The following is a 142051-nucleotide window of genomic DNA, read 5'->3' on the forward strand; positions in this document are numbered from 1 at the left end:
AGCAACTGACTGTGAGGTCAAAGTGTGCTGGAATTGAAGAAAGTATCGACCATAACATGACTGTGCTTTTATGGCAGATGCCGATGGCTGTTTGCTCAGTGTGTGAAGTGTTCAGGCTTTATGACTTAGTATGTTGACTTTAAAGGACCGTGACCACAGGATAGCTGTTGGTTTGCTTTTCTGCTCATTTGCGCCCCCTGGTGTAGACTCCAATGCCTAAACACTAGTCAGTTGTTAAAATCATGATGTTCACAAAAAAAACATCCCAAAGCATCATAGCCTAATTTTATAGAACTATGCTCTCTACCTGCATGTAAACGTTCAAACAGATTTGTGCAGAGAATGGAAAGAAATCCGCAAATGATTCTCACCCTGCAAATTATGTACTTTTCTACACCTCTCACAGCTCATCAGCAAGATGCAAGGTCATATGCATCATCGGTACTTACTGTGTCATTCATAGATTCACTTTAATCGTTTTAGGTATCTACTAAAGTAAATAACATTGATCTTATTACAGTGGCACCTTATTGTGGGACAGATTGGGAAGCAAGGGTCCATTTTGTCCTTCAAGCTGCAATGGAAGCAGACGTGTATGCAAGCAAAAGGATTTGGGAAGGACTGCATTTTGATCGTTGTACTGCTGGGTCATAACATCTCCAATACTGCAGATCAAACATGGTCCAAGGAAGGGAAACCAGTCAAGTTTCATTGATACATATTGGGATTGCAGACAGACCCAAGTTGTCCATCCCACTAGAAGAGCTAGTCTATGTCAAAGGTTGAAACACAGTTAACACTGGAACTGCAGACATGACAGCAGGGAGCATTATGGGCCCTGTTTCAAATCTTCAAAGTGTGACTGTGTTTTTATGGCAGTTGCTGATGGCTGATTGCATAGTATGTAAAGTGTTCAGGCCTTATGATTTATTATTTTGACTTTATAGGACTGTGACCACAGGGCAGCTGTTGGTTTGCTTTGCTGTTGGTTTGCTTTGCTTTTGATCATAATGTCCACATTTGTGAAATGAAGAGGCAAGAACATTTGTATCATCTGTACCTACTGTTCCATTTCAATAGGTACTAATGTCAGGTACAGTGAATCCGGAAAGTATTCACAGCGCATACCTGAACTTGGAGTTGTGGCAAGAAGGAGGTGCAAAAACCAGACATTGTGGAAACAGGGATTATAAAAGGAAACACAAAATGGAACAGAAAGCAAAAATGAAACTGAAACATAAACATGCAGGTGAGGAATGTCCAGTCCACATTAATGTTGCAGCACCTACTGGGTACTACCGACATGCTTTTCAAGGAGTCCTGAGTAAACATGGTTAATTTGCCCCAGGACGTAACAGTACCCCCGCCCCCTTCCTCAAAGGCGTTGCTCTGAAGTGTCCAAACACCATCACCACCGGTGCTGCCCCTGCACATTCCTGCAGACACTCTCACGGACCATCCGGTGAACGCTTATCATACTGCAGGGTAGTGCTGTCTAGGAACATGCAGGCCCTGCCCCTGCACTTCCCTGCTGGTGTCCCCAGCGTACCTCCCTGTGTCTGGCAGAGTGGCGGTCCCGGACCTCCCGGTGACCGTTTACTATACCGCATCAGGGCACGGGCAGCCCCTGCCACTGAACACAACAGATCAGCTCGCTGGGGCTGTGTCTCCTCTCATCTGCGACACCTGAGGGCCGCTGTCTTGGTGCTGGTGTGGGAGGCAGGTGGCTGCAGTGGGCTGTGCGCAACGCTGCAGGTGGTGGAGATGGGTGCCGGCCACTCACGTGACGACTCCCTGGCACAAAAAGTGCTGTTGGTGGGGATGTGCAGGATGTGTGATGAACAAAAAAAAAAAATCACCACATCCCCCCCTGGCCCAGCAAGGGCCCAGACTTGAATCCAATTGAACAGCTCTGGAGAGATCTCAAAATGGCTGAACACCAAAGCTTCCCATCCAACCTGATGGAGCTTGCAAAGAGGAATGGGCCAAACTGGCCATGGATAGGTGTGCCAAGCTTGTGGCATCACATTCAAAAGGACTTGAGGCTGTAATTCTGCCAAAGGTGCCTTGAGCAATGCCTGTGAATACTTATTTACATGTGATTTTTAAGAGATTTGCCAAAACCTCAAGTAAACTTTTTCCTGTTGTTACTATGGGGTGTTGTGTATAGAATTCTGATCCATATTGGAATAAGGCTGTAACATAACAAAATGTAACATAACAAATGTGGAACATGAAACAATTAGTGTATATGAGGACTTCTTTCGGTCTCTCCAGTGTTCCCCTTCAATTTGGCAGGAAGGATGGTACCACCTTGCACTTTTGTCTTTGGTGATGGTTTCTTGTCTAACGAAGTTCTTCTCTAATTTTGGAGCACATTGGCCCTTTGACTTGGCGCCAGCATTCACGTCAGTCATCTGAAGGGCAGAGATGATGGCAGCGTTCCCACAACCAAATAATGATAAAGAGGAAGAAACAGAAATGAGGGGCATGAAATAGAGAGGTGGCACTGACCTTTTCTGTCTCTGGGACTTTTTGTGACAGTGGACATATTACGAGATGAATACAATTCAAGGGCAGACATCTTTTTCCTGAACAACCTCAATAATTTGATGACCCATCAAGTGACATGGACACAATCTACGCCTATATCTGAGGGAATTTCTATTCTGTACCCAGAACATATTGTACATTTTTGTATTGTATTTAAACCCATCTGTTGTTACCTGGACACAATAGAAGATACTAGAATGAACAGTTTCTAATTTATTAAAAAAGGTAGATTACTATTGCAGTTACATGGAAAGTCCTGAAAGGAATACAGTGGTCATCAAGCCCCCCAAAAGACTTTTGCGTCATGGCACCTCAGGCCATTTGTTGGCCTTTTGGCTACCCTGGCGATACTTCTTGTGAGCGGAAGGCCACAGCTTGGTGATAAAGTGGGGGGGTCTTCATGGACCTCAGATTTCCCATCTTACATTTTCATCTTGCATAATCCAGATGGCTGCACAGCATCAACATTTGCTTCACCCTTCGCTACATTTCAGAGGGACGAGTGTTTAATTCCGCAAATTAACATGTTTTGTGTGATTGTGCAAGGGCACAACTTAAGATGTATGTAATTTGCACAAAGCAGAACACAAATGAACCATGCAACAGACAACCAACCACAGCAAGAAGTGCAAGGCACTCACAGCAGGAAACGGGTGAAACCACTCATTGTGGCACGCTCTGGGAAGCAGTCCAATAGCAGAACCTAGTGGCTGATTTCATTCAATATATTTCATGAGTGTGCAACAGATATTATTCACCTCAGTTTTCTTTAGTTTAGTTGAAAATTTGTGGGCCAGTGATGGCCTAGCGGTTAAAAAAATGCCTGGATGCATTGAACTTGTCATTGTGTTCCTCAAACCATTCAGTGGTGCACCGTGTGTTCCAACACCTTCCTATCAGAAACAGCATTAACGTTTTTCAGCAGTTTGACCTACAGCAGCTCATCTAGAGGGCTGGACAACATGGGGCAGTCTAAAATCCCCACATGTATCAATTAAACTTGGCCGCCCATGACTGGTTTTCCTTCATTGGACACATTTTGATGGTCCTCACCCCTGTAGAGTACTAGGAACCTTCCACGAGATCTGCACTTTTGAAGATGTTATGACCCTGCACAATTTTGTCCTTCTCAAATCTTTCTGCTTGCAGAAAGACTGCATTAGATACAGCATTTATAAGTACAGCATTCTTCAGGCAGAGGGCAGGAACAGCCCCTAGACATGATGGAGACATGATTTCTCCATCTCAGTGTTAGTCCTTCGCTGGACACTCCTGAATTTCAGAATCAGAATCATAAATGCGTTTATTGGCCAAGTATGTGAGTGAAACCATACAAGAAATTTGATTCCATGTCAAATGGAATTGTGTCTCTAGAGGTGTCTCTCAAGCACAGTATAAAACAACAACAATATACAATATACATTTTACAGTTTACTAAAAAATACATTACAGATTAGCAATATAAAAGTTTGACAGTTCAGCTGTTGATTGGATTCTATATGATGGCACTGAACAACTGCTGTATTTATATGTCTTCATTTGTCTTTTTAATGACTTTATCATCTGGATAAACAAGTGTGTGTGTGTGTGTGTGTGTGTGTGTGTGTGTGTGTGTGTACTGTGTACACATGTGGAGGAGGGATACCGCCTTCCTGTCTCCTCACATTCATTTCCCGTTGTTTTCAGACCATTTGATGGATGGATGGCCTGCAGTTAATTAGACATAATAGTCTTCCTCCCGCACTCCCTGTGCATTTTAATGAGCTCTTAATGGATTGCTAATTACTGGAAGAGCATATACAACTGGCAGAACAGGATATAAAAGTATTTATCTTCTCAAAATGCAGCAGCCGTCAGCGTTTTACAGTAAAAACCTGTAAATAAAGCAGCGTTAACCAGAGTGCTGTGTTCTTTCTCCCTCCTCCTGCCACTGAATTGTACCATTAATCCACAGGTAGCTGCTGCCGCACATTCGCCGTGAGGCGTGGTTCTGTAATGAAGGGGATTGTCATTTGTTGTGCTCAGCCGGTGTGTCAGTGGCTTTATTCTTAGCCTGGGTGTGACAGCTGAAATGTGAGATGCAGGGGAGCTGGCACCCCCCACTGCCATTGTTCATGGGATCTTCCATAGGCAGGTGTGGGCAGTAAATGCTTATAAATAACCCCCCACCGGAGCCTGAAGATATGGCCTTGAATGAAACCCTGGTGACTGTGTGTGTGTGTGTGTGTGTGTGTGTGTGTGTGTGTGTGTGTCAGAAAGAAATAGAATAGTTGAATGTCACTTCAGCAATTGACCCCTGTGAGTTTCAGAGGGGGAAAAACGTTTAGAGTCCTGAGCTGAAACGGAACTGAGACCTGTAGTGGAGATTTCACTCATTTAATCTGTTTCCTTGGTCTGCAGTCTCTTGCCTATTGTAATTGATGTCAGCATGTGTTTTTGTTTCTTCAACTGATCACATCTACTGTTTCCCGACCCTCTGCTGCAGATGGTGGAACAAACATTTTACCCATGATCCTCTAAAATTCCCACTGGACACACATCCACAGCCCCCTATTGTGTTGGGCCGCCCCAAGTGTAAGTCTATCTGGATGGTTTGCATTGATCTGTGTGTCAGTGGCACAAGGGGATGCGGGTGGTCTATATATACCACCTTGAGAAGGAGGGAGCATGCGTGTGTGTGTGTGTGTGTGTGTGTGTTCACAGCATTCTCCCACTGAAGGACACTGTCAGCTCTGGGGTCACCCTCACACAAATACAGAGAGGAAGAGAGATTAGGGTGGACAGAATCAGATGTTAGATGTAATGTGGTAGAGTCATCGAGTGACCTGCGACGTTCTAGGAATAATCTCGATAGAAAGAGAGAGAGAGAGAGACAGAGACCTGTGTCCTCCCCTCTCCTTGCTGAAAGCCCCAGAGTCGTCTGTTCCTCCAGGGAAACGTAAGTTGTTATTAAACTCGCTCTCATTCTTCACGTTTGATGTCTCCTGACTGCAAGGACGTTTCATATACCAGGGCCATTAAATTATGTCTCGCTAATGGAAAACATGAACTGGGAAATTAATTACAAAACCAATGCCCTATCTTCCTTTGTTCTTACAAGAAACAACGAGATTTATGACTGGTTCGGGGGAAATCTGTGTAGGCTGATGATGAGAAGCTACCTCGGAGGCTTGGAGCATTTTGGGGGCACTTGTCCTCTACTGTACACAAACTTAAAAATAAAGTGCTGCCACCACTGAGGTGCTGAGGTACGGTTCTGTTCTTATAACATATTGGGAAGGTTGATGGTTTAACAGAATTCCAGGACTTTATAGAAGTCGTGTAACACAAATTTGTTAAAAACATGTTCTCTTTTTTGTGAAGAACGCAATGATAAACTAAATTGAAACCTTGAGTGAAACATGTTTACAAAGTCGCATGGAGCTAAATGAAAAGTCTCTTCTGTGATTGATTTGCATGTCATGTGTTTGGTATCAGTTGGTGTCAGTCATGCTGCGATTGATGGAAGGTTGGACAATGTAAAACAATGTAGCTGCCTCCAAATGCCTAGTTGCAGAAATGCACAGTTCATCAAATTAAGTGGCTGAGTGAATAGGGAAAAGATAATGCCTTTAAAAAACGAAACTTGAGCCAGTAAGGAAGCGAACTCATTAGTGGAAGGTTGCCGGTTCAAATCCTTGAGGTAACACTGCTCCCCGGGCGCCTGTCATGGCTGCCCACTGCTCACCAAGGGTGATGGTTAAAAGCAGAGGACACATTTCGTTGTGTCAACGTGTGCTGTGCTGCAGTGTTTCACAATGACAATCACTTCACTTTCATTAAACTCATTCAGTTATAGAAGCTGTGTTAGTGCTGTTTACACTTTTTTGGTCTTGTGACTGCTTGGGGATCAGGAAATCTGAATCCTTACACCAAGACCATAAAATATAGTTGGTGATTCACAAACCGGCAGAGAAAAAAGTTCCATTCCACTCCTGCAATGGGCTAACTAGTGAATGTATCATTTGTCACGTCATTTTTCAGTGACAGCATATTGTGAGCAATACTTTACTGTGTATATTGTAATATGGCAGACACTTCATACAGCAACAATGACATTTATCGCCTTTCCTTTCCTTCTGCTTGCTCATGCCGTCTGTGTCACGAGGTTTGTCCTTTCCGCTCGTTTCTTCACCGAGGGGGATCCGTGAGGCTGGGCTCTGCAGTGATGACAGATCAATTTTAATATGCTGCAAGATGACCTTTTTCCTTGCTGTGTTCAAACAACCTTCTCAATCCCGCATTACAGCGAGTCCTGACAGAGTGGCAGCCAATCAGCATGCACGCTACAGGCTTTTATTTCCTGCAGACGTCTCCTCATGCAAGTCAACAGCATTTGGGTGTTTATGATGATAATGCAGGTGTTTTCTGCAAATGGCAGCTAAATGAAGCCATCCTTCTCAAGCATCCCGATTCTGTTCACTGGTGCAGGCTGTGTGTGAGTGTGTGTGTGTGAGAGAGATTAATGATTGCCTGGGTACTTGGGCAGCATGATAGTCCAAATCTAATGAATTATTGCACACTCGACAGGCCACTAAGGGGACGTTCATTTAGCAGGGACCCAAATCTGCCCTTCTGTTGGTCTCTGGTCCATGAATGACAGTTAAATGTTTTTGCAGAGTAAAGGGATATCAGGGTTTCATCTACATCTACGTCGTCAGTGATTTCTGCATCAATAATGCAGAACACATAAATCATTTCGCTGTGTGCTTTGTAGATTGGTAGGTGGGTAGGCAAATATAATAATTATAATCAGTTGGTTTGGACACAAGTCTACAATTTTATAACAGAATCTGACATCAAATTTTCATCAACTTTCATCTTACCCGTGTTCAATGGTCCTTGTCCTTACCCCAAACCTAGCACTGTGAACCACGATTCATTCCCATTTCAGAAAGAAGGTGTTCAAAACACAGCACAGTTATAAAAAAAACCATCTATGGACAACAAGCAACTAAAGGATGTGTGTCAATGTTAAAAAATAAATCCCGAGTGGGTTAATTGTCTCTGCTGTTAATTGCAGTGTTTATTTCATGGTGCCATCTTTATGTCAGGGTAAATACATTTTTTTTATCATAGTACTTATTGCCAGTGACTGTTGCTATGAAACTGGAAGTGAGTGATTTCAATTAGAATCTTAAATACCGAAATTGGCAGAATCACATGATCCAAAAATTGTGGTTCCAGGAACCTCTTGCTGAAACTACTTCTGTTTTCCAAACAGCTGCGCCCCGTACCTGCTTAGTGCTTTGCCATGGCAACCAAATTGGTGACGTTCCGTTCCCAGGAGGAGCAAACCTCCCAGATGTCCCAGGCCATGGAGCTGTCCTCCCAGATCAAGAAGAGGAAGTTCACCTCCAGGTACACCTCCAGGCACACACACACACACACACAGACTTTGTTGACACTAATATTTGGATGGACGTTCTTTAGCTTTGATGACAAAAAGCATTCACAGTGTCATCTTAATACAAAATATCATGACATTTGTTTCAGTCCAGATTCACTTTGTCTGGAGGATGGGATAGTGGAACCCCAACCAGTCTTCTCTAGCACTCTCTATACCTTCACCAAGGTTCACATTCTCATGTGTAGAGGAGGAATCAGTTTTTGATTTGATTTGTCAGTTTTGTAGAAACATTGATAGTGGTTATAGTAAAACAAAAAAAAAACATTTTTATCAGTTAATATAAAAATAGTTAGCATTTTATATTAACTCAAATCCTAATCATTAGCTCAGCATATTTTCATTTAATCTTTTGGACATCCTGAAGTTAGATATTAATATTAAATTCACTGGTTAGCTTTAAATTTGAAAGGCGCTACTTATATAATTCAGGCTCTCTGTTAGAAACAAGTTCACATCAGGACCTTTTAAACAATGACACGGGACAGTTACAGTTTATTCTCAGCTTATGGAGACATTGCAACCCTGACACTTTTAGCCAGGGGTATTTTGCACTCATGCTGAAGGGCAAAATTAGAAAACACACATATGCATGCCCCCAACACAGAAAGATGCTGTGTTATTGAAACCATAAGGCAGGTAAAGCTTTTTCATTGAGCTGCATGTAGAGGAGCAGTCAAACCTCTGTGACATCCTCTTTCCTGCCACAGTCAGCACTCAATCCCCATAAAACCAGGCTTCACAGGCCTGCATACCAGCTAGACATGCACACACATCCCCATCAAAACACTACCAGGCCTTTAATACTGCCCATGATCCAGACTAGATTAGGTTTAAGGAGACAATATGCTGAAGTTTTCCTTTCAATTAACAATTAACAGAGTGGCACCTTGTCATATGCATCGTACTCATCCTGTGTGGCACTGCACATATGAAAGTGTCATGCTGGCTGGACATGGCAAGGATGAAGGACGCATACGCATGACGTCACAAAATAGGGGTTTAATACTTGGTAGACAGGACAAGGCACCATACAATGACCCGACAATCAAGAAACATTACACAAGACTAACATGAATTTCCGGTCCAAATTCCAGACCCTGAGTGGCCCCTGCCGGACTGGATCGTGACATGCATTACATTGCTGACTCAAAAATCTTTTAAGGGGTTTCAAAAATAGTATATTATAAACAATAATATTATAAGGATTAGAACCATACAAACAATTACATGAGACAAAATAATATGTGGCTAAATATATAAATAATTTATGGAAATTTTTTTACTGAAAAAAAACACTTCAATATCAGTAGATTGACATAGAGCTGAGTTGTAAGGACCTTAACAGAAACAACACTTTTTGTGTGTGTGTTACATTACCTCTGTCAATTAAGGTTAAAAATGATAACATTTGCTTCTTAGCTCCAGCATTAACATTAGCATTTTATTCATATTAGTAATGTTAGTAATGAAAGAGCTAATGTGGATGACAGTAATCTGTGCTAGGGGCAAGGTTAACATTTAACCCTCCAGCAGTGGCATGAAGGTCCACCAGCAGCATCACTTGCCATTTTCTGCCAGTGTGTTTTGGTACTGTGAATGTTCACATGTTCTACTGCAACTTTGTGTGAGCATCATAATCATGTGAAGACAGTGGTGACCTAGTGAGCAAGGAAATGGACCCGTATTCAGAAGGTTGCCGGTTTGAATCCCAAACCGGCAAGGTGCCACTGAGCAAAGTACCGTCTTCACACACACATTGCTTTCCGGGGTGCCTTTCACTAAGGGTTAAATGCAGAGGACACATTTCGTTGTGTCACTGTGTGCTGTGCTGCAGTGTTTCACAATCATTTCACTTTCATTTTGTGCTCTAAAATGCTCTTGGCACCCAGGTAAGACCAGCAGCAATCATGATAGAGGCATTCTCGAGATTTCTAGAGGTCGTGCTTCTACATTTCTGGAACACAAAGTAGATGAAAACCAGTAGCAGCAGGGTAGATCAAGTGCCTGGTCACTCCTCCCATTTCTTTTTCTCTTTTTCTTTCTCTGTAACCCTTTTCACAGAACCTCTTAAACCCGCATAATACACGCCTGGAAAATAACCGTTCATTTGAATGGCAAAGCCTCTACCCTGAGGACAAAGCTGCTCCCATTTCCCCTTTTACCATGAGGCGACCTGTTGATCTGTCTAATTTAATAACGGAGGATAAAATGGGCTTTTGAAAAAAAGAGACGGTCATTTAAATATGAATACAAATGTGAACTGACAGAGTAAAGCTGGTTGGCACTGAGCCTTTTTTCTAATCCTCACTGGTATCTGTCTGGTATTATGGGGCTAATGTGCCCTTGTGTGACTGCAATTCAGCAGTAGCCCTGTTGTGTCGCTCAGATCATTGAGGCATTCACAGGAATTCTTATGCCCCACAAAAAATTAAAAGCTGAAAAAGCAAACTCTAAATAAAACAAAATGCAATCTCATGAGAAAAGCATTGTTTTATTCACATTCCAATACTAAAAAGAACCTGCTGAGGGAACATTTTTAAGTATGTAAATCGAGAAGAGGTCAGTACATGCTAGACAAGTTCTCGGAAGGAAAGATGGGCAGAGGTTCGTCAATCTGCAAAAACTACAAACTGTGGAACAATTTCAGAAAAACATTCTACAAATGAAACCCTCAACGTAATGACAATTACCTTAAAAAATAATAGAATAGAACAGAACTGCTGAACCAGATGTCAGTAGTCAGACAGCCAGATGCCTTTGAGAGTCTTACCTGACACTGTTGTGTTTAAAGCAGCATGTTTCATAATTCTAATATGCTACCATCATTGTGTGCTTTCACGAATACATAGTATAAATATACACTAATAAGATACAGTAACTCATTACGTTGGGACAGAAATAATACATTTGCAAAATGTGTATAAAATCAGACAAAAAAAAAAGCTGAGAAAAGAACCAGATAATTCCCAGCAGTGTCAAAGAAATGAAGAATGTCCCATTACAATGCATGTTTGAAAATCAGAGTTTCCCTGAATACACCGCTGCCCCTGGTGGTCGGCGTATGGAATTCTAGACAGGAAAAAAGTCCTCAAGGAACAGAAGTGTCACATCTGGAACATCTAGAGCATTTGCTTGAGGTCCTCTTTAATCTGCTCAGGCAAGGACAAACCAGGTGCTGCTTCATGACCTCTGATGACCTGCGTGTTTTGTGTTTGTCTCTGCATGATGCACAGTGATGAGAAGACATCCTACAGCGATTTCTACCCCATTATCCCTGGTGACCTGATGTCAGTGAAGGAGATTCTGGACATGCCCAAGCTCCCACAGCACCGGACATGGTACGGTGAGGCAGGTCTTCTAATTCATTGCCAGGTTCATCATATCTAAGCCCCCCCAATTCCCCCAATATTCACGGCACTATGGGGAATTTTAGCAGACACGTCACAAAGAGATCAGATCCTGGGCTGCTCTGAGCAACATCTCCCACTGACACTGCCTGACTAATTCAGACTGAATGGCCCGCATTAGTGACACAACAGCTTTTCTCGTCTGGCTGTCAAATCTTTCTGTCACACTGGCTCTTTCACACTCCCTCTTTTACACATATACAAGGTCTAATGGGGGCACACAACCTCTTAAACCTCCCTAATGCATGGCGAGGGAATAATTGCTCATTTATTCTCCTTGCCACCTCTGCCTGGTGGCATTAGGGCTCCTCTCTGCCATGAGTGTGGAGCAGACGTGACACTTGACTGCCCTGGTTCTCTGTAGAGAGTGTGATTCACATCCATCTGTGTAGGAACAAGGCCATGACATTTCAAAAAATTTCGTCATCTGTCCTATTTCAACACTTAACCTGATGCTCCCTCATCTAGCCTTCTACTGACAAGTTGTACAGGTCATCAAGTCCCTGTTGTCACGCCACGTGGGGGGTTGAGGTGATTGAGGTGCAAACGCTCGACATTTAGACACATGTGAGGTTTAATGGCCAGAAACACAGAAAACAAAGTTCATTTGGCATGCAGGGTTCAAAACAGAAATGCAGCAAAACCAAACCACAGGGCATGGCCAAGGCGAGTGGCACACAATCCTACATTTAAAGGGTCCTAAAGCGCCCCAGGTGAATTACCATTAGGTTTGGGTAATTAGGACCCTTTAAATGGAAGACTGTGACTGGGCACTCATGTTATTAGGTGCCAAGGCACCAAAGTATCACACCCATAGACACAAGTCTTGCCTGGTTTAATACCCTGTTTACACTTTCAAGGTTGTTAACTGCCTTGCCTGAGATCGCATAGATTCATTATTTCTACATAAATGTTCACATCAAACTAGGAAGTGTGCCAAATGCAACGATAAAAAAGGCAAAATAAATTTTAAATAAATGTTTATAAAATTTTATATAATTTTATAAAATTCTATAAATTAAATATAATTGCTGAAAAAATATTTTTTACTTACAAAAGAATGGGAAAGCTTTTTCACACTGAACATTCTTTCCTCCAATGGCTAGATATCAGGACTTAGCCATTACTGCAGTGCTTAATTTCAGCCGCAATTAGGATGTTCTCTGACAAACTTAAAAATAACAGCAACAAGAGCCATTAAGGTCACACGAAAACAGGACGCTTTAGAGGACATGACAGCAACTAACATGATTTATCTGCCATGTGTGTTGGTCCAGGGTCACGGTTACCACGATCGGTTGCAGCATGACTCCGCATTCACAGCTTTCCTCCCAGGTGCAGTTTCGCCTCAAGGCTTTTATGCCATAGGGATGCAGTGCATGGAATAAATTTCAAATTTGCTACAGTCTAGGGATGTTTTGGGGGAAACACACTGTGGGTGAGAAGAGGAGAGCTTAATGAGATGAGTGGAAAAAAGTGAAATAATGATACAGTACTGTCTTAAAGTCTAAGGAAGTTGTGAAAATATTTTCATGCTCATCAACATATAAAATATAAGAGTTTTAATCTTCCTAACAGTATGTCCAGAGCCATATAAATGTACGAAACATGTTAATAATAACACAAATTATTCATATATAATTATAATTGTGAAATTAACAGTAATTTCATTTGTTTTCAGAAACACTGTATATATGTACAGATCTGTTAAATGAATTCTGGGTATAGATCTCATATCATATCACATCGCTCATATTCATATCATATCTCTGTAAACACATGGATGTTGCAGCCGAAGTGATTGTCATTGTGAAACACAGCACAGCCCATGGTGACACAACAAAATGTGTCCTCTGCTTTTAACCATCACCCTTTGTGAGCAGTGGGCAGCCATGACAGGCGGCAGGGGAGTAGTGTGTGGGGACGGTGCTTTGCTCAGTGGCACCTCAGTGGTACCTTGGCAGATCGGGATTTGAACCAGCAATCTTCTGATTATGTGTTTTCTTACCCGCTTGGTAGATGAAGCAGCAAAAGGAGAATAATTATAGTAGAAAACAGAACTGGATGTTTAATGTCAAATTCTGCATTCATCAGGCGACCTTATACAGTACGACCTACAATCAGTAGTTACAGGGACAGTCCCCCTGGAGACACTCAGGGTTAAGTGTCTTGCTCAAGGACACAGTGGTAGTAAGTGAGGTGTCTTCTGGTTCATAGGGGAGCGTGTTACCCACTAGGCTATTTCCACCCCAACATCTACAGGAAGCAGCTTGTCATGTTGCATTGCAATAGCAAACAAAGTCATAAGGTAGATGATGCATTGTCATGAGATATTGAGACACCCAAGATTATCCAGCAAATACCCTGTCCGAGTTGATAAACTATTCATAGATTTTATTTATATTGTATTTACACAGTGAACAAAGACATGGAATAGGTATAAAATGGGGGATGAAGGAAAGAAAGATGCCCATACAGGATTCAAACAGAATGGGGATTTTAGCCGAATTTAACAGAACAGAATGATACAGACATGAGGAGAAAATGTGACATGGATGGATCTATACACTGAACCACAGGTCAGGACAAACAGGGAAATCAGGGAATAATGAGAAATGTCTAAGACACAGCTCTGGTCAGGAAGCTCTGAATCCAGAGTGCTGATGGGTGTCCAGGGACGTGACAAGCAGACAAGGCACCAAGGCATGCTGCAGGCATAGATTATTATTTATTCTAACTGATATTCCCTTGTTTGATAAGTCCCGGTGGACATTTTGTCTTGTGTTTAGTTGTTGCAGGACTCACGACCAAGGACTTTATATTTTGTGATAATTGGTAATATTGTAAAACTGAGGAGAATAGAGTAAAGAACTGTCTCTCTACACACAAAAGCACAGTATTCATACCACTCCAACTTGATGTTACCTGGCAAAAAGAGGCATGGCACAATAGAAGTTAAAAGAGGTTCTAATTTATTATCACCAGTAAATTATTATTGAAGTCACATGTAAATATTGTATGTAAAAAAGGTACCAATGTTACAGAGAAAACCAAAATGAAAGACAGGAGGAAAGTATAGAAAAAGACAGAACAGCCTGAACCAAACTTCAGAGACATCACCTGATCCAGGAGAAAAATGGGAGGAGAGAAAAGACTTGAGAACTGGAAGGCCCGGTTCCGATGGAAAAGCAGCTGAGAAAAAAAAGTCCCCCGCTACCACACGTGAACATGCTTTATACATTTGACCCACAGAAAGTTGTCCCAGACCAATCAGAATTTCTAGTTTCTGTTGTCACGCCCTCAGAGTCTCCCGTCTGGGGCAGACAAAGAGAGCATGCGATCTCAAACATCATGGCTGGAGCTTCACACCTATTATTTACCAAATGGTCGCAAGAACAAAGAACAGGATACCGAACCCCACGGACCATCACCACCAAATTGTCGCAAAGACCAAAGAGGTGTTTGCCTCTCCACAAGGCAAATTGCAGAAGTACCGTGGTCCTGCAGAATGTCCCATCTTACAATATAATATGACTTGAACCTGGGTCTTCTGGTTCATTGGTGAGTGATTTATCCACTAGGCTACTACATCATCATTCTGGAAGCAAAGGTTTGATAAACATATGACAAAGGTGATCAATCATAATGGCTTGATTCTCCCATTGCAGAGACCATTACTTCTTAGTGTCATAAAATTGTTGTTTGAATTTCTGTGCCTCTGAGGTAGAGGGAGAAAACTGTGCCCATCCTCTCTGTCACCTGAAGCCCAGACAGTTCTCACCTCTCACACTTAACATGCTTTACCACACTGCCTCTAATTTCAGAGCTAGTAATCCCTCAATGAGAAAACAATGAACATGGCTAGTCCCTCATGTTCACTCTCAGCTTCTGGTGAGGGTCCAGTGTGTGTTACTGGGAGAGAGAAAATCGGCCTCGAACATAACGTTGTGTGGAAGAATGGGAAGAGTTTTTATCACAACAGTGCTGTGTTGTCTCAGGGTCAAAATTCTCAGTCTCTGCTTTTCTATTACAGAAGTGTCCAACTGTGCCCATATCCAGAAATCACGTCACCCTTAAAGAAACTGTGCACCAGGGTGTGAATGCAAACTGCATCTCACTGCAAAGTCTCTGTCTGCGGATTAGTATGTTTGCCTGTGTATCAGCATATGTAGTCTTTGTTGAACTCATTATTTCATGGGATTTTTCATTGAGGAATCTGCTTGTTTGGAAGAGCTATGGGTGAGTCCCCGCCCTGCGCCCAGTGTTCTGGAATGGACTCCAGCAGCCGCAGCTCTGAGTAGGAATAAACAGTTGTGAAAAATTAATTAGAGAATTTATAAGGTCGTCTACATGTGTTTATAATTTATAATTATTTGCATCCTTTGAAATTGGTCCCACAACCTTGAACTTTATACAAGGTTTAGGTCAAGTGTACATTTTGTTGCTTTATTTTTTATAATCTGGGGCTGAAACAATCTGAAACAATTACTTTATTATCTCATTCTGCATAATCCCTGTATCTACAACAAGTCAAACCAAACTAAATGAGCTGATCAATCAAACACCGAGTATTTCTTAATTTCCTTGATTTGAACCATTTCTAATCCCTTAAAATCCTATAACTTCTAATGTTATAGCAAATATCTTAGCAAAGATCATAAAATTAATTTCCATCCCAGTGTAGTTTACTGAACCTGTACATAACGTAAGTATAAATAAATGTTTGACATTTATGTTCTGTTGTTCTGGTTGTGGATTTGTTTGCATTTAAGACCCTGTTCAGTTGACAATGCACTTGGCATCTACAAAATGCCTTCAGAGACAATCTGCTAAATGTCATTGAGTCAAGAATAAAACTTGAAAATCTTCTAAGAAATCATGGATATTACATCCTATGGACATAAAAAGATGATGGTCCATGCAACCAATGTGAAAAGGCACCATCAGTGCTGAAATGTAGAAATGGGTATTTAAATGGGTATTCAAGCGGCCATGAACTCTGGGTCACCAGGGAGATCCTGAAGGACACCATGGAGGCGGACGAGCTGAGGCAGAGAGACAAGTGGACCCTGTTCGGCAACGAGGCTGAGAAGGTGGAGGTGGAGGTCATCCGCAACCAGCATGTGGTCCGCACTCGAGTGGACCGCCAGGCCCTGCGACGCGTGGTGAGATGCTCTCCCATGCCAGTGCAGACCAGTAGCCATGGAAACAGACAGAAAGGGAAAAGCCTCTGGAGAGGGGAGGTTGTAGGCCCCGCGAGAAACCGAATAACCCTCCTCTTCAAAGCAGTTTGATGCATGTTCCCTTATTTTTGTCCCAAAGGAAAATTTGTTTTCAGCAAAACAAAAAAATAACAACATTAAAACAGTTTTTACACAATTATTTTTTTAACATTTACTCTACAATCCTGTAACTACAAGAAGTGTTTTTGGTCATGGTCTTGGTCTCTGCAGGCAGAGAAGAAGGCCAAGGAGCACATGAAGTATCTGGAGGATCTGAGCATGAAGGCACCAGACTTCCCCATCCCTCTGAGGCCCCATACCGTGTGGGAAGGCATGGCAGTCAAGCTCTCCTGCACCCTTCAGGGCTGCCCACCTCCCACAGTAACCTGGTGAGAGCTTCGATTTTTCATCCCTCTAGATTCATCCACTCTTTAGATCCTTCAAGACTTTATGGTGAATCACTCTATGGATTTAACAGCTCAAGTCTCTAATTCCCTTCATTCCCTTCAACTGGACCTTTTCATATTTATTTAAGTCTTTCATCCTTGGTGGAAGAGCATATACAAGGCATACTTAGAACTGTCTAGTGATATGGAATTAAAGAGCTAAATATGTGGAGCAAGTCTATTCAATTTTGGGTCCTTCCTTGTGTTAAATCATCTCATCCTTCTTCTCAATATGGATCAGGTACAAAAATGGGGTGCCGCTGAGCACGTCTGCGCAGCTCTGGAACTACAGTTTGGTTCAGAAGCATGGTCTCAACTCTCTGGAGATCAGAAGGTAATTTCATTACTGATCTCTTCAGAGGCTCGCTGCCCCACAGTATGCGCTGCTTTCGGAGAGTTGCACTTGCTGGGGCCCTCCATTTAGAAGGGCCATGACTTTCTTCATGTTTGGCCGTTTCAGGTGCACAGCTGAGGATGCCGGGGAGTACAAGGTTGTAGCAAAGAGTAGTCTGGGCGAGGCGAGCACCTTTGCCACCCTGCTGGTGAACTGTGAGTTTCAGAGTTACTAAATTACACCTTTCACAGGTCCGGATTTACATGCAGTTGGTTTAAAGCCTGTCTTCTGTCCAAAAAGCCCCCAAAACCCGACTTATTGAGGCTTTTGTCAGAGTTTGCATGGGAGTGCACAAGCCATCATTTAAACTTTAATGAGCCTCTTTTTGCTCCATCGCACGTACAGGCACTTGTGTTACTGGTAATAAGACTCCCAAAAGGGCTTCTGGAGCATTTCTTAAAAGATGCCAATGAATTAGTAACAAAAAATGTCATAGCGCTACATCTGGCCTCCACATTAATTAATTAAAGTACCGTATTATAAGGATTTAAAAATTCTGGAATGAAGCAGCATCTTCTGGGTACTGGAACAGAATTTAATTGTACTATATCATGTTTGTACGCATGACTATACTTGTCCAGTATTTACTCCCCTGATATCCTGAAATTGCTGTCATGATCATTGTCATGACCAAAGGCTGGAGTGGGAAGAAGACGCAGAATCAAGGCATCTTGTATCATAAAAGGAGTTTAATAAAGACATAAAACAAAACATGTGGCACAGAAAAGAAATACAAATTGTAAGAATAAGGCCAGGAACATAAACCAAAGACCTCAGGTAAGGCAACGTCCACATTAATGCAGTTCCTTATAAAAGGGCACTAACCATGGATGCCTAATCAGCAGCACCTCTCCATGATTAGAGACCTGCTGTCAAGCTGATCGGTGCAGGCTGCGAACCCAGCTGCACCAAGCCATGACAATCAGTAAAATAAAATACACGTTTAGTGTTATAAAAATACATGTTATGTAATAAAATACATGTTTAATGTTTAGTAATACCGGAAATGACTTTTTTGTCCAAATAATTTCTGTTGCAAAGTATGGCATAGTTGAGGTGAATTTAAAAACCCTTTTCTAAAGGCTTCAATCCACTTTTCAAGTGCATAATGGGGATAATGTTATTAGACAGTGCATGAAGTAGTTTATGCAGCCTGGCTCTAGAAAAAACACTCTGGAAAACTAAGTAGAAGAAAGGTCTCACAGCAAAATATTGCTAATTGTTAACTTTTATTAGTGCCATTTTTACTGTCATGCTGCCTGTAATGTTTATGCCAAAACTCTTTACTTAGGTAGGTCAAAACTTTTTCCCTTATGCAGGTTTAGTGGAGGGTGGTGAACATTTGAAAATGTGTTATGTCACATGGTTTTCAGCCAAGATGAAATGAAAATTGTAATATTACGCCAAACTGTCCATTATGCAACTTTTAGCTTAGTTTAAGTGGAAATAATTTCAAAAGTGACACTTTACTGAAGGGTGAATAGAGAGTGACTAGTTTTGCCCTTTTTCACTTTACAGGCCATAAACTTGCCCTTTATGATTTCATTAGACATGTTATGTATGTAGCACTGTTTATAGTTATTTTACATTGTATCTACTTCCCACTGTGTGTAGAGTGTTGTGGTTAAAAAGACAATTTGTGAACATGAATGAAATGCCAAAATTAAATGCAAATAAATCAAACATTTCACATAATAAATGTTACATTCAGCAGTTCTGATGTTTTTATAGCTTATTGAATGAACTGTATTTCTAAAACTTTATTCAGTTAGCAGTTGAAAGAGGGGGTGAAAATTGTGAATTTTTTATTTTTAATATCTGACTGTATTCACAGAATGAGTAAAAGGTGAAGACCAGACATCTCATTCATCCTGTCTGCTCATTCTGTTCTATTGTTTAGAATATCTGATGCTTATTTCACTGACTTGACACATCTTTCTTTCTTTCTTTCTTTCTTTTCCATCATTCTATCAGCATATGAGGGTCCAAAAGCAGGCCTGGCACCCGCCCACATGCCGAGTAAGAGCTGCAGCATGCACTGATAAAAAAAAGTCTCTATTCACTTCTGTGCTACCTTTTGAAGTGTTTCCTCTCCACTGGTGAAGAACTGAGAGAACTTGGTTTTTTTGATGGATTGGACATCTTTTCTTCTTGTTTTGTTTTATTCCTTATTTTTTTCTATACTTGGCTAATGTACATGAATTCTGTGTGAAGAGGGTGGGGTTGGGCTTCAGAGAAGAATGGACAGAAAATGTAGACAGAATAAAAAAAATAACACAGAAACCTCAGCTCTTAATAAACACATATTTATACATATGTATAACGTCATAAGTGGTCTATTTACATATTTATACATATTTTTACAGAGTAACAAACATAAAATACATGATTACATCATGTCTGGTCAAGCAAGGACATTCATAGTTCTTCACGCTTCCTTGAAATGTCAGTCAACTTAATAATTAGCACCACTATCTAAGAGCACAAAAGTCCAAACCATTATCGCTGCATAACCAAATTAAATGATATGAAATATTTCACTCCACATAGGTTTACCTTAATAGATAATGTAGCTGAAGGTTAGCTCTCTCTGAGGTTGTGGGTTTCAATCCATGTTTCCATTTTGTGTCTACAGAGTGTGCATGTTGATGCAGGTTTCCTCCTGTGATTAATTGTGTTTGCCTGTGCTTTGCAACCCAGAATTAGCACCGATCCTGATTAGGCTTGTGTGAATGAGTGGGTGAGTGAGTGAGTGATTACTGGTAGTTTATTGACTATTTTTCCCCTCATGTACACCAGTTCACACCCAGTCAGCCACAGGGAAGATAAAGTAGATGGTAGAAAGAGAATGTTAAATGAGAGGTCATAGAAAATTATGAAGAGGTTTTCTGTGCCCCATCTGTGCCAGCTGTGCAGTAGATTCTGCACAACATACAGACTTGGGTGGCAACTTTATGATGACTGGGAGGCTAGATCATGATCACGATTCTGAATTCACAGTCCATAAAGTTATCACAAGACAGGGCAGGCAACTGGGCAGTGCTAGAGAACTAAAAATATATTTTAAAAATTCTAATCTACAAATTTTCCCCTTCACCTTTTAAATATTTAAGTTGATTCTACATTGTTAAAAACAACACTAAACTGTGTACCCCATGTAATCGCAACACTTCTAAACATACATCATTCATCTATTTACATTAATACATGCTTTTCCCTGTATATTTCCTTTTCCTTTCAATCTTTACCAAACTACAGTTTTTAAACTAGTTTACACAATATAATACAGTTAGATAATTTAAGTTTTTTTTTTTACATTCATTTACTGTAAAATCTACAGGCATTTTTAACACTGTGCAGAACTATCAAAATGGATCTTGCACCACCAACAGTACTTGGCGAGTCCTCTGTGTTGTGTTTCGGCAGACACTATTTTCAGTCCCATTTCACAGCAATTCCCCATTCTGTCAAGAAAAAGTAGCTTAACAAATAGCTTGTCAAAAATCATGCCTTTTCAAAATTGTGATGTCCACCTCTGCAGCTAGTGTGTTATTGGTGACAATTTTTCTTGTTTGTCCAAAATTTGTCTGTCACCAGTGATAGTAGGATGTGCATAAGTTTGATCACCTCAATAATTTTTTGTCATTTAAAACCTTTTTAGTGTTGATTTTTTTGTGGTTGCTTTTTCAAAACAAGTAATAAAATGGTATCTTCAGCACAAGAGAGTCAGGAGGAAACCATATCTTTATTTGTTTTATTTCTTACCCACTAAACATTTGTCTCTGATTTCAATACCAACAAATGCAAATATAACATCACACCATTTAACATCTGCAATTGAGTGTATAAAGTGTTAAGAGGGTTTTTTCTGTGTTTTTGTGAAATGTTATGGCTCATTCTGCAGACTTTATTGCTCGTAGTAATTGTTGGGTCATCAGAAGGTTAAGTGCACTGATCACATGACCAGTAGACTACTAGCATATTACTTCATTATTTATGCACTGTTAATTTTAAACTGGGTATGCAGAATGATTTTATTGCACATTTGAATCTGTGCAGTTCCAGCTGTAGAAGTGGAGGCTCAGTTTGAGTCAACGTTCCCTCCAACCTTTGTGAAGGAGGAAGATACCCTCACTCTCCACTGCAGCTTCTCCTCTGCTCTGCGGCCCTTCCAGCAGGATGTGAGCTGGTTTAGGGATGGTGAGTGATTGTGTGTGTGTGTGTGTGTGTGTGTGTGCTTGTAAACCCATAATAGTTGGGATCTGAAAGGATTTCCTGTCTGCAAAGAAGAAGTTGTGAGTTTCTGGGGTAAAGTGAGGGATAGGCTTAGATAATTATAGTTATCTGTTAATACTTAATTTATTACATTACAAATATGAGAAAAAAATGTTTTTGCTGTACTTTCACATATAAGACACACTCTTTATCTATCATTGGAATATAATCATAAGTTTCATAACTAATTCCCCAGACTAATACTAATACCCTTCAAATAAATGAATACTAATTTTGTGCATATGTGTGCGTGTGTGTGCGCGTACAATTATACACTCTCATACTCAAGATGCACTTGACCTATCTTTGGCAGCCCAATCATATCTTTGAATCCATCAGAGCCCTGTCTGGAGGGTGAGCTGAAGAGGCTCTGTTAAATGAAGTCAACGTGGTGAGAAGAGTCTGACTGATAAAATCTGGAGCTTTTACATCTGAGCTGGAAGAGATCCCAGCAGGAGAATGTCAAGTAGATCTGCAAGAGGATAATGGGTCAATCATGAGCCCATACAGCCCAAATGAAAAGAACGATCATTGGCTTAGTGTCACAGAAAGATTTATGGTTTTATTTCATCAAAAGCAGTTTTTGATAATTGAAAGGCCTCTGCTGTTCTGTGTATGTTTGTATTTTATTTACTCCTTTTATTTATTTCCTTCGCACTGTAATTACCTCTAATTACCTCTATGCAAGTATGTTAAATAATTGTATTAAGAATAAAGTTATTAGCTTCATATTCTTTATTACAAATAGTAAACTACCAAAACTTCATCAAATATTTCTATATTTTTACAAATGTTAATATCTAAATGTAATATTGTTATCTGTATGCAATTATTATTTGTGGTAGAAATCTATTACAGTAAAGTTAATTAGAGAAGCTGAAATGAATGTGTTATTAAGCAATAGTCGTAAAACTTTTGTAATCTTCTGCTTGTGCTCAGGACAGTGTTTGAAACCCTCCAACCGCCTGGGTCTCCAGACGTCTCTGCGCTCAGCGTCTCTCTCTCTGAGGGGTATGCACAAGGAGCAGGAGGGCTTCTATTCAGCACGTCTCCACACTTCGGACGGAGTCGTTGAACACCGCACCTACATCTATGTCAAAGGTGAGAAAACCAAATACACTCTAACCAGATATGAGACCATATAACGAACCATGTAACTATTAGAACTATATTGTATAGTGTGTGTGTGTGTGTGTGTGTGTGTGTCACGTTCCTAAGTCTAGGGGTCTCAGAAACGCAACAAGGGTGTGGAGAGGAGGAGGTCCACTGTTACACATGCAACCAAACAAACGATACAAACAGTGCTTTTATTTACAGTTTGCTAACAGGTTCAATAAGACAGAGGACTCAGGACAGCTAACTAACATCAAAACAGCTTAATGGAAGGGATGGGATAACAGCAGGGATAACTAAAACACGTACAAGTTACCAAAAACGGCACATGACAAGCTAAAAGCTAACAGGCTAACAACAAAGGGTCTATCACACAACGAAACAAGAAACACGAATGAGATCCCCAACGGAGCTCTATGCAGATCTCCGTGGACCCTGGGGACCTCCCAAAAGCATAAGGGCCTAGCAGACCCTGGGGACCTCCCGAAGACCATCTGAAGTCTCTTTAAATAGGTGGAGGTGACCAATGGCAGATGGAGCTGGTAGGCCTCAACTCCTCCCACGAAGTCAACCTAAAAGGGACAGAACGCAAAAACACAGCCAAACACACAGAACACGTGGGAGCATACGTCCAGGGACGTAACACCCCCACCACCAAATATCAACCCTTCGGTTGATCCAAGAGAGCACAAGATAAAGCATTGGCCCTTCAAATACAATATCTGCACTATTCAACTAATCTCACAATTTTTTCGAAGGTCCAAAAACAAGCAGTGGACAACAAATTTGTATACTCAAAATCAAAAATGGTGGTGGTTGTAAAATAGGGCAAAACTTAAGCAAACTATGATCCAATGAAATATTTCCCCCACTTCCACAGAAATACAAAAATGTCAGTGATTGGGAAAAGTAATAGGGCAAACTGGGCACTCCACACTGCTCTTGGGGACTAATAACCTAAGAGACAGTAGGCCCACAAACAGACGCACCGCCATACAACAGTCGTCCTAGACTTAACCCGAACGGGAGCTTTACACAAAAGCACACTCAGTGCTTACTCTGGTACTTAGTCACGTTCCATTCCAACCTGCTGCTCCAACTTTCTGAGCTCAAGCTCATGCTGACACTCCAGTTGGCAAAAGCTGAAGCTCCTGCACCATCTTGCAAGCCCGTAGTTACGGTATTCGCATTCTGGACAAACTCTCACTGAATCAAGCCACTCACGCTTCTCCAATGAGCACTCACAGATTTTTACATCCGCATCAGAGTCACTCGCCGGATCGGCAGAAATGCTTGACGAGAGCACATCAGCAGGCAGGGCTGGGAAAAACGTTCCTATTGACCAACACGCTCCACAACTGAAACAGTGTATCCTTCCACCGAAGAACCTCACTACTGAGAGTGAGCGAACACCACACGGCAATTCAAACAGAGTCTCTTTCAAACACTGTGCCGAACGAATGCAGAAGGAGCACTAACGAATGTCCACAAATGATACAAACACAGCCACCACACACAAAATGCATCTTGTGCTAACTTTAGACCCACACCTGTGTACACAAACAGATCAACTGCCCCACACAAACTTGTATGCCAAAAACAAAAAGCTGAATTCTAACAACCACCCAAGCCTACACAAACTTCTCTCCACCAAACGTATACCTGAGGCCACAAACACAACAGCAAAATTGCAAATCCGGTCCTAAACGTGCCTAACACAATCTACCTTAACCTATCTGCTCTTCGGAGGGTACCGATTGGAGGCAACTTTGAACGCCAAACGTCACCCCAGTCAGACTCAAGCTGAGGCTGTCTGTGTGACGGCGTACCCCCACCCGGAGTAGCTCCAAAAGAAAGAAAGGAAAAATAACAAAGCAAAATAACAAAAGTGGTGCTCAGCAGGGAGGGCATTGCCACAGCAAAGACCCCAAGAGACACCCTAACTTACCGGATATATGATTCTGCTCACAAACACCAAACCAAGGAAAAAAAATAAAAAATCCCGGACGAGCCCCCATTTGTCACGTTCCTAAGTCTAGGGGTCTCAGAAACGCAACAAGGGTGTGGAGAGGAGGAGGTCCACTGTTACACATGCAACCAAACAAACGATACAAACAGTGCTTTTATTTACAGTGTGCTAACAGGTTCAATAAGACAGAGGACTCAGGACAGCTAACTAACATCAAAACAGCTTAATGGAAGGGATGGGATAACAGCAGGGATAACTAAAACACGTACAAGTTACCAAAAACGGCACATGACAAGCTAAAAGCTAACAGGCTAACAACAAAGGGTCTATCACACAACGAAACAAGAAACACGAATGAGATCCCCAACGGAGCTCTATGCAGATCTCCGTGGACCCTGGGGACCTCCCAAAAGCATAAGGGCCTAGCAGACCCTGGGGACCTCCCGAAGACCATCTGAAGTCTCTTTAAATAGGTGGAGGTGACCAATGGCAGATGGAGCTGGTAGGCCTCAACTCCTCCCACGAAGTCAACCTAAAAGGGACAGAACGCAAAAACACAGCCAAACACACAGAACACGTGGGAGCATACGTCCAGGGACGTAACAGTGTGTGTGTATATATATATATACATACATATATTGTGGTGCCTCCGTGAATTTCCAGCACATGCTCCATTTGACTGAAATCTTGAGAGGAAATCTGTTGGTAAAGTCAACTCCTCAAACTGACTGTGTTCTTCAAAACCATTCTTAAACTGTCACATTACCTGCCTGCAAGAGGTCACTGATCTCAGTGAATAATGTTTCCAAGAAGTGGTGTACTTGTTCAACGACAGCGTTTAGGTATGAGGTCTGTCTCAGAGTCACATCCACATGAACGCTGGAACCAAGATTTCCCAAAAGCATCGTCCAAACCATCACACTGCATCACCCAGCCTGCCTTCTTCCCATAACATGTCTTCCCAGGTACCCACACACACCCAACCATTCACCTGATCTAAAGAAAACTCCTAAAAACATACTTTCTCTGTTTGTAATCCATGTAGTTACTGTTTGGATTAAAATAATGAAGAGGAGCTGTCTGTGGTGCTGATTCTTAGGTTTGACCTGTGGGTTGTATTGTGCTTATTTGCAGACATAAACATAAGTAAACGAACATTTTTAACAAATAAGCTTCTGAATTTTTTGTAATAACATACGAAAAATGTCACAGGCCATCAAACCCAGTCGATCCAAGGGCAGCCATTTGTAGTGAATAATCTAATGAGTCTTCGCTCGCAATCCTAAAGCTGCAGACCCTAGAGATGGAGTGTGGGCTTAATGTCAGTGGTAGATGGGCCATCGACTTTCCTTCCTTATTAAAGGATGTGGGTCCCAGCTCCATCCAGGAGCAGTTAATTAAAGAGCCGCTGCTCCCTGCAGGCTGTGGGTTTCCGATTCTCATCTGAAAGGGAATTGCAATTGCGTTACAAATTTGAGAGGTGAGGGACACCAGGTTAGTGGCGCTGGCTGTGTGGTTCGCCATGAACTGTGAATGTGTGAGAGGGCTGAGTGGCAGTCATGTCTCAGGAAATTAAAAACATCCATTTAACAGTGTTTCTTCTCTCACTCTCACTTCGTTCACACTTTCCTTATTACAATGACCGGAGACATTTCCAAAGCTGTGTAGGCTCTGCCACCTTGACTACATTTTCAATTAAATGAACCTACTCCTGAATATGAATCCTATTTTTTTTCCTGTCACATCATCCAGTGGCCTTTTAGACTATTCATGTTTTAATTATGTTCTTGTTTTAGTTCAATTCAGAGTTTTTGTTCACTTTTGACATGCCATTTGCATTTTATACCTCATTTATTCCCATTTGTTTCATGTTTTGTTCATGCTTTGACCATGGTTTCACCATGTACAGGGAAAACCTTGGAAATGTATTCTTGTCCAGTGAGGTTACAGTAATATATGTTGCGCACGAGGTGGGAAGAGAGGAAACGATGAATTCCGAGGAGTTGAAAGAAAAACAGTTTATTGCAGCGAGATACAAATGCGTCACTCTGCCTGAGATCACTACCTGCGGTCACATGCCCTCTAAGAACTCCGCCTTGGACCGGCTGAGAAGTCATTGGGGTTCCTTCTGGCTATGCACGATCCTATGTGGCACATTAACAGTCACTTAACACAGACAATAAACAGCAGGACGAGACGAAACAAGCCACACCTGATGGTCGGTGCACCTCTTCATGCCGAATAGAAGCCCTACCCCGGAAGTGCAAGAGAGCTAATGCCAAATGCACTCTACAGGTTTAGGACTCACCGAGGAACCCCGCAGCTTCAGGCAACAGGACACCAAGACACAGACAATGACCCTAATACTCAGGGAAAGGGGAGAGTGTCATGGGGGGCGGAGCCAGCGTGGATGTGACATATACAGTAACAACCCAAAGAAGATGCAACACAGAGTGGTGCAGACAAATTTATTTGAACAGTTTTAGATCAAGATATTTTTATTAATTATACTTATATTCAATTGTCATAAATGGTAACTAAATGATAACCCTGGAGCAACATCAAGGTAGTAAGTGGGGCTTGGACCTGGTTCATAGGAAATTGTCTTGCCAACTAGGCTACTGGCACCTTTGCCATAAGACACCTTAGTAAATGTTGATTTTATATAATAGAAATAAGAGAATTCCTCTTTTCCAGATGCGTCAGCTGCTGTACTGGGTGGTCCCGGTTCCCCTCTGCAGGTGGAGGTCTCTGATGTGAACAAGGGCTACGTCTCTCTCCGCTGGCAGCCCCCCAGTGCAGATGGAGCCAGCGCAGTGGAGGGCTATTACATAGAGAGGTAGACTCGGTGCAGGGTACCAGTCACCTAGCAATGCAATAACAAACGTTTGGCCTGCGATGTGTTAATGTTTATGGTCTTTCAATCTGCTTATTTTCTTTCATAACTATTCAGTCATTCAATTCTGCTTCCTCGCAATGATTGCTGTTATTGTTGTAGGTGCGTTTATAGCACCCTTTTGCTATAAAAAAATAAATAAATAAATAAAAACGGCATGTTGAAATAGTGAAATAATGGATTTGGGAATATTGCTTCTCAAAGTGTTTATTTTCCAGAATAAATTTCATGTTAGGCATTTGATGGATGATTTTGTTCTGTACTCAGATATTGACGACAGAATTACTCCACACTCTTCACACACCTCTTACTGTGAGAGCCTAGTGGCCGTTTGGTTTTGTTTTTCCACTTCTGGCTGCAGTGTGTGTGTGTGTGTAGCTGTAGTCCTGGCCTGTGTGTCTGCGCAGGTGTGACATCGGCGTCAGTGAGTGGGTGCGCTGTAACCAGGACGTTCAGAGGATGTGCTGCTACCCTGTCATGGGGCTGATGGAAAACACCATTTATCAGTTCCGTGTGTGTGCAGTCAACCAGGCTGGGGTGGGACGTCCCTCCAGACCCACTCAGCCTGTGCTCACATGTGACCCCAATGAGCCAAGCAGGACTATGGGTAAGACAAGAATTCTTGATAACCCTTGTGAGTGATAAAAATGGTAATCCAAACACAGGAAAAGGCAAAGAGTTTCCAAAAAAAGGGTGAAACACAATGTTTAGACTGTCTGATTATAAGTTTGTAAGTTACTCTTCTACTAAATGTACACAATTAATGAATGTTTTTGTTCTAAAAAATACGTGATACCATTATATTTGAAGTAATAACAAACTATTCAAAGAACATAGAAAGAGCACACTGAAGTACGAAGAAAACTGCTGTAAACAATAATTGTTTACTAATTGAATATGGTTTAGTTTATTAATGTTGTCATTAATAAATCATGGTTGTTTAAGCTTGTTTAATTATGATACATGCTGATACATTTAATACATCATATCAAATATTATATTTGAACATGAACATGTGTGTGCTTGCATGTGTGTGTGTTTGCACACGTGTGTGTATGTGTGAGACAGAGAGAGTGATGATTTATTCCCATCCAATTTCAGAGATTGATCACTGTAAGGTAAATGAAATGAAATTTTAAAATTGAATTACATAAATTAAATTACACATGACTCATAACTGGGTAGCTGTTTTTCATAATCAGTTTTCTTAACATGAGCCACAAAGCTTTTTCTCTAATGTGGAAAGGGAAAACTTTTTTACTGGCCAACTGTGTTTACATTACCATATTCCATGGACAAGTCTGTTCTCTACTCTGATTGGCTTGTAAATGTGCATTAAAACAGTAAAATGTGATTCCTGTTGTGTGCAATGAAACAGTCAATGTAATTATGGTGCTGAAAGATTAGCAAACCAAAATGAGTTTATACATTTCATCACAGAGTAAAATCCTTTAACTGAATTTAGAGGTTATACCTCACGTCAGATAAGTTCACATAAAAAAAAAAACACCACCATCAACTACCCTCAAATTTTGATTTTGCCCCGCAGACATAAATCCTTTCTGTATTGGACAAATTTACAAAAGGCATCTTTCCACTCATGCTTTGTAATGGCTGATACTCACCGCTTTCTTCTTCTTTTCAACCCTCCGCCAACTGCCATGCCTTGCTCAGTGGTGAAAGTGGACAGGGGAAGAGAGATTGTCATCACCAAAGACCAGCTGGAAGGTGAGGGATCCGACGATAACATTTCCATTAATGCCCCCACATATCACTGTCATCCATCAGGCCTGCGGCCCAGAGACGCTTCACCATTATCTCCACCGGGGCCCTGGTTTGAGTCACGTTCCACTGACATTGCTCACAAGTGTCAGGCGGCAGGAGGTGTCATCCCAAATTCGACTCGAGACTAATAAAAAGCGGATTTATAGCCGCGACACTTTGAGGTTCAACTCCCCATAAACCACTTTGTGATGCTGTAGGCTTTGGGAATTGCTGTGCTGTCTGAAAGCGGACCTTTTATAGCCTGAGAGGGATTGCTGTGGGATTATTATTGTATGATGCAATTAAGCTGCCCGGCGTGTGGGGAAACATCGCACACCGTAGTCGAGAAAGCAGGCGCTGCCAGGCCTTTGGTGAGAACGTAAGCCCGTGTCTTTATTATGGAAACATGAGGGAGTGAATATTAAGTTCCCAATGTCCTTCACTTCTGTCAGAAAAATCAGAGAATCCTTTATAAAAACCTATCCCTGCTGTTCTGTGTTCTTGTGTTGAAAATGCATCTAGTAACATTTTGTTCTGTTACCAGCTCTTTATATTCCGCCAGTATCTTCAATTTGTTGAATTGTTTTTTTTTTTATCTTTCTATCCTCCAGTTTCTTTGGTTTGAGATGTGATTTTGAGTGGTGCAATGTGAGCAGTGTGGTGTAAGTGGCACAGCATGAATAAAAGGATGTAATTGACAGAGAAAATTTATTTTCTCAACAAAACAGAGCAGGGATGAGAGGAGACACACGTGGTTTCAGACGAGAGGAGAATCTACCAGGAAGTTAAATGCCCAAAACACTCTAACTTAGAGATTCAACAACAACATTTATTTCTTATGTAGGCCATTATCACATACAGTATGTCTCAATGGGCTTTGACAGGCCCTACAGTTGACATCCCCCACACTTGACCCTTCTGCACATAAGGAAAAAATCCACAAAAAAAGGAGTAAGAAAAAAGAAAGGAAGAAACCTTGGGAAGGAGTGATACAGAAAGGGACACTCTTCCAGGGTGCAGTGAGCCTGCAATTGGTATCAGTGCAGGGTTGGTGATGGTTTGTCCAAGAAAAGAAAAATTAGTCCAACAGGTGTATTGGTGGAAAAGTCCAACTTGTAGTATAGAGCATCCGTCCATGTTTGGATGTACTGGACAGTGCAGAGAAGGTTTTAGTCCTGTGTAACTATTGCACATTTCCTGAAACCTGACCGGCAAGCCATTCCACTCTATAAGAGAAGGATCTAATCCCAACTGTGACCTTTTGGACTTTGTACCAGTAGCACCCTTCCAATGCAGGGGTTGTGGCATATTGTAAATAACTAAAAGTTCACTCAGGTACTGTGGGGCAAGACCATTAATACTATTTTTTAGGTCAAAAATAGTATTTTGTAGTCAATCCTAAATTTGATGGGTATCCCCAGTGATTCAAATGGTGGAATATGCTTTAGAATAAGGTGCAGCTTTCCCATTGACAGAACCCGTGAGGCTTTTTTATCATACAATAAAAACATAGTATAATAAAATGTATGTAAATTTTTTTTCTGAAATGCTAAGATAGCAGTGCTGTAAAATTTTTTTATTTGACAGTAATTCTAATCATTTTGCACAAAAGAAATAAATGTGCAGGACCAGCAAAGTAGAACAGACGAGTAGACATAATAAGCCATTGCGTGTGGTGGCTGTATGCTGGTGAAAGGTCAAGTTTAAAGAATGACTTGGTAGTCATCGGTTTATTGAAGGGTAGAAACTAACTAACAGCTCTATGTATAATTATTTGTGTTGCACAAAACATTAAGTTGGAAATGGGGGGGAGCCAAAAGGGATGATTGACAGGTATCTTGCACATGTCCGTACGGGGAAATCTGCATCTAAACACTGCTGGATCTGTGGCTTATCTACGTTGAATTCACCTCTCTTAAATTGACATTATAAACTGTGACATGCCCAGCCTGTGGAATAGGCTCCAGACATTCTGTAAGGCCTTTCTCTCTCTCTCTTTGTCTCTCTCTCTCTCTCACCATCTTCAAGGTCAAATTCGTGTACCGTTTCCCCCGACCAATGTGCGAGTATGTGAGCTGAGCGACACCTATGCTGTCCTGAGATGGAACGAGCCAGAACCACGGGGCAGAGAACCTCTCACCTTCTTTGTGGAGCGGGTGAGTTAGAATCTTCCCATCAGTCCCCGAGCGCCCTCCTCAAGTCGCTGCCTGATCCACCTCAACGCTCATTAAATCCCAGCCTTTGTCCACTCAGACATGCGACTTACTGCAGCACAGCCTGCTGGCCACATTAACACACAGTGCTGACCACTTACTTAATTGGAGCCGTGGAGGCACTGCAGTCAGCTGGTCTGTGCGAGTGTATGGGGGGGAGGCTCATTAAAAGTGGAAATGGCCATTAGGTAAATAAATATCTCTCTCTGAAATGATCCGCTGTCTCCTGAACTTATTAACATACACCACCAGGCAAAAAGAACCAAATTTTCCAGTCTTTTTGTTTTTTTTTACTGAATATCTTAAAGTACTTTGAAGTGGAAGCATAGAACATATAAACAATTGATACTACTGTGTGACACTTTGCTTCGCTTTGCTTTCACTCGTCTGTCCAGTTTACCCTAAAGCAGCTTGATGGGGTCTGGAGACTGTGGCCACTCCACATTCTGGTTCTTCACATAGGTATTTTTTCATAAGGTAGTTCTGGTATATTTAGGACTTTTAGATCCTTATCTTGCTGTAGGATGACCTCCCCCTGAACAACTAGGCGAATATCAGATGGTAGCGCTGCAGAATACTGTGGTAGCCATTTGGTTAACCAACCCATCAAAACAGCCCAAGACCATCAGGCTTCCTGCTCCATGTTTGATAGTTCATGTCAGGACACTGAAAAACCATCATATTGCCTACTCAGTGGTGTACAACAGCCCTGCATGATGAACTGAGTTCAAAATTTTCTTTGTTAATTCATAACTCCTTCTTCCAGTCGTCCAGACGAGCAGCTTTTTCTTATTCTGACACTTTTATTGCTGCAACTTTCTTTACAGTTCACACTGAGCCCACTAATAAGCTCTGGTCCTGTGAGTCGCCTTTCACTTCTGTTGCTGTTTTGATGCTCTTCCTGGAGACTGGAGACTGTTTCTCTCGACTCTTTCAATTTCTCTGCAGGAAAGACCTACACATGATATTCCGGTTCTAACAGTACTTTCAAGTTGGGATGCTTGTAGGAATTGGTAGAATCAAAGTTCAAGGCTTGGCCAGAACAGTTTGAAGTAAAATATTTGGGTAACCTGGGTTGTACATCGGTACACTTTTCACATTTACATTAATGGGGCTTGGTATGGGCACCAAGAAATACGTTGGTCTTAATTTCTTAATTTTCTTTCAATAAAGAACTGGAAAAATTGGGAAGGTATTTATTGTCAGGTGTATATCTAGATCAATACCAAGTTAGCTAACAGTGTGTTGGTGCAGTGCATGACACTGTGGGTCACATCCATGTCAATCACACAATTGCATCTCTCCCTGTTCTCTCACCATTCATTGGCCTGGCCATTCTAATTTGCCTATATGTGTCAGTGTCTTGTCCCAAAAGACCTGGAAATTGGCTCAGGGACCCAAATGTTGGTTAAGCATAAATGGAAAGTGAATGGGGGAGCCATCTGGCTAACAACCATAAAAGTATCTCAGATTGTATTACGGTTTCCCACGACTTATATAGCGACTTATACACAGACACCCCTTTCCACAGACGACCTCTGGATGCTGGTATGATTGGCTTTGCTTATTGGGGCTCCAGTTGATCCATTTGTATAAAAGTTAGTTGTACAAGTTATACATTAAAGAAACCAAAGACTTGCATTTCTAAGCCAAATTTAAATAATATTTTTACTTTTAACTTGTCCAACACTGGTTTTCAAATGCATGAGTACTTTCTCATTATACATCATTATATCAAGAACATTAACAGAACAATGCTGAGAGGTACATGTGCAAATATTAACAAAAGTTTAATATTTGTTTGAATATAAGTTTGAAGTCTGATGAGTTTTGGAAGTTTTTCATAATGTCACAGTGTTTGGCTTAAGATATCTGGACGTGATCATTTCACATCAGCACAGGACTACAGAATTCCAATATCAGTGGAGACGAACAAACCTGGCAGCTTCCACCTTTAGTAATGAGCAGGAACACGGCAAAATGCCATGGGTTATAGTTTCTTTTATTGGACTTTTATAAAGTAGTGCCATAATAAAACTGTCCAATCCATCACGGATATCTGGAATTATGCACATTTTTCCATCTTCTTTTCATAGCAGGTATTAAAAAAACATTCAAATGCCTACCTTAGGCAGGTTTTTTTTTTTTATGACCAAAAACTACTCACTGGCCCTTTTTTTAATTTAATTTCTATTCATCCCAAAACGATGCAGTGTAATAGACAGAAATATTAATGCAGCAGGCAGGAATCAACGAGCACAAATAAAGAAAATGGATATTAAAGGATTCCGGAGGGAATGAAAGAAATGACCCGATTATGCAGTTAATTTATTTATGATGTTAGAAGACACCAATATGGAGGTTTCACACTCCTGCTGTGTTTTTCCCGTCTGTGTTATGTGTCTTTTACCTGTTTGATGTGAATAAACACAGGGAATACAGACGCTGCTGTTTTTTTTTTTTTTTTGATGGGGTTCATGTATGAATTTGCTCTGCATTCAGGATATCAGATTTAAGTGAATGAGAAAGTTTAAAGTTATTTTCATAGGTGTTTCTCAGTTTATTCCTTGATGGACCTTTATGTTTTTTTAGGTCCTTTATTAGGTCAGTTCAGTAAAAAAAATCTGTAATTTGTATTCGTCATGCTGTTTGCACAGTGCTCATTTCAGCAAATGTGACAGGCCTGTTGTGGTGGTTTATGGAAAAATCATCTGTTTGACTGGTGTGTTGACAGTCCATCGAGGGGAAGAACAGCTGGCAGCTGACCAGCCTGGACATGGCTGTCATCTCCCCGAGGTTTGTCGAGTTTGGCCTGCAGAAAGGGAAGTCGTATTGCTTCAGGGTTCGCTCTGTTAATAAGTACGGCGTGAGTGACCCTTCTGTGCCCAGCTCACCTGTCTCACTGCGAGCAGCTCTGGGTGAGTTACATACTTCTTGCATATGTGTCTAAACTTTCGATGCAGTATGTTGTGTGATATTAGGGACGTTCCTTACCTCATCACAGGCACCGTGACAGTTTACAAAATGCTTAGCAGCATTGTTGCGATGTATCAGTGACCGTGCTAGATTGGGTTAAGATAGATATATAGATAGAAAGAAAGATATATCTGGTGCACGATTGATGTGTTTTTTTAAGTAGCCAGGGAATGTCAGTTTTCACACATTAACATAGATTTCCAAGGAGGTGAATAAAAATTAAATTTTTGGCTTTTCTGTTACTGATCTCATTTATTTAGGCATCGTGGCATCTTCTCTTGATTCCTCTTTTTTGTCTTTTTGTTCTAGAGCCACCCCCACCGGCCTGTGGTGTCCAGGCTGTCAGGGACACAGACTCATCCATCCTTCTGCTGTGGAAAGAGCCTTGGGACAAAGAAAGCATTCTGGGATATTATCTCTACTGCAGTGAGGCTGGAAAAGAGGAGTGGAGGACCATCAACAACAAACCCATCACCAGCAACAGGTTTAATGCACTTCTCAAGATAATATTAAACATATATGTCTGTGTATTACTGTGCATCAGTGCATTAATTGGTAGATTATGTTTTAATAAAGTGTAATGCAAAGTTTTAGGCATCCTTGAAATGTCTGTTCCTGTGAATAGTTAAGTGGACAGAATATGAACCTATATAGAATACATAGCTAATTAAGCCTTGTTAAAAGTTACCTGAGACGTGCATCCATTTTTTTACACTGCAGAATTGTACAAAAGAAAAGAAATACAACAATCTTACATATAATGATGGTTATGAGTTCTTCAGCACCATTATGCACAGTAACAGACATTTTAAGAGAGGGTGCCCAAACTGTTTCATGTGTATAACACAATGACAGAATACAATATATGGGAAACCAGTATTTTGTCTCTGAAAAACTTTTTTTTTCAGACAAGTTCTCATCACATACACTCAAAATATGCATCTCAGCTAACCACAATAGGGGAACTGGATATATAATGTGTCTCATCATATGTATTTTAAATAATCTTTTTTTCTCCAACTATGAAGGAATATGGTTTAATTTTTACTATTTCTGCCTCAGGTTCACTGTTCATGGGCTGACCTCTAGGAAACAGTACGTTTTCCGCGTGAAATCTGTGGGCAGAGCCGGAAACAGCCAATATTCGGAGCAGTCGGAGCCAGTGATGGTCAAATCCGCCGTTCGTGAGTACTCAACATGGCGCCGGGCGCGTCCTCAGACCTGGTGCCTGCTGGGAATTTCCATTGTCTGGCTGAGTTACAAAAAAAACTCAAAACCCGGAGTGGACCAATATATATATCCACATCTGCATTGTAAATGCTTCCGTTCTCTTCAGAAGAACTCCCTCAACCAAAGACAAACCCAAAGATCCCATTCCTCCAGGCTCCATATTTTAAATTCTACACCGGCTGGCTTTGATGTATGATATTGCTTTCCTCTTAAAGAGAGGGACATTAGCTGCCGGTGTAATCTGTTTCTGCAGAAGCACCTTGCCATTCCTGGCCACAGTTTTGACCTATAATAGCACGTCTGATTATGTGTACTCTGCTGCCAGCTTCCCGGTAATAGTGTCTCATTTCGCCTGTCACTCACGTTGATGTAATTTACAGATACGCTGATGTACGAGCAGACGGTGATAGGCCTGACATTTCCGTCCCATCCCTTTAGATTGCACCACGCTGTCCTGATACGAAATGCGCCCGCAAACTGACACCGGTGCCACTGCCTCATATAGGCTCTCCTATTTTTGCCATTATGCATGTCTGGGGGATGAGCTTTCATGTCCTACAGACCAGTTTCAGGTGTGTGTTTCTCATCAGATACTGCTCAAAGTGGACGAGCAAGCGAAAAAAGAGCAAAAGGAAAAAGAAGAAAAAAAGAGAGTTGGAAATAAATGAGTTATTTTCAGACCTGCTGCAGGTTATCTGTGATCTGCTGCTTTTGTCTGATTGGTGGCCATTCACCCCTGACTTGGGAAGACTTCTGGGCTCTGCGGGGCTTTTTCATGCCTTGGTGCTTCATTGATTAACTGATTAAAGACGTTGCCGCGGCGGAGAATTACTTTAACTGGATTTCCATTTATCATCCACTTGATTAAGGAGATTACTCATTTGAATAATTAATGATGCAAACGAGCTAATACACGAGGAAAAGCACAAACCATGGGCCACAAAAGACCAAGGTCACTGTGACAATGATATGGAATATAACCAATATGATGTCTTTGCCATCTGGTGTTAAAATGTACACATTCAGTCAGTTGAGTTCAGCTTTTTATTCAATTTGTCTACAGCCATGCTCGACATCCTGTTGCTCTCGGAAAGTCTCCATCAGGACTGTTGTTTAGGTGTTCCATCTGGAGTTCTGACTGCCTTTTCAGGTGCCCCCTCACCCGCATCAGGCTTCGCTCTGCTGCTGTGCACCGCCTCCGAGATGCTGATCAGCTGGAGAGCCCCGGCCCACAATGGAGGCGACCCCATCCGGGGGTACTACCTGGACCAGCGTCAGAAGGCCCGGTCTGCCTGGCGTGAAGTGAACACAGCGCCTGTCAAAGAGCGAGTGTACAAGGTGGGCTGCGGGTTCAGGGCTGTCAATAATACCTTCGCTCGCGTCTTTTTCCAGCTCCTGCGTTTGAAGTGCATCACCTAGCAGTCATCGAAGGCCCTGAGAAACCTCATTAAAGCACGCGCTCTGGACCTGTGGGTTTTTCATCCTGCTGTCTCTCCTCATTAGTTGAGAGCAGCTCATTTAAACACATCTATCTGCCGATCAAAGTCCAACCTGTGGCCACGTTGTGGAAGTCAGACGAATTTCTGATGAGGCTAATGACTGTTTATATGCCCAATGTATGAGAAAGGCCTCTGGGTTTATAATAGTGAGGGCAACTCATGAGATACCAATTAATGAATACATTTGTTTTAATATGAAGTATATTTCTCAAAATTATATTTTAAGTCCATGAATATTTATTTCATATAGCAGCTCAGTTAGATTTTGAGCTTAGTGAAGAAAGTCAAGAAGAAAACTTTCCAATTTTGTATGTTTTCATTTGATTGATGCTTTCTATTAATTCCTCTACTCATTTTACTCGAATTGCCTGGGAAAATGTCTACTAGCATGCTGTTGTGCATCTTCTAGTATGTCTTATGATGTCTGGTCCATAAGGCCCTCTGTTGGAATGAAACTGGTCCCAGGGTTGCCATCATTTCTTCACATGAATGTGTTGTCCATGTAAACAAACAGATCCGTTTTAGCCTGATGTCTTTTACAACCGATTCTTAAAATGACACATTGTCAATGGCTATAATTAAAGCATACTGATATCACTGGGAATGTGCGCTCAGGGCAGTCGGCTCCATGACACTGGGAATACCAATGCAAATGATTTTTTTTATTTCCAAACCTTTCCCCTCATTGAGCAGTCAGGAACGCATGCTACCTATCCAGCCTCATTAGAGTCCGTCTGAAATGTGAACCCTCAGGATTTGTTCCACTCTTGATGGAAATTCCTTTTCCATTCTAGCAGTGGACGAACAGGTTTTTTTGGAATCATACTTGTGCCATCTAGTGTCTTTGAAAGGAACAACAGCTAAAAGACCCGGACATCTTCCATCCTGAGGACTGCTGTAGATGCAGTGTACACCCTACATGTGTTTAATGGCAGATCTATAGACAAAGCCTTGGGGTTGATCCTCATTAAATACCAATAAGACCCTGGTCTGGATGGTTGGTCTTTGAAAACGTTGTACTCTTTTCAGTCCATGGGTTGGTGCATGCCACTAGTGATTACCTTCCAGGCTTAATGTTAAGCAATCAATTTTATAATCAATACATTTGTTTCTTAAGACAGCTTATCTGCCTTTAATCATGAAGATCACAGACATTGTGTTAAGAGTTTGTCTCTTCAGAAACCTGGTACTAAGCTGTTGTTAAAGACATACAGTAAATATTTCCTCATATTTCCAAGTCATTAAACTAAATACTAAGTAACTGTTATATGATATCCTCTGTACTATGACATTTGTTGATCTGCATAGCCCTTATTTTGCATAAATAACAATAATTATGGATTATATAGTTAGGATTATATAGTTAGGATTACAATGGCCTTAGGTTTTCAAAGTGCCAATTTGTTTTGATATATAATCATATGATTAAATTAACTTTTTTAAGCATTGGCAATGCACTATAAATTGCTGTGCCCATAAAATTTAAAACTGAATGCTAGCCTTGTTATTATTCACATATCTGCTGGTATTTATTAATAAATGAATCTTCTTCCATCTCAGGTGTCGAACCTCCTGGAGGGACACTATTACCAGTTTCGTGTGTTCGCAGCAAACATAAGCGGAATTGGGAAGCCTTCTGAACCGAGCGAATTCTTCCAGTGTGAAGAATGGACAATGCCCCAGCCTGGTAGGAATATTCACTGCCTCCAGAGTCAGATAAAACACCATGAGCAATCGGAGTGCTGAAAATGGGAATGAGCACAGCAAAGCACAATCCAGCGTCCAGTCATTCCTTAAAATAGACACTCTTCACTCTGTTAATAACTTAGACAATTGAAGATAAAGGCCGTGACCTAGTCAACCCCATTTAAACATGTTATTGTTGTTTGGTCTCCAGTTGGTCATTCCGTCACAGATTATATGTTGTTATGGAGAGGCTGCCAAGATAATAGTGTTAGATAGAGATCAATACTGGCTTTTATTATTCCCTGTAGTGGTACACAACCTTTACAAAAGCCTATTTATTTTCTGGCTGGGAAGAGCTTTGTGTTCACACTCAGCAAATGGAGAAATTCGAACGGCTTCTTTCAAGTTCAGGGGGTTGAGCTTTGATCATTAGATCATTTGATCAAAAGCAATTGCCCTCCTAATTTCAATTTCTAACACCCTGTTCAATTATTCTGGGGTTTTCTTTGTGCTTCGCTGAACTCATTCCCCAGGTTGCCCCTATGACCTGGAGTTTAGAGAGGTTCGCAGGTCCTCATTGGTGCTGCTGTGGGCAGTGCCTCTGTATGAAGGCCAATCAGCAGTCAGTGGATACCTGGTGGAGATAAGTCAGGGGGTGGAGTCAGAAGAGTGGATCCCAGTGACTTCAGAGCCAGTTCAAGACACCTATCTGAAGGTGGGCTGATGTGTTCAAACATTTCAATATCAATAAAGCAGCAGTCAGATAATATTTGTTTTTGAGCATTATGTTATTTATTGCATACCGAGTTTTTAATATTCAGAATCAGACATGTCTAGAGGAATTACTGCTTAAAGTAATTTAATGAGCAAGACAGGCCATAGATTTTGTTCATCTGTTCAATCAAAGCGATGCACTGAAACTGGTGATGCTTTGTATTTACAATTTTATCACTGCTACATGACTAAAAAAATCATCATAGCAATTATATAATCCCATAATGCTCTGGGTTATGTCATCTTGGTCGTTTGGGGTTGAATAATGTATCAATAAATTGGCACATCTCTTTTCATGAATATTCTCTATATAGTGTGTGTTCGTGTGTGTGTGTGTGTGTGTGTGTGTGTATGCATATGCTGTTGTGTTGACAGGAAAATACACATATTCTTCTGCACAGGTATCTGGCCTGAACGCCGGCCAGACGTACCGTCTCCGTGTCTCAGCTGTCAACCAGGCAGGTGTGGGCATGCCCTCTCTGGTGTCTGAGCCAATCACAACTCAGACCAAACCAGGTCAGTGCTGCTGACAGTTCGGCTGAGAGGTCTTCAATTACTTTCGCATTCTGGACACACACCTGCACCAGGCCATGACACCTCACCTGTCTCTCCACATCAGGCACCAGAGAAATGGAGATTGGCGTTGACAATGATGGGTTCATATACCTGAGCTTCGAATCTGCTGACATCAGTGAGAACAATTTGTTTGTCTGGAGTAAGAACTACAGAGAGGCTATTGATGCAACACGTGTCAGAATGGAATCAAAGCCCAATAAGTAAGTGCATGTGTGTGTGTGTGTGTGTGTGTGTTTGTGTGGTGTTTTGTCCATTATTAATATTTACCTCATATTTGTTAATTCTCAGGTCCACGCTGACATTCAATAACCCCACCAAAGACGATCTGGGTTTATACACAGTGGAGATGAGTGATGATACTGACATTTCTTCCAGCTACACCTTCACTGCTGAAGGTGAAGAATCTCTTCTCTTCTGAAAACATCTTGTAATCACAATTACATTGTAATTAAAATATCATTTCATATTTTGTATAATGTAGATTGTACAGTGTCACATTACATCTGGAATATTGTTGCACATCTGGTTCTGCAGATCTGGAGCGCTTGACGGAGCTGGGCTGGCACATCAGAAACCCCTGTATGTGAGAGACACACGAGTTCTCTTGTGTGCAACACGAGGATTGAATGATACAGCACTGTATTTGAGTTAGTTTGCAGTGTTTTGGTTTCATTTCCATGTTTGACTCATTGCTCAGTGTCCTTTGTTACAATCATGCAGTAATTGCACTGAAGTCTGGGTGGAACGTGGACATTTCGGAGCAGGGGGGCGTGCGTCTGTGGCTGCAGACTGAAGCCCTTTCCAATGCTGCAGAGCTACAGCTCATCCTCAATGATCGAGAAATCTCCAGCACACCGGTGCATTATTTACTCACACTGCAACAGGACCAATGCATGCATGCACCTACAACAAATGTATTCAAAAATCGCATGATGTAACCAGCCGGAAACACATTTCACATTACAAACTGACTCCTGTAGTTTGATCAAGCTTTTTATTGTTTGTATGACGGATCATCCTACAAACCAAAGATCTTATTTTGAAAGCACAAACAAATATAGTAATTTTCTTATAAAGGTTACCCATAATGGTCTTACGAAACTCAGTGGGTATCAGTCGGTGGAATATGCTGGACCAATGCGTCTTTTCCTCACCAGGAAATAAAACACATGTTATGTAACACTTTAAGGGAAACAGATTTTGGTCCCCATCCAAACTCTTTGATATTCACTGATGCCAGCATGCTTTAAAGGGCAAATACACTTTTCCAGTTTTTTTCCATAAAAAAGCCCTGTCAGGCTTTTGTTCATTTTTTCATGATAATTACTTTTGCATGGTTACAAAAGTGATGGTTTCAGGCTTTTACACGACTTCATGGACAACGTCACATTAGAATGGCTGAAATTGTGAAAGTTCCATTCTCCGCTGAGGTTCTTGTGCCTGTTCTGTTTTGACCTGAAGGCTCGTAAGATCAACTTTGACAAGGCTAATGGTCTGGTGGAGATCCAGTTTGAGCAGCTGGCCAGAGAAGATGAGGGCTCCTACACAGCTCAGCTGCGGGATGGCCGAGCTAAGAACCAGTTCACTCTGGTGCTTGTCGATGAGAGTGAGTTCTCCTATGATTGTGTGTCCACTCCAAGTGGCAGAAGCTGCTGTTACTTGTTATACCATGTCGTTTGTCACACCCACTTTTACTGCTTAAGTACCATATTGACATAAGGCATGTTTTTCAGTCAAGACAAAAATCACAATACCAGAAAATAGACACAGTTTCTATCGACTATTTGAATTAGTCTGGAATAACGGGAGTCATTTTATATTTGTTCTGTCTTATATTCGGTCGGATGCAGTATTCATATAAGCACATCTTCAGCTGTATGCAATTTATGCGACACCTCATTTGAGACTGGTCCCATTTATCAGTGGTCAGACATTACTCAGATATGGGTCCATTCTTTAACACAGTAGCGACTTGCACACACGTCAGTGCCACTGCTGGGAAGAGGGTGAAACACCGGCAGCAGACCTCAGATGAAATGCTGGAGGGTTTGAACTACAGTCTGTTAATCACATGAAGTGGCGCTCTGTGTATTGCTGATTGGATTTTTTTTTTCATTAAAATGTGAATGTGAGAGTGTGTAGTCACCGTCGCCCCTGACTTGTCTTTGGCAGAGTTTAGGCAGACTCTGGCCAAGGCCCAGGCCAACAGGCGGGACTGGAAGAGAAAGTCGGGTGAGTGACCGTGTGGTCGTTAACCAGTCTGAGTGCAGGGTCTGACCTAGCTGCACAACCATTTTTAATGCAGATGTTTTAATACAACAAGGTCATTGCTCTTTGTTGTGACATTAGAGAGAACTGAAAAAGAACATTACTATTCGAAATCCGTATCACTGCAAGTCTTTTGTAATCCCTTCCCTTGATGCATTGCTCTTTATGTTTGAGGTGCCAAGCAATTCAAAAGATAATGAAGTTTTTTATGCTCAATAGTTGCTTATCAGAGATTCTTTGTGCTCCTAGGGCCACACTTTGAAGAGTTTCTGTCATGGAGGGTGACAGGGGACTGCGAGATGATAATGACATGCAAGGTGATACATCATGATGACAGCCGTTGAGAAATGGCTTTGGCTGTCCACATGGTGCGTAAACAAACATATGACCCACTTACAACTATTACAGCAACGGATGTGGTGTGTATCACGCAGGTGACAAATGTGAACAAGGACACAAAGCTCAGGTGGTTTAAGGATGACGTGGAGATCACAGACATTATCACTGATCCGTCTGGAGTCAGTATCTTCACAGTACCTCAGGTAAACAATCCACTTCTCTCTTGGGCCAATAGATCAATCACGCTGGAACAGGCGTATCAACACAGTCAAAACTCCATTAAAATGGAATTTGACTTTAATCCAAAGAGACATGCAGCAAGTGTAATCAGATCAGAAATCAGTCGGTACTCATTGTACACTTCCTGGTACTAAAAGTGGAAGATGCATCTGTATCAATACAGCAGATTTGCAAGTGGACTCAATAACAACACTATGTATTACACTTTATCAGTATCTGTACTGTAATTATTCTATCTGACCCCAAACATTTACCACTGGACATGCTGCAAGGTTCTTTTTGTCTGGTAATGTGTGTTTATGTCTGTCTGCTGGTCTTTCTTCTTCAGATTTCCTTTTTCATACACAATTTAAAAGTCCCTGTTTAAGCTTCAGTCTGGCGTTAGACATTGTTGTTTACATCTTTTTGTAAGATGGTGTACAGGTATACAATACAGTAAACGTTTCGACACACCTTCTCATTCAATGTGTTTTCTTTATTTTCATGACCATTTACGTTGGTAGATTCTCATTGAGGGCATCAAAACTATGAATGAACACATGTGGAGTTATGTACTTAACAAAAAAGTGGAGACCTGGCCTTCACAGTCACCGGACCTGAACCCAATCGAGATGGTTTGGGGTGAGCTGGACCGCAGAGTGAAGGCAAAGGGACCAACAAGTGCTAAACACCTCTGGGAACTCCTTCAAGACTGATGGAAAGCATTTCAGGTGACGACCTCTTGAAGCTCATCGAGAGAATGCCAAGATTGTGTAAAGCAGTAATCAGAGCAAAGGGTGGATATTTTGAAGAAACTAGAATATAAAACATGTTTTCAGTTATTTCACCTTTTTTGTTAAGTACATAACTCCACATGTGTTCATTCATAGTTTTGATGCCTTCAGTGAGAATCTACCAATGAAAATGGTCATGAAAATAAAGAAAACACATTGAATGAGAAGGTGTGTCCAGACTTTTGGCCTGTACTGTATATGTTCATAGTCATGCAGCATGAACACAGTTAAACACTGCTGTATATACACACACACACACACACATGTGCAACTATGTCAAGCTGAACATGATCACAAATTGCTGCTGGACACAGAACATGGTTTCCTGGTTTGTCTTTAACAACGACTAAAACCAGTTTGATCCTACATCCATTCTACAGGTGACTAAAAAGGAGGCAGGTCTTTACAAGGCAGTGGTGTCAGACAGCAGAGGCGAGGATGAAAGCACACTTGAGATGCTGGGTGAAGGTGAGGCCTGGTGGTGCTGACAGTTGAGAGCTTCTTTCCCACTGGAGTTTGCTCATCATTCTATTTCCTCTTGTTTTCCTACAGAGTATGAGAGACTCCTGCAGCACCTGAGCAAACAGTGCGGTACGTCTTGTAGCCACAGAGCCGCGCCTGGAACAAATGAGATCATTTAAATGGCATTGTACCCTGCGTCTGAGTTCAGTTTTTTTGCTTTGTAACTCTGTCCTTCTCCTCCGCCTTGCATAGCCCTGTCTGCTGGTCCTGTGAGAATTCAGTGCACAGCTGAAGGCTTTAAGCTCTACTGCTCGCTCAAGTACTATCTGTCATTCATGAAGACCAGCTGGCACTTCAAGTAAGCACCCTCTCGGTGACAGCTTTGTGACTGGACACCCACAGAGGGGCAAAACAAGATAAGCTGTGAATTTGAGGTTTTTACTCGACTCTGGCCTGATTTATATGGTCTTCTAATGTCCTCATGACCCAGCAGAAGAACAATAGGGGTCAATGATCGTGGTTGCCAGCTCTAGTGCATCATGCTTTCTCACGTCAAATGGGATTTCTGAATGTAAGGAAACAAATCTCAGGTCACTAATTCAATGGAATCATTATTTCAATCAGTTGTGTTGGGATTTCAGCTCATTTGAAACCCACCCCAAGATTTCATCAACCTGCACCAGACACTCTAAAGAAAAGTGTCTCCACCACATTGCATTACAACTGTAATTCCCTCCCTACTAAATATTCCACAACAAACTGTTAGTGGTATTAAGAAATTGAGCAGGGTACGAGGAGCACAGCTTTCTTCAGACGCTTCTTCATTTGGCTGAGCAGCTGCACCCATGTGCAATGCAAAGCATCAGACCTGGTGGTGTAGAGTGTGGCGGACTCCATGTTCTCTGGAGCAATGAATCATGCTTCTCTGCCTGCCTGTGTGAGGTTTAGAAGAGAGGGGGAGTGTGGTACGACCTAAAGTTCAACTTCTCACTTCACCCAACTGGGCAAATATTATTCATTACATGATTATTCACAAGTTATTAAAATTGGTTTGTGGAGGCATGTTAATAGTGAAAATATTGGTATTTGTTACATATGCGACATGCATTCAACTGAACTTGTAGTGCAGTGGTGCTGTAGTGGTTGCAAATGTTAAGACTTGTGTCCTTCAGGGAGAGAAGAATAGATCAGGACGAGAGGACGAAGCCAGGCAGCACCATGCAGAAGCTCTGGATTGAGATCTTCAAACCCACAGAGAATGACAAAGGAAAATACATCCTAGAGATGTTCGACGGTGTGGAGGCCCACAAGCGTTCGCTCGACCTGTCTGGACAAGGTGAAGAAGCCAACCGTAGCACAGACTTCCCTGCGATTTTTTGTTTTCTCAATTACCGCCCCGGTGTTCCATGTATTGATTTCACTCCCTCTGCTTTTGTAGCCTTTGAGGATGCCATGCTGGAGTACCAGAGACTGAAGTAAACTCTCTTTCTGCCTCATACGCATGGCTTGTGTGACTGCATTAATTCGTAATTATGTGAAGTGGTGTGTTTGACCGTATGTGCCTTCTCTCTCTCTTGCAGGCAAGTGGCAATAGCAGAGAAAAGTACAATTTTCCTCATCTTATTTAAAGAATTAAATGGGCACACTGCAGATGGTTGACAGCGATTTAATCCTGTCTAATTTCCTCTTTCAGACCGAGCTCGAGTAACCAAGGGCCTGCCAGATGTGGTGGCTATCATGGAGGACAAGGTTTGTGTGAAAATACGAATAGCTGTAATTGTGCATGTAGACTCAGCTAAGAGCTGGCAGAGCCTCCGCTGAGCAATTCAGTGGCTGTTGACATAAATGTTTTATATATTCTAGCACGCAAACGCACATTCATCCAAAACATTTATCCTGATTTGATTTATATGATTATATCATATAAATAGGTTTTATGATTTGTAGCATTTTGTTGCATTGCCCTGCTGATGCCATCATCTTTGAAGTCAGTCCCCCCATCAGGATAGAACTGTGATGTCACTCACAGACAATGTAGATGACACCATGCTGGGACCTTTTCAATCCAAACCATACTGCCACAGTCACAATTACCTTTTAATGTTAAGTCTGATTATGGTGAAGTTAGCAGGAATATGTGAAACATCCGGTAGCAGAAGATCCACTGCTGTAAGGGGACAATTAGACCAATTAAAAAATAACCATCAAATTAGTTTCTCCATTCATGTTGTTGTCTTTTATTTCTCACCAACCTATATAAACCACTGCAAACATCAGGAGCGCATAGCTGCTGATGGACCCTTGGGACAATATATTCTTTAAAGTGGCATCTCTGTCACAGAAAGGTTTGTGTGAAGAAGGGCATATACGAATGCAGCCCTTTGACAAGAACAGATTGATATAAGATTACTTTACAATATTATGGGGTATGACAATTTATTACACAACAGACTCCATTTTCACTTGTTTTCCACCTTTGATATTCGAAACAATCAGACACCGGTGTGTTCTAACAGCATTGCCATGTATACCACCTTGAATTACACAACATGTTGTCATTTGCACAACATGCACCACAATATTAACAAGTTGTGAAGAGACATACACACTTGAATTACTGCCCAGCAGCGCCATCTGGTGGTAAAGAGGGTTCAGCGTTCCCTGATCCCAGGCGTCCATGTCCATGACATGGCCATGGCATGAAATGCTAGAAATGTAAAAATGCTTTTTTGTGGTGTGGTTCCTCTGCAGTCTCTGTGCCTCACATGCTTTGCGGATGGGGACCCGGACCCGGAGATGTTCTGGATGAAGAATGACATGGAAATCGTCACCAGGGATCAGTACCACATCAGCAAGGAACACAAGTGCTCCACCCTCACCATCAACTCCGTCACCATGGAGGACTCTGGCAACTACAGCATTTTTGTGCGCAATCAGTATGGCAGTCAGACGGTCAATGTGACTGTGAGTGTGTACAAGCATGGAGAAAAACCGCCGCCTGATGCCGTAGAGATGTAGGCGGTGGACGTAGGGTTTGAAGCTTGTAGGGTTTTCCTGTAATATAGATGCACCCTTGCCTATAAGGTAGATTTAACATGTGTGTGAGTATGCATTACATAGAAATTGCAATGTGCATAAAATAAAAAAAGACATCACGATTCAGCACTCTTAATCTTGAATCTGAATCAGATTATGACTGCAGAATGTGATGCTTGTCTCACTCGTCCTTCTGGAGTTCTTCTCTTTTTTTAATATACTTCGATCCAGCCCAATTTCAAGAGAACTTTATCAGATCAAAATCCTCTTGAAGTCCGAGGACACCTTGAAAGTGAAACACTGCAGCGTTTCAGCTGAAAACATGGTATTTCAGTCCCGATCCTGCCAACTAAGTGGTTCTGTCACGTAGAATTGCCACATGCCCTCGTCCCACAATAACAGCATATTCACTGAAATTCCAATTAGCCACGTGTCCTGTTGGTCGTGTAAAAGGAGAAGATGACATGGAACGTGCTTCAGCATGATTTATGCACCGCTGACTGTGAAATTGGTTACAAATTTAATCATGCAGGATCACATTTTACTACTAGTTGTATTCACAGTCTGGACTGTTTCTGTGAATAAAGATGCCGCTCTCGAAAAAAGCTTCTTATACCATTTGTGTTTATTCTTGCCTGGTTTAGTATTCCACGTGTTCATTAAGATCTGGAGCCAATGGGGCCAGTGTTCTTGTGTAAGCAACAGGGATTATGTGCAGCAAACTGTCCTCTGTGTCATTCACCAAGACAGAGTGTCTTTGAGCAGCGATTGATCGGGGCCTGGGGTTAAACATGCACGATGGCTCTGACACTAAGTCAGATTTGTGCAGCTGCTGTTCTGTGTGAAGGTGTGAAGTGAGGCGGTGCACGGAGGTGGGTGTGCAGGATTTGTCAAACTTTTTTTTGTAGGGTGGTATGTAGCCTAGTAGGTTAGACACTTGCCTATGAACCAGAAGTCCAGAAAGTCAAACCCCACTTATTACCATTGTGTCTCCAGGGGGACCGTCCCTGTAACTACTGATTGTAAGTCACTCTGGAAAAGGACGTCTGATGCCGTAAAAAAAAGAAATGCAAGTCAATGCAACAGTCAGACCAACACTAGTCACAAACACATTTGAATCCTGACAGAAAACATAGTGGAAAGTTTCAGAAATCTCCAGTATTGGGTCGCTCAAATGATCATGAAAGTGAACTCTGGGTTGTTCAAACAGCGGGGACTGTCCCTGAGTTAATGATTACACAGAGAGTGACAGAGATGCCATCCGGGTATAAGAGGCAGAGCTGCTCTTCCTGCTCTCCCTGCTTTGAAGGAGGGGTTCCCATTCAACAGACATGGCCTTCAGTGGAACATGGCAGGTGTACACACAGGAGAACTATGAGGACTTCCTCAGGGCAATCTGTAAGTTTGTATCAGGGTCACATTGAACACATATTTAGATGCATCTAAAAATTACATAAAGACTACTGCAGATTAGAATCACAGTATTTCATCATACAAGCAACGTGAATAGAGGCATTCCTTTCAAACAGCACTGCCTGAGGATGTTATTAAAATGGCGAAAGACGTGAAACCTGTGACAGAGATCAAACAGACGGGCAATGATTTCGTCATCACCTCCAAGACACCGCGGCAATCTGTCACCAACTCGTTCACCATCGGGAAGGAGGCTGAGATTACAACCATGGACGGCAAGAAGCTCAAGGTACGTGTCTTTGCTGTGCGCTGGCATTTGCAGATCTTCAGACATTACTGCTTGGTTCTAGTCATTGTTCTTGCGTTAAAAAGATGACCGCATGTCCTCCTTTCAGTGCACTGTCAGAATGGAGGGAGGAAAACTTGTGTGCCAGACAGAAAAATTCTCTCATGTCCAGGAGATCAGTGCTGGAGAGATGGTGGAGGTCAGTGGCAACTGCTCTAGTGAATTATCCTCATATGTACTGTAGCCATTTAAAATAAAATTGAAATGTTTCACATAATATATCCATTGGAAATGATGCAGGACTATGTATAGTTTTGCTTGTTCTGAGGTGTTTTCTCCTTTTTCTCTTCCTAGACTATGACTGTTGGCGGAGTTACTATGATTAGAAGAAGCAAAAAAGTGTAACAAATTGAAAATAACATGTCACTGTTTATTTAAATAAACTCTGAAGATTAATATAATTATGTTGTTTTTGTCCTTATTTTATTAGATGAATTGCCAACTTGAATAACAGACTAAGCTACATATGTTTCCAATGCTACAAGAACAAAGTTTAAAGTACAGCAAGCACAGCACACGGTGCACACAATGAAATGTGTCCCTGCTTTTAACCCATCACCCGTGAGCAGCAGGCAGGCATGAAAGGCGCCTGGGAAGCAGTGTGTGGGGACAGTTAATTATTGCTGTAAATTATAGTGTTTTTGAAAGTCTACTGACATAATAATAATGGTCTTTAATTATTATAGGACTTTAATTATATAAATATAATTAAAGAACAACAAAATCATAAAAGAAAAATATGGTCATGAAAATTGAAGTAATCTGATCGTAGAACTAGAGCACATGTAATGGAATGGAGGTTATTCTCTGTATGAGTTGGGTAATTCTTCTTCTTATTCATATTAGGAGCACAGCAATAGAGGGTGCCATTGTGCCCTGGAGACAGTTGCTCAAGCATGCAGTAATATACAATACGCTTGAGCATGACATCCATTTCTGTATCTCTTTATCATCACCTGTAGGGTGCTAAGGGTGTAGTAGCCTAGTGGGTAACACACTCGCCTATGAACCAGAAGACCCAGGTTCAAATCCCACTTACTACCATTGTGTCCCTGAGCAAGACACTTAACCCTAAGTTGCTCCAGTCCCTGTAACTACTGATTGTAAGTCGCATCTGATAAATGCTGATAAATGTACAGTGCTATCCAGCCTGTGGAATCTTGTGCGACCCTAGGTCAGAGTTGGTAACACACACAACTCATAGATTTTCGATTTTTTTTTACATTTACATTTATGGCATTTATCAAATGTCCATATCGAGAGTGTGTCCCCATTCAGGGACACAATGGTAGTAAGTTGCGTTTGGGACTATGAACTTGAGGTCTTCTGGTTCAAAGGCAAGCATGTTACCGACCAGGCTACTACTGCCCGTAACAAGCTTTTAATTTTATTTTTCAGATGCATAACAAAGGCTTCACTAGGTCACTGAGCCTGTGAAATATTGCACATAATCTCTTGACTTTTGACTGGTCCAGCTACTCTTGTGCAGAGAGTTTGAACGGAACTGCGCAATGTCTACCAAAAGAGGGCGCCCACTGCTTGTTTGTGACGTCAGCACTGTCGGGTTTTAGACGCATGCGCAGTGGCTTTCTGTGGCGACGTGTATAATTTTCGCGCGACTCAACGTCGGCTGTTCGTCGTATATTTCTCCCCTGGTGCGGTTCCCGAAAAACAAAAAATTGTAAGATGGCCAGATACCTGCGGCCACCCAACACGTCTCTCTTTATCAGGAACATCGCGGATGAGTCGAGGTAAGACCTGTGGTGCCCGATCGTGTGTCTTTGGCTCAGCTCGGACCTTAGCATTAGCTCATTAGCTTTTAAACCCATGCGGGTCAGGCCTCGGCCTGCGCCGCCTAGGCCCTGCCCGCGTACCGCGACGTCTGTTTTGTGTTTGCGGAATAACTGGGCTTTCGCGGCGTGTTCGTAAAACCGCCAGTTTCCCGCTGTACGCGGACCGTGGGGTCGGTGTGTTAGCTGCCCTGCTAATTCGCGCCGAAGGTCCCGCGTGTTTCCTCGACCCACTCCACCCTCCTGTAATGGTAGCCGCCTAGTCCGTGTCCCGCTGCCCTTTATTTCTCTTTTAAACCCTCCCATTAATTACACAAGGGCCTGGCGTGTTGAGAAATGTGTGATATAATCCCGCTGGCTCGACCCGTTTCTGTATTAGGTCAGACGTTGGCTGCACCCCAGTCCCTCCAAAAATAGACCGAAGTCGCCTCACACGGCGGCCACCCCTGTAGCCTCCAACAAACCGGTTTCCCGTCAGTTTCACCACTTTCACTAAATGAACCTCCGGTCCGAGGCACTGCATCGTAACAAACTGTGAATGCCTTGCATGTTGCTAAAACTGAAGTCTCTGTGTGTGTTGCAGATTGTCTGTCTGTTTTTGTGTTCATTTTCTAAGGCCCTTTTTGAACAAAACTGGGTTGTGGGCTAGTCAGATCAGTGAAATGTGCTATTATTTCACGGTGCTTTAGGCCAGAGGATTTGCGTCGTGAGTTTGGTCGTTATGGGCCAATTGTAGATGTCTACATTCCTGTTGACTTCTATACACGTCGACCAAGAGGATTTGCATACATTCAATATCCTTTGTAGGTTCTGATGCCGGCGGCATCGTGCTTTAACTCTTGGAGAGAATGTGTGCTGTTACTGTTTGGTGGGTCTGGGCGGGGGGAAGAAACAGTTGTTTGACTGTTGAGACACATTAGGATGTATTTTGGCACTGTCTTCTAACTGCAATTTCTTCTGTTGTTGCCTCAGAAAATGTAAAGACATACAGTTCTGGAGCCCTTCCCATCAAAGAAAGTGTAAAGGCCGGTGTAGGGTAGATTCAAGCCAAAGAGACCGTAAGGATTCAGGCGTCAAGAAATAGAGGGGAAAGAGGAAAATAAAGAGAAAGTTAAAGCTTGAAGATTCAAAGAGGAAAAGGGGACCAGAGTGGGCTTCGAGGCTTCGGTATGTCCAAAGAGAGAGGAAAAGAAAAGATTAAAAGAGGAAAAAGACAAGCAGGAAACCCAAGGGCCTTCTTCAAGCGGTTAAAGAGCATAAAGGTCAAGCTGAAGGTCAAAGGTCAAGCATGTTAAAGGTAACAAGTCTTAATTTTTTTTGTATCCTACCAAAAGACAGTGCATATGCATTCATAATTTCACAAAGCAGAACCAATTTAATTTACGTGGCAATTTATTCAACGTAATATTTTGGTTTTTACGAAATCTCAAATGACTTGAGAAGGGGCAAGAATGTTTTTTTTTTTTTTTTTTTTTTTCTCTCTCCCCTTCTTCTTCATTGCATTTGATTGAATGAGTTCCCATTGTACTGTTACCTTTAAAGCTTCATCCCTCTTGGTACCTGCTTGCTCCGTGTAATTCCACCATGAAAAAGTCGTGCCTTCTGGGCTGAGACACTAGCGTGCATTAGCAATTCCTCCTGCCAGTGCTAAACCTTAACCGCAGCAGCATGTTTGAAGATGTCCGCGATGCTGAAGATGCCCTTCACAACCTGGACCGGAAATGGGTGTGCGGCCGCCAGATTGAGATTCAGTTTGCCCAGGGCGACCGGAAGAGTGAGTCGATTTCTTTACCCTTTTCTGGTTTTAACGTCTAGATTTGCTGGTAATCTCCAGATAATTTTGACGTTCCGCTATTAATTTGTTTTCTGTACACAGCACCCAATCAGATGAAGTCCAAGGAGCGTCACTCACCACGCAGCTTCTCTCGATACGATGACTACGATAGAGATAACAGGCGCCGGCGGTCTCGCAGCCGCAGCTACGAACGCCGCCGCTCCCGCAGCCCCTCGTACGACAGACGCTATCGCCGATCTGAGAGCCCCCGAGAGTAATGCATCTTTTTTTTTTTTTTTTTTTGGGGGGCTTTTCTTTTCCACTCCTGCATGTTTGGCTATCCTGTTCTTCCAGAGAAGGTTATGAGATTTTGTGGTGCATCTCTCTTCCAGGTCACGGTCATATGGTCGGCACAAGCGCAGCAGGAGCCATGAGAATGAACGGTACGTCATTCATCTGCTGAGGCAATATTTTGCATTGGAAAGTGGGTCTGTTTATAAAGTTTTTATCTTACGCCCTTATCCAGAGCGACTTACAATCAGTAGATACAGAGACAGTCCCCCTGGAGACACTCATGGTCAAGTGTTTTGCTCAGGGACACAGTGGTAGTAGGTGGGGTTTGAACCTGGGTCTTCTGGTTCACAGGCGCTGAAGGAGCTTTGGGAAATAGAGTATTTATTCTTGTTGCGACGTGAGTGTAAAATAGGTCTGCTTGCTACTAAGGAGTCTTGTGCGATCATCTTAATGGACCTGTAGTAGGACCCGAGTGCTGTTGAGACTTTTCAGTTTGCAGACGAGTCGTGCTTAGTAGGTGTGCTGTTATTTGTTTGCGCCTTAGCCCACAAGTCATGTATAATATTGAAAGTGAAGCACACGGTGACAACGGAACATGTAATCTGTATTTAACTATCACCCTTGGTGAGCAGTGGCAACCTTCTGCTTACGGGGCCGCTTCCTTAACCGCTAGGCCTCCACTGGCCCGTATTGGGAATATTTCCAGCTGTCCACATGATTTATGCTCAAATTTGCATACAAGCTGCTTGTTGTGAGTTTCCTGAAGATGGCATGATGACCGACCGGTGCATACATCTTGCATTATCACTAATACCTGTTTTAATGAGCTTTAATTCAGTTGAATCTCTTCTGCAGGTACAGGCCTCCCCAGCGGGAGCACCATCGGGCACACCGTCCCGGTCCTGCCTCACGCAGCCACTCCCCCTCGCACTCGCCCTCTCCCCGGAAGGCCAAGAGCCAGCGCTCCCACTCCAGGTCGAAATCCCCCACCCCGCCCCCTGAGGATTTCCACCCTTCCAGCTCGCGCGAGTCCCAGAAGGAGACCCACGTGCGCTCCCCGTCTCGCTCCTGCTCTCGCTCCATGTCCCGCTCACGGTCCCGGTCCCGGTCTCGCTCGTGGGCGGGACGCAAGTCCGGTGGGCATTAAGGCCCCGTCCACCAGCTCCTGTCCCATTTGCACAGATTCTTAGGATGTTGATCAATCGGGATTCGATATTAAAATACTGTTGTGTAGTGCCGGTCTCCATCTTCCAGCTTTATCTTTTAAAGAGCCGTTTCGGGATACATGGGGGTTTTCAAGTGGAAATTTGATGCAACAGTTATTGCAGAGGTTATTTTTCCATTTGTTGTGAAGTGTTATTTTAGGAATCTGTACAGTTAATGAGTCCGCTTCTGTTTGGCAGCTTAATCCCACCCCTCCTTTTATGGATTTGATTTTGTTTACAGTTGTTTTTGTGAGTTTTTATCAGTAAAGGTGGTATGTAAGTTTGTGGGTTTTGGAAAAGTGCATTCAGTAGGAAAGCTGTTTTGTGGGTCCCGACGTGATAGACTTCTCTAGAAGCAGTATTTAAATTTGGCTGCATCTTTTGTTACAAAAGTATGGATTTACCATTATGATTTGTACAGATTGTTTCCTCCCCCCAGGTAAACATTGAAGCAGTTTTTCTGTGCTGTAATTTGGGAAGTTTGTTTTGGGGTATTTTGAGCTTTAGATTTTATATATTTCCTGTTTAATTAGCGTCTTCATTTTCCCAGCAGCAGCAGTGAAACAGTCGTCTTCCACTTTTTTTTTTTTTTGGTCATTCAGATCAACATTTGGTCCATTGAGAAGTGAATGTTGTTCCCATTGCGTTTCCTACTTTGTTTCATGTCAATAAACAGATTTTTCTTTCTTTTTTGCTATATAGTGGTCTACTGCTGTGAGCTTTTGGGTTATTGCATGCATGCCAGAGGTGCAACTCTGGTACATTCCACTGGCCTCTCATTTTCATTTTCATTTGGCAGTACAAGGCTGTGTCATACAGTGGCTGCAGGACTAAAGTATTATCAGCCGTGCTTGTTCTCTGCCCTGATTATAAAGACTAAATATCATCATGCAAGTGTCACCCTGCCCTATGTGAGCGGTAAACAGACCAATTTAATCAGACTGAGAAGTCATTACATTCCTCCTTCAGATGTACATGCTGCTTCCAAAATCTCTGCATGTCTAAATGACATTTAATCTTGGGTGGCAGATCATTATCTAAAACTCCAAGCAGATTCTTCACCTCATCAGGATCTTGCTATCTACCTGGACAATTCAGATCTTTCCTCCTACAACTGCACGCAACCTTGGAGTAACTAGACAAAAAAAAAAAAAAAAACTCATCATATCAGCAATCTTTCTCGCTCGTGTAGATTCCTTCTCTACAATATCAGACGGTTTTGCCCTTATTGGTCAACACAGGCCACCCAGACACTGGTTCAGTCCTTAGTAATCTCACAACTGGATTACTGCTACTACCTTCTAGCAGGTCTATCTCTGACTGCCATCTGGCCTCTACAACTAATACAAAATGCAGCAGCACGACTGTGTTTCAACCTTCCCAAATTCTCCCAGACCACCCCACCACACTACTTCGTCAAAATACTGATGCTGGCCATCAAAGCCAAACATGGAGTAGCACCATCCTACCTCAGAGCCCGTATTATACCTCGCTCTCTCCGACCCTCCAGTACTGCTCGCCTGGTCCTCCACTGCTGAAGGTTGGGGATGTGCCGATTTATGTTTACATTTAAGGCATTTAGCAGACGCCTTTCTCCAGAGCGACTTACAACGTGCTTCCATGTTACCATCAATGAAGAGATTCTGGTTCACTAGGACCCCCCAACTATGAACACAATCTTTTATTCACTCTGTTGTAGATTCTATACAGTAAGATAATAAGAAAGTTACAAGTTCATCTAAATATTCTCTAAAGAGGAAGGTCTTGAGCTGCCATTTGAAAGTGCTCAGTGACTGAGCTGTTCTGACCTCGAAGGGAAGTTCATTCTACCACTGAGGGGCCAAGACAGAAGTCTAGAGTGTCTTCCTTGTACCTTTAGCGATGGAGGGACAAGGCGAGCAGTACTGGAGGTTCGGAGTATACGAGGTGCAGTGCGAGGTATAATAAGGGCTGTGAGGTAGGATGGTGCTACTCCATGTTTGGCTTTATAGGCCAGTTTCAGTATTTTGAACCTGATGCGTGCAGCTACTGGGAGCCAGTGGAGGGAACGTAGCAGAGGGGTGGTGTGGGAGAATTTGGGAAGGTTGAAGATCAGTCGTGCTGCTGCATTTTGTATTAGTTGTGGAGGTTGGATGGTACATAGTGGCAGACCAGCTAGAAGGGAGTTGCAGTAGTCTAGTCTTGAGATTACTAAGGACTGAACCAGTAGTTGGGTGGCCTCTGTTGACAGATAAGGACGGATTTGTCTGATATTGTAGAGAAGGAATCTACATGAGCAGGAAATATTGCTAATGTGAGTCGAGAAGTAGAGTTGGTTGTCTATTGTTACTCCAAGGTTGCAGGCTGTTTTAGAAGGAGAGAGCTGTGTTCAGGTAAATAGAAAGATCCTGATGTGGTGAATGAATCTTCTGGAATGAATATTAGTTCAGTTTTGGTGGGATTGAGTTTGAGGTGATTGGCTGCCATCCAAATGAGATGTCAGTTAGACATGCAGAGATCTTAGAAGCAGCATGTAGATCTGAGGGAAAACTCAGATCTAACCTAAATATTGACATGATCAGTACCAAGATGGCATCAGTTTTGGATCAGTATGAACACAATGGTATTGTATGGGATGGTAGTAGCCTAGTGGGTAACACACTTGCCTATGAACCTAGAGTCACAGGTTCAAATCCCACTTACTACCATTGTGTCCCTGAGCAAGACACTTAACCTTAAGTTGCTCCAGGGGTGGACTGTCCCTGTAACTACTGATTGTAAGTCGCTCTGGATAAGAGCATGTGATAAATGCCGTACATGTAAATGATATTGTTCTTCTATTCCTGTAAACGTGCAGTTAAACTTAAACTTCAAGGACAGAACAGCAGTCGCTGAGTATTTTCAAACCACAGCTAACTTGAAACTAACAAAGTGAATATGATTATTAAAAGATGGGGTTCTAGTGAACCAAAACTGATTACTTCAATGTAGGCCATTACATTTTGTGTTTCATAAAAATGAAATTAAGTAATATAGATCCCTCTTGCAACTAATCACACCCAGCATAGAAATAATTCCAAAGTAACACACACAAAGGCTTGTTTGGGGGGGAAGGGGATAGGGTTTATTATTAGGTTTTTGCATATTTTGAAATGGCAAGAATGCTATTTTTTTTTTATTATTCAATTAAATACCAATTACAAATCAACAGTTGGGTCTTTTTTTTTTCTTGGTGACAAAGCAAAAATGGGACAAATTCATAGCCAATTAAAACCACCAGGGTTCTTACATGTACAAAGTTCACAATTCGGATACCAGCCAGCGGAAGATTGGCTCATACCAGAGCTACAAAACATGATTTATAATAAAAATAAAACTTTCACAGCATTGTAAAGACAAAAAAAAATGTAGGCTGAAATGGCAGGATGAGGGATTCAGTCAAGGTAGTCTGAATCAGGTAGCCAATAGTTGGAAGTAAGAATCTCTTGAACAGATATTAAAATATATTTATATATAGAAAATTAGCTTGTACATGTAAGAACCCCACCAGGGACTAATATTTTTTTTAATACTTAAAGCTTTCCCTACACTTCATCAAATAGGATAAAAGACAATGTGTGCGATCGCTGGCAACATTCAACAGTGCAGGGCGTTGGCGTGTGCTACACACAAATTGTTTTCTTTCTTTTTTTTTTCTCCTTTTCTTAATAAACAAAAATAATCTTCATCTCTTTAAATCAAGCCACATCTTCAGCATGGCTTACAGTGTTCTTACTAAAAATACCTTTATCAGCAGGTTAAAATGACCCTGCAAAAAATGTACATATGCTACATTTTTATACATTGCATTATTTACAAGGCTCCTTTCACAGAACAATTTTGCACACTAACTGCTTCATCTCTAACGTGGCCATTACGGTTTCTCTTGTCCCCCTGCTGCACAGGGACTGGGACCAAAAAATTAAATAAAAATAAATAAAAAAGAACCGGTACAAAAAGCTACAGGAGCATTTGGGAAAAGTACAGCCAGTGGAGGATTTCCATGCCAACTAAACACCCAATCACTGAACAGCTGTGCAAATGGTAACATCCTTTTGTAATAGCAGCATACCGCAATGACAAGGTTGCACCAGGAAGCCAAAAAAACCAAAGCAGGCCTGAAACGAACCCTCTTCCGCGTCATGTGGTGCCACGCCGACAAAAGGAGACCGGGTATCAACTGCAGCTCATGAAAAGCTATTTAAAATGGCACTTAACCACATCTGCTTCTACACTGGGGGGGATAATCTGGCAACATACTGACCAGCACAAAACTAATGCTACACCGGAAGTTCTGCAGCCTCAGTATGGCCGCTACTCCTATAGTGCATGGCGCACAGCGCCGTTTAAGTACAGGAGCAATCTCCCGTAGCACTGTGCTCACTACCGCTGGTTCCTATCACATTCAAGGTAAACTGTGCTCTCTCTGTAGAATGGTTATAAAAAAAATAAAAAGCCTTGACTGCATTCTGAAATAAATTGCAGCAAGCTATAATGTGCTTTAGCACCAAGAAGTTTAGAATAAAACCTCTTTAAGGTTACTAATATTTTCAGATATGGACCCTTAAAAAAAAAAAAAAAAAGCAGCAAGTGACTGGGGGGGGGGGGGGGGGGGGGGGTAAATGGCCAACACTTAGAAACAAAAGGGGTCAAAGAGAATGATTTAACCAAAGGGGGCCAGTTCATCATTTAAAAAAAAAAAAGGCATACTTGGAGATTACCCACCCACCAGTAAGGCTGCAACGCTGTAACACAATTCTTATAGATCGTTTAAAAAGAAAAATGGCCCAACTTCAATGAGCCCACTCCATTAGCCGCAGATTAAATATCTTTAAAAAAAAAAAAAAAAAAGAAGAAAAAGATTTCTTTTTTTTTTTTTTTTTTTTTTAAAGTATTACAGCGTCGACGCGTTGCAGGAAGGCTGTGGGCATGCTCAAAGCAAAGCCCTTATCTTAACATTGGCTTTGAGAGGTCAGTAAGAGTCCTGTTCAGGCCTGCACCTTGAGGAGGCTTTTCAGCTGAAAGGCCATCATCTCACGTCGGTCACACGAACCCATAGGAAGAGACACCCAGTGGCTGGGGGGCTTTGGCAGAACACTGGGGGAAGGGGGCTCGCTGAACTTGGCGCCTGCGTAGCTATGGCCGCCCTGCGATGCCAAAAGCGTGTTCAGGTGCGACATGGCACCCTCCCAATTGTTGTCATACCCGTTGGCAAAGCGAACGGTGGCGTTCTTCTTCTCCGCTGACACGGCCTGCCGTGCCTCTGGAGACCAGGGGTAGTTGGAGCTCTTCTCGCCCCGGCGGTGCCCATGGTGAGGCCCACTGGGCGACCCGGCGGAAGCCGCCGCCGCCACACCGTTCTGTTCCATGCGGTTGACCCGCTGCTTGCCCCGGCCGAACTGGTGGTTCTTCTTGGGCACAGGACGCTCAGGGTGGGAAACTGGAATGTTGTACCGCTCGCCGCCTCCCATAATACACCGTGTCACCTGTGTGCGTCAAAAAAAGGAAGAAAAACAGAATCCTGTTAAAGCAGGTCCGCCAGCGGCGAGCATCGATCCAAGGTCGGGCCGAGATCGTCACCCTGGAAGCGGCTACGTGCGTCGCGCCCATCCCCCCGGCCAGCCGCCGTCCTCACCTCTTTGTTGTCAGAAAGCCGAGCGCGGCGTCGCTTCCAGCTCGTAACTTCTCCTCACCGATCGGGCTCCAGGTCCTCGAAGTAGTCGTGGTCCTACTTCTCGCTGCACGCGTGTGTCCAGCGAGGTCCGAGGTTCTCATGTGCCGACGGGCGCGACTTTCTCGTGGAGCCGAGCTGAACATCAATTCACCTCGGCGCACGGTACTCGCGGAAGTCGAGGCTCCTGGAAGAGAGACGGGCAGAGGTTTATTTTCCTCGGTTCCTTCCAAAAACGAGGCGAAAAGACTCCGCCGCGTTACGTAAAATGTAATGCAACTGCGTCAATGCCTGCGCACTCCAGAACTTATTACATCCCCCAGACATCCAAAAATAAAGAACAAAACAATGAAAATAAAAAAAATCACACAATGCCCAATTGCCACGTATCTCATAGACGTTAAAACCGTCGAAAATACACCGACGTAAAGAGGGTTTCGTGTCAAAGCTTCGGCCGCCCCCAAACAAAGAAGCGGATCCAACATGGCGCCCACAACACTGGGCGAAATTGAAAACAAGTCGCAGCCTTACCGACTTCCCCAGGCTTCGATGGCGAAAGCCCTTCGTCCGGCGTGCTGTGGAACACACGACCTCTCCAACGTGTACAAAACACGCACACGACCGCTCAACAAGGTGAAATCCTGGAGAAACCCAACTGGCAACCGAATAATCTCCACACATCCACTAAACTCCGCTCCGCTCCTCCGTCTCACTCGCGACAAAATGGCCCCTCGCCCAGCATATGTAGGCCGCCTCTACCTCGCCTCCGACCAATCACCGCGCAGCACGGAAGCCCGGCGGCCAATGGGAGAGGCGAACGGCGCGTCGCAACGCCTGTTGCCGGCTGCCCGGGGAATGACGTCAATGGAAAAAGACGACGGGCTGTCCGACTTCCTTTCTTCCTTTCTTTGGAAATTCCGACGACTTGCGTTGCGCAAAGGCAACCGAGTCTGTCAAAAACCGGACGTTTGGCGACGAATTCTGGTTTCATGCGAGCCGTTTTGCTTCCTCGACGTTACGGTCCAGTTTGGTACCGTGCAGTTCCTGCTCAGTAACATCTACCCCATGAACACGTTACGTAGACGAGCTTGTTCCAATCAAAGTAGTTAAACATTCGAAATGACGAAATTGGGGATATATACAGCAAATACTTTTTCACAATTAGTCTAAGCTTTCCTCAGCCGAACAATAAATATTTCTAAAAACAATGAGCCAACAATGAGTGTCTTCAACTTCCGAGTTACCGGGATTTGGGACCTTTCAACAGTTTTCCCAGCTGCCCCTCACAGGAAACTCGCCGTCTTCATCATTTCGGATAAAGCAGGACCAGTATGAGCATCTACACACTGAAATGATTTCTGCCAAGAACTTTTGATAAGGAAGGCGTACGTAAAGGATGAAAAGGCCTGGAGGCTCGGCTGCCTTTGTCTTATCCCCCTCCCCCAAGCAACAAGTTGATACGCCGCCGCGGCTCTTCACACCACCTCCCCTTTATGGCCTGTGAAGATGTGTAAAACTGCGATAAAAGTCTCGTGACCGTGTACCGGTTGAGTTTCCCTGGTGGGATTTTTTTCCCAGCAACACCTCTTGTGTTGGCGGAGACGGGGAGAGAAGAGGGAAGTGAGTTTGGACAGCTGTCCACAGCACTTCCTCTCTGACAGGCCTTCCAGACAAACAAGTGGGAACGTCCCAAGTCTCAGTTTCAAAAAGTGCTGCCACATTTTCATAAGATAAATTCACTTGTCATGAAATTACGCATGTAGGGTTAGACCAGATACAGCCGGTTGAACGCATTTAAAGAACTTGCCTTCACAATAATAAACCCCCATCCCCTCAATCATGCCTCGTGTGCGTTGGATTTTGTCAGTTGCTTGTGCTTTACAATTATTTTACAACTTTGTGTTTGGAATTTAGAAGCATGTGCGAGGTGGTCAGCGGGGGTGGTTTAAGAGATATCATGGTCATTGTTTGCATTTGTTGTACTGCACAGCTAGCTTCATTTCAACTGCTACCATTAAAATGAACAGAAAATGAATGTTTTAATATTTTTTTCCCATAACTATACTGTCTTTAACCTACAAAATAATAAATACATATTAATGCTTGTTGTGGTTATGAATGAAAACATTAACTTGGATATTGTTGATTATTCACATTGAAGTAGGTAAGTAAAGTCATCACTGGTCATTTTCTCAACCTCACATTCTTAACTGCTTTAATTATTTGCCATGTTGGCCTGTAGGGAGCAGCACTTCCCGTGCCCTGCTGGTATAGAAATAGAGCACCATTCACCCCATCATTCACCACATTACAAACACCACAGCTATCTGTTTTGATCTGAAGTATACCCCACAGTCGAGTTATGAATTATGGGTAAAATGCAGAGGACATATTTCGTTGCGTCACCGTGTGCTGTGATGCAGTGTTTTACAATGACAATCATTTCACTCTGACCACTCTCAACACAGTCGCCTCATAGGCCTGAAGACCACAAAGTCCCAGGTTCAAACCCCAATTACATTGTGTCCCTGATCAAGACACTGAGTGTCTCCAGCGGGACTGTCCCTGTAACTAGTGATTGTAAGACGCTCTGGATAAGGGTGTCTGATAAATGCTGTAAATTTAAATAAATGTAAATTAGCTGATTTGCAGCACTTATCAAGAGCATGCATGTCTCTGGGGTCATTGTGGACATTGCATTTGTTAATGTTACAAAATATTATGTATATTAAAATTATTGTCAATAAATTTGCAGTCATGGAGTGTATCATTTCACTGCAGAACAGAAAACTCAGTTAGATTTGTAGACATTTTTTATGCATTTTATTACAGTCATTAGTTTGTATAACTATATATATATAATTATTCACAATCTGTTGAATGTACACAGTATTGCTTTAATGTTTAAACCTTTTCATTTTGGGGGGGTTGTGGTAGGGGGCGTTTCCACGCCTACCTGTATTGGTTGAAAGGGTTTACATGCCACTCAAAATATTGAGGACGCTCTGACGTGGGACATCTAGTGATTAAACATCTATGGCCAGAGATCCTAACAGCATCTATGCATCTAGCTGCAGGCTTCTGTAAAGAGCAGCGTCTCAGGAAATAGGTCTTCTCCACAGGAAACATGCAACCGCAACTTTTCTTCATTCTGTCTATGTGTACAGCGGCGCAAATGTTTTAAAGTCCCCGCTCTGTGTGTACAAGCACACATCATTATTCAATACACCGGGATTTTAATAACTGACATACACACATTTTGAACCATTTGTCAGTACAGAATCATGACAGGATCGTGTACATTTATTTAACCTTTTTATAGCATCACATAAAATAAGCCATGTGTATGTTTGGATTTTTTAAGTAGCATGTGATCACAGACACACGTCCTGCCACTAGATGTCGATGTAATAGACCCTTTCTTCACAGGCTGGTGATGGCCAATGTCTGATTAATTTTGAATAATCACATTTGCCAGCTACCAAGCCCTCTGGAGGCCTTCTGACAGCAATTTCTGGAAATGTAAGGTGGTCTGGACTTGTTTAAAATAACATTATGGGGACATTGCTTGTGTACAAGGAAAGTGGTAGCCTTTTGTTTCACCTCTTCTAAGGTCCTCACCAACAGTATGGTGTAGTGGTGGGGCCTTTGTTTGGAAAATTGCCTCTATTTATAACATTGAGTATGATTCAATGAATTAACATTCAGGGAAATCCCTACATTATTTGCATTGTGTCTTTTGTGTAAAATAAAGATCCACAATAACCATTTGAAAAAGTCTTCTGCAAAATGTCCTGAAAACCAGAATAGAATTTTTCAAATAAAGAGAAGCATGTGTTTCATGGCTCTTTTGTTCTGCATTTTTACAAAATAAAATTAAAGTTGTTCATTTATGTTTTTCTTAAACATAAATTGCAAATATGCGTGGAAAACATTTAATTTTAATGTAGCTCAAAACTAATAAACTAATTGATAATGTGAAGTGATTGTCACTTGTGATAAATGGCAGCACAGCACATGGTGCATACAGTGAATTTTGTCCTCTGCATTTAACCCATCACCCTTGGTGAGCAGTGGGCGGCCATGACAGGCGCCTGGGGAGCAGTGTGTGGGGACGGTGCTTTGCTCAGTGGCACCTCAGTGGCAACTTGGCGGATCGGGATTCGAACCAGCAACCTTCTGATTACTTAACCGCTGCGCCGCCACTGCCCCAAAAAATTGTTAACGTAGCATCAAGATTTAAAACTGTCCTGTTCTCAGGGTATAGCTGTAAAATGTCAGCTTGTGAGTGCTATCTTTGGAAAGTAGGTTGTGGGTCTGGTTTCCTTAATCAAACACAGACAAGGGGGTTAGATGTCTTGAAGTAATGGGAAATATTGAATCATTGGCCACAGGTATATAAAATCATTTGCCATTAAAAGAGATGCTGGCATCAGACCCAGTGAAGCATCTGCAAACATTTGTGTAAGACTGGGCCACTCTCATGATAGGATGCCATCTGTTCAGTAGTCCATTCATGAAATTCCCTTGCTACTAATTCATAATATAATATTGAATCTGGTCTGTTTCCACCATACTAGGTAAACTCCATAGCACTTTAAGACTATTTCATTAAGGATATGTTCAAAATGATTGATAAATGAAATATTCATAAAAAATGAATGGTGAATGTTGCAGACACCACAGAATTTTGTTATGATTATCAGAACACAGACGAGACCAGGAAAACACATCTAGGCAGGACATGGTCCCATTGCTGGTTGATGGATTTTGGGGTGTATTGTTGTGGGGTGATATTTTCTGTAATATGTGTATGTGTATAATGATGTTGAGACTGTGATGAAATTCATTGCGATAATCTTCCCCACAATTTAAATAATTAATCTATTCATCTGTCTTATTGCATTGATTATTAACAATTTGTTCAAATGTAAACTGTAACTTTTATTGAAGGACATATTTTTTTCAGGTGCCTTGTCCACACATTTCCTGAATGTTGATACTCGATGATTTGCATATATTATGGTTGAATGTTGCTTGCCACACAGGCAGCACCGATCAGCCTGACAACAGGGCACTAATCATGGACAGCGGCCGCTGATTAAGCATCCATGATTAGGGTCCTGTTATAAGGACAGAGATGGAAGCAGAATAATGCTGCCGCATAAATGTGCATTACCTTGCAATTGTTTTTTTTGTTCCTGTCATTACGACACAGACAGTTTGTGTTTACTCCTTTTGGCTCATTTGTTCTTTATAATAAATCCCTTTGTGTGCCAAGATATCCTTCTCTTGCGCTTCCTCCCCTGTTCAGCAATGAGATGTGACAGCATGACAAAGTCATTTTGAATAAAATTTGACATTTTAGTCCATTTACACTAAATGAACGTGTATATGTAAAGCAGCCAATATCAGTAAACAGTGAATAGCATTTCAAACTAATTTCTAAAAATGCTAAAATTCAGCACTAATTAATTCAGGTATGAACTGCTGTTGTTTGTAGTCGATTAAAAAAATTGTCTTGAGAAGGTTTGGTGGATCACATTAATTCCAGGCCGTTGTTGAAGCATCTGTAATCAAATTTCCTCCCCCTGGCTAAAGCCTGTAAGGGTCAAGAAAAGGACAGTGAAGAGGAGTAGCATATGGCTGGGCATGGCAACTGCAGAAAGTCTACTCGCAGGGATGTTTTCAGCAGCATGCTGTGCCCAGTGCCTGTTGCATTCACGTGTTCCCTGTTTTAACTGGCAGTTCTACTTTAACAACAATATATTTTCCGGTATTGTAGAATTATTCACAGCAGATCATCAAAGAGGACATGTTTCTTAAGAAAAGTGCCTTTACAATACATGATGATGATTTGCTTGTGATTTGATGCCTCGGAATTATTAATGAACACATTAACAGCAATAACCCAACACAATATTACTATTTCCTTCATACTGGTCCAGAGATGTGTTCCAGTGGCTGCATGCATCTATTGCAGCATTCAGGCTGCAAACTTCAAAGATGCTGGAGGGACGGCATCAGCCCATAGTATCAAGACACCATCCTGCCTCTTCCTACTAAACTGTGCACTATAAACTCCAGTGTTTGCATGAGTTATCCAAATTTTTTCATTGCCTTGTTTGTCGCTCACTCTTGGCAGAGTTGGGGTATGGGGCGACAGGCCAGCCTTTCTAAACCTTGTCACAAATTCAATTGGAGTCATGTGTCATTAATGGCGTGTAGAATGTGACAAATATATTTGGGAATTTGCAAGCTATTGCGATTTACATTGGAATTTGTAGCTTTCTGAAAAAGGAGGGTTGAAGATAGAGTGACTGTTTATATCCAGTAAAATCCGTCCTCTTTGGCAGTGTCCAGGCTCATGGGGGTCTGGCAATATCTTATTTGTGTTGCATTAATGAGGTCACTGCAGAACCAAAAATAGAAATATCCTACCTTAGACTGTTTTTGTGGTTTGCAAAATGAAGCAGGCCACTGAGAATGTGACATCACAAAGGTCATTTATTACCTTGTTTTTATTTATCCCTTCTATTTTTTGATGACTGCAGCTGTTTGCATGTTCCAGATTTCACCTATCACCTATTTAGCCTTCAGTTTTTTTTAGAAATCAAGAATTTGATTTCAGATTGCTGTTTGCATGTTCCAGATTTCATCACCTATTTAACTTTCAGTTTTAAAAAAAATCAAGAATTAGATTTCAGATTGCTTCATTTTGGTGAATTTATATATTGCTCATACAGACACAGGTGAAAAGGACTTACATATACACAATGCAACACATATACAGATATAGATGAAATGGACTGTTTGATGGATTTAGATTAAGTAATGTGAAAGTGAAGTGAAAGTGAAGTGATTGTCATGGTGATGCACTGCAGCACAGCACACGGTGACACAACAAAATGTGTTCTCTGCTTTTAACCATCACCCTGAGTGAGCAGTGGGCAACCATGACAGGTGCCCGGGGAGCAGTGTGTGGGCATGGTGCTTTGCTCAGTGGCACCTCAGTGGCACCTTGGCGGATCGGGATTCGAACCGGCAACCTTCTTATTACGGGGCCACTTCCTTAGCCGCTAGGCCACCACTGCCCCACCACTGACACTGCCCCTTTTAAATTAGCATAACCTTCAGCATAAATCTTTAATCACTGTGTGTTAAAAATTTATATATCATTATGGAAGCTTGAACAATCTGTTGCTATGATTTAATCCATTTCAATACTGAAAAACCTTCCGGATATAGAGAAATGTTTTCATCACATTATGTGATGAAAACATTTCTCTATATCCGGAAGGTTTTTCAGTATTGAAATGGATTAAATCATAGCAACAGATTGCAGTTGTTGGTCATACTATGCATTTACAACTTTTTATTTTTTGCTTAGCTTATTCCTGTATGATATGTAAATCTTCATCGGCCAATGCCAAGACAAGCTGAAATTCTTTCCTGTTTATTTCAAGGGCCAAACTTGAACTACGACGGCATTTTAGTGCCACTATGGATTTTGAGAATAAATTGCTTAGTTCAATTGCTAGATTAAAGTTACAACATATATACAACACATGTACATTGTACAACATATGACATATTATTATATTATATTATATTCAGGATATTACGAGATTGCTTTTGTAATATTTTAGGAATTAAAGTAGTAAATATATCTGTCATGGATATTGCATTGGATGCTCGATTGCTTTACTGGCAACGATGAAGTTGTCATGCATACCTTTAACTATAACGATTATTCTGATTGTCTCTCCAGAGATGACATAACCTTTTGATGCACAAATAAAAAAAAAAAGATGAGTAATTTAAGCGCGTATTTGCATGGCAAAGTTGCTGTTACGCAAGGAGTAAGCATATGCAACATCGCCATCAGACCTACAGAAATGACCCCCTGCCTGAACACTCTTGCGACTGAGCTACTCCAGCTTGTGCACATTCTGTTCGCTATGCTGCTGAAGTGTCTCATTCTGTAGCCTCAGTCCTTCCATAGATCTAAACAGGGCTGTTTATTTTCTCTGTGTACATAATGACTGATGATAGCCTGAGATTGTGTGCAGTTTGGTCGCAGCCACGGGTGATTAACGATGCCGAGCGCTTTCCTCATCTTTCCTCATGTGTGTATCGGGTGACGTAGGCTGTAACATAGGCAATGAAAAGGTGTCCATCTTCCTGGACCCTTTAAGGACATAGTCCTGGAAATGTGGTGGGAGGAACGTCTGCCTCCTGACACACACTCTGGGCTCTCCACCTGCTAACTGAGACATATGCATCTAAAGTGGGCTGTATGGCCTGGCTCAAAGGATCATGAAAAAAGGTTTCATTGTTTGACTGATGTATAACTATGACAGGTCTTGGAGAGAATGACTGTTTGGGTTTAACTGGTTTTAAAAGATATTCATTGTTATTCACAGCATTACATTCAAAGGCTTTAATAGGCTGGACTAGAGCACGTAGGTAACTGTTAAGCTGCTTTGAGACCAAATGTGGAATAACCACGTTCCCCCGCGAGGGGAGAAAACAAGGAGTTGCGCTCAACACACCGCGCTTGCCGTGTGTCTTGTTGTAAAAAAGAGGCATGGTTTTCTAAACTCCCAGTAACACGATAATGTCGTGATTTGGTATCTGGGCACTCAGAGACTGATAAGATCAGAATTACCTACATTCCTACTGTATTCCTGTGTTTTGAAGGGGAAGACTGAACACTAACCCTTTCCATGCTTTGATCCTAATGATTGCGCAACAATCACGCAGTGGTAAAAAAATTCAACAAATTTCACATTTGACTGTGGTGCGACTAGCTTGCGCTATGCTTAAAGGGCGAAACGTTGTCAAGGATTCATAACAAGTCCAGTTGCCAGGGAAATAATCCTTTTAGGGATAACAGTGTTACTTTATTCTTATAATTGTATGACTTTAATCTTGTATGACTTTTCTTCTCGAAATCCTTTCATTTTGAAAGCCTTAACAGGCTTGCAGTGGTTGCACTGGTGTGCCTAACTTTTTTCCTTAGGTGCACCAGCACAAAATGTTCACTTTTTCTTCTTTTTAAATCACTGTGCATATTGGTATTTAACCATTTACAAGCCAATCTTGTTAAAATAATTGACTTTATTTGAAGCACAATTCAACAAGAACGATAACTTACTGGAAATGTGTTGGTGCTTAAAGTACTTCACTGAGCTGAAATGAAAACAAAATCTAAATTAGTCTAGATTTAGTCTAAATCTAAAGTGCAAGTGTTTTAAGGGCTTGAACTTAAAATAGGATGAACCCTTATTAGTCCCACAAATGGGAAAATTTACTTGACTATGATCTCGGCCTGATGATCTGTTGCTGAAAGACAGCGAGGAGAGGGAACACTTGGCCAGTACATTTATCAATTCATGTAATGGTGTTTTATAGATGAACTGTGCTTTTTCAGCATTTCATTTCTACCATTTTGCTTGAGCACAGGCTGTAAATGAGCAGTCAGGTGATGTGTTTTGATTAGTGCTAAAATGGATGCGGAGGCAGTGAAACTGACACTTGCTGCTGGCGATTAGTGAAATGAAAGTGAAGTGATTGTCATTGTGAAACACTGCACAGCACACAGTGACACAACGAAATGTGTCCTCTGCCCATTATCACCCTTGGTGAGTAATGGGCAGCCGTGACAGGTGCCCGGGGAGCAGTGTGTGGGGACGGTACTTTGCCCAGGGGGACCTCAGTGGCACCTTGGCGGATCAGGATTCGAACGGGCAACCTTCTGATTATGGGGCTGCTTACTTTACTGCTAGGCCACCACTGCCCAATAAGAACACATACACATAAATGCTGTTCATAGACTTCAGTTCAGCATTCAGCACCATCATTCCTCAGCACCTGGTCACAAAGCTGAGCCTGCTGGGCCTGAACACCTCCCTCTGCAACTGGATCTTGGAATTCCTGACTAAGAGACTCTGTCCGGGTCGGAAACAGCATCTCGAGCCCCATCACACTGAGCACTGGAGCACCCCAGGGCTGTGTGCTCTGTCCAATGCTGTTCACCCTGCTGACCCACGACTGTGCAGCAATGCGCGACTCCAACCACATCATCAAGTTTGCCGATGACACGACCATGCGTACAGCGTACAGAGTGGAGGTGCAATGACTGACGGACTGGTGTAACAACAATCTATTTCTGAACGTGGACAAAATGAAGGATGATTGTTGACTTCAGAAGAAAACAGAGGGGCCACCACAGGCCATCAGACACTCAGGGACTTTCCTTTCTGGACTGACACACACACACTTCCTCTGTTACAATATTAATATTATCTATTAATTCACTGTTCCTTTTTGAACAGCAGTTTTTGCACTATTTTACTTTGCACATTTATTATTAATTTCACTTGTTTAGCGCTGTCTGTCTCATTGTTGTCTACATGTTTTTTGTAGTTAATGCTGTTATTAATGTTACTGTTGCACTGCCTGTGTCCCGCCAACCACTGCCCATATATGTGTGTGAGTTTTCAGCTATACTGATGCATATGTGACAGTTTCATTTGTGAATGTGAATGTGTTTCAAATGCGTTTGTGTAACTAAAGTCTGAAATATTTCCTAAATGTCGCTCATATGCCACAGGCCATTGCACCACTTCCTGTTGCACAAAACTTACATGGCTGGCATATATTGTACTCAAGTGTTCACTGTGTTTAAGATACAGTCATTCTTAAATAATCTATAAATGAATTCATCTAAGTGTATCTATATTTTTTCAAACGTGATTTATGTAAAGAAAGCATCTTGAAATTTTGGGTCTATGGCATATTAAATAAGGCCACACAAAATAAATAATTTAATTTTACCACATGTGTATTTGTGTGCATAAGTAGTGACATAAAAAGCATGGACTACATACTTTGACAGCATCCACCATTTGATTGGTCCAGTTTTACCTCCCTGCTGCCCCCTCCCCTTGTGTTCCTGATCTGAAAGCGGGTAGGATGTTCAGTGGACACAACTCAGCAGTTCTGTTCGGAGAATATTAACACCACAAATACCCAAGGTGAGAACCTCTATTATATCTGTCTTTTGTTTTTTATGTGTAATAAATGCATGCACACTAAACTATGATATATTTGTTTTTTTCTGTTTCTGTATGTGAGTGTTTCAGAATGACACACTCACATACACTCATTTGCATTGAGAATATTCTATATAATTTGTTGCCAATAAGATGGATTTGTGGAAAGCAGATGATGCTTTAATGTTTCCAACCTGCAGTGCATTCATCATAACATGCTCAGGAGAGACATACGGTACTTTCGGTAACAATAAATGTGAACCAATGACAACAGCTTTCTGTAACAGGCTCAGGAATATTCAAAAAGAAAGAACTACACTGTAGCAACTACTGAATTGTGTTTCCATTTTAAGGTAATGTTTCTAAACAAGTGCTGTGCAGAACGAAACCATAATTGTGGTATGCTAAAGATTATAATCTATTATGTGATTATGTCTATTCTTCCCACCATATTTCAAACATCATGGCCATTTATGAAAACCGGACAGGAACTAAAAGTTCCATTAAAACATAGAAGGTTAAAAAAGGTGACAGACACAAATTCAACTAAAAGCCACATTCAAGCTGTGTGCATGAGAGACTCTAAAGAGCGAAAACCTCAGACTCGTTCTGCTCCCTGGGGTGTTTCTATTGGCTGTAACCGTTGGAGCATAGTGTCTGCTAAAAGCCCAGCTTAGCACTCACCTTTATTGATAGGCTGCCTGTGGTGAGGCACAGAAGGCATAAAAGATCATGCAAAAAACACCACATTGTCTAAACAAAAAACCTATTCAACAACTACAACAAAAAAAGACAAGATCACCAAAATATATAATTTGTGTGTCACACCAGTTGTTCACTCCATGCTTTCTGTCACTGAACAGGTTCAAGATTTTACTGAATCGGATTTTACTGAAAAGTAAAAATTTACATTTTAAATTCTTCTGAATTTGCTCTCAGAAGAGGTGACATTGCCATCTAGTGGAGATGCATTTCAAGTGTCAATGTCCTTCACCGAATGGTTCTCGACCCAGATTTTTTAATGCTGGCTCAGTCACAGGTCTAAATCCACTACAGTTTGGTACTGTAAAATGTTTAACGTAATTCAATATCAAACACATTACATGAGAATCCTGCCAACTAGCTTCTATGCGATTTTCCCTGCAGAGCCAACGGGCATCAGTGTTCATGCCCACTGCCCATCTCTTGACAAAACGCTTGGACACATTATACGTTTAATGTAAAAAAATGACTCATTCTTACAACCTCCTGTGGTCTTTGTGATGACCTTTTACCATGCCTTTTTACCTCAAATGCTTCCTGGTGTCTCCAGTATTGTTCCAAGATGTCCAAAGTGGCATAGAAGCTCAGCCCCACTAAAAAAAAATTAAATCACAATGCAGAAAAATACACTGCTGCCGTGGTGGTTAAGGAAGTGGCCCTGTAATCAGAAGGTTTCTGGTTCAAATCCCAAGGGTGATGGTTAAAAGCAGAGGACACACTTGCTGTGTATCACAATGACAATCACTTCACTTTCAAGTAAATGATGCATAACGTAATATTATGATTTACGTTTAATAAGGGATGTAATAGATTGATAACTAATTATAATTGCTCTCATTTTCAGGTAGGTGGTCTAGAGTTGCCAAATCTCAGAAGACCATGGAAGGATCATCTTTTAACTCCAATGACTGCTCTTGCATCAGGGCCCCAGGTACAAATTCAGATTATTCAATTAAAAGTAATACATTACATCTTTCAACAGGTTTGTAAAGCATCTGGAAACATTATATTAACATTTAGGATATATTGTCTTTATTGCATTACTGCCACAGGAAATGAGACATTTGGGACACTAAAGTGCTACCATGTTCTCACAACTGAGGAGAAAACAGCCATTGGCTCTATTTGTTATGTGATGGGGCCCATCACACTGTTGGAGAATATTCTGGTTCTGGGCGTCATCGGATCCTCTGTGACCCTACGCCGGCGCCCGACCTATCTGTTCATTGCCAGCCTGGCGCTTGCAGATGCCATCGCCAGTTGCTTTTTCACCACCAGCTTCCTTGACTTCCATCTGTTCAGCAGAAGGGATGCCCCGGGCGCCTACCTCTTCAAGCTGGGAGGCGTCACCATGGCCTTCACAGGCTCCGTGGGCAGCCTGCTGCTGACGGCGCTGGACCGCTACCTCTGCATCTACCAGGCCAGCAGCTACAAAGTACTACTGACTCGCCAGCGAGCCTGCATGGGACTTCTGGCCCTCTGGAGCATCACCACCATCATCTCCTTCATCCCCCTGATGGGCTGGAGATGCCCAACAATGCTGAAGCCCCCCTGTTCCTCACTGTTTCCGTACATAGACCACCATTACCTGGCCTGCTGGGTGGGTTTCATTCTGGTGCTGCTGACACTGATTGTGGTGGCCTACGCTCTGATCCTGTGGAAGGCTCACAAACATGCAGCTTCTGTCAACGGCATCCATGGTGCATCGCTGCCTCACTGTGGACAGGCCCGCATGAGGATGGACATCCACCTGGCTCAGACCCTCAGTCTCATCCTCATGATCCTGGTGGGCTGCTGGCTTCCTGTCCTCACCTTCATGCTGGTGGATGTCTCTGTCTGCCTCACCGTTTTCCAGCAGAGGGCCTTTGCCTTTTGCAGTACGCTCTGTCTGGTCAACTCGGGCGTCAATCCCCTGCTGTACGCGCTGCGCTGCCGAGAGCTGAGGGGGGCGCTGCTTTGTGGGCTGCAGAAGCTCTGTTCAAAATGGGGATCCAGCATCCCCTGCAGCAGACAGAGGAGCTGTAGACTGCCCGAAGACGATGGAGGACATGAGGAAGGGAACAGTAATACAACAAATATTGCTTTTTGTACTGTATCTGAAGAGGTAAAGCAAAAAGAAACTAATAATGAATAACACAACTGAAGAGCTGAGTTAGTGTTTGTTCATAGAAATATCCTGACAGAAATGGCGTTACTTCTTTGAGTAAATCCTGATACAGTGATATATTTAAACACCCATTGCAAAATACTATTCATTTACATTTACATTTTACTATTCAATTGTGTACAGAGAGTCACTTTACATGTTTTTATTATATATTTATTTTGAGTGATCACTGTATACCATAGTAATTTTTTTCTTGTGTTACCATTTCACTCATTTCAGAGTAACACGTCTGAATTTATTCATTGTACAAATAATTTATTCATTGTAGAAACAAGAAATAAGAAATTGCTTGTGTGCATTAGAGTATTTTTTACAAGCATTCGTGGTAATCAGTAAAAGTGATTTGTCCTTCAGTCAAAATTAAAATGCAATCAGAACAATCAAACCACAAAAAATGAACCAGTTCATGTTTCTATTGCATTGTGTCCTTTAACCTTTTACATGGGGAACCAGATTCTCCTCCATCCTGAGGCCTGTCATGAACTTTAACCTTTTACCAAGCCTGAAGGGAAAGTTGTGTGAATTGCCATCTTTTATTCTGTGTACATAGTTTGGGGGAATTTGTGTCTCTTCGAATTTAAGACAAAGAGCAAAATAATGTCAAAATATCAAGCTAACGGATGCATTTCCAAGGTAAGGTCAGGATGGCGCATGAGATGGAAATGAGTTCAAATATAAGAACAACATTAACAACATGCAGTGGGGATGAATAAATATTCAAGGAGTGTGTGTGTATGTGGGGGGGCGAGACTATGGTGCAGTCTTTTAATTTACACTACCGCTTATTTAGCTGGCGCAAGGAATGTGACGCACCAGAAGGGAAACCATACGAATACAGGGAGAGCACACAACCTCCCAGTAGAGGTACATGGAATGAGACTCCCACCCGGGTCTTTTCGTTACAAGTCATTGTAATCACAGTAAGTGCCAGAACGGCACAAATATGCCCGTTCATGGCCTTGTCAGATAATAACTCATTTGTAAAAACTATGCAAGATCCCCAGGAACCCTGGCATCCTTGTTGAACACAACACCCAAAAACCACTTGCTTATAAAAGCATTCTTGAGCTAAAAAAGGTTGAAAAAAAGAAAGAAGAAGAAACAGGAAACCAAAAACTAAGGAAAGATCCACACTGTGAGGTCTGACTTATTAAACATCCTTTACACCGTCCAGGATATACTGTTTTAATTTTACACAAAGCGAAAAACAAGAAGGCTTGCAGGCATCCACCTATTATATTCATTTTAAATATTGACTTGCTTTACTGAAACATCACTAGTTTAAGTTGAGTATAAAGGATTCGACACCTTCAAGAGGGGATTCCGTATTTGAAAACCTTTTGGTTAATTCTCGTTATACACTTTATAGCTAAAAAAAATCTTTATTTTAAAACAACATTTTTAAAAACAAATATGCCAATATATGTATAATTTTTTATGAATTTACTATAATTTAAAAATGGTCGTGAAATGTATCTTCCTCCCCCCTCGGAGAGATAATGGTAGGGTCCGCCGTCGTGACGTACTGCACTCTCGCTACGAGGCCGGGCAGTTGGCAAACCAACCCGGCGTCGAGGACGGGCTGCCGTGAAAGAAAAGCGGGACTCGCCCGACGGAACGACGGCCGCACTTCACCCCGGAATTTCGCGGTCTCGGGTTTTTAGAACCGGTCATCCGGCGAGCGTTGTTCGGCGCGTTCGATCCGTGTCCAGCAGCTATGGCGTGCGGAGCTACGTTAAAACGTCCCATGGAGTTTGAGGCCCTGCTCAGTCCTCAGTCGCCCAAACGCAGGCGGTGCAACCCGCTGCCGGGGACGCCCGGTACCCCGTCCCCGCAGAGATGCAACCTCCGGCCGCAGACCGACAGCCCGTCGCACTCCATGTCCCCCCAGCCTATGGGAGGGGAACATCGACTCACCCCTGGTAAGACGCTCCGGCATCGGCTCCGGGACGCTGGTAATGGCGGAGGGGGGTTGGGGTGGATGGCGCTAGCTGGCCCTGGCAGAGGAAGTAGGGGGTCGGGCAACTTGGCTAACACGGCTAATTTCGCGAGGCCTTTCGTCCGTTTAACAAAGAGTTTAAAGACCGCGGTCCGAGTTGACGCGCACCTTCGGCCTGCCAGCGTCGTTTCTTCGCGGAAGAGATCGTCCTCGAGTGCACGCTGGGATACGCGCCGTGATTTGGTCGTTTTTTGGGGGGTGGGTGATTTGCGACGCGAGGAGAGCGGATCGCGTTTTTTTTTCAGGCGCAAATTGGATCTCTTTCGAGCCAGAACGCGCCGTCTTTTTTTTTTTTTTTTTTTTTTTTTTTTTTTTTGGTGTGCGCGTTTTATTCATCCAGCTCGGTGGCGTGAGACGTACGTACGCGCGTCCGGCTGGAGTCTGAAATAAAAAAAGGCGTGATGTTCGCACATGGGCGTTTCGTCTTCACCCCCATTTTGGCCGAAGCCCCTTTGTTTTTGTTGTCGTTTTTTAGTTGCCGTGAGATGGTTGGGGGGCTGCGTACCAACTCCTCGTCGTGCCGGCGTGTGTCGCATTTGAAATTCTCCTCGTCGTGGCGTCTTGTCATCAGCGGCCAATTCATTAATCCGTGACTTTCGGCGATTGGAACCGAGCGAACCCGCTCCTTACCGCAGGCCGCACCTTCCAATAATTCGTCATTTTGGGGAGAAAATAATCGCGGCGTTGTGCAGTCATCGGCGCCGTCCACGTTAAGACGGGTCGTAACGCGTCACTACGGGTTTACATGGCTGATGTGATGCTAAGATGAGTCGAAAAAAAAAAAAACTGCTGTTTTATTTAAGGTGTGGAGTCCTTTATGGCATTTATCTTATCCAGGGTGCCTTAGTCAGTAGATACAGGGACAGACTCAGGGTTCAGTGTCTTTCCCAGGGACGTGGTGGTAGTTAGTGGGGTTTGAACCGGGGACTTCGTAGGCGAGTGTGTCACCCACTAGGCTACTTTATTATCCGCAGGCCCAGCATGGACCAGATTCCTGTCCCCTGGGTGTCAACTAGCTTGGTAACTGGCCATTAATGATCAAGACGTCACCGATCTGTTCATTGCGTGCGTGGGAAGCAGCCAATACCTGGTGGTTTTATTGGCAGATGTCCGGAGACCACATATTAGGGTCTATGCTGACATTTTTATGTAACATTGTTTATGAACATTAATTTAGTGTTCTTTCAAATGGTATCATGAAAAAAGTCATTGTTTTGCCTGGTCACTGTGTGACTCTGCTCTATTTATATATTTTGTATTGAGCATTAATCATACAGGGCTCTATGACGTCAGTTTTAATTTTTCCCAAATTCCATGTTTTCCTTTAGAAGCATATCTATTGGCCAAAAACTGTGATTATGGAGAGAGTGGTGGGGAGTGAACAAATGCAATTCACAAATCACATTTAATCACTCTTCAACAAAATGCGCGTTTCGTGTAAAGTACTCTCACAATATTACACATTCTTACATATGTGCTTCTTACAAGTGCTTCGTGTTAGAAAATTTCATAAGTGTATCAAAAAAATAAACACGGGTGAGACCTGGAATACAAGAAAAAATTGTGCCCGCTTGCATGATGAACTGAAACCATGATAATAAAACCACGTTTTTGAATCAGCTGATTTGTTTGCATGACCAAGAGTTTACTGAACTACACGGAGTTTGCAGAGCCCCAGACAAGTGGTTCAGATTCGACACTGACAGCCTCTTCGCCATCATAGACCAAGCAGCCACAAACACCCATTATAATTCTGCGTTTTACAACAGATTCCATATTATTTGTTGGATTCTGCGATTCCGTCCATGGGGCCCTAATCTTGATTGGATCATCTTCTAGTTTATATTGAAGTAGTCTTATCCTCAACATGTCCAGTTTTGTGTTCGTAAATAAGTGATCTAGTAGAGCGATCACGAGTATTATGTGTGCTGCTGGCTGGACTGAATCCCAGCCCCAAGCCCCGTAGCTCCGGCATTGTCTGCAGTGGGAACAGGCCAGGGGGCTTCTACCTTCTCGATTTTCCCCGTCTGCTGCCGCATTGTTACTCCTTTATGTTCACACCCTTCCAATTCAGGCTGCTGAAAAGGCCCTGCTCTCTGATGCTGCTGAATGGGCGAGCAGGAGTGAGCTACCTGCTTCCCGCCGAGCCCCTCTCACGCACTACAGGTCACACAATTAGCATTTTTTGAAAGACAGGAAATGCCGACACAGATCTGATGTCTGTATTCCTGAATGAGTTGTTCTGGCGATGTTTCGCCTCTTTTGACCCTTGGGGCACGTCTGGAATTTCGCTGAGTGAAAGAAATGATTTAATTGAGTGCGACCGCCTCTTCAGACCTTCACCAGCTCAGGCCGGCTCAAACTCGCCACCTCTCCTTCCTTTTAATGGAGCCCCCTTCACATGTATTTCAGGCTCCTATGCTTTCTGGTCTTTACTGTAGCTGCCACGCTGTTGCTAGTCACCTGTAACTTGGTGGTAAATGTTGCTGCCGTCGAGAGTGAAAGTAAAACTGCGTCCAACTGTTGAGCATCAGCATTTCCAAAATTCTCCTCCTGGAGCAATTATGCCCCCGTGCCCGTTAGTGGCTTACTAATGAAATGGCAGGCTGAGGTATGGACATGGATTCTGAAATGATTTCTGTGGTACTTGCATTAAGAATTTCTGTAGCTCACTCTTAATTTTGAAAAAAATTGGATGCTAATTTGGAAGGAAGGACATTGTTTGCACAAATGCTGAGTTTATTAGTTCAGGGTTGGTGAGCATGCCTGCTGCTGCCAACTTGTGAGCTTTATGAAAGGAAAAAAAACCCCAAACAATTGACTTTAATAAGCAAGATGCTGGAATCCAACGGAACCTGGACACTTTGAAACATTTTGTTCTTGTTGGAATTTGACATTGAGTCGTTTCCAGCCTCATCATGGGAGTGAAATATTGTTGCAGTAGCTCAACCAATAGTACATGTAGTTAGGTCATCAGATTTAAAAAATTGTTTTTTAAGGTGGTGTAAATTGTGGTTTAATTTGTCCAGTGCACTTTATAACAACTGGGCTTGTAACTTAAACTTTTGGGCATTTTGAGAACACAAGTTAATTTCTCCATAACTAGTGGTCAGAACTATGAACAAGTGCACCATGTATGTAGTTCTTGTCGTGCCCTACTACTGGGTAGTTCAATATAAAGTTATGACAAAAGCCATACAAGCATTTTATAAACTTGCCATGTGATGCATGGGACCAGAACTAGTCTCGCTTGTTACAATAAAAATCTGTGAACTCTATAAGCATTCAGACAAATCTATTGCACCAAATTTTTCAATGTATAATGGGTGACGAAACTGTGCGAAACTTCAACAAATTAATGCAAAACCAATATATGCAACTAAAATGTCCAAGATGGTGTGATGTGGGACAACAATGTCATTGGTCTAAAAGCTACACGGGTGCTGTCAAGTTTAATGATAGTCAGAACTAAATGTGTTTAAAATGTGTTGCATTTTATGAAAATTGTAATTAAGCCTAATGCACTATTCTATATATATATATATATATATATATATATATATATATATATATATATATATATATATATATATATATATATATATATATATATATAAATAAAAACTAGGAATGTCTGGGTTATGATAATTTGCTTAGAATTTCATTGACATCAGTAACAACTTTACATTGCGAGAACAGGTAGGCCTGCATGGTATTGTTGATCAATTGTGGTACTTTTATAGTGAACATGTTATATTATCATGGTGAAATATAGCTTTTTTTTTTTTTTTTATTTCACAATACGGCACATGGTAAGAAATAGCTGTGGTCCAGAAATTTCTCCAGAGAGCTCAAATGATTACAAATCCAGCACTGGCCTCCACCCGGCCCACTTTGTCTAGCTTTAACTCTGGGAAAAGCTTCTACTTGTGAGATGAGATCCCTTTCCTGCTACCAAACGACTGGAGCCCAATACCCGGCTGTTGCCTAGCAACAGTGACCTTGCCATAGCCATACCAAACAATCAATCTGAGAAGAGGATGCAGGGGCGTAAAACAGCTAAACACGTCATGGAGGGCTGGTTTCACCAAACACAGAGGAAGAAAACCAAAAGCAGTACACTGTGGCAAGAAAACAGGAAATAAAGCCCAGAGAAAAGCACCCACACAAACGCAGCAGGGGACGCAGGCAGGTGAAAACGAAAGAGAAGATAGAAAGAGGTACAGAGTTTCACAGCACCGCCCCGTCAGCCTTGTCAGCACTTCAGTCCATTCACAGCAGAACAAACTTCCAAAAACAGCTCCTGTGCAAACAAGTGTCTGGGGGAGGAGGAGGAATACATACATACATACATACATATTTATATATAGATATATAAACACACATTTTAAGTCAGTCAAGGGTGAAAGTAGCAGAGCATAATTCCTCGTGAAACAGCTGACAATGACTGGGAGAGAAGACGCACAAACAACGTCTCAATTAGAGAGACATGCAAGAGGGGTTGTGGGGGCAGCCGCCAGAAACTCCCATACAGACACACCGCACAAAGAGGAAGGTGTACAGAGAAAGAGAGAGGGGGGGGGGGGGGGTGAGCTATTTAATTGAACAAAGTTCTTCATCTCTGGCCACCTGTTAAACTATATAGCATTACAACACACACACACACCCAAAAAAGGGATCATAAATCATTTTAGGTGTTGACACGGCGTAACTGGTGTCATGATAGCAAATGAATGATCCGGAAACCAAACTAAAATGTGTGTGGTCTGATGACCCGTCTTGTGGGGTTGTGTTAGTGGGTGTGGTCTTGACATGCAGATTTAAAACAGAAACCACGCTTGTTATGTTTGCTACAAAGGGGCTTTTACAAATGGAAGACAAGTGGCTGCCCTGCAGTTAGGTCATGTGACGATCAATAAAGGGTCAATTCTGGGTGTCAGTCAAACAAAAGGACCGGGTAGTTAGTTCCTTCTCTCCAAAACTGATAGCTGGAGAAGTCCTTTCTGGCTTCCATCGGTTTATCTGATGTGTGATGCAACATTAACGAACGTCTTTCAATCAAGTCACCGCTACTCTCACTGCTAAATCGCTTAAAAATGTATATATAAATAAAGTGATTTCATTTGGAAAATGAAACAAATGCTGAAAAAATTCTGTAATACTTGTCCTAATATTTAAGATCATTCAATTCCAATGTATTTAAATAAAATTTTTTTTTTACTAATTTCAGTGAAACTAAATGCAAATTATTACAATAACCCAGACATTCAAAGTTTATTTTAAATGTTATATTGAACAGTGCATTGGGCTTTATTAGAATATTCATACAACACATTTTAACTCTTAGTACCAGCTATCATATGTTACATTTAACAGCACTCGTGTAGCTTTTGAGGTCAGTGACATTGTGCATCATGTCCTGCCATCACACCATAGCTGCATGTATTGGTTTTGCAAAAAAAGTTTTGCACAGTTTTGCCACCCATTATACACTGAAATATTTGGTGCAATAGTTTTGTCTGAATGTTTGTAGACTTCACAGATTTTTATTGAGACTAGTTTTCTGGTCCGGTGCATCACATGGCAAGTTTTTAAACTGCTTGTATGGCTTTTGTCATAACTTTATATTGAACTACCCAGTAGTAAGGCACAACAAGAACTACACACATGTCACTTGTTCATAGTTCTGACCTCTAGTTATGGGGATAAATTAACTTGGCAAAATGTTCTGTGCATCAAGTTGAGAATCAAACTACAAAACATTAAAATTGAACAGAAAATGTATTCTGACATGTTTTGACATTGCTTCTGTCTGATCATTTGTTCTCAGTTGCTTTCTTCAATATATTGCAATATAAAGTGTGTTTGATGTGCATAATTTCAATAGTGAAAGCTGTTTATGCCTTGTTAGAAGGCATCAAATGGTGAACCCCAGGACATGGATGTTTACAATGCCTTTACAATTCAGCCATGCATCTTGGGAGTGTGGAACCCCCGCCCCAGCTTGCCTGCTTCCTGGACGAAGCATTATAAGTGAGCAAGTTCTCAAGCAGGGGCTGTGCCGGGCCCTTCTGCCCTCCACCCAAGATAAACGTGCAAGGCTTCCTCAGATAGTAGCCAGCCTCGGGCCAATGTTTCTGACATGATCTCTTCAAATTCCCACATGTCAGCAGTGGCTTCTGGGACAAAAACAAAAAGCGGTTTGTTTATTTTGATGGTGAGAAGGAGGAGGAGAACAGACTGGAGAGGTCAGCTGGCCCGTGGTCAGGTTCACAGTGGTTGTGAAAGCCTCGTTCTGTAAATAGATTGTATATACAGATGTGTGATGTGAATTTTGAGAGGAAGCGAAACTGCCCTTCACACTCATCGGTCACGTCGGCCGATGAGGAAGTGGCTCCGCCAGTACCTCCATTAATCTTGCTTTGCATTGTTCTTGTGCTAAAACTCTTGTCCCTCCTTATGTCCCAACAGAGCAGATCTTCCAGAACATCCGTCAGGAGTACAGCCGCTATCAGAGGCGACGGCAGCTGGAGGGCGCCTTCAACCAGAGCGAAGCCTGCAGCTCTTCTGAAGGCCAGAGCCCCAACCCTGCACTCGCCTCCCCCAGCTCCCCGCCTGGTCAGTCACTCTTCCGCCTAGCCGACCGAGTCTGTACTGCTTTCTAAAAGGCTGCTTTAGTGTGTAGTGTGAGTCAGGGACGAGCGCTTATCTTGGCCTTCTGCCTGGAGTGAGGAAGATTGCTGTAGGTTCCCCCACAATAAGATCTTTTGCATCTGGCTGATTTCAGCATCGTCAGTCGTTTGTCTTCCCCTGCATGAACCCAACGTCATTGTGATTTCACCGTTGCTCCACAGAGGGACTTCATTACTGTCAACTTTTTTTATTTTTGGTACTCCAGTGCTCATTTGACTGTTTTTCCCGGGTAGGCCACTGGTCTGCTGGTGTATGTATGGTGGAGTCACAGTGGCTTATTTTTGAAAGTGTGTGTTTTTCAGGTACCTCATCTGTGAGGAAGGACCAGCCCTCGTTCACGCTGAGACAGGTTGGGTACCTGTGCGAGCGCCTCCTCAAAGATCACGAGGAGAAGATCCGTGAGGAATACGAACAGATCCTCAACACAAAACTGGCAGGTATGGTTTAACCTGTAGGGTCTGAGTTAAAGCAGAGCCAGTGATAGTACTGAACGGCATATCAGAATCAACCGCGGACTCTGCATTATCCGTTAACGTCAGGGTTGCTGTGGGAAGGCACATGTGCAGACATGCCGGGTTGGCTGGAGACAGTCAGTGAGCGAGAAGCTGGAGCGTTGGGGATGCACGCAGAAGAGCAGCATTTACATTTACAGCATTTACCAGACGCCCTTATCCAGAGCGACTTAGTCAGTAGTTACAGGGACAGTCCCTCCCTGGAACAACTCTGGGTTAAGTGTCTTGCTCAGGGACACAATGGTAGTAAGCGGGATTTGAAGTTGGGTCTTATGGTTCATAGATGAGTGTGTTACCCACAAGGCTACTACCAACCTAACGTGCTGCGACAGCAACGTCACTGCAGAGTACGGGACCAGGCGAATGGGCAAAGTGTGGGCAGTTGCACCACTGATTACGCACGTTTCTAAATGTTCGCTTTAAATCACTATATACATACACTATATCTAGGATTAGGACTCAGTCACAGGTTGAAACCTCTCTGTGTCCCTGAGCATAACACTCAGATAGTCCCTTTAAGAAACCCTCAGCATCTGAGAACACGTGAAGAAATCTTTAATCTAGTGTCACTCTGTGAGTGCAGTGTGAACAGAGCAATGGTGATCCTGTTGCAGTGTCTTTTTACAAGCAGGACCAAACGTTCGGCATTTTGTTCATCTAGTTGTATCTCAGGACTACAGCCTAAAGTCTAATTCAGCGTATGTAACAGACACAAGTCGATGGCCAAGCAACTGGTACTCATTTTTCTCTTTTGTAACATATTTAATGTATGAAATGGAGTTGAGAGTGTGTTAGGACTTTTATACTTTCAACATTATTTTAGCCCACTTTGGAAAAGCAGTCGAATTCATTAGATCGTGGCGTCAGCCTCTTCGAGACAGTGATCTGCTCACCAGTGTTATCAGAGTGAAACATCACTAGGGTCTCACAGAAGCTTCTGTTAATAACGTCCACATGTTGACTCCAAAAGTTTGGAAATTGTTCTGCAACACTGCTTATCTGCTTCTGTGTAATTATTCTTTTTTTTTCCCTCCTCATTAACATAGGCCTACACTTACATTTACTGAGACGCCCTTATCCAGAGCGACTTAGTCAGTAGTTACAGGGACAGTCCCCCCTGGAGCAACTGATGTTTAAGTGTCTTCCTCATGTACACAATGGTAGTAAGTGGGATTTGAACCTGGGCCTTCTGGTTCATAGGCGAGTGTGTTACCCACTAGGTTACTACCACCCCTATTTTTTTACAGAGTAGTGTAGTGTTTTTTTTTTTTTTTTTTTTTTTATTTATTTTTGTTTTTTTTTATTTTTTAAGACACCAGTTCTCATTCGGTTTCTATAGATTTTCAGTTACAAAACTGAGAGCCCTGATACAGCTTAACTTGTCAAGAATGGAACATGCTAGGGAATTCTTAAGTGCTAGACTTCAGAATTCTAGCACTTAAGTGCTTTTTTTTTTTTTTTTGTGAGTGTGTGTGCGTGTGTTAGTGTTAGACTCATTTGATATACTTTTTAAACAAGTGGGTTTTCAAATGTTTCTTAAAGGTGGTAGTAGTCTCAAGTTGTTCCAACAGCCAGGGACAACGAAGGAGAATAGAGTTGATTGGGATCGGAGACCCCAATTGGTGCTTCCTCCAAAGGTTCTGAAAATATTCCCTATTTCCAGATTTGCCTTATGACTGGATGTGAGTTATAAACTGCAGCCATGTGCCAGTTATAATCAGTCTTCAGGATCTGCGGTGAAAGTTATTTTCCCTCCAGATGCCCTCTGTGCCTAATCAGTGGCAGATATTTCCTAGTGGTCTTTATTCATCTAGTATAACTGAAGTTATTGTAACTAACCCTGATACCAAAAACAGAAACCGTGTGACGTTCTGTGTAGCTGTACGGTGAAACTGTTCAGACAGTTCTGCAGTCTTGTTGGATGCAGGGTTTCGCTCACCTTCTCTCCGGTCACACTTCAGCCAGGACTTTTTACTTTACAAAGAGTTTCAGGTTTACATACTCTACTAAATTAATAAATGTAAAATGCTTTAATGTGTTTTGATTGCACATTATGGTTTTAGTAATTTGGTTTGGTTAAACAGCTTTCTGGGTTTTTATTTTCTCGTTCTGTCAGCAGTATTGTTAGATCATGGTTATCGTGGGCAGCACATTGTGAACTTATGACTGCAGTTTGAAGGAAGATTTATGATAACCAAGACTATTCTTTTTTTTGTCTTTTTTTTCTCATTTAGAACAATACGAGTCCTTCGTGAAATTCACACAAGATCAGATAATGCGAAGATATGGAGCTCGGCCTGCTAGTTGTAAGTATCCTATAAGACTATATATATTCATGAATTAAAATAGTTTTTCACATTTGTTTTGTGTACAGGGCTAATGCTATTATTTAACGTGTTCTTTCTCTTTTTCAGATGTCTCTTGAACTTGTTGCTTGGTACCAATCTTTGCCCCAGTATGGTGGCTGGAGTACTAGACCCTCCTTCCACCCTCAGTTTATTTTATTTCATTTCTTTTTTAAACTTTTTTTTTTTTTTTTTTCTCTCTCCAAACATCTTGGGTGCCATGGTTTATTCACATCGTGTCCCCGGGGGCTTCTGCTTGAACTGTTGGCCCTGTGATAATCTATAAGTTACAGAACTTGTAAAAAGTTTCTTTTTCGTAAGCTCTTTCCTCTTTAAAGAAGAACAACCTAAACCCAAAGTGAATCTGATCTGCCACTGTTCCTCAGCGCTGTATAAAAGCTTGACTGATATGATGGCTCTGTATATCCCACCATCACTGACTAACAGCTGTTCTACCAAACCCTGTCTGTCTCTATCTCTCTCTCTCTCGCGCTCACACTCTTTCTTTTCATAAGTCATTACCTGAGGACATGTGGATTTCCCATCCCCTTACCCCTTCTTTTGAAAAAAATAAAATTCTGTGAATCCGTTTCTTGTTTGTTTTTTTCTCTACAATAACATCTTGCCAGAGGTTCATTCAGATATTATGAGGGAATTTTTACAGTAAAATGAAACTGTATGGGAGTTTATCCCCTTCGGGCAGTGGTGGACCCGCAATCAGAAGGTTGAACAAAGCACCATCCCCACACTTCTCTGACTTTCATGGCTGCCCACTGCTCCCCCAGATGGAGGGAGGGTGGGTGAAGGTTTGCTGACCTCTACTGGACATGCTTCAGCATCTTTTTGCAACTTATCCACGTACGTTTGCTGGAATATTCTATAATACATGCAATATATAAAAAAAAAAAAACGTAAAATGTTTCTCCATGGACTACTTATTCTTTGTTTCTACTTTTTTTTTTTTTTTTTTTTTTTCCCCTCGCTCATACAATTACGTAATGAAATGCATTTTCCAGACACACTTCTCCAGAGCGACTTACAATCAGTAGTACAATCGGGGTTTTAAGATACAAGTGGGGTTTGAACCTGGGACTTTGTGGTCTTCGGGTTCTGCAACACTCATAATAATAAAAGAATGTTTAGCATCATTTAGACAGAATTCCTGCAGCTCTGGTCTATTTGGGCTATTTGCTTTACGCCCACGCTGGATTTGAAACGGCGTGTTCTGATTGGACGGTTTTTTTGGACGGACGCCGTGACGTCAGAGATCTCAGGTGAGGATATTTGCGGAAGTGCAGGTAAGAGTTTATGACACGAGCAGGCCAGTTTAATGCGTCGGCGTCGCACGGTCCAGCTTCTTGGTTTCTTTGCGTTCGTGTGATTTGTGCGCCACCGCGCTCTCTCCGGCTTTTTAAATCTCTCTTCGGGCGGAGGGAAGGAAGCTCGTCGGCAGGAAAAGCAAAACTGGGCGGCTTTCTAATTATCCCATCTTAATCTTCAGGCGTGGACCGTCGGATGCTCTTATTAAAGTAATAAAGTATATATTTATTACCTGGAACGAATTCCGAAGCGCGAAGACGCTGTCTGTTCAGTGGACGAGCTACTTTGAGAAGTTTACTAGAAAATCTGGTTGACTTTTTGTCTGGAAGTCCACGAGAGACGCGACAGGAGACCTGCTGTTTTTCCCGTGAAAACCGGTGAGTCCACCGAGATCTTGGATTCAAGGACCGAATTAATAGTTCCACGCCGCGCTATTGGAGCTGCTTTAACATGTATTTTTCCCATCTTGAAAGAATCCCAGTGCAGGAAGCGCATTGTCCCGCGGGACCGCGCGAGAAGGGGGATTCCAAGTTCGCCCGGTTAATTACAACCGAGCAGCGACAAAGACCGCCGAGATCATGTTTATTTCTGCTCATGCATTTGTCTGTGGCCAGAAACAGGATGGATGATGTCGAGGAGCAGGACAACTTTCCCGTGGAGGGGAATAAGAAGGGACGAAGGAGAGGAGGTGGAGGAGATGATGAAACTGATGGTCTTACGTGCTCTGAGCGGATGCACATGTCCATATCCAGGTATTCATCTGGATCATTAATGTATTGAGGATTGAGAGAAATGAATTGAAATCATTTGCAGAATGGTTGGCCAGTGTATAAAAACGCAATTTCAGTAATCAGTATTTGGATACTACACTTTACCATGGTATTATTATATATGCGATGAATGAATGCATGCAGACTGGAAAGAAGCCTGATGATTATTGGATTTATCACCTTGAAACTTATCCTCATTATCGAGGTGGATGCTTCCGGAAGACTTGCGTGAAACCTACATGGATCGTGCCAACTGTTTTCCCCCTCCCATCTTCATCATCCTGGTCAGCATTGGAGAGGTATGTAGAGATCGACGGTCCTTACTCTCAGGGGAGGGAGGTGATAGCATTATCAAAAGGTGCATTAACGCATCATGGCAGATTTGTGTTTGAAGTTGCAGCACAGCAGGCTGTCACGAAAATATATGTCAAGAGTGATTTTATTTTGTTTTAATGAATAAAGTGACAGTAAGCACAGCACACGGTGCACACAACTCTGCTTTTAATCATCACCCTTGGTGAGCAGTGGGCAGCCATGATAGGTGCCTGGGGAGCAGTGTGTGGGGACGTTGCTTTGCTCAGTGGCACCTTGGCGGTTCAGGATTTGAACCTGCAACCTTTTGGTTTTGAGTTTGCTTCCTTTTAAGTTAATTAAGAACAATTGATTTCCCATTGAATATTATTTCTATCTTTCAGCTGGCAGTGTTTATTTACTATGCGGTTTGGAAGCCGCAGAAGCAGTGGATAACTCTGGGTACGGGAATCTTGAACAGTCCACTCACATACAATCCCAGATTTCGCCAGGAGGCGTGGAGGTTCCTCTCCTACATGTTTGTCCATGCGGGGTAAGTGCAGCAGACAGAGGTCTGCTGAACAGTCTACTTTTTTTGGGGGGAGGACTCTGGCATTGCATACATTTCTGCACAGATGACAGGACAGCCAGACCACTGAAAATTCTCCAGAACATCCCAAAGACTCTCAGAGGGGTTCAGGTCTGGACGCTGTGGTGGCCAATCCATGTGTGAAATTGGCGTCTCCTCATCCCTGAACCACTCTTTCATCATTTGAGCCTGATTAATCCTGCCATTGTCATCTTGGAATATGCCTGTGTCATTACGGCACAAAGGACAGCCGCTGATTGAATAACCTGGTCATATTCAGCAGATTCAGGTAGTCCAGTCCCTCCATGTCCCTGGAACATCTAATCTTCATGCTCCCTAGCAAATTGAAGTCCCTTTTCCTGTTAGACTGATCAGTGGTTTTCTTAAGGCTACACAGCTGTTTAGTCCCAATACCTTGTGTGTGGAAATCCTCGTACTGTCACTGTTGAACATAGCCGTGAGTTCAGCCGTGATTTCAGTGATGTCTTCAGACATGATTGTTTAAGAAATGAGCAGCTATTCACTGCATCAGTTAGTGTTAAATAAACTTACCAGCGGAAACATAATCAGTACAGTTTATACATTTACATTTTACAGCATTTATCAGACGCCCTTATCCAGAGCGACTTACAATCAGTAGTTACAGGGACAGTCCCCCCTGGAGCAACTTAGTGTTGAGTTTCTTGTTCAGGGACACAATGGTAGTAAGTGTGATTTGAACCTGGGTCTTCTGGTTCATAGGCGAGTGTTTTACCCACTAGGCTACTACCAGCCTTTCTATCCAATGGGATAAAAGTGTGTATTTCATTGAAAGTGAAGTGATTGGTAAACAATGACAATGCAGCACGGTGACCTTGACTGTTCCTTACCAGCCAGGCCATCACTGCTTTCGTTTGAAGATCGTCTGTAACATGAAGACACCATTCTGCTGCCACCTTGGTGATCTTCATCACCAAACATTAGGGCGGGCAACGTTCTTTTGCCTTTTGAGTATTGACACCATGTATTAATCTCTTTCACATGGCAGCGTTGAGCACATTTTGGGCAACCTGATTATGCAGCTGCTGCTTGGTATCCCGCTGGAGCTGGTGCATAAGGGTTTTGAAGTCGGCATGGTCTACATGTGTGGTGTCCTCGCAGGTGAGACACGTCCCTTGGTTTGTTTAAAGATAAACTCAGGAGGTGTCAAGCTGTGTGTTTTTTAAAGTTTGCTGATTCTTTCCCCACAGGGTCACTGGCTAGTTCCATATTTGATCCCTGCAGTGCTCTGGTAGGAGCTTCTGGAGGGGTCTACGCCCTTATGGGGGGCTACTTCATGAATGCTGTGGTGGTGAGTCATGTGTCACATTTAAATTTGGTCACATGGGTACCAACTGATCTTTGTTAGACATTGTGATATCCCACAAAAACTGCAACCATCTCTGCAAAACAAATTAGTCTAACAGAAGTATAATTTGTTTTAGCCCCATTGAATAAGTGTCAGCATGAAGAAATAAAGTTAATTATTCTGACATCCATAAAGTTATTGCATGTGTCCATATACAAATTGTGCTTCAGTTTGTTTTGATATTAATGTTTGCCATGCATTCTAATTATTAATGGATACCTGCTATAGGTAACACAACAGCTTACACTTAACTAGTTTATCTGTATGTCTGTCGCCCTACAGAACTTCCGAGAAATGTTTCCACTTTTGGGAATATTCCGTATTGCGGCGATTGTTATCATTGGTATGTGAGTCGGTCTCCATGAAGTTTTCCTAAAAGCTATGAAACTATGAAAGATGATGATAAGCATTCATATTTTGTATTTAATTTTTTTGTTGCAGTGGTGGTAGATGTTGGATTTGCCGTCTACAGAAGATTCATCATTCATGACCATGGGATGAGTGTATGTTGCATTTTTTTTTTTCCTACTACAACTTTCTCTCTACAATTCACCTTAACCAGTACACAAAATACACAAAAAGAGAAACAGTTTCTGTAATTACAGTTGTAGTCAAATGTATTTGCTTCTGCTGTTATGATGACATTTTTTCTGTATGTCACCAGGTCTCTTTTGTTGCCCACATCGGAGGAGGGGTGGCCGGTATGAGTATTGGATATGTGTTCTTCAGCAACTATAACCAGAAGCTGCTGAGAAACCCTCTTTTCTGGATGTGCATTGTGGGATATATCGTCTTCATCTTGTTTGCTGTGGTCTTCAACATATTCCTGTCTCAAGCAAACAACCCTTTCTGTTACTAGGATGGTGTAGTTGCATCTTTGCTGTTGGACGGATGGTGGAATGAATGGTTTTATCTGCAATATTCTGGAATGTTTTTAAGCATGTTTACAGAATGCATACTTCATTTATAATATCATTGTAGTTGATTAGGAAGCGTAATGGAGCAGCATTTCATCTTTCTACCTAAGCCTTAAATGCCTGTATACTTTGACCAAAAGTTTGGAAGTGATGTTGCCAAGTTATTTAGTTTTTTGTTTTTTTTTGTAGCGAGTTAATGGGTTTTGCACTCTTTATGTGTTTTTATTCAGGGTTTTTTTTTTTTTTTTTTAAACTGTCTTGTTAACAGTTGTGTCTGTGTATAAATAATCAGTTGGCCTTGTGCCACGCTGCATGTTTCTTCCTCTCAGGCAGGAAGGGACCCTGAGTGTGTGTTTACCGCCAGGCCAGCCGACTGGACCGTGCCGCTGCGTTTACAGCCTGAGTGTGTGTGTGCCTTTTTCTTAAATCGATCGAGGTCTGTTTTGTCAAGTTTGTAGAAATAACCAGCAAAAAAGGCCCTGCACTGCTGTTGATGTGGTTTTCACTCGTCAAGCTTCAGGAAGAAGTCCTGCTTGTCACAGCAGAGGGCAGCACTTCATAATGCAGTCAGGACATTTCTTACCAAACACACACGTTGTGTGTTGCATAAACTCTCTGCTTACTCTGTTTAATTTTAATGTGATTTAAAGAAAATAATGTTTCACTTTTTAAAGGAATAAAAAAAGATACCAGTGATTTAAAGTGTTTTTATTTTTTATGTAAGTGCATTGCTTTTTATTCAAGTATATTTTACTGTGTTTTTGGACCTTTTTGTGTTGTCCACTTTTATCTGTATTTTATTAATGTTACAACACTGTTTGTTTAAAGATGTTCAACAAAAAAAACTCTGTTTTGGTGTTTTTGTTATGTAATCAGCATGCTGAATGGTTCATTGGGTTGAGAGGTTCTGATTGGAGGTGGTCACGATGAGACTGTGTGTGTGTGTGTGTGTGTAGGATTGTGGCCTGGTATGACATTGTACAAATCCTACTGGCCAGCTCTCTGTGTCTAATTAGGCAATGGCATTGGCTTAAAAAATGCACCATTGATCTCTCCCCGTATGACAGCCGCGCTCTGGAACGTTCCATAGTTTCCGAATTGAGCACATCGATAGACGACACGTTTTTATTTCATTATTTATCAGTGTTTGTTTTTGGGAACAAGCAGCCGGCCAGTAAGGCTGATGGTTTGTTTGGCCTGGCCTGCTGTGCTAAGCTGCTGTTGGTGATGAACTTTAAAGTGTGCATTCAAACAGACCAATAAACACGGTCCAAAAACTGATAATTATTACCATTGGAAGTCATTACTTATACAATAATGCATGAATGACAACAATAAAGTTGAAGACCCTTGGGTTAAAATTGAAAATCGCCTGAAACATACTTTCTGCTAAAATGCAACGTATGGCCCAAAACTTAAAAAAAAGTTGTAATAGTACAAGAGAAATGTTTATGTATTTTCCCATACCCTTATTGCATTCATTTATTTAGTTCTTATAATAATTAAATGTTTGCCCAATACCATTTGCATGTCTTGATAATGTGCAAGCATCCATGAATCTATTAATAATGGTTAGATGACAATTGACGAGAAATTCCTGCCCGGCAATCATTATTGTTCACTAATGGCATTATTAAGTCATTCGTGCAACGTGACCGACCATGAATGATGTAAAATTCGACCTGAATGTTATATTAAAATATGCATTTTGTTTTATATTCATTGCAAGTCATAAGTGAAGGAACCATCAAGCATACCACATATGCTATTTACACCGTATGTGACCTTTAAGCACTTGGATTGTGGTCTGAGATGAGGACTACAGAGGTGCCTGATTAGAAATGATTGATGGTTTCTTTTATGCATTATTTGTTTGAATCTAAAAGTGTCTTTTGCTTCTCATATAATATGACTGTGGATAGTGAACAGAATATTTTGTATTTCAGACTACCTACAGTTGCTCTGAAGTGCACTTTTGCTTTGTTTGTGTGATGTCTGTATTATTGATTTCTTGTAAATGGATTGAAATATCGCCGCAACTTAATTACATACGGACAGAACTAACAGAGTATGAAATCGGACATGCCCGATTGATTACATCACAAGAGTGAAAAAAAGAGAGTATTGATCAAAACACACTGCGTAATGCTGTGTTGTCCAGCGGCGACAGTATATGTCACACATTTTAACAGGATTTGCAAGTTTAACATGCAATGCAGCGTCCCATATCAAGTGTTTATGCGATTAGAATGAGTGCTAGAAGCGTGTGCAGAAAGCTACAATTTCTCATGTTCAGAATGCTGAAGGTTAATCAATCCGCAGGCTGGCGTACTCTGAAATGAAACACCCTGGACAGCACCCCATACAACAGAACCATAATGTGTGTTGGAGTAAAGAGAAATAATTGGACAAAAGGGGGCAGAGAATTCAATTAGATCCTGCCTGTTAACCCGGGGATTATTTCGGCTTTAGTGGCTGCCCTGTCTATTGATTTGTGGAGTGAGGAGAGAGGACCACAGTGTGCTTGTGACCAGCCAGTTCGGAAAACCATCTCTTGCTGCCAAGAGAAGGGAGAGAAGGCGGGGGGTCACACAAGTTCAGGTGATGCGCCGCGACAGATGTGGGGGCGCCAACGATTTTTAGGTATTTTAGCGGCCTTGTCGCGCCCGCATGACCCGCGGGGATTTAAACCACCGGCAGTCTGTCCACGCTGCTGCAAGGTAAATGACGTTGATTTGTGTTGGCCGGCGATAGGTTGGTTCTAAGGTGAAGAGCTTTGTTGTTGGGTTTTGGTGTGTATGTGTGTGTGTGTGTGTTGATTTTTTTAAAAAGTATTCAGGCCAGCGAGTGCAATAAAAGAGAGATGCTGCTGTAAAGACCACAAAGATGGCACCACATTTTTTAATAGCTTTGAAAGGTGAATAACTTATCCAGAAGAATGCGAGCGTTCACTGATTACTTATTTCTCACCTTGCAACGTGATAGAATAATTTTCCTACTGGTTAAAGGTAAGATTTTAATTAAATTGCCTTTTTTCTCTGCAATTTAAAGGTATCATAACTTTCTGTGTTGGGTAAATACATGATTTTTAAGATTTTTCAGCATAGGAATTTCATTTGATTATTTGCTCAGAACATTTTTTTGGTTTTCAAATTAGATTTTTGTCATCTGAATCTGAGTTTTTTGTTGTTACCGATTGCTGGTGCTAATTCTCTGTGATAATGTTCAAAATGAATAAGTGTTGAATGTGCATTCGGATCTTCACTGTTCATATAAAATGATTTTTTTATTATATCACAGCAAGTTCTGACATTGCATTCTCGGAGCAACAATACATGCATAAATGCATATCTCGCATGAAAATCGTTTATAGATAAAACGTTGCATTACAATAAGCAGGCTGAAATTTCTGACTGTTTTAAGGATCTATTTTTAAAAAAAGTTAAAAATCAGCAGCTCAGTTGCTCTGCACATTTTTTTTAAAAATGCTTACTGGTGCCGGTTAGTTATCAGTGCAGAATTTTGAGTAATATTCCAGTCAGTTGTTCACGTATATTTACTGCACATTTGACAGTCACAAAGATGCCCGAGTGAAGATGGGGGACTGGAATTTCCTGGGGGGGATCTTGGAGGAGGTCCACATCCACTCTACAATGGTGGGGAAGATCTGGCTGACCATCCTGTTCATCTTCCGCATGCTTGTGCTGGGTGTGGCGGCTGAGGACGTGTGGAACGATGAGCAGGCCGACTTCATCTGCAACACGGAGCAGCCTGGCTGCCGCAACGTCTGTTACGACCTGGCCTTCCCCATCTCGCTCATTCGTTACTGGGTTCTGCAAGTCATCTTTGTGTCTTCGCCATCCCTGGTTTACATGGGCCACGCCCTGTACCGCCTCCGTGCCCTGGAGAAGGAACGTCAGCGCAAGAAGATCATGCTGCGAAGGGAGCTGGAAGAGGTGGACCTGGAGCAGGCCGAAAGCCGGCGTCGGATTGAGAGGGAGATGCGACAGCTGGACCAGGGCAAGCTCAACAAGGCGCCGCTCAGGGGGTCTCTCCTGCGCACTTATGTGGCCCATATCATCACTCGCTCTGCTGTGGAGGTAGGCTTCATGATGGGCCAGTACTTGCTGTATGGCTTCCAGCTGAGCCCGCTCTTCAAGTGCGAGCGAGAGCCATGCCCCAACGTGGTGGACTGCTTCGTGTCGAGGCCCACAGAGAAGAGTGTTTTCATGGTGTTCATGCAGTGCATCGCGTTCATCTCCCTCTTCCTAAACATACTGGAGATCATGCATCTAGGATACAAGAAGATCAAGAAGGCCATCTTGGATTACTACCCACATCTTAGGGAAGATCTGGACGATAGCTACTACCAAAGCAAGTGCAAGAAAGACTCTGTGGTGCACCAGACCTGTCTGGGAACCTCCACTGGCCGTAAGGCAACTCTACCATCAGCCCCAAGTGGCTACAACCTTCTGATGGATAAACCGCCTGATGGGCCAACTTATCCACCTCTCATCAACCCTTCCTCTGCTTTCCACCCAGTTCAGGGTGACCTGCCTTCAAAAGGTGGTCCAGATGCTTCCAAGAATTTGGCACACAGTCCAACAGAGCACAACAGCAACTCCAACAACACCAGCAGTGAAACCCAGTCTCCTCCTTGTGACTCAATCACACCACTCAAGCAAGATGATTCTGGCCACCTCCCACCACATGACGAAGAAGGCGAGTCAGAAGGGCCACTCAGGGACACCTGCCATGCCTCCTCGTGCCCAACACTGCTGGCAAGTTCCGTAAAGAAGCCCTGGAAAGTCACAGCACCCTGGCAGTGCTCAATGGTGGTGGAAGGAAACGACTCAGATGCAGAGTCATGTGGTAAAGGGCGAAGTGGCGGCTATGCCGTGGGTAGGGCTCGAACAGGATCAAAGCCTGATTACAGGAGGCCCAGTCAGCCCTGCACCCCAGACTCGATTGATGACACAAGCTCCGAATCGAGGGCAAGTCCACGACCTTCTTCACCAAACCGCAGAACCTCGGTGGGAAGCAGTGCTAGCAGCAGATGGGCAGCCACTGATCTACAGATCTAAGGACCCAGGTTTAGGGTCTAAAGAGCAGCTGCAATAAAAAGCAATGCTCAGTATATGCCAATTTAAACAATCTCATCGAATGGGAGTCCAGATGCTCCGTACACCAATCTGCAACAATAAAACTTCTCCGAGGTGAAAACACTGATGATCATGCCACAGTGGTACCGTTGTTTAGTCTGGATGTTTTTTTAGGTGGCAAGTGAACAGTCAGTTGATATGCTGGGAACAGGAAATGGACAAATCTGAGTGCCAAATTGTGTATCACAGGGGTCCCGATAGAAGGTGATTCATTGGATGGCTGTGTGTCTGTTACCTGGGGATGCAGGGTGCACTGTAGGACAAAGTCAATATAGCGGAGGCAGTGTGATACCATCATGGCAACAGTATTAACTGGTGGCAGTGACTTCTTTTAACAGAATATTGAATAAGTTGTTCAGAAATGCTCTATGCAGCGCATTTCTCCGAATCTCTATCTGATCTGTTCAGCTTCATAAATCAGCTTTGGGTGCTTGAATATTATGCAGATGCTTTTAATGTTGTGCCTGATCAGTGCATTGGCTGTAGCTGTCAAGTCACCTTAAATTGAGAATTGCACTATGAGAAGATCGTAGCTGGTATCATGGAACACAGTGATAAATAATGTGATAAATAACAAGGGTGTTGTCACTACTTTGCATGCAGATTTAATCTGCGGTTTTCTTTTTCCCTATCTACCCACAAGTCATGCCACACATTAAATGTCTTGCTACACTGCCTTTAAATTAGATGCTTACAGATTTAATACTCTTACATTCCAACATGTCTATTCATGAATAGTAAACAAAGCTACAAAGAATATGTCTTACTTTTAAAATGGTGGGTTTGAAGGAAGTTTTTGCATTTAAAGGTTATATATGTTTGAAAATGATTATGTAACTAATTTATACAAAAAAAAAATTATTTATCTCATTGAAAAGCAAAACACAAATGAAAGATTTACAAGTGAATATCACCAAAATATCTAAAATAATCAAAACATTAATTCTGATTTGACATTTTATTACATATCTGACTTTATTACTTCAGAACATGTAGAATTAATGGGAAATGCAGAAACCTTCTCTCCCAATAGTGCTAAAAAGGTCAAAATATATGTAATTAATGGGAATTACTCAATACTTGTCAAAACCAATGATAAACAATTCAATACGAACACTTTCTGCAAATTAAACATTTCAAATATTTTACAAATGAATGTGTGTACAGATGTGTGTTTACATGTACAACGTGTAAAGGAAGAAGAAAAATGTCGATTAACGCGTGACTTTCTTAAAGTCGTTTTTTATTACTGTAACCTTATTTATATCGAGGGGAAGACCATCCTTTGGAGTTTTGCGCCCTCCGCTGTCAGAAGAATGAACTGCACGACTGGCTGTCAAGAACATTATATCTACTTCTTCTGTTTATGTCCAATGTCCACAAAATTCATAGATTCATCTATCGATGCATAAATGTACCCACCTTCATAAATCACAAGTATGATTCATGTGTAAATTTTCGATTTTTAAAAATGGTTATTGTTACGTGTTACGACAAAAATTGCTCGTACATTCAGTAAAATGATTCAGCAAAACCCCGAAATCCCGAAGTTCAGGTGAAAGGTCAGCAAACAAGCGTGTGCGCGCCAGTCCACGAGTCAGGTGACTCCGAAACATATGACTTGGGATGACCCACCCAGCAACTTCAACAGTCCAAGTGACTGACGGCCGCGGTGGCCAATCAGCGCCCGGTCACGGTGCTGCGCGCCCAATCGCAGGCGGGGGTGGGACCAGCGCTAGCTTTCATCTCAGAGGAGAAGCAGCGGAGACTCCTGGACTGGAAGGAGGAGAGGAGTTCTCCCTTTCCTCCATCGGCGCGGCTACGTCCCCTTCGTTTGCCTCCCGTGTCGCCTCGACGGGATTGTGGGGTTCGCCGGGAGCTCTGAATATTCCCGACTAGGCGCTGCGTGAAGGGGCGGGGGCGGCAGTCGTCGGGTCAAAATGTCGATCCAGTACGACGAGCCGCTGGCGGACAGCTACGGGGTGGCGGACTCGTTCACCAAAACTTTTGACTACGGGGAGGACGAGGCCGATATCGAGGACTGCCCGGCTCCCTCCGACAGCAAGCCGAGGATTCTGTTGATGGGTCTCCGGAGGAGCGGCAAGTCATCCATACAGAAGGTGAGAAGGGAGGCGGAGCGGCGCAGCTACGCGCACGATCCATCATTTTTAAATACAGCGATTAAAATAAGAATTCAAAACCATCACGCACCGCACACCTGACGCCCGGCGTGGACTCTCTGGCCAATCATTTACAGGACAGGGGACAGGGGACCAGCCACCTCCACTTCATTTTACCAAATAGAATCTTTTATTTATTTATTTATTTAATTCCTTGATCGATTACACAGTTCCCCCCCCCCCAGCAGCCATGTGTCACTGTGGGAGTGTGTAAGGGACAATACTACTGCAGCAGAAGAAAAGAATCCAACTTAATCTACGGCCCATCAAATAAGTTTTGTGTTTTAAGATATTTAGTAGTGATTAAAAAGCAGGTATCTCCACCACAGGTCCATTCCTGTCAGGATGGGTTCCGATGAATAATTTAAATCATGTTTCCTTTTTTATTTTTCGAATCCCTGGCAAATGACAATGACGCGCTCTCATAAAATATTCAAAGTCACTTTTGCTGCTCGTACAGAATAGAAAGTGTTTTCATTTTGCGCAGAGCCTTAATCCTGAGGGCCTTGAATTAAAAGCCTAAAACCCTTCCCGTCCTGTACCGTATTTTCCATGCCTGAGCAGCTCAGCAGGATGGTGACGTTTTGGAACCTTGTGATTTGGCTTTTGATATATTCCTGTATGCCCATTTTATTTAGATTGTTAATGACCATAAAGTGGTGGGTATTTGTGCCATTATTATTATCAGAACTATATATACAAATACATATATTTGAAAATGATAATGTAACTCCACTGAAAAAAGTCATTTAGACAATTTAAAAGCAAAACAGAAATTGCACATATGTTAATAACATAAAAATAAAAAGATTATTCTGATTTGACATTTTCTCACACATCTCACTTTAATACATTAGAACATGCAGAATACAGAAACCCTTTCTGCTGATACTGATTAAAAAAGGTCAAAATATATGTAATTATTAGGAAATACTTGTCAACACTAATGACAAACAATTCCATATTAACACACTTTCTCCAAATTAAACATGTCAATCATGAATGTGTGTATGATGTATGTGTACATTTACAATGGCTACAGGGAGAAAAATGACGCTTATGTGTTTTCATATATGCGTACGTGTCATACATGTTATAAAGGGAATCAATACAAAACCATAATTAGATGCATGCGGGCCTAACGGTTAACGTAACAGACTTGTAACGGAAGGCTGTGGGTCCGAGTCCCGATCCTCCAAGGTGTCACTGAGCAAAGCACTGTCCCCATACACTGCTCCCCGGGCACCTCTCATGGCTGCCCACTGCTCACCAATGGTTAAAAGCAGAGGACACGTTTCGTTGTGTCACCGTGTGCTGTGCTGCAGTGTTTCACAATAACAATCACTTCACTCTCACTTCTCTTATCAGACGCCCTTATCCGGAGCAACTTACAATCAGTAGTTGCAGGGACAGTCACCCTGGAGACACTCCGGGTTAAGTGTCTTGCTAAGTGACACAATGGTAGTAAGTGGAGTTTGAACCTGGGTCTGCTGGTTCATTGGCAAGTGTGTCACCCACTAGGCTACTGCAGAAAAGTTAAAGCTTGGCTAAGACCTTCTTCTCCTGTCCAGGTGGTGTTTCACAAGATGTCACCCAATGAGACACTGTTCCTTGAGAGCACCAACAAGATTTACAAGGACGACATCTCCAGCAGCTCCTTTGTCAATTTCCAGATCTGGGACTTTCCAGGCCAAGTGGATTTTTTTGACCCCACCTTTGACTATGAGATGATCTTCAGAGGGACAGGCGCCTTGATATTCGTCATTGATGCTCAGGTAAAGAGGAATCTCTGTCCAGGCTGAGATGCGTAACTATGGTAGAAAATTCCATTCCTGTGCTAACTGTCATGTTATTTGCAACACTGTTTAGTAATAACAAAATCCACATCTGTAGAATGGGTAGGATTACTATAAAAGGCATGTTACCTCGACGCACAAATTACGTTGGCCAAGCACTCTGCAGTGAGCTCTTGGTGTCCTCTTGGGTCTTTCAAAAAGTCAAGCATAGACAGTTCCACTGTCTAGAATCCTACTAAATACTAAGTGTCCTTCAGACGTTTTCTCTAGTGGTTTAAAATGACACCAGTGTTTACGCCTATCTTGTCATGAAATTCAGTATTTTATTTATTCCCATGCAGCAATTTGACCCTTAATACCAGTAAGACTTTCAACCTGCATTATTCATTCCCTTATATATTATGGCCTAGTATATTGCTAATAATCCTGATTGTGATGTTGAATGTGTGACATTGCTGTACGAATTGCTTCTCTGAACAAACCGTGGGAATATTTTAGATGGATCGATGCTTTATTCATCCCAGAGGATGAAAGTCAGTGTTCATAAGTTTAAACTTGCGATTAGACAAGCGTGCAGTGTACACTTACTTTAAAGCAGGCTGCAGTGAGCTCTTTTCAATTCACACGTAAGGTTTTTGCTTTTAAAAGTTACCACCGGTTCCATTCGGGAATATTTTCTGTGCAGTGAAGTGGCTTCAGTTCTGAAAACAACATGCCAGAACAGTCCTTAATCCTCTTTCACAGAATTAGTCCTTTTGTGAGAATAAAACTCTTCACTTTAGAGAGAATTAGAGTAACCCTGTACCTCTTATTTTTAGAGGATTTGTAAATTCCTTCAGGAATTTTTTTTTGTGCTGCAGGTGTCTAAGATATATGATCTGACATTTAATACTTGAGGCTAGTCTGTGTCATTGATGGATCAGGACATGTACTTTACCTGAACTCAGTCATCAGCTCCGATAAATGGCCATCGTGAATGATTACATGATGAAGCAATCAAGTAAATAAGGGTTAACTTTTCTCAAACAAAACCATCTATTACAAAGCATTTGTTTTTTGGACAGTTTTGCTTTTCCATTGGAATGCTTTTTTTTTTTTTTTTTTTTGGTGTTGAAACAGTGAAATTTTACTTTTCAGGTTAGCTTGATCACACAATTTATCATGAATAAACCATTGGTCACCACAATAACTGTTTCTCACCGGATAATGGAGATATTGAAGGTTAGATGACTGTGATGCAATACATACTGCTGTCTGCCTTTGCATAGAATTCCATTGAACATATCAGCTGAAGGAATCTTCTATGCCCTAAGGCGAACAATTGATTCGGCCAAAGTTTTATGCCGGATACACATCCTACCTATGAATAATATACATCTAATAATATACAACTTCTGTTGCTACAGAAAATAAACTGTTCACCAGATGCTCTCTTGGCTTGGGGGGGTGAAGGGAGCTATTTTGTGTGTGACTTTTTCTGAAAGTGTGTGACCTGTTCTCCATACAGGACGACTACGTTGAGGCCCTGGGCAGACTTCACCTCACAGTCTCCCGGGCGTACAGGGTCAACCCTGACATCAACTTTGAGGTGTTCATCCACAAGGTGGACGGTCTCTCTGACGACCACAAGATCGAGACTCAGAGGGACATCCACCAGAGAGCCAACGACGACCTCACTGACGCTAGTCTGGAAAAACTTCATCTCAGGTCAGTGGTGCTTTTATTCCTGCCCACTTCTAGCTCAGTACCTGAAGTTGCACATGCTTGGGCTTCTCCTTGGTTTTACAGCGAATGCTTGAGGTCAATTAAATTTGGTAGAAGCTATGGTTCTCCATTACAAAGACAAAGTGATCTTTGCACTTTTGATTATGCGACCTTCCTTGAGGGTGACAAACTCCTCTCCTCTCCTTTTGCTTTGTTGTATGATTATCAGAAGTGCATAGAAAAAAAACAACTGAACCATCTGAACTCTGGAGACTGGTGTCCAAGGCCAGTTGTCTCATAAAGATCTGTCAGATCTACAGGGTGGTAGTAGCCTACCATTGTGTCCCTGAGCAAGACACTTAACCTTAAGTTGCTCCAGGGGGGGGACTGTCCCTGTAACTACTGATTGTAAGTCGCTCTGGATAAGGGCGTCTGATAAATGCTGTAAATGTAAAAGTAGTTAGCTGTGGAACTTGAGCCCAAAATCCAAATTAAGGAATTGTGGATTATTCCTATTGAACAGTATTAATATCTATGTAATATCCACCCAGCTGAACCACAGCTGCACTACCATACCAAACAATTATTTGGTGTATTAACAAGGCATCAAATGGGTGAAAACCAGTCATTGTTCATGTTGCAAATGTTAGTGATGGAATACCTGCACATGTGAAGAGAGGAACCCAAGTCTGTCACTTTAAAAGTTTCATTCAGTATAACAAAACCCATTTGAATAATATTAGTACAGCTGAATATTTCACTGATTAAAGAAGCATTAAAACTGGCCAAATTCACACTAGTACAGTATCTGGTGCAACATTCTCCCGCTTTGATTCTACTGGTCGTGCAAAAATAAGTCACGGCACGCAGCGGACAAAGTTCAACAAATTGAAGCATGGGGTTTCACACTGTGCAGCGTGAAACTCGAAGCGGCGCTGTACTCAGATCAGGCTGCCACAGTCACCACATGGCATTACTTTTTAACAAGAATTTTTAAACCGCCACCGCCAAAACTCGATTTTGTTCTGCGCTGCATTGATGCAGAATCGCCAAGGTCTGCATCGCGATGCGTCGATTATACACTTAATTTTAACACCCCTAGTGTGAGGGGACAACTAAGACCTACAGTACAGGCCAAACATTTGGACACACCTTCTCACTCAATGTGTTTTCTTTGTTTTCATGATCATTTACATTGGTAGATTCTCACTGAAGGCATCAAAACTATGAATAAACACATGTGGAGTTACGTACTTAACAAAAAGTGGAGACCTGACCTCCACAGTCACCGGACCTGAACCCAGTCGAGATGGTTTGGGGTGAGCTGGACCGCAGAGTGAAGGCAAAGTGGCCAACAAGTACTAAACACCTCTGGGAACTCCTGCAAGACTGTTGGAAAACCATTTCAGGTGACGACCTCTTGAAGCTCATCGAGAGAATGCCAAGAGTGTGCAAAGCAGTAATCAGAGCAAAGGGTGGCTAATTTGAGGAAACTAGAATATAAAACATGTTTTCACTTATTTCACCTTTTTTTGTTAAGCACATAACTCCACATGTGTTCATTCATAGTTTTGATGCCTTCAGTGAGAATCTACCAATGTAAATTGTTATGAAATAAAGAAAACACATTGAATGAGAAGGTGTCCAAACTTTTGGCCTGTACTGTATATAAAAGCAAAAAAAACCATAACATAATAGGGGACCTTTAAGAAATAAGATTCGTACCACGTTTGATTCTCTTTTCATTTTTATAAAGGACGTATCTTCTGCCTTTTGTTGTACTGGCCTTGTTTCACTTTAACACGAAAATGCCAAAGCGGCCTGGTTACAGCAGCACAGACGGGCATGTCAGGGGCCTGCTGACGAGAAGCAGTGTTACTGGCTGGCGTTCCTCCACGCTCCCTCACATACTCCACTCTGCGGTGTTACATTCTCCCGAGGCCGCTTACGAGGGGCAGACAGGGCTCGAAATTTACACGCCGTTGGCTCAGTCGTTTGATATTACGATGCACATTGGTGCTTAATGTGTCACTGAGCACTTTATGGCGCGCTCTTTAGTCCATCTGTTTATCACACACCCGCTACTGTACTGGGCACACAGCTTCGGGTCAGAATTTAGGTGGGACTGCTGCCTGGAATTTACTTGTGCTCCCGCCGTGGCTTTTAAGGACTTGTATTTGTTGCAGAACCTGTTATTATGGTCTGCTTTTGTGAAGACATACTTCTGAATTCTTGAGCTTCCGCTTTAACAGAGGACGAGGGGCAGCACCTTGTGTGCAGACAGATGTTCGGTGGTAGAACCACTGGCCTTTGTCAAACCAGTTTAACCAATAATTCAAGAGTCCTGATGAAGAAACCTTTTGATTGCAACTTTTCTACATGGTTAACTGTGGTGGCTGACAAGTGCAAATCAAATGAACATTTAATAAATTCCATCGACAGCATGCGAAAACACTTCTACCAACCACTGAAGCAGCAAATCAGATCAGAAGGCCAGAGGTGCGCGTTGTCAATCAAACTGAAGTAAACGGAACCTGATCATTTTAGCCTACTGGCCTGCTTTTGTGGTTCCTGTGGCAAGCGTTCAGATTTGAGTGACCAGACGTCCTCTTTGCGCCCAGCTTGGTTTTTGTGCTGCCTATACATTTAAAGTGAAGTGATTGTCACATGTGATACACAGCAGCACAGCACACGATGCACACAGCGAAATTTGTCCTCTGCATTTAACCCTTCACCCTGAGTGAGCAGTGGGCGGCCATGACAGGCGCCCGGGGAGCAGTGTGTGGGGATGGTGCTTTGCTCAGTGGTACCTCAGTGGCACCTTGGCAGATCGGGATTCAAACCGGCAACCTTCTGATTACGGGGCCGCTTCCTTAACCGCTAGGCCACCATTAATTACGTCACGGGCGTCCTGCGCTCTGATTCACTTCCACTCATGCTAGTAGATCGGTTGTTGGTTGCTGCTGCTGAAAGCTCGTTCACATTTCATTCAATTTAAATATCACATCCCCGACTAAAATCTCAAATCTGGTCCCCCAAGGTTCCCACAAAACATCTTGCACTTTCGGTCTGACGCACCTACTTTTTCCAGTTATGATTTGTTGCTTGTAAGTTTGTTTCGCTGATGGGTAAAAGTGTTTTTCATGTTCATTTGTTTTGCACTTTTCAGCCACCATTTATTAAAAAAAAAAAAAAAAACTCAACGAGGTGGCTTCATCTAGTGGTGATTTCTTTCATGTCACGAAACACCAAGAACCTTTGCAATATAGATAATTATGGGTTTTGTGATCACTATAGTGTTCTTGTTGTGGCAGGTGTGTGTATTTGAGCAGTGAAGTGTCATTGTTCTGTTCCCAAGTTAAGGACCTTGTCCCCCCTACTCCATACCTCTGGCTCTGTTAAACTGCATTTGGATGGGAATAACTGCAGGATTTTTCCCATTTTCCCCATTGTGCTCCAATCAGATGTTCATACGTGCAGAAGCTCCACCTCATATCTGCTTTTTATTTTTATTTTATAGCTTTTATCTCACGAGTATCTACGACCACTCGATATTTGAGGCCTTCAGTAAAGTGGTGCAGAAGTTAATTCCCCAGCTTCCTACACTGGAGAACCTTCTGAACATCTTCATATCAGTACGTTGCCAGCTTAGACGGCTGCTTGTTTAGTGGAGCTCTCTCCAGCGTAAGGTACATATTCCTCTTTCCGTGCTGTGCACTGCCAGAATTCCGGGATTGAGAAGGCCTTCCTGTTCGACGTGGTCAGCAAGATTTACATCGCCACGGACAGTTCCCCCGTGGACATGCAGTCGTACGAGCTGTGCTGCGACATGATCGATGTGGTGATTGATGTCTCCTGCATCTACGGGTGAGTTTTTCTGCTATTGTGAACCCCCTGTGTTAAAGATGAGCATTCTGTAAATTCTGTGTTTGTGTCTGGTACCCCAGTCTGAAGGAGGACGGGAGTGGGATTGCGTACGATAAAGAGTCCATGGCCATCATCAAGCTGAACAACACCACAGTCCTGTACCTGAAGGAGGTCACCAAGTTCCTGGCGCTCGTGTGCATCCTCAGGGAGGAGAGCTTTGAACGCAAAGGTACACGCCCGTAAACGATTCGATTCAAATTCAAATCAAATCAAATTTTATTTGTCACATACACAGTTATACACGGTATGATGTGCAGTGAAATGCTTTCTGCAACTGCTACAGACCACAGTATTGCAAATGTTGCAAGTAAACAGTGAACCAATATGCAAATATTGCAAACATAACCAAGTATTACACTTTTACGTCTTTAACATAAAATATGTGTAACTGGTAGGGTGAAGGTGTGCAAGTGAGTTACAGTTTTTTACAATGTTTAAGAAAGAAGAAAGAGCCATAAAAGAAAGAGCAGTAAGGACCTAAAAAGCGCAGAGTCATTTTGTGCAAAGTCATTTTGTGCAAAGTCATTTTGTGCAAAGTGATTTTGTGCAAAGTGATTTTGTGCAAAGTGATTTTGTGCAAAGTGATTTTGTGCAAAGTGATTTTGTGCAAAGTGATTATGTGCAAAAGAGTCCGGAGTGATTGGAGGTGAAAGTGCTGGAGTTCTATGTACTGTTGTTGAGAGCTTGGACAGCCTGCGGGAAGAAGCTCCTCCTCATTCTCTCTGTGTTGGACTTCAGGGAGCGAAAGCGCTTCCCTGATCGCAGCAGAGAGAAGAGTCCATTGTTGGGGTGGGTGAGGTCCTTCACTATCTTCCTGGCCCTGGTGCAGCACCGTTTGCTGTAGATTCGGCTATCGATGGACCCCAGCAATTTTTCTACATTACTTTCCACATTGCGTTTTCAAATAAGTCCGTGAGATGAGAGATAAGGTTCACACGGACATCTGATACAGGCGTTTTTCTGGGGTCCGTGGCGTCAGGTGAGTGCCAACTGAACGCTGACCGGTTTTCTGTTACAAAGTGCAGCAGAAACCCGTATTTCGATTTTGGACGTCCATGTGGACGAGGCTGAACTATTGTATTACAAAAAAACAGTGGGGCCGTTGTGGCTTAGCGGTTAATCAGAAGGTTTCTGCCAAGGTGCCACCGAGCAAAGCAAAGTTTCCTCACTCCTGCTAGGTGGCAGGCCCGTCATGAAATTTTTGTTTACTGAACCTCGGTTTTTTGGGGTGTCCCCCGTGGTCTTTCTGTTTGCAGGACTCATAGACTACAACTTCCACTGTTTCCGGAAGGCCATCCACGAGGTGTTCGAGGTGGGCATGTCGAGCAGCAGGCTGGGCTCTCAGACGGCTGGCACCCCTTGCTTGATGAAGGGCGTGGCTCTCAATGGCACACCACGCAGCACTGTGTAGGGCAGAGCTGGAATGGAGAAGAGTATAAAATGAAATCGCCGCTGTTGCCGCTCTGTTGGACTGATTGCTGCAGATTACATTTGACAGAGCCAGGATTGGACAGTGAAGGCAACGCATCACAGCGGAAGGGGAGGAGCTTGTATGCATGCTTGCAGACACAAAGCCTCCCTCACCAACCCTGGAGAAGATTTAGTCGCTGTAAATATTTATTTTTGTTATTTAATATAATTTTCCTGCTGCTATTACACTGATAAAAAATTGAATTGGTTGAATTTGTACGCTGGCTAGTAACTACTCAAGGCCCAGCCTGCACAGTAACACATTTGAGCCTTATGTAGAAGGGGTCTGCTGTCTTGGCTTGCTTTTTTGCAAGCTTTCTTACGTAATTACTTCTCACTTTAAAAGATTCTCCACCCCACATACTTTAGTTTGAAAAGGGATTATGTGTGTGTGTGTGTGCGTGTGTGTGTCTGATCATTTGGAATGGAATCATTGGTTAAAATGGTGCTTTTCATGTACTGGTTAAGGACCAAAGCCCAAAGCTGCTGTGACACCTCGATTTAAATTGTCTTTATTACGTAAGGGGCGCTTGCATAGTCCCTCAATTTACAGAAGACATTTAGCGGTTCTACTTCAATATTTGCAAGTATGTTTGTGAGCTCTGTGATGTTTGACATACTGTAATGAACGTTTATATCAGTATGGGAGTTTTTTTTTTTTTTTTGGGACATTCTGCTCTGGGTCAAGGCTTGGTTTTCAGTTAACCCAGAATGCATCAGGTTAAGAGATCCTTAAAAAAAGAAAAACAATAAAAGTCCTTTGGAATCACTGTGAGTTGCTTTGTTACATATGAAGGTGTTCAGAGTGTCTGTGGTCATTTACGTCATTGAGCTGATTTTGTATGAAAGATCTGAAATCAGTTTAACCTTTCAGGCAATTATGTACTTCGTTCCTGGATTTGGACTGAAGCTTCGTCTGTCCAATTACCTTCCTGTTGCCGTGGCCATCAGTTGTCACCTTTCATTTTTCCTTCATGCGACCTCACATGAGCTTCAGGTTGATTGCTTTGCTGTAGTGGAATGCAACAGTTCCAAAGCTAAATTACAATAAATCCTATTAGAATGAATGCAGCAGCATTGTGTTGTGGGATGGGAAATGCACTCACCCATTTAATGGATAATTCCTGAAATTCCCTTGTTTGCTTCATGTCTGTGGTCATGCTTTTCTGTTATTCTTGCTATTGTAAAAAATGCCAAAATGAGCACATTTTAACTCACTTGAAAAATTTAAACTCATTTGTTGATAATATGGTGCCGTAAATTTACTTGAAATGAAGAAGTTTGTTTCCCAAACCACTAGATGGCGCCGTTTACTTTAATTTCCGACAACTGCTTACAGCCAGGGTCGAGTTTGCATAAATTCGACTTTTAATTTAAACGATCTTCAACATGGTTTAATTTTTCTGAGCAGTTCTGTGTTATTATTTGAGTTAGGCTGGACTACACACTGTTCTAATGGTTTATTTCTATAGACCGAGCTCTGAACCCTTTAATTTCCTATAATTATCAGTAATTAATGTCATAGGTGAAGAATTTAACCCACTTAACCCTTTTCTCATACATATTGCCTGTTGCTAATGTTTGTGACGTGGTAAATCACGTCTCAGACTGTGCTGTGCAAGTTTTGAAGCGAATGAAGTGTGTCTTATCTACGCAACAGTGACTTATAAAATCCACAAGTACTAATGATTAGAAAGTGGATGTAGAAATGTGCTAGAAGAACTGCTCCCAACTCTGAACTAATGAATGATCGGCTGCAAGCGAGTCTTCGAATGGAGAACAATGTTGTATTGCAGTTAAGAGAACAACAGGAGAACAGAGTCTCTTTTTCTACACACATCATGCTACTGTTTCACGAAATTCTGCAATAAACTATTCAGGTAAGTACTGATTTACTTAACGTCTGACAGGGTTTTTGTTATGTTAACAAAATAGCTTGCAGCTTAGATAAACCGTGCTTTTTGCACACTGTTGTGTAGTTAAATAAGTTCAAAAATCAATGGTTTAAGAACTGAAGAAAGCCATCTTAATGACTTAACAAATAGGACGATTCTCTACACGCAAGTTAATTTATCCCCATAACTAGTGGTCAGAACTATGAACAAGTGCACCATGTATGTAGTTCTTGTCGTGCCTTACTACTAGGTAGTTCAATATAAAGTTATGACAAAAGCCATACAAGCAGTTTAAAAACTTGCCATGTGATGCACGGGACCAGAATCCTAGTCTCACTTGTTACAATAAACTTCTACAATAAAAATCTGTGAAGTCTACAAACATTCAGACAGAACTATTGCATCAAATGTTTCAGTGTATAATGGGTGGCAAAACTGTGCAAAACTTAAATAAAATAATGTTTATGCAAAACCAATATATGCAACTAAAACGACCAAGATGGTGTGATGGCGGGACGTGATGCACAATGTCACTGGTCTAAAAGCTACAGGAGCGCTGTTAAATGTAACATATGATAGCTGGTACGGTGCGTTGTAGGAATATTTTAATTAAGCCTGGTGCACTATTCAATATAACATGTATAAACTAAACTTGGTATGTCTGGCTTATCATAATAATTTGCTTTGAACTTTAGTAAAAAAATTACATCGCGACAGGTAAGACTGTTTCAAACGTCTGCAAAACCTTAACATTTTTTGAAGACATTGAAATTAAATGATGTTCCACATATATCTGTGTACTCATTTTAAATATTAGGACAAGTAAAAGTGCGAATATTACAGAATTATGTTTAGCATTTAGGTTTCATTTACCAGATAATCGCCCAATAGGTTTAAATGTAAGGCATTGGCAGCCTGGTAGCTCCTCCTCTCGCGAGATTTGGCACCGCCCGTTGCGCGCTGCTGAACAGGTTTCAGGGCAGAAAAGTTCCTTCTTCTCGGATACGCGAGAACTCTTCCCCACATCTGGAAGCGCTGCAGCTGCGCCACACGGACGTGGAGATGAAGGTGGGGAATGGAGTGAAGTCGGGATGCCTGCAGAAACGTGCCTCCCAGCTACTGTCACGACTCATTATGTGGCATACAATTTACACGCAATAAAACAGTGACGGCGTTTTCTTTCCTTTCCTTTTCTTTTTTTTTTTTTTTTTTACACTTCATTAGGACACTAATTTCTTGCAAAAAATCCCCACATTAATCCTGTAAATGGCTCCCTGCCGTTTTACATTTCCACGGCGTGATGAGCCGAGATGGAGTGGATTTTCGTGGGTTTACATCCACAATGTTGGCATTGGGAGGTTTGGATGGCCAGATAAAAAGGGACTAACGATGAAAATACTGCCGATAAAAACGTGTAAGATGAACACTGGGGCTTGCTGGTTGGCGACTGGTCTTACAAACATCAGTCATAAAAGTGGCCAAAAGACAAGCAAAGAAAACGAGAAGAAGACGTTATTCTGCTTTAATGCATTGCAAGATTGATGTTAATCAACGTTTGTTGACTCACACAAGTTTTCCAGGGCGACCTGGAGAAGAGGTCAAGAGGTGAAAGGTGACATTTTCATCCATCAAAAAGGACAGGACAAATGTTATTGGTGTAATAATAACACTATTACACCTACTGTGTTATCATATATGGTGGGCTGCCGGCCGCTAGATGGCGCCATCGTCCGGCCGTTTCCAGAGTCGTGCCTGGCCAGCATGCAAATGAAATGTTAACATCACACAGTGGCACAATGAGAGGGAAATCAGCATGATGTACAACTGTAATTTGGCGCCGTAGCGGCCCCAGAAATTGCCTTGCTTTATCAAAACCCATGCCACTCCACACCCCTCAGCTAATGACGGTACTCTGTAAAATAATGAAATAAAGCCGTCGATAAACCAATGTGTGTGATGTCGTTTAGAGTTACTAACAAATTGCGTTCACGAGTTTTTATTCATCTATTATGTAGAATCTTGTTTCGGTTTATTCAGTAGAGTCACTTGGGAGTGTCAGTAAGGGTGCTGGGTTAAATGCAGCAGACACATTTCCGTGTGTGTGTCATGTGCTGTGCTATGCTGTGTATCACAAGGACAAAAATAGTCACAAAAAACAAGTAATCTAAGATGACTTTTTACATGGAAATTCATGGAAATTCTCAGTTCTTGGTGTTGCAATTAAAACCCACACCCACAACAGAATAGGATTTGAGCATGAAAATAAAAGCAGGATTAATGTGTTCCCAACAAAAGCTGCAGTAAATAAATTATAGAAATACATTCCAGCAGTAAATAAAATCTATCTATAAATTCTAGTTTATCAGATATCAGAATATTTCATAAAATTAATCATTATCATGAATTCAATAAGGAGCAAGAGAGACATGATGTGCACCTTCTTCTTCAAAAAAATTACTATAAACAGGAATTATTTATGGACATTCACAGATATGTTGAATATGAATGCTATTTCTGTATTAATAAGAAATCAATCAAGGCTAGAACACCCCAAAGTTGTGGTGTGTGTGTGAGAGAGAGGGAGAGAGAGAGATAGAGAGCGCAAGATGGGCAGAAGTGTATCTGTTTTTTATGTGGTCAGTCAGTAGAGCGTGCAGCGTGGTTGCATCCATCCATCCATCCAGCCGCTACCTAATGGGTAGAGGACAGGGCCTGACAAAAGGAGCAGCGACAGCAGCCATTATCTCAGCGCTATGCAGATCAAGCACATCAGACTGGACACACACACACACACACACACACACACACACAGTTTAGGAGGACGAGTTGAATGCTCACTCAGTGTGTGTATTTAAAGTTTATGGAGAACAATTGGATAATCGTGGCCTTCGGGATGTCCTGTTAACCTTGTCTGATCCCGTGTGTGTGTGTGTGTGTGTGTGTGTGTGTGTGTGTGAAGACAGGAGTGCTCTTTAGTTACGCTAACATGCTCCACAGGACTCATCCCACATTCGCAGGGATCATGAAAAACATATTGCATGCTTTCCTGCCTTCATCTGCCAGGATTTTCCTAATGCCCTGTTTTCCCTTTGCCGAGAACCTTCCGGCCACTTGGATCACCAAACCAGAGAGGCTGTGTGGTGCTGTGCCAGGGGAGCACAGTGTCATTAGGCAGCATATTTTAGCCATGAGAAATGCGAGTGTTGCGCAGTGCGGCGTGGCGGAGCGCGGTGTGATGCACTACAGCGATGGGTCCTGACACTGGATTGTCACCCCTCAAGTCATTTGCCAGCCTGAGCCGAGACGTGTGTGCGCTTGAGCATCGGACTGGAAAAAGATAGAGAGGAGCCAAGAGTGATGGCAGAGAAACGGAAACATGGTGCAGCACATTTCTCTCTTTTTCACTCGTCCGATGATCTGACAAAAAAAAAAAAGGAGGTGCAACAACATGGAATTTTTGCACCAGTTCAGCTGTATTTGGGTCCTTAAGCATGAATGTATCATTACGCTTTAAGTTTTCAAAGAGAAAAAGTAAAAGTTAATACAATAAAGTATTGTTCCATATTTTATGAATGCTATAATGTCACTGGTACACACTCATTTCTCTTGAACTGTCTCCTGCGACTGCAGCTTTAAGCAGAAGAAGGTGAGGGCACGAGGAGTTTGGTCGGGTGATGGGTGTTGTCAGGTCCGTCCGCCGGGCTTTAATCCCACTGCGGTGGGAGTTGTGTGCCAGGTTTGAAGTCTAATGGGCTGCCTCGGAGGCAGCCTGGACTTTGATGGAGGTGCCTGTAAGGCAGCGGCGCGGCCAGTGGAGGTGTGATGCGCGGCGAGTGGAGTCATGAATATTCACCGCGCCGGCAGGATTCGCATGTTTCTCACTCTTCCTCTGGCCTGTGTGACTGCAGTTGAAAATAAGAGTCGAAAACAGGCTTTAATTGGGTTCCAGGTCTCTTGCCGGGTGTCTTCACATCTCATTTGAGGAAATGTTTGTATGTTGTTCATGTGCTGCGTGTGAGTTAAAAAGTGTGAAGGTGTTAAGGGACTTTGTGTTACTGTTTCTTTTCTACTTATATCTTAGTGGGGACCAAATGAATGGAGCGTCATAGGAAAAACGTGACATTTTTTAAAGTAGGGGCATTTTACTGGTCCACAACTGGGAAAACAAAATTATGAAACAAACAGCTTTTTTTCCCCCACCATGTTGTCATTTTTGGAGCCAGTTGGTGCTTCTTGCCCTCCATTGTTGAAAGTAAATCCTGTACAGGGTGACGAGGTGGTGTCATGCTTGATTGGAATGAGATCTGGAGTCCACAGCTCAACTTGTGCTTCTTTAAACCATTCCTGAACCATTTTTGCGCTGTGGCAGTGTTAAAGAGGGGGCTGCCCTACCTGGGAATAGAGTTTCCAAGGTAGGTGAAACACTTTTTAAGATTAGGATTAAGGTTTTGGTAGTATAGTCTGTGGTTATGAGTAGTTATGCACCTTTAAAAAAGCAGAAAATTAGCCTGAAATAAAAATATTTACATTCATTTTTTTTTTTTCGGCCACATGGAGATAAGTGTGTTGCTGAGGCACACAATGGTAGTGTATGGGATTTAAACATACGAGGCAGGCATATTATATCATTACTTCCATCTGCTGGCACATAATCCGCATTATCTGCAAATACTGATGCATTTATACGTTTTTACAGTTATCCTATAATTTTCTTCCACTAGAGAAATGCTAATATATTATCCAAAATCTAAACAGTTCCACACACATGTGCATACATGCACGGTCGTTGAAGTCAGTTTACGCACACGGGGACACAAAACGACAACTGACCAACATTCTCCCACAATTCACCACTCTCACCCGTCTCAGAAGGCTGATATTGTGTAGCAGGTGTGCTGAAGTAGAGAGTTTGCAGGGGCGTGGTCGTTGTCAAGTGCAGCCGTGATTGACAGCAGACACATAAGGCCACCGAATGTCTCTCTCGTCTCTGTCTCTCACGCTTTGATATAAAATGTCTCTCCTGCTTCTTTCTTTTTTTTGTCTCGTTCTGTGTGAATTTAGCTAAAGTTTTTGTTCATCCACAATGTCAAGTTGTGACCTTGTCTGGTGGAGTTTCTTGCGTCTGGAGCCCCGGCGCTGTTTTTGTCTGTCAAGTGCGATCAGAGCGTGGAGCCCACACCTGTGGTGGTGCAGTCCTCTTTACCGCGTTAAAACGTCCCCGACCCCGAACCAAATCGGACAGGACAGGCACCTCTGGCGAACCGCCTCTCAGGCCTCACCCCCAACCCCCTGGCCCTCTCTCTCTCTCTCTCTCTCTCTCACCCACACTTATTCTCCCGCTGCCATGTGGATACGTTAAATCCTAGATTATTTAATTCACAGTTGCATGAAAAACATCTGCTTACATACAGGATCACAGAATAAAAAAAAAAACACAGACACCCCCACTTCTGTTACTTGCCCCCCAGTTTTATTCTTTTTCTCTACCCTGTTTTTTTTTTTTTCTCTCCGCAGTGATTCATTGCATCCCTGAGGAGAAGCATCATGGCGGAGCCGTGGAGGAAGTTGCCATTACAGCCCTGATTCAACACAAGTCACAAAGCAAATTAAGGCCATTTGATTTCCTCCCCCAATCGTATATTGGATTTATGGAGGATTTATTCTGCCGTCGAGAAGCCTGTTTTTTTGGTTCTGTACGTTGGCTGCATCACTGCGGACTCACTCAGGCTCTAAAGAACATTGAATTGGGGGTCTTTCAGTAAAGAGGAACAGATTACTTAACGGGAACCGGGTCACAAAAAAGAGACCTGTGTTCTCCATTACATAATGGAGGACCTGAAATGTAGAAACCAATACGGTAAAAACCCTGTCAGTTATTATATCATATCTGTGTAACCCGCCAGAAGAACAGGAACCTGCGACAGGGTGTCACGAGACGAGCGTCTCTGTCTTCGCCATCTTCAGACAAAACCCGGACCGGTTTTCTTTTTCTTTTTTTGTGGGGGAGTGTAATTGGCAGCCAATTTGCATTTCTGTCTCTCTCCCTCCCGCAATTACGCCCAGTCTTCACAAAGTCACAGTGTCAAAAAAAAAAAAAAAAAAAAAAACCTCTAAGAAGCGCACGAGGGGGAAAGAGCGAGGCAGCGCGAGCAAGAACACAAAATGAAATTCAAGACGTACTTAATAAACTTGCAGGAAACACTCTCCGCCACGCCAAGCCAAAGACATGATGTGCACGCCTAAATACATGCCACACACCACTCTTTTTTTTATTTCGTGTTTTTTTTAAAGCAGCAGTTGCATTAAATATTCCTCCTGTGCAGCACTGTGAAAACAATGGAAATATTCGATTTTTCAAAATGCATTAAATGATCTGTTTGAAAATTTTACGAAGGGGGAAGAAAATAATGATAAACAGCAAGCGGTGTAGCAATAAAACACTCCGCAGCTCGATAAATCAATAGATTTGCCAGCGGTGTGACCTTCGGGCCCGGTCCGTGGCGGGACGCCGGAGACAGGCTGCTGGGTCGGCACTAATCTCCGAGGCTCCGATCCTGCGCCGGGCCCCGTCCGTGGGCCTGTTGTCAGGAACGATCCCATTTTCATTACTCACAAACTCAAAAGGAGGAGGTGAGGGGCTCGCCAGGCCACGGTGATAAATGTCCTCGCGGAGGAGGGACGCAGGCAGCGAGAGAGAAGGGGAAGGAGTCTTCTCTGCCCTGGCCCCTAGGTGGTGGAATGAACTTCCCCTCGAGGTCAGAACAGTATTTTCAAACGGCAGCTTAACACCTTCCTCTTTAGAGAATACTTGTAACTTTCTTATAGTCTGACCAGAACACAGACAACATAGAACATTATAATTTTCATTTACAGCATTTATCAGACGCCCTTTTCCAGAGCGACTCACAATCAGTAGTTACAGGGACAGTCCCCCCCTGGAGACACTCAGGGACACAATGGTAGTAAGTGGGGTTTGAACCTGGGTCTTCTGGTTCACAGGCGAGTGTTTTACCCACTAGGTTACTACCACCCTATTTTCACTGATGGAAACATGAATGAAGGCGTGTTGGATATTTACTGCGAGGGAGGTGGCCGGACAGGCACGCTGCCTGCGAACTTTGCGGAATGACAATGCGTCGGGGGAGAGGCGGAGCTCGGGGAATGCTGCTGTCCACCTGGCCCCTGCCCCTCATTAGAGTCCAGCCGGAGCCCCGTCCCGAATATTAATCCGGCGAAGGAGATGGGGGGGGTGGGAGCAGCTGCTGAACTGATCTGTTCCTGGCGCTGGGGGTGGCTGTTGGGGTGGGTGGGGTGACCCTGTAATGAGGTGAAGGGAGGTGTGTGGCTGCCCTTTTTCTTGGCTGAACACTGGCGGGTCGGGATCCTTCATTAGCCCGCGTCATGTGACACCGGAATATCACAGGGGCCGGCCATGCTAACGACGGACAGGCTTTAGATGGGTGGTGATCAAGTTCACTTCCGAACTGGGGGACGCAGTCCCGGGAAGGTGGGGTTGAGGGCAAAATACAATTAAAACGAAGCCGAGAGTCAAGGGGAGTGACCTGGGAGAAAGTGTGTATGTGTGACACATAATGAAAGGTTGAACTTTGGCTGGCCGGGGTGGCATACCAAATCATCTCACCCAGGGACAGGGAGAGCGGACGAGGCTGAGAGAGAGAGCGAGAGAGAGAGAGAGAGAGAAGAGGAGGGGGGGAGAGTCGGAGCGCGTGGTTGCCACAGGGGCTGAGTGACAGAAATTAATAATTAGTGACAATGATTGACAGCGCTCTCTCCATCTGAGGCCCTCCGCTGCCTCCGAGTGCTTGCCTCCGCCGGCGACCGCGGGCACAATGAGCTCCGGCGGGATTCTGGGAGACGGCTGTGATTGACAACTGCCTCCTGGAGAGATGGGGACAGCGAGCGTTGGGGGGGGGAGCTGCGGTGGGGAGCGATGGGGGAATCGGTCCGAGCGCATAAAGAAGCCCTGAGCCCCCCACCATCACCTCTAAACACCCAGACCATTATGAAATGCAGACAAACTACCCACACGAGAGAGAGGGGGAGAGAGAGGGGGGGAGAGGGAGAGAGGGAGAGAGAGAGAGGGGGGGGGGGGAGAGAGGGAGAGAGAGAAAACACTCTCTGCTGACCCGTCTTTGCATATTTTATATTTACACGATAAACTCCTGGCTGGTGCAACATATGTGTGTAAATAATCAAAAAACTGACTCGAAAAAGACAATTTTCAAGTTAACCGTCAAAGCCGTCACAACGTTGCGTCCCCTACTTTAATTCCATCACCATCACCATTTACTGTGACTGTCATCGTCCCAACTGGCCCACCGTCTACTGAGAGAACATGCTCCTGTCCTTTATCTTATCCACAGACGTTCCCTTGCACGGAAACGTGCAGTCACGGCAACATGGACGCACTGTGATATTACTGTGATGCAGGAACAGAGCCCAGAAAGGACATTTTTGTTGTGTCGTGATGAGGACGCCACTGCTGTCCTCCCTGGATGGTTGTTCTGCATTTGTGGCAGTTTTGACAACATTATATCTTAGAGAAGAAATGTTGCAGCAACAGTAAGGACAGAATTTTATTAATACAGAAAAAGAAAACTCATGACAAACGATGATTTAAACACCGGGACATCATATGGGGACAAAAGTTGGAATAGGTGGCATGATGCGTGATGTCATTTTTTTAAATCAATAAAACAATAAAAATTAAAAAAAAAAAATTCCAATCTAATATTCCACCTCATTAATTTAGTGTCCTGTCGTCAGTGTCCTGTCAGCAGAAGGTTTACGCTCTTAATGACAGACAGCGGGTACCTGTCCTCACCGACCAGGACGTGGACACATTGCCTGTCCCGTGCCAGTCCTGGTTTACTCCTGTTTGACGCCGACCAGACTAATCTGTCCCAACAGACCTCCAGCGCGGACTCGGGTCTCGGAGGGACGAAGCGCTCAGCTCACCGCGGGCTGGGAAGACACGCGTCAACACAGCGGGAATCCTTCGGGGAGGTGATGTACATCGCAGGACTTTATTGATTTTCCTGTTGCTTCTGTGTTGCCGCCGCCGCTGCTCCGGTCCCCGAACGCTTTGCTGATGCGGTTGAGCCGCGAACGCTTTCCGAAGGCCCCGCTGCACCAAGGGCTCAGGCCATGTACCGGTACGGTCGGCACGGAAACCATAATGCAATCATCGCATCAAATGATCAGTTCATGTTCCCAGCCACTGTTAGTCCTAGTCCTAGTTCCTAGGTCATTTACATAAAAACAAGTAGAAACACGCGCTTTGCACATGTGACATGTCGACAGGTGCGGGTTGGAATAATCTAGAAGGAGGCACGAGAGCATCTTCGAAAACCACGTTTTTTGCATGAGAGAAGTAAAAGAACGATGCTCTTCTTCTAGATAGAGAGGCCTCCGACCTTACACGCGCGAACCAGCCCCACGCTTAGCACGCGGATTTCCAGCAAGAGTCAAATCTTGGACGCAGAGACAGACGGAATCAGGGGGAACTTTTTCATCTCGTCCTTTTCTCACAGACACAACGAAGCCCCTCTCTCTGGTGTGTATGCACACACACACACACACACACACACACACACAGGCAGAGCAGCATGCAGGATCCGGTGCTGGCGTGGAGCTGACAGATGGGGACCGCAGGACTCAGCAGGTGCTGTGTGGGACCCCAGAGGGCCCTTGACTCAGGCCGAGCGGGAGCGGGGCGCTCGGGGGCCGGACCGGCTCTCCCTCTTCACCTCCACCGAGCTGATTGACGTGGAGCGGCTCGGACACATGAGCGCCGGTCCACTCTCTTCCTAATTTACCTCTCTTCGCTTCTTCTTTTTGGCCATGCCCCATTTTTGGCTCTTGTCCCGTTTCAAACTCAAACGCTCCATAACATTTTTTTAAAAAATGATTCATACTTTTCTGTGTTTCACACATCTCCTGTAAAGATTTGTGAACATGTAACACGTGTATAATAAGAGTGACCAGTGTTTTAACTTGGAGTTCACTACAGTTTTCAACTCATAACTAATTAAATGCTCTCAGTACAGTACTTCTACTGTATGTAGAAACTTATTGGTGTGTGTGTGTGTGTGTGTGTGTGTGTTACAAAATGCAGCAGCACGACTGATCTTCAACCTTCCCAAATTCTCCCATACCACCCCTCTGCTACGTTCCCTTCACTGGCTCCCAGTAGCTGCACGCATCAGGTTCAAAATACTGATGCTGGCCTACAAAGCCAAACATGGAGTAGCACCATCCTACCTCACAGCCCTCATTACACCTCGCACTGCACCTCGTCTACTCCGAGCCTCCAGTACTGCTCGCCTGGTCCCTCCATCTCTGAAGGTAAAAGGAAAACATTCATCCAGACTCTTCTCCGTCTTGGCCCCTTGGTGGTGGAATGAACTTCCCCTCGAGGTCAGAACAGCTCAGTCACTGAGCACCTTCAAACGGCAGCTCAAGACCTTCCTCTTTAAAGAATATTTAGATTAAATTGTAATTTTCTTGTCAAACTTTGTGTACAGAATCTACAACAGAATGAATTAAATAGATGTATTCATAGTTGGGGTCCTAGTGAACCGGAATTGATCTCTTCATCGATGGTAACTTGAAAGCACGTTGTAAGTCGCTCTGGATAAGGGCGTCTGCCAAATGCCGTAAATGTAAATGTAAATGTGTTGCATGTCTAAGCCGCCAGGAGACCTCTGAGTTCCTCTGTTTTGCATTGTTAACATGGCTGAAGGGGACGGTGCTAAAACAGTGTCCAGGGCGAGGACAGGATTTAATTATCGTGTTTGGAAAGTGAAAAGTCTCCTCGTCCCTCTCTCTCCCTCTCTGGCCACACGGCACCGGAACAGGGCTGTTCGTGGTCAGCGCGGCCTTGAAAGGTGCCGCACACACACACCTGGCCCGCCGGCTGCCGCTTTGGTCTGCGTCACCTTTTGTCAGCCGGATGGTAATTAAGCGGCGTCAGCGTCCGCGCCGCGCGCTGGGGCGCTTTTTAATGAAGCCACCATTTGATCAGCAGAGACACCGGGCCCGGTGCGCTCGTGTCGTCCCTTGTTTCTGTTCCAGGAGTAGGAGGACACGGAGGAGGGGGACAGGGGTGCGGGTCAGCTGAGAAAAAAAAAAAATAAATAAAATAAATAAAAAGGTTCCCTCCCTCTCACTTCTTTTAAAGGGAGTTTGTCATCTTTTCCTTTTTTGCGGCGTGTCCGTGCGAGACGTGGTTCTCCCTTTTCGGGGGAGATGAAAGGCGCCGGCGCGGGGCTTCCAACAAAAGTGCCAGCGATCACAAACAAACCTTCAAATGAATCACATCAAAGGCGCTGCCCCAATTGTTAGCCTCTCCTATCCGGGGGAAAATTGGCTCATTAAGGGCAAAAAATGACATTGTTTACATTAAGCGGAGCCTGATTAGATGCGGCCATGTTTGTTGTGTTGTGTTTGTCCGCCTCCTCCGATGGCGCTCACCGACGGACCACTTCAGCCCACCGCCGCACAATCGGGCCTTTGAAGGCTTTCTTTCACGGGGAGAAAGGAGGGGTGCGGGAGAATGGGGGGGGTTAAAAAAAAAAAAAAAAAAAAAAAAAACAGGAAGAAAGGAAGAAAAGGAGAGAGCGCACAATCGGAGCCGCGCGCGGACATGATAGCGCCATTTTCTGGCCCGTGTCAGTTTTCTCTCTTCAGAGCTAATTAGGTTGCCTCGGGAGAAAGAGGCGGTTTGAGAGGACAGTTGGGCCCGTGATGAATCTGTTTTGTGCTGTAATTGCACTGATAAAGAGGGTGGCCTTGTTGTGTGGCCGGGGGACGGGGGGACGGGAGGGCCGCTATGAAGGGACCCTCGTCCCTCCGCGCTGCCAAACCCCGCTTGTGACTTCAATGGGGACGCGGCCCTTTTGTGGCGCTGGCGCTTTTGTCCGGCTGAGTTGCCTGGTGTTGGCAGCCGGGCTCGGCCTTTAATCCAGGATACACAGCATACGGTTGCGGACAGAGGAAAGGCAGGTTTTGCACATGCCTGGGTGACACGCTGTCACATTTAATCAGTGGTAAATTCTTAAAATGACTATGTTTATTTGGCCAGTTCTATGTATTTAATATTGCCGTAATTTAAATGAAGATGACAGTAATCATGATGACAGTGAGCATGCCCTCCTTCTGTCTGCTTCCACTCCCAACCATCAGACTTTTGAATGATATTCATCTATCTGGTTGATATCTATGAAGTTATCTTTTAGTTATGGTTCCATTTTGCAAATATAAAATGCCTAATGTATTTCTGAAATAGCTAAATTCACACCTTCTCTATTTTTAGTGCTTATGTCAAAAAAAAAAAAAAAAAAGGGATTGCAGTGAACTGCACCTGGACAGAAAACAAGACATATCATTTTTTGGCTAATGGACAAGAATACACTACAGGCCAGTAGTTTGGTATGGTCTTCTTTAAATGTATTTTATTACAAGAAAACATTTGAAATTGTTTAAATAAAATGCAATTAAATTCATGATACTTATGTAGCTACTATTTGTTGTTGCCTAAAGATGCAGGGAGTTATTTTAAAAAACGACTGAGAGCCGCCTCCACTCAATTACACTTGCGGTGTCTGCTGTTACATCATTTTTGTATTTTGTAATGTTTTCTTGCAATAACATTTTGATAGAGCAAGGTGAAATTTATTCATTTATTTAAAAGGTGAGGAAATTGCTTGATGGTTTCAGTTCATCACGTTATTAATAGTATAGTATAGTATAGTATATACTGTATACTGAATGAAAGTGAAGTGAAAGTGAAGTGAAAGTGAAGTGATTGTCATTGAGCACAATGACAATCACACGGTGACACAACGAAATGTGTCCTCTGCTTTTAACCATCACCCTGGTTGAAAGGCACCCGGGGAGCAGAGTGTGGGGATGGTGCTTTGCGTAGTGGCACCACAGTGGCACCTTGGCAGACCAGGATTCGAACCAGCAACCTTCTGATTATGGGGCCGCTTCCTTAACTGCTAGGCCACCACCAATACTATATAGTATACTATATATAGTATATATATAGTATATATATATATATATATATATATATATATATATTTATATATATATATATATATATATATATATATATATATATATATATATATATATATATATATATATAGTATCTAGTATAGTATAGTTTGTCTCATTCTCTGTGTCTCTCGCTTTCCTTCTCACACACACACACACACACACACACACACACACACACATTCACAGGCTTTCTGATAAGTACAAACACTGATACCTGGAGCTCCCTAAATGCTCAATTCTTAGGTCAGGTCACCACGTTATTATTTTGCCCTCTTAATTTTTTTCCTCCTCCATTAACATACAGCATCATCCCACTTTTTCTCGCTCTTTCTTTAATTCACTAATTTTCTTTCATTCAGCACTTTTCTCATTGCTTTTCTATGGCCTCCGTCTCGCTCTCCTCTTCCTCGATCCCTCTGCACTTGGTGGCGATGGCAGGGTCTGAAAAGCTGTGGTAATTACTATTTAAAATAGTTTGGCATCTCTCAGGGAGGCAGACAGAGTTTGCCCAGCAAAGCATGTAAGGTGGCTGTGTTGTGTTTCTGTGCCCCCAGAGTGGCGAGGGGAGGAATTGGAATTACCTTGACTTCTGACCGCCTCCGTCTCCAGGGGGGACCGGAGAGGGCTGGCGGGACGCACGATGACTTCGCCCTCGCCGTTTAAGGACTCGTATGGAAAGTATAAATTGGTGGCGGCGGGGTGGAAGGGAAACATTGGCATTCATGAGCTTGTGTTTGTGCCCCCCCTGCTTTTTATTACAATGTTTTCTAAAATGTGCTCATCAGACATGGATGGAGTTTGCCTCTCTCCTCCTCGATCTCTCTGCTGCTGTCTGTGTTACTGCAGCCTGAGTGACTTTGCTCTCTATCTTATCTGGAAAATGGGTCTGGCAGATTCTCTCTCCAGGATTTAGGTTGCAGCTGAAGATGAGCGGACGGTGGCAGGGACCTTGCAGATCAATACAAAGTGATTGTGAGGGATCACTTTCATCCTGATCACTAGGGTGAAATCTTCCGAACTAATGTCAGAGTAGGAAGTCAGAGAAGCATCAGTTCACGCGGCATGGTGACGCTGCAGCCTCCAGTGCAAGACCAGACCATGTATTAAGGACATGTCATGTGATTTGATTTGGTTTTGCCAGTGTAATTGGAATATGAAGCAGGAGATGAAAGACTAGACATTCCAATCCTGGAAAATGTACTGAATTAGTCAGGGAATCTCACAATACGATACGTATCACAATCCACAGGTCACCACACACTTATATCACGATATATTGCGATATTCTATAGCACCCTGAACATTTAAAAACTGCAGCTGAAATACAAGATGCTGTGATCGTTTTGTCATGTTTTGCGAGTTTTACGCCTGAAATGCCGGGTAGTAATTCAAAGTACCCAGCTGTACAGCGCCATCTACAGGAGTGGAGGTTGTTGTTACACGCTGATTCTCTTCTCTGCTGACCTCACTAAAGAAAACACTCGACAGGACTACGCGGTGATCTAAAATATTGAAATTTGTATCGATACAACATCACCGCGTAAAATATCATGATATGTTTTTGTAGCAATATTTTCTATCACCCCTAGAATTAATGTAGTCTGACCCTGACCCTGTCCTATGAGACGCTTTTGGTGCATGTTTGTGGATTCTAATGGAACCACATTTTAACAATCAGACTACAAATGATGTTTAGTGTGGAAGTGTAACTTTGTTCCTCTTTCTGGAGCCTGATGTGTTTTACAGACCTGTACTAGGTATCGACAAAGTGAAACTGATGTTTCACGAGTTCAGTTTCAGACACGTAAAACGTTTGTAAAACGTTGTGCTAATGACAGACAACACCACATCCATAATCTCTAGTAGTTTTGCAAAGTCTGGGCAGAAGATGATTTAATGCACAGTCACTCCACACCACAGAAGCGACAGAGGAGGATCACTGATAATAAGTGTAAATTATAATGTGATAATGCGTCGGCTGTCAGGGCCGCTTTTGCAGAATGGTGTCACGTAGCCTCAAGCGTCTGGGCTGCTCCACTCTGGGGAAGTGACAGATCGGGAGAGCAGAGAAGAGAGAGAGGGAGAGAGAGAGACAGAGGTGCAGGGGTCAGGATAAATCTCCTTTCCGAGGAGAAGACGGTAAAGAGGACCTAGCTGGGGACTTCATTAGACCGCTCTCATTCCGTTCTCAGGAAGGGGTCAAAAACGGCCCTGAAAATTAGAGCCATCTCTCTCCCCCGCGTCCCCTTGCCCGGGTTAAGGATATAGGCTTGTATCTTCTCACTGCCTGGGGACCTCTTTTATAGCATAAAAGCCCAATCATCCCCAACTGCTTCAAATCTTCCTCACGGCCTCGCCTTCATGCGCGTTTCCTATCAAATTATCAAAGCTTTTCACCCCATGAAAAATGCAGCAGGCCGGCAAGAGCGTGAATAGACGTAAGGAGGGTCCATATAGGAGACTTCTCTCCCTCTGATTTGGCGAAATGAGGAGCGCCGGAATAAGTGATTGGGAAGTGCTTTGGTGGTGGTGGCAGGGCGATTGCTGGGGAACAGACAGATGAGTGTTTGATTGGATCAGTAAAGTCTTCAAAAGGCAGGTAACTCGCTCAGACGGTCCCCACTGGGGGAGCCCCACTATCCTGTCTCCCTCAATAACGGAGTGCGGCGACACCAGGCTTCAGGGCCCCAGTTTAAATGAAGGCACCACCCGAGGGCCAGGCGGTAAAAACATTACAGCGGCGGGCTGCAGAGTGCATGAGGGAAATGAAAAAGGGAAGTCATGAATGAGGATTTTGTTAAGCTCTGTAGTCCACCCCGTTTTCGCATTAAGACGGTCATTTATTCCTGCCTATCAGTTTTGGGTTTGTTTTGCTTCTGTGGAGTTTGTGAAGATAGCGGTGGGATGCACGGGAACGCAGTTTCACGTCTGATAATCGTTTAGTTTCACTGAATTATTTCCACAATTTTGCTAAACCAGCATACTGTCTACATCCATCTACAAACCCATAACACTTGTTCTCTTACGGAAGCAATGAGTTATGTCCAGTAACACATAGAAATAGATGCATTATGAATGCTGCAAATGAATACAACATTTATAAAAATCCATTTTTTTTTTTAAAAAATCCGAAACATCCGAAGCATTTGAAAAACATTTAAATAATCTCTAGCCATGTGTTGACGGCTTGCTTGCTACCATCATGTGCATATTGCATGAACGTCCTTGAAGTTTGCTTGGGAGATTGCCAAGCATATCAACAAAGGCTTATCTCCGCAACCCCATCTTGAACGTCCTTTTTGTCTAACTACATATGTAATGATATACCATGTCCGAACTCAGATGCAAAAGCATTAGGTTTATTTATGTATTCATTCACCACAGTTTCAGAGTGATAAGCAACCGCGGGTGCGGCTAGTGAAGAGGAAGATAGAGACGTCTCCAAAGGCGGCCATATTTGACTCTCAAAGTGGTCATTGATTAGCCTGCAGGATCCCCCTGGGGTGTGTTAAATGGCTTCTGTGTATCACCATTAGGGTTAACAATTATTTTTTCTCTCTGAAATGAAGGGCACTGACCCTAATATGAGGCCATTTAGCACTCATGATAATATGATAATTGGATGATGATGATGGTGAGGACGAATCCCCTCTACATCCTCATGCTAGCTGTCAATTAAACTGTAATGGATTACGTCTGCATTGTTTGAATTTATTGTTTCCTATATGCCAAGGCATGTGTGTATGTGTTAGAAGTCAGTAAAGGGAAGGATGGGAGAATGAGAGAAAATCGTCTCACTTTTGGACTCATCACGCTCTTTTCTCTTCTCCGTTGCTCTGCACATACACGCCCACATGCACGCTCTTCACCAGCGACTGCTGTAATTGCATGTGCACTTTCCCTAAGGGGCTCCCAAATTAAAACAAGTCATCCTTCCCCGTGCCTCCACCTCTCCCCCTTTCTCCGAGGCCTACTCTGGGGACAGGACGGTTGTTTGAATGGAACCCTCCTCATGCATGGCGTCACCGATGAATAAATAAAAGGCATGCATGCGCCGGGTCGACTTTCACGCCTGGACGCCTGAGCTTTGATAAGATCACTACTCTTGAAGGCACACTGTTGAGAGTAGTCGCCATGGCGATTTAAAGCCTGTCCCTCATCATAGATATCGGCGCTGTTCATGGTACTCAGTAGTATGAGATATTTTTAAATAAATATTTTGAGATGTACCAGTCCCTCTAGGATGGCTGTTTAGTCAGTGCTGATCTGTGATCAGTGAATCAATAGTTTTGGGGTCAACATTCACTGACTTACTCACTCACTCCTCATAATCGCTTATTGCTAGCAGGGTTGCTGATGGCTGAGTCCATCCTGGGACATCGGGAGCTGTGTGTGGAGTCAGTCCACCACGAGTATTACTGTACAATGTTCATTGCAGGACATATTTTGTCACAATTAAACCATTACAAAGCTACGTGTGGGATACCCATATTAGGATGAGACTTCTAGTAAAACCAACATAAAATAAAAGCATATATTGAGGTTTTAATTGTTATTACTTATTGCACTATATTGAAATAACAATAGTAGCTCTTACTCACTGCATTCCCTTTAATAACCCTAAAATTATGCAAAATTATGAATGACATATTACCTCAAATGTCTTAAATGAATTTGGTAAATGTCAGTGCATACATTACCTTAGTTAGACAAAAAGCTCAATTTAATAATACATAGATACGTTGTGATCATTTAAGTGTGCTGATTCCAGTCGTTATGCAAATCGTAACAGTCGACTCAACAAAAAAGTGTCACCTTTTGTTTGGTATAGCGCTTGCTCGATTGGATTTTGGGTGCACTGCTGGGAAGTTTCCTCCAGCATTTTCAGGTGAAACAGCTGCAGCTAAAAGCGCGCCTCTCGCTCTGAGTGTGGAGTTAATTAGCTTGTAATGGCATCATAAATTAGGGGCAAATCAAGGCTGGTCTGAGGCTGGACGTTTTAATGAAAAGTTGAAATGGGTCACCCCCCCCAGGCGGGTGCTGCTCATGCCTCTCGCTGCACCCTAATCATTCATCACTTATTAGCAACAGTCAGTAATCCAGGTGACCCTTTATAAACAACGCGAAGACAAAGGCACCAGTTCCTGTTCCTGAGAACTGTATCGCTGATGGACAGCTTTGTACCTTGATTCTCTTGAAATAGCTCAGAAAACTGCTGAAAAAAATGGAGCTTGGTGTCAGTCCTTGAAATAAAACCGGTTAAATAAAGGCACTTTTTGGCATATTGATGTTTTTACCCCCATCCCCACAAAAGACTTGATAGCTTATTGAGAATTCCGCCAAATAAGGCTTGGGAAATCATTAGAGGGGGCTGATTTGATTTACGTCCTGTGTAGATAGGGACACCCAAATGATCTGCCTCTCAATCGGCGTCATCAATCACCCAGAACCAGAGGGCATCGCAGCCATGCAGAGCTGGCTGCACGGGGCGCTGCAGATACGCAACGTTTTCTGCGGGGTAGGGGTTTCATGACAAATGGCCACTCTCAGGGTTGAGGGGGGGTTGAGTGACAGTGTGTGTGCGGCATTGCCGGAGTGTGTTGTCTTTGGCTGGCTTCCATGTCGGCAAGTAGGCTGGCAGCGGTTCCAAAGCCGTTATGGAGCGTGTCGGGTACAGATTCCAATGCACTGTTGCGTCAGAGATCAGCTCTTAAAGTCAAAGGAGTCCGAAAAAATAGACGCCTCAAGAAACTCGGTTTCTGTTTAACAGTTTAACGGTTTAAAGATCAGATTAAAACAAGACTGAAATGTTGCCAGTAAGAAGCATTGAATCTCCTTGTTGAATTGAAAGCCCTTCTTACGTTTTACAGTCAATAAGTTGGCAGTTGGAATACTGAGACAACACTGATTAAATGTTAGCATTTCAGCAATCCCTAGATTGAATGACACTTTTCCAACATGTAAATGGTAGATCTATTGCTTAAATATCAATTAAATAGTCTTATTATGTGCTTTTGTTAGCAATTACTTTTGTGCAATAAGCATTTGTGGATTTCTGGTCAATTAGATACTAAAAGATCCTCACTGAAAGCCAAAGAATTAATAAAAGACCCAACTATTTAAAATATTACTCTTTGCTATTTAATTACATCCAGGAAAACCTGTGCTAGCGTTGTGCCCTTTAGTTCCACCTAATATCTAATCTTAGTTTTGTTGTGTTACCTTGTAACAACAGCATAGCTAATCTCTTTAAACTGGAATTGTATGCATAAAAAATCCAACATGAAATAGCTTTGCTTATGCTAATTAAAAGAGTCGAAACCTGATGCTAATGTGTTGCTTTGTAATTACTGGAATGAGATAACAGACAACACACTACAGAGAACAGGCCTGATAACCCGCGGAACGCCCAGCCTCTTCCCTCGGCTGCGCCGCGTGGCGAGAATTAGCGGTGAAATATCGCACATATTCAGGGTCTGAGGGGTGCGGGGGGAGAGAGATTGGGGCTGCTGGAATTAGCTCAGTGGTATAAGCAATTATGGGGGCATCGTATGTAGCTGAGCAGCCTAATAGGTATGTAGAGAAGGCATTATTCAATTAAAGTGGCGGCTTACAGTGCAAGAGACCAGAGCGTCGGTGACAGGCCCGGTGTCTTCTTCTTATGAAACAACCTATTTAAGCTAAATCAACTCCTACTTAAGAGCATGATAATAAGCACGGGCTGCGCCGCTCCGCGGCCCGAGGGCCCTCATCCGTCACCCTGTAATACCCAATCACAATGAGTGATAACGGCCTGGCCTGCCACGCACTGGCATACTCACAAAACGTAAAGACACACACCCCGCTGCAGCATCTACCCTCACTTCTATCTATCTATCTATCTATCTATCTTCTTCAACATGATGAACTGCTCACCAAACACTTTTCACCAAAGTTAATTATTATATTACTTAACTTATTTATTTGTTGTATTTTTTTAATTTATGACCAGTTTCAGCCAACAAATGTTTTTAATGACAATTGGAAATTTGATTTAAATGTGATCAGTAGATATAGTGTGAGATATCTATCTAAATGAGTGTCCTCTTACTCTTTATTTCCTCTCATATTTTTTTTTTCTTCTTTCCTCTCTCAGTTTCATCACTGTTCTGTATTTGGTAATGACTCCCACAGAGGCTGAGACACCCCGAACCCCTTAAGCATGAACACACAAACACAAACACACAATGCATTATTCATAGTGATGCATGTGAGGGAACGGAAACACACTGCACGACTCCCAGAAGTGCCCCAATTAGGCCCTGCTACCCCTCTGCCCTCCACGGCTCTCCGGCTGCAATGTAGGGGCAGCCTTGGCCAATGCAACTCCTCAAATGCCTGGATGTGTGCACTTTGACCTCTTTGACCTTTCTGCTCCTTTCTGCTCACCTTCACCTCTCCACTGCACCATTTAGTCTTGCATCTGTCGCCCACGGCAACCTGCTCTGCTGAGCTGAAAACCCCCCACCCTCCACTCATAGAGTCTTAAACATACCTATTTGTGACCTTGATGCCCTGAAATGAAATAGGTTAGAATCAAAATTTGCAGCAGCTCAGCAGCGATTAGTAGAATGTAGTCCAGTTGTGGAACAGTTTTCATTTATCCAACGATGAATTACTGAAGTGAAAGTGAAGTGATTATGAATGACACAGCTCACTGTGCACACAATGAAATGTGTCCTCTGCATTTAAACCTGCATCACCCTTGGTGAGCAGTGGGCAGCCATGAAAGACGCCCGGGGAGCAGTATACTTGATTTTATACAGTTCACACAGCTATTATGATACTTCTTACTTGTTTTGTTTTATTCTATTTATCGACATAATAAACCTGCATCATCAACCTGCAACACAACGCTCAAATCAGGATAGAAATCTTTCATCATAGGATCCCTCAAAATCACTACTGTATTGATCAACAGTGACCCTTCCCTCCAAAGGAGATGATTGGAACCAAACCATGTCAATGGACAAATTTAATTTATTCATTTCTTCAAGTTTTCATATTGTCTGTATGTCAAATCACAGAAGCTACTAGACTGGCCATGCTATATCAACAAATAAGAACATATTAAGGACTGCTATTGCCACCTCCATTGGAACATATAAGTACAGGAGCTGTTTTTAGTTTTTAGATGTGATTAGTGCAGTTTCCTCATAAGTGTGATTTTACTCAGGGTTTATCCTCAGTAAACAAACTCCTGTAATCACTGCTTCTGCTAAATGAGACACTTGTGTATCCAATATCGCAAAAGTGCAAATTGATTTGGCGGTCATCATAACTATCAACTCACAACAAGGTAAATCCAGCCTGCGAAACCAAATTAAATTTTCAGCCAAGGGCTCCCCTGGGATTTGAAACTGTGGATGTGAGACGGTGAATTCCATACCGTACATGCCTGCCCGGGTACCTGCTTTTCATTCCATCTTCTTTCCTGAGTGAAATCCAAAATGAGACGCCATGTAAGGAACATGAACACACACGGAGGGGGAGATATCAGTTTTTTTTACCCTTCATCCCTGACTGGCCTTTAGCTGTACCCCCCACAAGCTCACACTAAATTAGAGGGTCATTGTAGCAGCCAGGAGCCAGCCAAGCCTGACGCGTCTCCGCTGCCATTTACCAAAGCCACTCTAATGTTTGCATGCTCACAGGAGGGGGGTGATAGTATTCCGCTTCAATTTCACAATGCTCTTGCACTGATTACTGCTGGAAAAAAGAAAGCGTTAACGAAAGGCAAGGCAGTGAGACAGAACGAGTCAGGGGGAAGAAATGGAGAACATATAGACTGACAGGATAATGCTTTTTTCAGCTTTAAAACACAATTAACATCACTGAATTATTTTAAAAGGGAAGGCATTTATGACAGTATTCATATCCCACAATCTGAACATGCTGGTCAAACTGGAAAGTGTATGAATACTGCTGGGAGAGTCTCCAAGAGTCTCCCTGTGAGCAGCCGTGCATGTTGTGCTTTGCGTTCTGTGCGCTGTATACTGGATAACCTGTATGTTGATGAAATGGGCATGTAAAAAGATTAAAAAAAAAAAGTATTCATTTTTTAATCCACAACCATCAGCATGTCAGTGTTAGGTGTGTTTTAGCCTTTCCAGCTGCTGTAGTCTTTGATAAATTATATAGAAATTTGTTATTACAATTAATGCAGAAAAAATAAAAAACATTTTAAAAATCTCCATCAAAGTCTCAAATGAAATCCTACAGGTACTTTTATATCTTTCCATTTCATTTTCCTCTCTATCATAAACCCAACAGCTTTCAGCAAGGTCAAATTCTGATACAGTTTCAAAGGTGCATCTCTTTCAATTGGGGTTGACCAATTTGGGTTGACCAAAACTTGTAGGCATAATTCACCTTATGACCAGACTGCACCCACTGCACCTTTAATTCACCTCAACTGAGTATCCTTACAGATTCTGTAAATCTTAATCTCATTAGACAGGACAAGCATGAAGAGTGAAGGATGTGTGTGAAGATCTTCAGTTCCTTCCAATTTTTTGTATAATACAGCATTATCCCCTTAATCTAAGATCCAAGACTCTCAGTGAAACAGGTGGAGCTCTTAATACATTTAAATTCATGGCATTTATCAGACGGCCTTATCCAGAGCAACTTACAATCAGTAGTTACAGGGACGGTCCCCCAGGAGACACTCAGGCTTAAATGTCTTGCTCTGGGACACAATGGTAGTAAGTGGGGTTTGAACCTGGGATTTTCTGGTTTACCCACAAGGCTACTACCTCATATTTTTAACACAGCTTGGTTAGTCAATCATAATTAACTAAAGTGGCAGGGATTGTATTATTGCTAAAATAGGAAAAAAATAGGAGTTATGATTATTGTTGATATTATATTGTTTCACCTCTCAGTTCTATTCTGTTTTTTTTCCAACCTCCCTCCTTTGCTTTCAATCATACACAGAAAGGCCATAAATGCATAAAGTGTGCAGGGTGGGATTGGGTTACGGCCATGATTGGGTGCCGCTGAGGCGATCAGCAGGCTAATTTGGCTCTAATAGAAGTGACCCCGACGGGACACAGGTGGTCCCTAGAACCCCTCAGATTGGGTTCATTTATTAGCGAGTGGAGGGCTGGAGACGAGCCGGGTCATTACAGCCTCGGGTCCAATTCTCCGTCTGTCCTGATGGACTTTTATTCCCTCCGCCCTCCTTCTGGCTACGCCGCTTCTCCTCTCATCTTCACCATTGTTCTTTCCTAATGGTACAATTAGACGGGTTAATTCTGGCCTGGCCCTGTGTCAATCAGGCCCTGATCATAGCCCTCCGCACTGCCACCCTGGTCTCACACACTCTCACACACACAGTGAAACCTACACAGCAACAACCAGAAACAGGAAAAACACTCCGACCAATACGACTCAACCTTCCACGCACAAGCACACAGGTATCCAGACCCAGGTACACACAACAGACAAACAGAGTCTGAAGCATAAACGCACAAAGAGATGGAAGTGAATGATGTATAAATGTATGAATGGAAGTTTAAATTTGCATATCATTAAATAACGAGCCCTTGCCTTTATTTCTACAGATTCACTGCATCCTTTTCAAACTATTTTTTTGGAGAGAACTAAAAATGTCCAAACCCTCCCCGCACCTTTTCAGGCATGAAAGTGAATGTCAGTGTGCTAAAGACACCCCAGTTTTATTCCACAGACTACTCATCAACAGGGTGGTAGTGGCCTAGTGGATAACACACTCGCCTATGAACCAGAAGATCCGGGTTCAAATCCCACTTACTACCATTGTGTCCCTGAGCAAGACACTTAACCCTAAGTTGCTCCAGGGGGGGACTGTCCCTGTAAATACTGATTGCAAGTCGCTCTGGATAAGGCGTCTGATAAATGCCGTAAATGTAATGCAAATGTAAATGCATTAACAAAACTTGTAGGCTAAATAATGTTTAGGGTGGGTCTGTAATGTATTTATATGGTTAAACACACACAAACATACTGGCACTAAGTTACACACAGATCCGCACAGAGCACACATTTATTATTGATGGTGATTAAATAAGATCAGCGGCTGAAAGTTGCTCCGGCACGCGCCTCCGTCTCGCTCCTCCTCTCCTACGCCCCCCCTTCCCATGGCCTGCTCTCCTGTGAAGGAATTGGCTTTTATTGAGTAAAGCGCCTGCCACCACACACACTCCCTCTCTGTCTCGCACACACAGACTTTCGGGCCGCCAGCTTTTCAGTGGCTGCACCTCCCCAGCTGCAAAATGAGCAATTCTCTCATTGTAATAATGTGCCTCTGTCATCTCCCCATTATCGGCGTGATAAAAGATGAAATATTCACGGAGGCTGGCCTCCTAACCTGATCTGGGCTTGATATTGGTGCTGTGGAAAATGAGTTTTATCAGCTTTAATATACTCCTTGGCAGACTGACCCTTGAAATTAAACATTATTACAGAGCGGATATTTAAAAAACCGGGGCCACAAATTACATCAAAATGAAAATATTAAGGAACATTACGAATATATCAAGTGGCGCTCAGTGGATCCAGACCCCCCCCCCCCAAACCCTGCACATGGAAAGGCGTCAGGGCGCGGTGGTGTTGTCGGTGTCACGGCAACGGGATGAGGAAATAATAACAATGCGGCGAGCTCTGCCATCATGTGTGAAGATAAACTAATTATCCCTCCACACCGCCATCCCCTGCTTTATTAGGAAAAGAGCCTCCGAAGTCTCGGTGTGTGTGTGTGTGTGTGTGTGTGACAGGAAGATTGTCAGGTGCTGAGATTAGGGTTCACCTGTCTGGTGTGTGCCAGCGTCGTTGGGTACGGGTGATTGGCTGCGGGGTGGGTAGACGGGCGGAGAGAGTTTCGTGAAGTTTTGGGCGTGTGGCTCCGGTGGAAATGGGGACGGCAGCGGTGATTTGTCATGTTGTGATGGTGGATGTGACTAATGCAATAAAAAGTGGTGGAGATGTGATTTGAATAGATTCCAAGAAGAACACTACAGGGGTGGTATGGGTCTGTGGGTTTGTGTATATTGCAGTGTGTAGGTGTGTGTTTGTATTTGGGAGTGTGTGTGTGCTCGGTGGAAGGTTGGCATCCCTTAGGGAACAACAAATTAAAAACTTTCAGTTGGGCTGTTTTTTTCATGCTGCTTTGGCTTATCAAACTTGTGTGAGTGTCCTGCATCGCCGGATAGTCTGGTGCTCCTGTAGTTACTTGGAGATAACACACAAACACACACACACACACGCACACACACACACACACACACATACACATACTCATTCTCAGCAGTACTCCTCTCATTCCCAGGGGCTTTGCATACTTCTCAGGAAGATTGGTAATAACATAAAAAAATAAACAAGCATGCACACACACACACACACATACACACACAGATACATTTTTATATCCTTGTGAGGAATAACAAAACTCTGTACTAAATAGACAGTTTTCCTTGTATAGGCCACCAAAATGCCCCCTTTGTTTGTTGTTGTTGTTCTGGAAAGGACATTAGTTCCCCATGAAATAAAAAACGGATACACAGACAATATTTCATATGTGAGGACATGACTAAATCATTTCAAAGACTAAACCAAAATCTAACAGTTTATTAAATGCTTTTCTGATGGGCATTTCTCAGCGAAATATTTGTCTCTAGAAAAAAAAAAAAAGGTCACTATTAGGATAAAGATGAGTGCGTAAACACACACACACACACACACACATTATGTTGTTCTCATGTTCTTAAACGTCGTGTGTACATTATGTAACAGTAATCTGCACCAAGTCCGACAGGAAGCAGTCATTCTGAGCTCTGAAGTCGCATCAGTAGGTGGAACTGAGTGCAGTGTGGACACAGCGATTAGCAGGCGGAGCCAACGCCAGGCGGCATCCTGGGAGCCCAGGGAGGAAAAGAGGGGGAAAAAAAGAGCAGAAAATAAAATAAGAGCAGATGAAGAGTAGAGGCGAGGCAGACTGCAGGGGTTAGTTGCTGGGTGTGGGTGGGGGTGGTGGAGGGAGGGGGGGGAAATGGCTCTCTCCATCTCTGTTCCCCCCTGCCTCCCAGCTCCCCACCCACCTCTCTCCAGCACTTGATTCATTATGCTGATATACACAGTATTTGCTTCCTGAGCGGCTCCCTGCCGCCCTCTCCACACACTCATAAAGACACACACACACACACACACACACACACACACACGCACACGCACACGCATGCAAGGTGGTGGTGCCATAAATATAGCAAACGACAGAGCCTAGCAGCCGCGCAAGGTCAGTGGTGGCCCCAGATGACAGCGCCGTGGGCACTGCAGTACACCCTGCTCAGAAACGCTCACAGATAGCTCATTAGCCAGGGCCCCCGAGGCCCCCCCACCCCAAACACACACACACACAGTAACACACCCACGTGCTCATACACATGCAGATATGGATGCACTCCCACCGCATGCATTATAAACACAGGGACGGGGCCACAACTCTCCTTATTGAAATAAAACATCCCGTCAGCGCTGTGTGGCGAGAGCACAACCACCAACACACACACACACACAATTTTTAAATGGTAAGGGTGCAACACACGCTGTACATGGAGTCCATCATTTAAAAAACAATTGGGGGATGGGGGGAATTGAGGGGGGGGGGGGTGACCTTCAAATGTTCTATAAGGTCGGCATTCTTGACCTTGTGTCATCATATAATACACTTCTGACACACACAGATTGCATGTCATAAATAACAGCGTTTTTGTGCGGCACTGGACATAGAATCTACACATTTTGGCTCGTTTAGAACAGAGAGAAAGTGTGTCCTGAACACCCCACTCATTTCTGGCAGTACATGACTTTATCCTCTATAATTTTCTTTCAAAAAATCATTTAAGCCCATGCCAATGTGTCCATTTGGCACATCCATTGTCTCTCAGAAACACGCTCGCGCGGTAAAGCGGCGCTGTGCGTTCCGTGGAACAGGTTGCCTCGTGGTGGTGACGGTGCGCACATCAAATGGCGCTGACTGTCAGTAGGTAAGAGATGCGCTGCGAGGTCGCCCTGTTTACATTGGCAGGCTGCAGCGCTGAAAGGCAACGCGTTGGCACACAAACACACACAACCTGCTGTCAGAGGGATGCCCCGCGGCTGCCTGTCTTTTATTTACAACATATACAAAACACTAGCGGGATCGAGGGAGCGGAGCGTCTAGTCGGGACAGACAGACACGTCTAGAACACTTACTGCGTACGCGATGGGAAGTGTAATTTTTACTAGTGTTATTAATGCAGTAACTTCACTCAGTCGTCCAGAAAATGCCCTTCCATTTGACGTGATTCTCTAAAACCAGAGGAGCGTCACCATGCCTCACCGCTCATGATGGTCCACTCAAAATTCACGTGCAGAAAATGAAGCAACAGTGGCGTCGGGCACTCAGCTGGGTACCAGGATGTGGCCTGCTTCTCCCCGCTTGCACTGGCAGCTGGGCTTCTCTCACCTCGCCGGTTCTCCTGCTCCTCCTGTCTGTGGGTGTCAGCCGGCCTGCCCCCCCGTCGGCCGTCAGACGGGCAGCAGGGTGTGACGGGCGGCGGCCGTCTACCCCCCCTTCACCCCACCAACGCCTCTTCATCCCCTTCAGCCGTGCCCCGCGAAGTCTGGCGCTCAGGACATTTCATCCGGACCGGAGCTGTCCAGAGCGGGGCCGGGTTCCGAGCCCGCGCCGTCTCACGCGTTCCTTAATTATCAACAGGTCAGGCCCTTTAAACTCAGAATGTGTGTGTGTGTGTGTGTGTGTGTGTGTTCTTGTACATATATCAAATGTCAACAGAAAGACCCTACAGTTCATGCAATTCCTCCCTAGAAACATAAGAAAGACTTCAGCTAAACTCTGTTGGGCTACTGAGGTTGACTGCAAGGTTAAAGGTCATGGATTGGCTCAGAAGTTATTCAGTGATACTGAACTATTTAATCTACATGTAAAAGATTACATGTAAAAGGACCAAAGCAAAGGTGTGTGTGTGTGAGACAGTGTGAGAGAGTCAGATTCTAAATGCGATGCTTAGGCTGGAATTCACACTCACACACAGGTGGGACGTCCACAGACATGCGTCCCTGACCATTCCGCTGTCCTCGTGTCACAGGTTCGGCTGCAGGATGGCAGAACACCTCCCGCCACCCGGGGAGGGTGACTCAACTGTGCTTGTGTGCATTTTGTGTGATTGTTTATGAGCAAAGTGTGTACGCGTGCGCTTTGTTGTGTGTGTGTGCGCAGGGGTGTGGTAGCGCCCCCCTCTGCTCCGCTTTTCCTCCTGGGCCGCGGAGACTGGCAGGGTCAGGGAATATAAGGAATGGAACAGAGGGAGGCCGCACTCCGCAACATGAAAGGAATTCTAATGAATTGCATTCCCTATTCCCACGACAACAGGCCCCAAACAAATAGTTGCATTTGATGTCCCTCGTTTTATGATTTTGAAAATGGTTTGTTGTTTGTTTTTGTGTCTGGTTAGGGTCTCTGTGAAAATAAATGACCTTCATATCGCTCAGTTTTTACCGTAACGGAGCATCCACACAGTAATCTTCGTCTTCACTATGCCGGAGCCCAGAGCAGGACGCGGCCAGCGTCCACCAGTCAGTCAGCTGCATTAATATTAACACTGCTGTTATACACACGCCTCATGACCCTTGACCTACATCTGTTTATATATTTACTTTCTTTATTTGTGGTATTATTTTCGACGCTGGACAGAGCCGATATGTCACCGCGGCAAAGCGAAGCATGTCTGCGCATGTGAACAGTAAATAATAAGGTGCATTGCTGAGAAAAGCCCTTTCGGCAGTCGGGATGAGGGCGTGAAGGAAGCGGGGTGGGCCAGTGTTGGGGGTTGGATGTGTGGAGTTGAACTTTTTTAGAAAACTCATCTCTCATAATTTATTTTTACCTGTTCCGCAGAACAAAAATTCTGTCAACATAGATTATTTAACCCGTATTGTTAATCAAACTTAGAAATAATAAATATAATTAGGTCATAATAATAATAATAATACCCATTATTAGGTATTATTTTTAGCAACAACAATGAGACATTGTTAAAATCTGTACTAAAACTGGGCAATGGCTTCTTTCGCTACTGTAATAATGTTTGACTGTTTGCAGGTTCTCACTACTCTACACCAAAGGCATTGAAATTCACTTAAATTCCATTAAATGAACTCTGGGGTTTTAGCCACGCGCTGCTCGCACACTGGGACATTATTGAGGCAAAAATAATCATATTGTTTTCAATATCCGGCATTGCTAAATACTTCCCAAGTAGCCGGTGTTTTAGAGCGCCGTTCCCTCCGGCTGGGAGAGAACCACAAATCTCTCTGATAAATGTAATGCATGCAAATGACATCAGAAAGGACTGTGATAAATTCGGGGATGGCGGGGCGAGCGTGCTGCAATACCTGCCTTCTCTGCAGCATATTTACCATCCCTGCTCTCTCGGAGGGATCCACTTTCAAAGCCCAGGAGGCTCATCACTGCATTTGGAAAATTGCTAAAGCATGATCCTTTCTGATAAGACTTTTAATATAACAAACAAATGACCAAATTGCACACGGTCAAATGAAATCACACACACACACACACATGTTTTTGCATCCTTGTCTTTTACATCGATAATTATTTCGACTCAGTCCTAGATTTCATTTTATTGACAATAAAACGACGATCACAGTGGCTCCACCTAAGAGCATTTTTTTGGTGCAAGTCCTGAAGCCGTCCTGTAGATGGCAGTCAGGACCTGGGCAGCAGCAGCAGAGCACAGCCAGTGGTGACAGCGTCACCTCACAGGTCGTGTGGAGGATAGAATTCCACCTGCTCCTTCTCTGACCTGCTCCCAATGTGTACTGAGCGCAGGCAAGTGGCGCCCATGTTCCAATGCGGCCCAGAAGCGAGTCACACGCCGCCCAGAATCTCACCTTCATTCTCTCTTCATACTCTGTACGTACTGATCACACCGTTTTCTGGAACTTCATCATATTCTAGCAGCGAATACGCTAAACCAGCCACAAAGTCAGAGGTCTGGAGAAGACACTTTGCTCGCCACGTTGCTGACACTGGGTCACTCTGCATAAGCTCAAATACTCCACATACATCCAAATATTCCACATTAAACCAAATAGTCCACATTAAACATAATACTCCACCTTAAACCAAATACTCCACATTAAACCAAATACTCCACATGAATCCAAATACTCCACCTTAAACCAAATAGTCCACATTAAACCAATTTAGTTTTGAGTGCATTAGGCCTGCTGTAACTGTGTAATGCTTTTGTAATATCCTGCTGGGAATCTGGGAATCTGGTTTGCTTCCCTGCAGATGAACTTGGCTGATCCAGGGTCCACTGAATGCCGCGAGTCCCACAGTGTCCACCCTCCTTCAGCGCTGAGACAATGGAGTTGGGAGGGGTGCCACGGGAAGTGAATGAATGAGAGGGTGACGGGGCGGGAGGGCGAGAGTGAGACAAGAGACGGAGACAGACAGCAGGACGGAGACGTGGAGGCCAGGAGGAGCGGGGGTCAGAGGGGTCAGCCATCAGGCCCAGAACGGGCCTTTTTTCAGGGAGTGCTGGGGTTGTAAGGCAGTCTCACCCCGGGTAGATTCGGTCATGCCTCTGTCTTTACACTCCGCTGCCCCATTATTGACGGGCTGAAGTGATACCCCAACAATGAGGGGCCGCCGGATGAGGGTGGGGGTCTCCACTCGCACAGATGTCACAGAAGCCAGCAAAGCCCCTGCCCCCCTGCTCTCTGCATGGGAGACCACCTACGAGCCTAACGCTAACCCTGTTCGTCTCACACACACACACACACACACACACACACACACACCCTGGTGGTGCTCTGCACCCACAGTCATACATAGAAAAGGACCATGTGGCGAGTAAAGCTAAATGGACCTTACAGCCAAAATCAATACACAGCAAGTCATGCAAGAATAAGAGAATAATCTCGCTTTCTATGTGTGTGTGTTTTCTTCCTTAAGGTCCCAAAATATGATTCGATTAATTAGGTTGTTCAGTCGCCTCTTTTTACCTTCATGAATGTTTGGTGTACTGTCATCATCATAAGCAGCTTGATGATCAATAAGATGAGTGAGAAGAACTCAGGAACTCGTTCTGGGCTGTTGGAATATTCATGCTCATTGTCTAATCCAAGGTGGTTGAAGTGTTATGCTGGAGAAGTTTACAGATTTAAAGCGCTCACATAACTATGTATACATCATCTCTTTGTATCTCAGTGTAAAGAAAGTTCGACTTTTTTACCTGGTAGTGTAAACATCGGTGGTAGTAGCCTAGTGGGTAACACACTCGCCTATGAACCAGAAGACCCGGGTTCGAATCCCACTTACTACCATTGTGTCACTGAGCAAGACACTTAACCCTAAGTTGCTCCAGGGGGGGGACTGTCCCTGTAACTACTGATTGTAAGTCGCTCTGGATAAGGGCGTCTGATAAATGCTGTAAATGTGAAATGTAAATGTAACACCGTTCTATTGGGTGAGGAAGTGTAAAATTGTTGCCATTTGCTCTTTACAAACCTCCACAAGTCCAAATCACCAAAAAGTGTTATCAGTGCTCCATTCCATGTGCCGATAACCCACGTGCAGATGCAGACAGAGGGCGGCGGGCGTAATAAAACCCCGTGATTAATAGGTGCTTGTAAAAAAAACGTATTTACAAGTTTCAAAATGAATAAAGCAATTACCGGCAGACAATCTCATTCGGGGCCTAATGATCAAAAGCCTGGTGCCGTCCTCGCGGCTCCTCCACTGGCCTACAGCGGCGACAGCGCCCCTGCTTTATTATTTCATGGCCTGTTTAAAGATTTAGCGGGGCCCGCCAACGAATACCTTTAATGACCAATTAACGGGCGTAAAGCTCTCACAGCAGCCAGCGCCAGCCTCGCCGAGGCTCTCCCAGAGTAAACAGCGGCGGGGCGGTGCCATGCGGCACCGACCGCGGCTCGGAGCTTATTAACACACGGGCTGCCGGGGCTACGAGGGCGCGGAAATCCTTGAAAGGCGCTCGGCAGGACCAGAGAAGGAAGAGACTCTGGTGAGAAGGAGCGACGGGCCTGAGAAGCGGCACTGGAGCGAGCGTAAATGAACGAAGCGCGGCAATTAGCATCGCTCAATAATGTAGCTGCAGGGGAGGACACGGCTACTCAAGGCCACGGCTCCGCCCGGCCGCTAATTTCGGCCGGCCAGGTCCCGAACACGCTCCAGCACATGTTCGCGGCTAATGAACTGCAGGCCGCGCACACACCGAACTCTCTAGGGGCTGAACGTGGCTTGGTGGACATGCATCCGCGTGAACGTACAAGAAAAGGGATGAAAAAGCTCCCCAGTGGCTGCATGCTACACTCTAGCTAAACTGTGGTCAGCAACATTCTTCTACCTTCATTAAAACCGGACCAGTTCAACGTAAACTCACACGTTCAGGCGGAAAAGCTGAGAACAAGACAAGCTAGAGGACTAGATGAGCAAGAATGAACACCAACCTGAAATAAACAGTCATTAACAGTGCACAGTTAACAGCATTTATAAATAATTCTATGTTTTTGTGCATATAGATATCTGTTAAATGCTTTATATCTGTGGTTCTGAAGCTGTGTGTTTGACTGCAGTACTAAGTAGTATTCATATTAAGGGAAAAAAAACCTCTTGTGTATACACACACAACGTAAGGCTCGTGCAAGAAATTTAATCCAAGTGTAGAGTCACTATGCAATAATATCAAAGCAGGAATAGACACATGTAATGTACAAAAAATGCATCCTATAACACAAAAGTTACGTATTTAACGTGCTTTCCCTCAAATGTTATATACACGTGTACTAGGCACACACGACAATAAAACTTATGTAA

At 43.0% G+C, this 142051-nt stretch overlaps 9 protein-coding genes across 14 annotated transcripts; 8 read left to right on the forward strand and 1 right to left on the reverse strand.

The window, feature by feature from the left end:
• Nucleotides 1-5250: 5250 nt before the first annotated feature.
• Nucleotides 5251-47750, forward strand: myom3 (myomesin 3). Of its 2 annotated transcripts, XM_028981528.1 has the most exons (37): nt 5251-5491; nt 7817-7953; nt 11236-11340; nt 16421-16574; nt 16863-17020; nt 17319-17411; nt 17538-17626; nt 19446-19490; nt 21531-21671; nt 22686-22847; nt 27526-27667; nt 28132-28331; nt 29399-29452; nt 31517-31644; nt 34436-34619; nt 34987-35161; nt 35740-35861; nt 37058-37245; nt 38967-39093; nt 39626-39807; nt 40268-40382; nt 40486-40642; nt 40731-40837; nt 40977-41021; nt 41163-41299; nt 41904-42048; nt 42615-42674; nt 42960-43027; nt 43145-43252; nt 44443-44530; nt 44615-44653; nt 44777-44882; nt 45697-45860; nt 45963-45999; nt 46105-46127; nt 46218-46273; nt 47276-47750. In XM_028981528.1, the coding sequence occupies exons 2-37, from the start codon at nt 7847-7849 to the stop codon at nt 47540-47542; spliced, it is 4278 nt and encodes a 1425-aa protein (XP_028837361.1). In that variant the 5' UTR covers nt 5251-5491; nt 7817-7846; the 3' UTR covers nt 47543-47750. The 2 variants fall into 2 exon arrangements, with proteins under 2 accessions (XP_028837361.1, XP_028837362.1); XM_028981529.1 differs by lacking the exons at nt 5251-5491; nt 7817-7953; nt 11236-11340 and having other exon boundaries at nt 16455-16574; nt 16867-17020.
• A 1132-nt stretch (nt 47751-48882) lies between these two features.
• fabp10a (fatty acid binding protein 10a, liver basic) lies at nt 48883-49664 on the forward strand. Its single transcript, XM_028981316.1, has 4 exons — nt 48883-48958; nt 49090-49262; nt 49369-49458; nt 49614-49664. Exons 1-4 carry the CDS (start codon nt 48892-48894, stop codon nt 49662-49664), a joined length of 381 nt encoding a protein of 126 aa, XP_028837149.1. The 5' UTR covers nt 48883-48891.
• Nucleotides 49665-50890: 1226 nt separating this feature from the next.
• srsf10a (serine and arginine rich splicing factor 10a) lies at nt 50891-55079 on the forward strand. Of its 2 annotated transcripts, none has more exons than XM_028981751.1 (6): nt 50891-51070; nt 51799-51903; nt 52780-52883; nt 52986-53157; nt 53276-53326; nt 54033-55079. In XM_028981751.1, exons 1-6 carry the CDS (start codon nt 51006-51008, stop codon nt 54322-54324), a joined length of 789 nt encoding a protein of 262 aa, XP_028837584.1. In that variant the 5' UTR covers nt 50891-51005; the 3' UTR covers nt 54325-55079. The 2 variants fall into 2 exon arrangements, with proteins under 2 accessions (XP_028837584.1, XP_028837585.1); XM_028981752.1 differs by having other exon boundaries at nt 54039-55079.
• A 3938-nt stretch (nt 55080-59017) lies between these two features.
• pnrc2 (proline-rich nuclear receptor coactivator 2) lies at nt 59018-60790 on the reverse strand. Its single transcript, XM_028981377.1, has 4 exons — nt 60603-60790; nt 60036-60258; nt 59279-59886; nt 59018-59233 (listed from the first exon to the last, which is right to left on the reverse strand). Exon 3 carries the CDS (start codon nt 59869-59871, stop codon nt 59389-59391), a length of 483 nt encoding a protein of 160 aa, XP_028837210.1. The 5' UTR covers nt 59872-59886; nt 60036-60258; nt 60603-60790; the 3' UTR covers nt 59018-59233; nt 59279-59388.
• Nucleotides 60791-71056: 10266 nt separating this feature from the next.
• On the forward strand, nt 71057-74136 carry cnr2 (cannabinoid receptor 2). Of its 2 annotated transcripts, none has more exons than XM_028981412.1 (3): nt 71057-71113; nt 72738-72824; nt 72946-74136. In XM_028981412.1, the coding sequence occupies exons 2-3, from the start codon at nt 72773-72775 to the stop codon at nt 74025-74027; spliced, it is 1134 nt and encodes a 377-aa protein (XP_028837245.1). In that variant the 5' UTR covers nt 71057-71113; nt 72738-72772; the 3' UTR covers nt 74028-74136. The 2 variants fall into 2 exon arrangements, with proteins under 2 accessions (XP_028837245.1, XP_028837244.1); XM_028981411.1 differs by lacking the exon at nt 71057-71113 and adding an exon at nt 71433-71530.
• A 1464-nt stretch (nt 74137-75600) lies between these two features.
• Nucleotides 75601-86200, forward strand: akirin1 (akirin 1). The gene is made up of 5 exons (XM_028979691.1): nt 75601-75982; nt 82531-82677; nt 83055-83189; nt 85499-85570; nt 85679-86200. Exons 1-5 carry the CDS (start codon nt 75778-75780, stop codon nt 85687-85689), a joined length of 570 nt encoding a protein of 189 aa, XP_028835524.1. The 5' UTR covers nt 75601-75777; the 3' UTR covers nt 85690-86200.
• Nucleotides 86201-86868: 668 nt separating this feature from the next.
• Nucleotides 86869-91113, forward strand: rhbdl2 (rhomboid, veinlet-like 2 (Drosophila)). 2 transcript variants are annotated; one of them, XM_028981214.1, is made up of 10 exons: nt 86869-86907; nt 87111-87306; nt 87544-87681; nt 87905-87998; nt 88395-88543; nt 89607-89719; nt 89809-89909; nt 90249-90309; nt 90408-90469; nt 90631-91113. In XM_028981214.1, exons 3-10 carry the CDS (start codon nt 87551-87553, stop codon nt 90823-90825), a joined length of 906 nt encoding a protein of 301 aa, XP_028837047.1. In that variant the 5' UTR covers nt 86869-86907; nt 87111-87306; nt 87544-87550; the 3' UTR covers nt 90826-91113. The 2 variants fall into 2 exon arrangements, with proteins under 2 accessions (XP_028837047.1, XP_028837048.1); XM_028981215.1 differs by having other exon boundaries at nt 86897-87306; nt 87550-87681.
• Nucleotides 91114-93454: 2341 nt separating this feature from the next.
• Nucleotides 93455-97263, forward strand: gja9a (gap junction protein alpha 9a). The gene is made up of 2 exons (XM_028979697.1): nt 93455-93603; nt 94458-97263. The coding sequence occupies exons 1-2, from the start codon at nt 93554-93556 to the stop codon at nt 95965-95967; spliced, it is 1560 nt and encodes a 519-aa protein (XP_028835530.1). The 5' UTR covers nt 93455-93553; the 3' UTR covers nt 95968-97263.
• Nucleotides 97264-97765: 502 nt separating this feature from the next.
• rragca (Ras-related GTP binding Ca) lies at nt 97766-115125 on the forward strand. 2 transcript variants are annotated; one of them, XM_028982000.1, is made up of 7 exons: nt 97766-98165; nt 99797-100000; nt 101529-101728; nt 105246-105360; nt 105450-105592; nt 105673-105821; nt 114532-115125. In XM_028982000.1, the coding sequence occupies exons 1-7, from the start codon at nt 97986-97988 to the stop codon at nt 114777-114779; spliced, it is 1239 nt and encodes a 412-aa protein (XP_028837833.1). In that variant the 5' UTR covers nt 97766-97985; the 3' UTR covers nt 114780-115125. The 2 variants fall into 2 exon arrangements, with proteins under 2 accessions (XP_028837833.1, XP_028837834.1); XM_028982001.1 differs by lacking the exon at nt 114532-115125 and adding an exon at nt 106909-107891.
• Nucleotides 115126-142051: the final 26926 nt, after the last annotated feature.

The sequence above is a fragment of the Denticeps clupeoides genome, chromosome 5, assembly GCF_900700375.1.
Source record: "Denticeps clupeoides chromosome 5, fDenClu1.1, whole genome shotgun sequence".
Lineage (NCBI taxonomy): Eukaryota > Metazoa > Chordata > Actinopteri > Clupeiformes > Denticipitidae > Denticeps > Denticeps clupeoides.

Coding starts and splice junctions, on each gene's coding strand:
- rragca (XM_028982000.1), top strand. CDS start 97,986: ATGTCGATCCAGTACGACGAGCCGCTGGCGGACAGCTACGGGGTGGCG. Junction 101,729..105,245: donor CTGGAAAAACTTCATCTCAG/GTCAGTGGTGCT, acceptor TTTATTTTATAG/CTTTTATCTCACGAGTATCT. Junction 105,361..105,449: donor TTCTGAACATCTTCATATCA/GTACGTTGCCAG, acceptor GTGCACTGCCAG/AATTCCGGGATTGAGAAGGC.
- gja9a (XM_028979697.1), top strand. CDS start 93,554: ATGACCCGCGGGGATTTAAACCACCGGCAGTCTGTCCACGCTGCTGCA. Junction 93,604..94,457: donor TCTGTCCACGCTGCTGCAAG/GTAAATGACGTT, acceptor CACATTTGACAG/TCACAAAGATGCCCGAGTGA.
- cnr2 (XM_028981411.1), top strand. CDS start 71,488: ATGTTTCTAAACAAGTGCTGTGCAGAACGAAACCATAATTGTG. Junction 71,531..72,737: donor AGAACGAAACCATAATTGTG/GTATGCTAAAGA, acceptor TCTCATTTTCAG/GTAGGTGGTCTAGAGTTGCC. Junction 72,825..72,945: donor CTCTTGCATCAGGGCCCCAG/GTACAAATTCAG, acceptor TTACTGCCACAG/GAAATGAGACATTTGGGACA.
- srsf10a (XM_028981751.1), top strand. CDS start 51,006: ATGGCCAGATACCTGCGGCCACCCAACACGTCTCTCTTTATCAGGAAC. Junction 51,904..52,779: donor AGAGGATTTGCATACATTCA/ATATCCTTTGTA, acceptor CCGCAGCAGCAT/GTTTGAAGATGTCCGCGATG. Junction 52,884..52,985: donor TGCCCAGGGCGACCGGAAGA/GTGAGTCGATTT, acceptor TTCTGTACACAG/CACCCAATCAGATGAAGTCC.
- akirin1 (XM_028979691.1), top strand. CDS start 75,778: ATGGCGTGCGGAGCTACGTTAAAACGTCCCATGGAGTTTGAGGCCCTG. Junction 75,983..82,530: donor GGAACATCGACTCACCCCTG/GTAAGACGCTCC, acceptor ATGTCCCAACAG/AGCAGATCTTCCAGAACATC. Junction 82,678..83,054: donor CTCCCCCAGCTCCCCGCCTG/GTCAGTCACTCT, acceptor TGTGTTTTTCAG/GTACCTCATCTGTGAGGAAG.
- fabp10a (XM_028981316.1), top strand. CDS start 48,892: ATGGCCTTCAGTGGAACATGGCAGGTGTACACACAGGAGAACTATGAG. Junction 48,959..49,089: donor GGACTTCCTCAGGGCAATCT/GTAAGTTTGTAT, acceptor CCTTTCAAACAG/CACTGCCTGAGGATGTTATT. Junction 49,263..49,368: donor TGGACGGCAAGAAGCTCAAG/GTACGTGTCTTT, acceptor TCCTCCTTTCAG/TGCACTGTCAGAATGGAGGG.
- myom3 (XM_028981528.1), top strand. CDS start 7,847: ATGGCAACCAAATTGGTGACGTTCCGTTCCCAGGAGGAGCAAACCTCC. Junction 40,838..40,976: donor CTACACCTTCACTGCTGAAG/GTGAAGAATCTC, acceptor CTGGTTCTGCAG/ATCTGGAGCGCTTGACGGAG. Junction 46,000..46,104: donor CTGGAGTACCAGAGACTGAA/GTAAACTCTCTT, acceptor TCTCTCTTGCAG/GCAAGTGGCAATAGCAGAGA.
- rhbdl2 (XM_028981214.1), top strand. CDS start 87,551: ATGGATGATGTCGAGGAGCAGGACAACTTTCCCGTGGAGGGGAATAAG. Junction 87,682..87,904: donor ATGCACATGTCCATATCCAG/GTATTCATCTGG, acceptor CTCATTATCGAG/GTGGATGCTTCCGGAAGACT. Junction 87,999..88,394: donor TCCTGGTCAGCATTGGAGAG/GTATGTAGAGAT, acceptor TCTATCTTTCAG/CTGGCAGTGTTTATTTACTA.
- pnrc2 (XM_028981377.1), bottom strand. CDS start 59,871: ATGGGAGGCGGCGAGCGGTACAACATTCCAGTTTCCCACCCTGAGCGT.